Source organism: Muntiacus reevesi, chromosome 9 (assembly GCF_963930625.1).
Source record: "Muntiacus reevesi chromosome 9, mMunRee1.1, whole genome shotgun sequence".
Taxonomy (NCBI): Eukaryota; Metazoa; Chordata; class Mammalia; order Artiodactyla; family Cervidae; genus Muntiacus; species Muntiacus reevesi.
Genome location: NC_089257.1, coordinates 7777488 through 7921666, shown reverse-complemented (window position 1 = coordinate 7921666; position 144179 = coordinate 7777488). Strand labels below are relative to the sequence as shown.

General features: G+C 37.6%; 7 protein-coding genes, 1 non-coding gene and 3 pseudogenes across 8 annotated transcripts; 10 read left to right on the top strand and 1 right to left on the bottom strand.

Annotated features, from left to right (window-relative positions):
* Positions 1–1852: 1852 nt before the first annotated feature.
* LOC136175454 (olfactory receptor 4A47-like) lies at positions 1853–2782 on the top strand. Its single transcript, XM_065945744.1, has one exon. The coding sequence runs from the start codon at positions 1853–1855 to the stop codon at positions 2780–2782; it is 930 nt and encodes a 309-aa protein (XP_065801816.1).
* Positions 2783–17991: 15209 nt separating this feature from the next.
* LOC136175453 (olfactory receptor 4A47-like) lies at positions 17992–18636 on the top strand. The gene has a single exon (XM_065945743.1). It carries the CDS (start codon positions 17992–17994, stop codon positions 18634–18636), a length of 645 nt encoding a protein of 214 aa, XP_065801815.1.
* A 6839-nt stretch (positions 18637–25475) lies between these two features.
* Positions 25476–26121, top strand: LOC136175452 (olfactory receptor 4A47-like; annotated as a pseudogene).
* Positions 26122–39425: 13304 nt separating this feature from the next.
* Positions 39426–40355, top strand: LOC136175451 (olfactory receptor 4A47-like). The gene has a single exon (XM_065945741.1). The coding sequence runs from the start codon at positions 39426–39428 to the stop codon at positions 40353–40355; it is 930 nt and encodes a 309-aa protein (XP_065801813.1).
* An 8443-nt stretch (positions 40356–48798) lies between these two features.
* On the top strand, positions 48799–49721 carry LOC136175450 (olfactory receptor 4A47-like; annotated as a pseudogene).
* A 2820-nt stretch (positions 49722–52541) lies between these two features.
* LOC136175449 (putative olfactory receptor 4A4) lies at positions 52542–77622 on the top strand (annotated as a pseudogene).
* LOC136175448 (olfactory receptor 4A47-like) lies at positions 77623–78552 on the top strand. Its single transcript, XM_065945740.1, has one exon. The coding sequence runs from the start codon at positions 77623–77625 to the stop codon at positions 78550–78552; it is 930 nt and encodes a 309-aa protein (XP_065801812.1).
* Positions 78553–82456: 3904 nt separating this feature from the next.
* LOC136176088 (U6 spliceosomal RNA) lies at positions 82457–82563 on the bottom strand. Its single transcript, XR_010664469.1, has one exon. It is a non-coding gene; the product is annotated as a U6 spliceosomal RNA (small nuclear RNA).
* A 24665-nt stretch (positions 82564–107228) lies between these two features.
* LOC136174721 (olfactory receptor 4A15-like) lies at positions 107229–108146 on the top strand. The gene has a single exon (XM_065944905.1). The coding sequence runs from the start codon at positions 107229–107231 to the stop codon at positions 108144–108146; it is 918 nt and encodes a 305-aa protein (XP_065800977.1).
* A 13487-nt stretch (positions 108147–121633) lies between these two features.
* LOC136175037 (olfactory receptor 4A15-like) lies at positions 121634–122551 on the top strand. Its single transcript, XM_065945332.1, has one exon. It carries the CDS (start codon positions 121634–121636, stop codon positions 122549–122551), a length of 918 nt encoding a protein of 305 aa, XP_065801404.1.
* Positions 122552–131086: 8535 nt separating this feature from the next.
* Positions 131087–132013, top strand: LOC136174314 (olfactory receptor 4C3D-like). Its single transcript, XM_065944384.1, has one exon. It carries the CDS (start codon positions 131087–131089, stop codon positions 132011–132013), a length of 927 nt encoding a protein of 308 aa, XP_065800456.1.
* The last annotated feature ends 12166 nt before the right edge of the window (positions 132014–144179 follow it).

The following is a 144179-nucleotide window of genomic DNA, read 5'->3' as shown; positions in this document are numbered from 1 at the left end:
CATAACAATTTCAGGGGCTGCTTTCTTAGACTTATAGCATGATTTAAAAAGTATCATGGGAATCTCTTTCAAAATTTCACGAGTCTGGTCATGTTAATATGACAGAGTGAAAAGAACTGAGCAGTCAAATGCTATCTGTATTTTTGAAGTTAGGAGGAAAGAAGTTACTTGTGAAAAATTTCCCTGCCAAATAACTAGTTAATTTCTTCTATGTATATGTAGGATTTGCTTGTCATTTTGATATATTTCCTAATGCAGTAAACATGTTTATCAGTGTGTGCACCATGGAATTCCTTTCAAATAATCTACACTGTACATAAAAATGATCTGAATAGTCAGAAGACTCCATGAAACAAACGGACAGAGAGTCAAATAAACTATATGCTCAAGTAATAAGGCAGCCTTTTGCCCTCTGTTGTCAAACTAGAAGAAAAATAATTCCAAGTGTTTATAAGTAACTTCAAGCTATTCTTCAGGTTCTGAATAAGCGTCCAGAAGGTAAGACTGATATTAAATACTGGGAACCAGGCTCACAGTTGTGAGACTTTCTTTGTTATGTAAGAGAGTAAATAACTTAGAGTAAATCAAACTTAGATTCAATTCTAAGTATACCACTTACAAATGTGTACTTGAGAAAATGAATTAGATATTCTGAGCCTTAATTTCTTCACTTCTGAAACAAGGATTTCAGTTCTTGCTGCTGTAAATATTAAATGTATTGCATTAAACTCTGAGTGAGTGATTGGAATATACTGTAGGAGTTTGGAGAAGTAGAGTGATGTTATCAGAATAAGATTAAAAAGGACAGTTTGACTGCTTCAGGAGAACTGACTTTTGAGGCCAATATAAATGTGGAGAGAGTTAGTAGGAGGCTGTTATGGTGGACCTGGAAGAAATTAAGTAGGGAATGATCGAATCTGTGATATAGTAGAGCTAGTAGGATTTACTTAAATTTTCTGAGAGTAACAAATGAGTAAAAAACACTAAAATTTTTTTCTGAACAATAACATGGAAAACTATAGTATTTAACGAGATAAATAAGGAATGCCTCTTTAAATTTTGTTTAGAAAATGCTCATATTTATTGTGGAAAGTTCAGAAGTTAGTTTTACAAATAGTAAATTGCTATTCGATTTGATTTCAAAATTAGAGATGTTGCAAATAAACGTTTGAAATTTCAGGGAAAGATGGGGGTTGGAGATGCAAAATTAGACTGCTGCAGTCTAACTCATTGGTCAGAAAAGGGAAATATGCACCTAAAGACCTAAGAAGTGTCAGTTAGGTTAGAGACAGTTCAGGACAAGGATCTTCTATTCACTCATTCATCTACCCATATTGATTATGTGTATCACAAATGTGCCTCATATATTATACATCGTGTCTGTAAGTGCTACACCTTTTCATGGCTTTCTCTTCCTATTTCTTTATACTTTAAATTCTTTTATACACTCAGCTCAAGTGCTGCTTCCTCTTGAAAGTCCTCTGTGATACCCATTTGATGCATTCCTATATCTGACTCCTCAGCACTGTGTGAATTTAATGGAACTTCATACAGGTGTCTGAAATTTCTTGCTTATTCATTCTGTGTCATATCACTGAGGTTAAAACAAACAAACAAACAAAAAACAGAAAAAAGAACTATGCCTTATTCAACTTGGTAATCAAAATGTCTATGACACATTAGACACAAATAGATGTTCTATAAACGTTCTTCCAATGAATGGATAAATAAAAAATTATTCTTATACATTTGAGCACTTTTCCCCCTTTAAGTGTTTCCCCCCTTGCTTTTTTTTTTTTTTTTTTTTAGGTAAACTGCTTTAGTATGTGAAGTCAGCTCCTGTCCAGATTAGATGGAATCAGGAAACAATGTAACCTACTTTGTCCTTCTGGGTCTCACACAGAATCCAAAGGAGCAGAAAGTCCTTTTTGTTTTGTTCCTGTTCATCTACCTTTTGACTCTGGTGGGCAACCTTCTTATTATAGTGACTGTAGCTGTCAGTGAGACTCTGAACTCACCGATGTACTTTTTTCTTGCTAGCTTATCATGTATGGATGTCACTTACTCCACTTCTATCACTCCCAGATTGATTTCAGAGTTGTTATTTGGGGAAAAAAACATATCCTTTGAATTCTGTATGACCCAGCTGTTTACAGAGCACCTTTTTGCTGGATCCGGGGTCTTCCTTCTGCTGGTGATGGCCTATGACCGCTATGTGGCCATCTGTAAGCCCTTGCATTATCTGGTGATCATGAGGCAGAGGGTTTGCGTTGTGTTGCTGGTGGTGTCCTGGGTTGGAGGTTTTCTGCACTCAATTATTCAACTTAGCACTATTTCTTGGCTCCCATTCTGTGGCCCCAATGTCATTGATCACTATATGTGTGACATGTATCCTTTATTGGAACTCGTCTGTACTGACACCTATATCATCGGCATCTTAGTGTTGGCCAATGGAGGACTGATCTGCACTGCTGCGTTTCTGCTCTTACTCGTCTCCTACGGAGTCATCCTGCGCTCTCTGAAGAACCTGAGTCAGGAAGGGAGGCGGAAAGCCCTCCAGACCTGTGGCTCCCACATCACTGTGGTTGTCTGCTTCTTTGTTCCCTGCATTTTCATGTATGTGAGACCTGCTAAGACCTTCCCCCTTGACAAATCTGTGAGTGTGTTCTATACAGTCATAACACCCATGCTGAACCCATTAATCTACAGTCTAAGAAATTCTGAGTTGACTAATGCTATGAAGAAGCTCTGGAGAAGAAACATCATATCTCATATTGAATAAATGCATCATCTACCATGAAGGGAGTCATTTGACAGCAGGTTCCATTTCCTTAGAATGCAGAAGTCATTTTAAAATTTGATTCTGATTTAAAATTTTTTCTTTAAAAAGAAAAAATTCTCTGTCTTCAAAGAGTTTATGATAATTTCAATTAAAGATTACAATTATACAGCTGTGCTATTAATAACAGTTTCCTCCATACTAGAATGCAAGGCCCATAATTACTTCTTTATCACTGTACCTAGAAATGTGTAATGCCTGCATGGTAAGGTGTTAAATAATAAATAATGATTAAGTGGGAAATGTATTATATAGTAACACTGATTTTTTATCAATTTATGTATTTAGCTTTTTTACTCTTTTTCAGAGACAAGATAATTTTTATTTAGCATCTTGTAATTTAAGTAAACTTTTTAATTTTTACAATTTAAAATATTTAATTCTATATATTCTTTGTTAGTATATTTCACTTGCATTATACACAAATTTCTTACTTTAATACTGTTACTGTTCACAAGAAAACTGAAGTACAATAGATAATAATAAACAACATAAATAAAACCAAATAATATGGGGTGAAGTGTCAAACAAATTTCTCCTTTTTCTCTCAATATTTTCCAATCTTCACCCTAAGAGCTAGAATCTAAATTTTTTTCTTAATTTTCATTTAGTAAAAATATTTGCAAATGCCAGTTTATTTGCCATATATATATTTGCTTTTTCTATGTATATCACACTTGCTTTTACTATGCCACGTCTTAAAGATATTTCAATACTAGCTCAAACATATCCCTTAACTTTCTCATATTTCACAATGCTTCTTATAAATTTATATTAAAATTCATATGCTCATTCCTTTTCATGTGCTTTTAAACTTTTTTATGACAAACAGTTTTCAAATAAATATGTTTTTGAATATGTGCAAATATGACTTCCTAGGCATAAAATTGTTGTTTTGATATTTGAATCAATGATGAGGTAACATATGCATTTAAAATGTTGATATTGATAGTTATTGACAAACTATTTTTCTGGAGGTTGTATAACAACTACAGTCTTGTCCACTGTCAGTGAGAATTCATTTGTCCATATTTTCGAGACCAGTACCTGATAAATAGTTATAACAACTGATTAAAGTTATTTTTATACTTTGCTACCCTTTTGATATAATTTAACTGGGCATCATTCAATACATTTAACTTGAGTTGTAATTATTTTTTGGTGGATATTTTATATGCGTGTCTTACTTCAGTCAATTTTTTATTTTTATGAGATCATATATTAAAGAAAGGATCTCTTTTATATTGTATATATAATTAATATATTCTGGTTGTATGTTCTTAAATTTTTATCCTATGTGGAGTGCTTTTTGTATGTAATATTTTTATACTATATTCAGTTTTTTTGTATATTGCTTATGAAGAATTTTCTCATTTCACTTGTGACACTTCTTCAATTCTTTTTTAGTATTTAATTTTTAAAACATTTTTGATATCATATGGAAACTTTTGATTTGTCTTGAATTAATTTTGCTATAGGAGATAAATATTGATTCAATTTTTAGCTGTTTCTCTAAATTTTAGGTTTCTTTTAAATGGTCATGTAAATATCTTTTTGCCATTGATTTAAAATCCTGACTATTGCATCCTGAAGCCCTATGTATTTGGATATAATTCAAGACGTGATTCTTTTTCATTGATCTCTTTATTCATGTGCAGATTGGCACATAATATAATTGCTATGATATATAACACATTTTGATAAGGAAAGAGACTAGCAGTCCCTCATTACTATTCTTTTTCAGAGGTATGCCTAGGCTTGTATATCTCTGTTCCAAATTATTACAAATAAAATAATAAATTGAATATAAATAAGATTAATAATATAGTTTAAAATACTGCTGCTGCTAAGTCGTTTCACTCATGTCTGACTCTGTGCGACCCCATAGACGGCAGCCCACCAGGCTCCCCTGTCCCTTGGATTCTCCAGGCAAGAATACTGGAGTGGGTTGCCATTCCCTTCTCCAATGCATGGAAGTGAAAAGTGAAAGTGAAGTCGCTCAGTCATGCCTAACTCTTAGCGACCCCATGGACTGCAGCCTACCATGCTCCTCCCTCCATGGGATTCTCCAGGCAAGAGTACTGGAGTGGGTTGCCATTGCCTCCTCCGAGTTTAAAAAGAAGTTAAGACAAATTTAAAATAGTTTAGTCACAAAATAATATTCAGTTATTATTTTCAATAAGTTTCACTTTAAGAAGGGTCATTTTAGAGGACTTGATGTCTTCAGAGTATAAACTGTGACCCAGGTATGAAAAGATGTTGTCAGTTAAAAGTCACCGTTTGTAAATTTGGGTAAAGCAGGAATTACAGTTCCTGCTTATATTTCTGTCCCTTGTGAACATCTGCTGTTCTTTATCTATGACATCTGAAATACCAATTGACACTTGCTGTAAGAAAAAAATCATCTCCTTCAGGAAGTCCAGGACTAATGTCTTTGCTGAGCATCTTTTGCTCCTGAGATCTTCCTGCCCATACTGGTTGCCAGTGAGCACTATGTGACCATCCGCAAAACCCTGTCCTGTGAAACCATCATGAGTGACAGGGATGTGGCTTCCTTTTTCAAGTAATAGGAATGGGAAGGCTGTACTTGCAACCACACAGATCTTCATAGTGTGGCTGCCTGTCTGTGGTTCAATGTCAAAGACCATTCCTGTGTGCCTTAAACACTTTGTTGAAACTTGTCTGCATGGAATTCACATCCTTGAACTCTGTTGATACCAATCATTGGTTCATTTATCCATTAAAACAATTTCCCTTGTTGGTCTCTTAACTGGTCATCTTGTCCTCCCTAGAGACACAGCTTGGAGGGGAGATGCAAAGTTCTCTCCACCTGTGTCTCTCACATCACTACGGTCATCTTGGTTTTCATGCTCTGTTTATTCATGTATTTGTATTCAAGGCTTGGGTACATTTTATATCATGAGAAGGCTTTTGTTAAACTTCTTAAACTTCAGGCTCAGAAATTTAGACGTGAAAATGCTATGAGGAAGTTCTGGGATGATAAAGTGACTTTGGGAAATAATCATAACAATAAAAAGTGAGTTTGTCTTTAAAATGGAAAAGAGAAAATACAATTTTTATTTTATTTTTTAGTATATTTATTTGTTTTAATTGATAGCTAATTACTTTACAATATTGTAGTGGTTTTTGCCATACCTTGACATGAATCAGCCATGGATTTACATGTGTTCCCCATCCTGAACACCTCCCACCTCCCTCCCCATCCCATCCCTCAGGGTCTTCCCAGTGCACCAGCCCTGAGCACCCTGTCTCATGCATCGAACCTAGACTGATGATCTATTTCACATATGATGATATACATGTTTCAATGCTATTCTCTCAAATCATCCCACCCTCGCTTTCTCCCACAGAGTCCAAAATTCTGTTCTTTACATCTGCATCTCTTTTGCTGTCTTGCATATAGGGTCATTATTACCATCTTTCTAAATTCCACATATATATATATATATATGTGTGTGTGTGTGTGTGTGTGTGTGTTTACATATACATATATGTCAATATATTGTATTGGTGTTTTTGTTTCTGACTTACTTCACTCTCTATAATAGCCTCCAGTTTCATCCACCTCATTAGAACTGATTCAAATGCACTCTTTTTAATAGCTGAGTAGTATTCTATTGTGTATACATACCACAGCTTTCTTATCCATTTGTCTGTCAGTGGACATCTCGGTTGCTTCCATGTGCTAGCTATTGTAAACAGTGCTGTGATGAATATTGGTGTACATGCGTCTCTTTCAATTCTGATTTCCTCAGTGTGTATGCCCAGCAGTGGGATTGCTAGGTCATATGGCAGTTCTATTTCCAGTTTTTTAAGGAATATCCAGACTGTTCTCCATAGTGGTGTACTAGTTTGCATTCCCACCAAGAGTGTAAGAGGGTTCCCTTTTCTCCACACCCTCTCCAGCATTTATTGTTTGTAGACTTTTTGATAGCAGCCATTCTGACCGGCGTGAGATGGTACCTCACTGTGGTTTTGATTTGCATTTCTCTGACAATGAGTGATGTTGAGCATCTTTTCATGTGTTTGTTAGCCATCTGTATGCCTTCTTTGGAGAAATGTCTGCTTAGCTCCTTGGCCCATTTTTTTGATAGGGTCGTTTATTTTTCTAGTATGGAGCTGCATGAACTGCTTGTATATTTTTGAGATTAGTTCTTTGTCAGTTGTGTCGTTTGCTATTATTTTTTCCCATTCTGAAACCTATCTTTTCACCTTGCTTATAGTTTCCTTCATTGTGCAAAAGCTTTTAAGTTTCATTAGGTCCCATTTGTTTATTTTTGCCTTTATTTCCATTACTCTGGGAGGTGGGTTATAGAGGATCCTGCTGTGGTTTATGTCAGAGATGTTTTTGCCTATGTTTCCTCTAGGAGTTTTATAGTTTCTGGTCTTACGTTTATATCTTTAATCCATTTGAGTTTATTTTTGTGTGTGGTGTTAGAAAGTGTTCTAGTTTCATTCTTTTACAAGTGGCTGACCAGTTTTCCCAGCACCACTTGTTAAAGTAATTGTCTTTCCTCCATTGTATATTCTTGCCTCCTTTGTCAAAGATAAGTGCCCATAGGTGCATGGATTTATCTCTGGGCTTTCTATTCTGTTCCAATGATCTATATGAGAAAATACAACTTTATGATTGAAGACAACTCTAAACTACTTAAAAGGATGTTGATTTTGACATATAGGCACATAGAGGCAAGTTCCAAATAGAAAGTTATTTACCATTATACAATTATATTTAGTTTTATGTATTACCCTTTTGGTAGTTAAGTTTTATTTACTGTCAGAATTAGTTAGGATTTGGAAATTCCCTGCCAGTCCAGAGGTTGGGACTACACACTTTCATTGCCAAGGGCCTATGTTCAGCCCTGATAGAAGAACTAGAATCCCTCAAGATACACCACACAGCCACACACATAAAAAGACACACCAATAACAAACAAACAGACAAAAAACCAGGGCAAGGAATATTGACAAAAAAATAGTTTGTTATAATACAGTTCCAAAAAACTTTTTGAAATGCAAATGTTTACTTTACTATGACTCATTACAGTTTCTATTTAAGTCATCATGCTTCCATGTAGCCTAATTATTATCTGCCACTCTGAGCGTAAACCCATCTCACCCAATGTTTCATCAGTCACTTTGGTGTCTCTGCAGAGTGGAGTTGAAGTACAGTCTGCAGTGTGTAATCTGAGTGTATATTCCTACTGCTTTGTAGGGAAGGAAGTTTCAGATTACAAAATGCCCTCTTCCCCTAAATAACCAGTCAATCTGAACTATTCTGGAGAAGCACAAAATACTTCAAAAATGTTTGCTATCTTGCATCTAAAATCTGATTTTGAGACTTCAAGCTCTCCCTTTTTCTGATCTACTTTGTTTATTGGTGAATCCTGAGTACTTAGAACAATGCCTGGCCTATGGTAGATACTCAAAGTTGGTTGAGGTGAATATGTAATGCTACCGGAGTTTACCCAAACCCATGTCCACTGAGTCCGTGATGCCATCCAACATCTCATCCTCTGTCATCCCTTCTCCTCCTGCCCTCAATCTTTCCCAGCATCAGGGTCTTTTCAAATGACTCAGCTCTCAGCATGAGGTGGCCAAAGGATTGGAGTTTCAGCTTCAACATCACTCCTTCCAATGAACACCCAGGACTGATCTCTTGTAGAATGGACTGGTTGGATCTCCTTGCAGTCCAAGGGACTCTCAAGAGTCTTCTCCAACACCACAGTTCAAAACATCAATTCTTCAGCACTCAGCTTTCTTTATAGTCCAACTCTCACATGCAAACATGACCACTGGAAAAACCATAGGCTTGACTAGATGGACATTTGTTGACAAATAATCTCTGCTTTTTAATATCCTGTCTAGGTTGGTCATAACTTTTCTTCCAAGGAGCAACCGTCCTTTAATTTCATGGCTGCAAACACCATCTGCAGTTATTTTGTAGCCAGAAAAACAAAGTCAGCCATTGTTTCCAGTTTCCCCATCTATTTGCCATGAAGTGATGGGACCACAGACCATGATCTTAGTTTTCTGAATGTTGAGCTTTAAGCCAACTTTTTCACTCTCCTCTCTCACTTTCATCAAGAGGCTCTTCAGTACTTCTTCACTTTCTGCCATAAGGGTGCTGTCATCTGCATATGTGAATTATTGATATTTCTCCTGGCAATCTTGATTCCAGTTTGTGCTTCGTCCAACCCAGCATTTCTCATGATGTATTCTGCATATAAGTTAAATAAGCAGAGTGACAATATACAGCCTTGATGTACTTCTTTTCCTATTTGGAACCAGTGTGTTTTTCTAACTGTTGCTTCCTGACCTGCATGCAGGCTTCTCAAGAGGTAGGTCAGGTGGTCTGGTATTCCCATCTCTTTCAGAATTTTCCACAGTTTATTGTGATCCACACAGTCAATGGCTTTGGCATAGTCAATAAAGCAGACATAGATGTTTTTCTGGAACTCTCTTGTTTCTTCGATGAACCCCCATAGATATTCTTGAAAACCTTTGAGGAAAATCCCAGTGAATTAATTAAACAAGAATCAGCCTTGGACACATTCCAAGACCCAGTGATAATTGCAGCTGGAAGGGATGAAATAGCCCTAATAGGAAGAAAATGCTATTCGCTTAGCAACTGCCATGAAAATTTCAGGAGGTCCTTAGAATTATAGCATGACTTAAAAAGAATCACAGGAATGTCTTTCAAAATCTCAACTAGTTTGGTCATGTTAATATGGCAGAGTGAAAAGAACTGGACAGTCAAATGGGATTTGTATTTTTGAAGTTAGAAGGAAAGAAGTTACTTGTGAAAAATTTCCCTGCCAAATAACTAGTTGATTTATTCTATGTGTAGGTAGTATTGACTGGACATTTTGATATATTTCCTGATGCAATAAACTTGTTTTCCAGTGTGCACCATGGAATTGCTTTCAAATAATCTACATTGCAGTTAAAAATGACCTGAATAATCGGAAGACTCTATGAGGCAAATGGACAGACAGTCAAATAAACTATATGCTCAAGAAAAAAAGTGGGCTTTTGTCCTCTTTGTCAAACTGGATGAAAAATAATTCCAAGTGTTGATGAGTAACTTCAGGTTATTCTTCAGGTTCTGAACAAGCCTCCAGAAGGTAAGACTAACATTAAATTGTGGAACCAAGCTCACAGTTGTGAGACCTTCTTTATTATATAAGAAAATAAATTACTTTAAAATCAATCAAACAAATTCAATTCTAGGTATATGACTTAAAAGTGTGTACTTGAGAAAATGAATTAGATATTCTGAACCTTAAGTTCTTCACTTGTGAAAGAAGGATTATGGCTTTTGCTACTGTAAATATAAAATGTGTTATATTAAACTATGAGTGAGTGATTGGAATATTGTAGGAGTTTGGAGAAGTAGAGTGATGTTATCAGAAGAAGGTTAAAAAGGACAGTTTGCGCTGCAGCAAGAGAACTGACTTTTGAGGCCAGTATAAATGTGGTGAGATTTAGGAGGCCACTGTTACCTTGGAACAGGAAGAAATTAAGAAGTAGGGAATGATCAAATTTGTGATATATGCTTAAAGTAGAGTTATTAGGATTTATGTAAGTTTCATGAGAGTGACAAATGAGTAAAGAGCACTGAAATTTTGTTTCTGAACACTAACATGAAAATTATAGTATTTAACGAGATAAATAAAGAATGCTCTTTAAATTTTATTTAGAAAATGCTCAATTTATTGTGGAAAGTTTAGAAGTTATGTTTTATAAATATCAAATTGCTATTCAGTTTGATTTCAAAACTAGAGATATTCCAAATAAACATTTGAAATTTAGGGCAAAGGTAAGGACTGGAGATACAAAATTAGACTTCTGCTGTCTAATTTATTGATCGACAAAGGGAAATATCCACCTACAGACCAAAGAAGTGTCAGTGAGGTTAGAGAAAATTCAGGATAAGGAATTCATCTATTCACACATTCATCTACCCACACTGGCTATGTGTATTATATTGAATATTTCATGTATTATAGTTTGTGTCTTTATTAATGTTGCACCTTTTCATAGCTTTCTTTATTTCTTTATACTCTCAATTATTTTTTACATTCAGCTGAAGCATTCCTTCCTCTTGAAAGTCTTCTGTGATACTCACTTGATATACTCCTATATTCTGACTCCTCAGGACTCTGTGAATTTAATGTGTGAATTTAACTTCATACAGGTGTCAGGAATTGTTTGGTTTTTTTTTGGTTCTGTGTCATATCACTGAGGTTAAACAACAAACAAACAAAAAAACTCAGCCTTATTCAACTTGGTAATCAAAATTTCTATGACACATTAGACACAAATAGATGTTCTATTGACGTTCTTACAATGAATGGATAAATTTAAAAAAATTCTTGTACATTTGAGTATTTTTCCCCTTTAAGTGTTATCCCCCCCCTTTTTTTTTTTAAAGTAAACTGCTTTAGTATGTGACATCAGCTCCTGTCCAGATTAGATGGAATCAGGAAACAACGTAACCTTCTTTGTCCTTCTGGGTCTCACACAGAATCCAAAGGAGCAGAAAGTCCTTTTTGTTTTGTTCCTGTTCATCTACCTTTTGACTCTGGTGGACAATCTTCTTATTATAGTGACTGTAGCTGTCAGTGAGACTCTGAACTCACCGATGTACTTTTTTCTTGCTAGCTTATCATGTATGGATGCCACTTACTCCACTTCTATCACTCCCAGATTGATTTCAGAGTTGTTATTTGGGGAAAAAAACATATCCTTTGAATCCTGTATGACCCAGCTGTTTACAGAGCACCTTTTTGCTGGATCCGGGGTCTTCCTTCTGCTGGTGATGGCCTATGACCGCTATGTGGCCATCTGTAAGCCCTTGCATTATCTGGTGATCATGAGGCAGAGGGTGTGTGTTGCGCTGCTGGTGGTGTCCTGGGTTGGAGGTTTTCTGCACTCAGTGATTCAACTTAGTACTATTTACGGGCTCCCATTCTGTGGTCCCAATGTCATTGATCACTATATGTGTGACATGAATCCCTTACTGGAACTCGTCTGTGCTGACACCTATATCATCGGCATCTTAGTGTTGGCCAATGGAGGACTGATCTGCACTGCTGTGTTTCTGCTCTTACTCGTCTCCTATGGAGTCATCCTGCACTCTCTGAAGAACCTGAGTCAGGAAGGGAGGTGGAAAGCCCTCCAGACCTGTGGCTCCCACATCACCGTGGTTGTCTGCTTCTTTGTTCCCTGCATTTTCATGTATGTGAGACCCGCTAAGACGTTCCCCCTTGACAAATTATTGAGCGTGTTTTTCACCATCATAACCCCCATTCTGAACCCATTAATCTACAGTCTAAGAAGTTCTGAGCTAACTTATGCTATGAAGAAGCTGTGGAGAAGAAACATCATATCTCATATTAAATAAGTGCATCATCTACCATGAAGTGAGTCAATTGACAGCAGGTTCCATTTCCTTAGAGTGCAGAAGTCATTTTAAAATTTGAATTTGATTTAAAATGTTTTCTTTAAAAAGAGAAAAATCCTCTTTTTTCAAAGAGTTTATGATCATTGCAATTAAAGTTTAATATTATATAGTTCTGCTATTAAGAACAGTTTGCTCCATACAGTTCCTCCCCACCCGTGTCTCCCATCACTGTGGTCACCTTAGTGTTTGTGTCCTGCTTATTTGTGCATTTGTCCGCAAGGCTTGGGTGCATTTTATATCATAATAAGTCCTTTATTAAACTTACGCTTCATGATCAGAAATTTAGATATGAAAATTCTATGAGGAAATTCTAGGATGAAAAAGTGACTTTGGGAAAAGATCATAGTAATAAAAAGTGAGTTTGTCTTTAAAATGGAAAAGAGAAAATATAATTTTCTCTGTTTTTGATTGAAGACAATTGAACCCTACCTAACAAAACCATGCTGATTTTGACATATGGCCACACAGAGGCAAGTTCCAGATAGAGAATTATTTGCCATTATAAAATTGTACTTAGTTTTTTGTATTACCCAGTTGGTAGCTAAATTTTATTTACTGTCAGAATTTGTTAGAGTTTGGATTCCCTACCAGTCCAGAAGTGGGGACTACATACTTTCATTGCCATGGGCCTGTGTTCAGGCCCTGCTGGGAGAACTGGAATCCCAGAGGCTACACCACACAGCCGCACACATAAAAAATCCACACCAATAATAATCAAGCAAACAAACAAGCAAAAAACCTAGGCAAAGAATATTGAAAAAAAGAGTTTATGATAATACAGTTCTAAAATTTTTTGAAATGCAAATGTTTATTTTATTATGACACATTACAGTTTCTATTTAAGTCATCACGCTTCCATGTAGCATAATTATTCCCTGCCACTCTGAGCGTAAACCCATCTCAACCAGTGTTTCACCAGTCACTTTGGTGTCTCTGCAGAGTGGAGTCGAAGTCTGATCTGTGGTGTGTAATCTGGGTGTATATTCCCACTGCTTTGTAGGGAGGAAGTTTCACATTGTAAAATACCCTCTTCCCCTGCATAGTCAATCAATCTAAACTATTCTGGAGGATCACAAAGTACTTCAAAAATGTTTGCTATCTTGCACCTAAAATCTGATTTTGAGACTCCAAACTCTCTCTTTATCTGGTCTGCTTTGTTTATTGATGAATCCTGAGTATTTAGAACAATGCCTGGCCTATGGTAGATACTCAATGTTGGTTGAGTAGATTATGTAATACTTGGGTATTGATAATACACACTAGTATATTTAAAATTGATAACCAACAAGGATCTACCATATATAGCACAGGGAACTCTATTCAGCATCCTATAATAACCTAACTGGGAAAAGAATTGAAAGAGAATAGGTACACATACACGCATAGCTCCCTCACTCTGCTGACCACCTGACGCTGATATTGTTGGTCAGCTACAATCCAATATAAAATAGACATTGATTATTAAAAAGCAGAAAATTAATTTACTAATTTTGTCATTGGATTTCTAGATGTCCATTGGCAGATGAATGGATAAGAAAGTTGTAGTATATATGCCCGACAGAGTAATTACTCAGTTATAAAAAGGAACACATTTAAGTCAGTTCTAATGAGGTGGATTAACCTAGAGCCCATTATAAGACTGACGTAAGCCAGAAATAGATATTGTGTATTGAAGTATATATATGGAATCTAGAAAGATAGTACTGATGATCCTATATGAAGGGCAGCAAAGGAGACAGTCATAGAGAACAGATGTTTGGACGCAGTGGAAGGAGAGAGGATGATGATTTGAGAGAATCGCATTGAAACGCATACCTTACCATATGTAAAACAGATGACCAGAGGGAGTTTGATGTGTGACACAGGGAACCCAAACCAGTGCTCTGTGCCAAGCTGGAAGGGTGGGATGGGAAGGGAGAGGTTGCAGGATTCAAGTATGCAGCAGAGGCTATCACAATAATGTAAAATAATTTTCCTCCAATTGAAGTAAATTAATAAATTAAAAATGAAATTATTAAAAAAATAAAGATTTTAATTTAGTTGTTTTGTCATTAGTTGACATATTTACCTCTTAAACTCAAGTGTATCTAAAGCTAATGATATTTGCAGGCACTTTGGCTATCGTGCTATATAGTTCATGTTCATATCATAAACAATACCAGGGGACAAACCTGCATCTTATGCATTGGCAAGTGAATTCCTCATCACTGAGCCAACAGGAAAGCTCCCATCAGTTCAGTTCTGTTCAGCCACTCAGGCGTCCGACTCTTTGCGACCAAATGAACTGCAGCACCCCAGGCCTCCCTGTCCATCAACAACTCCCGAAGTTTACCCAAACTCATGTCGATCTGAGTTGGTGATGCCATCCAAGCATCTCATCCTCTGTCGTCCCTTCTCCTCCTGCCCTCAATCTTTCCCAGCATCAGGGTCTTTTCCAGTGAGTCAACTCTTCACATCAGGTGACCTGATTGCATCAAGTATTGGAGTTTCAGCTTCAACATCACTCCTTCCAATGAACAGCCAGGACTGATCTTCTTTAGGATGAACTGGTTGGATCTCCTTGCACTCCAAGGGACTCTCAGGAGTCTTCTCCAACACCATAGTTCAAAAGAATCAATTCTTCGGTGCTCAGCTTTCTTTATAGTCCAACTCTCACATCCATATAAGACTACGGGAAAAATCATAGCCTTAACTACACAGACGTTTGTTGACAAATAATGTCTCTGCTTTTTAATATGCTGTCTAGGTTGGTCATAACTTTCCTTCCAAGGATTAAGCGTCTTTTAATTTCATGGCTGCAAACACCATCTGCAATGATTTTTGAGCCCCCCAAAATAAAGTCTGACACTGTTTCCCCTTCTATTTGCCATGAAATGATGGGACCAGATGCCATGATCTTAGTTTTCTGAATGTTGAGCTTTAAGCCAACTTTTTCACTCTCCTCTTTCACTTTCTTCAAGAGTCTCTTTAGTTCTTCTTCACTTTCTGCCATAAGGGTGGTGTCATCTGCCTATCTGAGGTTATTGATATTTCTCCTGGAAATCTTGATTCCAGCTTATGCTTCCTCCAGCCCAGCATTTCTCATGATGTATTCTGCATATAAGTTAAATAGCCAGGGTTACAATATATAGCCTTGACGTACTTCTTTTCCTATTTGGAACCAGTCTGTTCCATGTCCAGTTCTAACTGTTGCTTCCTGACCTGCATCCAGGTTTCTCAAGAGCCAGGTCAGGTGGTCTAATATTCCCATCTCTTTCAGAATTTTCCACAGTTTATTGTGATCCACACAGTCAATGGCTTTGGCATAGTCAATAAAGCAGACATAGATGTTTTTCTGGAACTCTCTTGGTTTTTCGATGAACCCCCATAGATATTCTTGAAAACCTTTGAGGAAAATCCCAGTGAATTAATTAAACAAGAATCAGCCTTGGACACATTCCAAGACCCAGTGATAATTGCAGCTGGAAGGGATGAAATATCCTGTGACCTTCACCCCTAATAGGAAGAAAATGCTATTCGCTTAGCAGCTGCCATAAAAATTTCAGGAGGTCCATTCTTAGACTGATAGCATGACTTAAAAAGAATCACAGGAATGTCTTTCAAAATCTCAACTAGTTTGGTCATGTTAATATGACAGAGTGAAAAGAACTGAACAGTCAAATGCGATTTGTATTTTTGAAGTTAGGATGAAGGAAATTACCTGTGAAAAATTTCCCTGCCAAATAACTAGTTGATTTCTTCGATGTGTATGTAGTATTGGCTGGTCATTTTGATATATTTCCTAATGCAATAAACTTGTTTTCCAGTGTGCACCATGGAATTGCTTTCAGATAATCTACATTTGCAGTTAAAAATGACCTGAATAATCAGAAGACTCCATGAAGCAAATGGACGGACAGTCAAATAAACTATATGCTCAAGAAAAAAAGTGGACTTTTGTCCTCTTTGTCAAACTGGATGAAAAATAATTCCAAGTGTTGATGAGTAACTTCAGGTTATTCTTCAGGTTCTGAACAAGCCTCCAGAAGGTAAGACTAACATTAAATAGTTGGTACCAAGCTCACAGTTGTGAGACTTTCTTTATTATATAAGAAAATAAGTGACTTTAAAATCAATCAGACAAATTCAATTCTAGGTATATGACTTAAAAGTGTGTACTTGAGAAAATGAATTAGATATTCTGAACCTTAAGTTCTTCACTTGTGAAAGAAGGATTATGGCTCTTGCTACTGTAAATATTAAATGTGTTATATTAAACAATGAGTGAGTGATTGAAATATGGTAGGAGTTTGGAGAAGTAGAGTGATGTTATCAGAAGAAGGTTAAAAAGGATAGTTTGTGCTGCAGCAAGAGAACTGACTTTTGAGGCCAGTATAAATGTGGAGAGATTTAGGAGGCCACTGTTACCTTGGAACAGGAAGAAATTAAGAAGTAGGGAATAATCGAATTTGTGATATATTCTTAAAGTAGAGTTATTAGGATTTATGTAAGTTTCATGAGAGTGACAAATGAGTAAAGAGCACTGAAATTTTGTTTCTGAACACTAACATGAAAATTATAGTATTTAACGAGATAAATCAAGAATGCTCTTTAAATTTTATTTAGAAAATGCTCAATTTATTGTGGAAAGTTTAGAAGTTATGTTTTATAAATATCAAATTGCTATTCAGTTGGATTTCAAACCTAGAGATATTCCAAATAAACATTTGAAATTTAGGGCAAAGGTAAGGACTTGAGATACAAAATTAGACTTCTGCTGTCTAATTTATTGATCAAAAAAGGGAAATATCCACCTACAGACCAAAGAAGTGTCAGTGAGGTTAGAGACAATTCAGGATAAGGAATTCATCTATTCACACATTCATCTACCCACACTGGCTATGTGTATTATATTGAATATTTCATGTATTATAGTTTGTGTCTTTATAAATGCTGCACTTTTTCATAGCTTTCTTTATTTCTTTATACTCTCAATTATTTTTTACATTCAGCTGAGGCATTCTTTCCTCTTGAAAGTCTTCTGTGATACTCACTTGATATACTCCTATATTCTGACTCCTCAGGACTCTGTGAATTTAATGGAACTTCATACAGGTCTCAGGAATTATTATTTTTTGGTTCTGTGTCATATCACTGAGGTTAAACAACAAACAAACAAAAGAAACTAACCCTTATTCAACTTGGCAATCAAAATTTCTATGACACATTAGACACAAATAGGTGTTGTATTGACGTTCTTCCAATGAATGAATGAATTAAAAAAATTCTTATACATTTGAGCATTTTTCCCCTTTAAGTGTTATCCCTCTTGCTTTTTTTTTTTTTTTTTTTTAAGTAACCTGCTTTAATATGTGAAGTCAGCTTCTGTCCAGATTAGATGGAATCAAGAAAGAATGTAACCTTCTTTGTCCTTCTGGGTCTCACACAGAATCCAAAGGAGCAGAAAGTCCTTTTTGTTTTGTTCCTGTTCATCTACCTTTTGACTCTGGTGGGCAACCTTCTTATTATAGTGACTATAGCTGTCAGTGAGACTCTGAACTCACCGATGTACTTTTTTCTTGCTAGCTTATCATGTATGGATGTCACTTACTCCACTTCTATCACTCCCAGATTGATTTCAGAGTTGTTATTTGGGGAAAAAAACATATCCTTTGAATCTTGTATGACCCAGCTGTTTACAGAGCACCTTTTTGCTGGATCCGGGGTCTTCCTTCTGCTGGTGATGGCCTATGACCGCTATGTGGCCATCTGTAAGCCCTTGCATTATCTGGTGATCATGAGGCAGAGGGTGTGTGTTGTGTTGCTGGTGGTGTCCTGTGTTGGAGGTTTCTTGCACTCAGTGATTCAACTTGGCACTGTTTATGGGCTCCCATTCTGTGGCCCCAATGTCATCGATCACTATACATGTGACATGTACGCCTTATTGGAACTCGTCTGTACTGACACCTATATCATCGGCATCTTAGTGTTGGCCAATGGAGGACTGATCTGCACTGTTGTGTTTCTGCTCTTACTCGCCTCCTACGGAGTCATCCTGCACCCTCTGAATAACCTGAGTCAGGAAGGGAGGCGGAAAGCCCTCCAGACCTGTGGCTCCCACATCACCGTGGTTGTCTGCTTCTTTGTTCCCTGCATTTTCATGTATGTGAGACCTGCTAAGACCTTCCCCATTGATAAATTATTGAGCGTGTTTTTCACCGTCATAACACCCATGCTGAACCGATTAATCTATAGTCTAAGAAGTTCTGAGTTGACTAATGCTATGAAGAAGCTGTGGAGAAGAAACATCATATCTCATATTAAATAAGTGCATCATCTACCATGAAGTGAGTCATTTGACAGCAGGTTCCATTTCCTTAGAGTGCAGAAGTCATTTTAAAATTTGATTCTGATTTAAAATTTTTTCTTTAAAAGGAAAAGAATCCTCTTTCTTCCAAGAGTTTATGATCATTGCAATTAAAGATCATTATTATGCAGCTGTGCTGCTAATAACAGTTTGCTCCATACGGAGTCCTCCCCACCCGTGTCTCCCATCACTGTGGTCGCCTTAGTGTTTGTGCCCTGCTTATTTGTGCATTTGTCCGCAAGGCTTGGGTACATTTTATATCGTAATACGTCCCTTGTTAAACTTACACTTCACCCTCAGGAGGAAGTCTGGGATGAAAAAGTGACTTTAGGCAAAGATCATAGTAATAAAAAGTGAGCTCGTCTTTAAAATGGAAAAGAGAAAATAGAATTTTGTGATTGAAGACAACCGCACACTACTTAACAAAAGCATGCTGATTTTGACATATAGCTACTCAGAGGTGAGTTCCAGATAGAGAATTATTTGCCATTATAAAATTGTACTTAGCTTTTTGTATTACCCAGTTGGTAGCTAAATTTTATTTTCTGTCAGAATTAGAGTTTGGATTCCCTGCCAGTCCAGAAGTTGGGAGTACATGCTTTCACTGCCACGGGCCTGTGTTCAGGCCCTGCTGGGAGAACTGGAATCCCAGAGGCTCCACCACACAGCCGCACACATAAGAAAACCTCACCAATAACAAACAAACAAACAAAAAACCTAGGCAACGAATATTGAAAAAAAGAGTTTGCGATAATACAGTTCTAAAATGTTTTGAAATGCAAATGTTTATTTTATTATGACTCATTACAGTTTCTGTTTAAGTCATCACGCTTCCATGTAGCATAATTATTCCCTGCCACTCTGAGCGTAAACCCATCTCACCCAGTGTTTCATCAGTCACTTTGGTGTCTCTGCAGAGTGGAGTCAAAGTCCAATCTGTGGTGTGTAATCTGGGTGTATATTCCCACTGCTTTGTAGTGAGGAAGTTTCACATTATAAAATACCCTCTTCCCCTGCATAATCAATCAATCTGAACTATTCTGGAGGATCACAAAGTACTTCAAAAATGTTTGCTATCTTGCACCTAAAATCTGATTTTGAGACTCCAAACTCTCCCTTTATCTGGTCTGCTTTGTTTATTGATGAATCCTGAGTACTTGGAACAATGCCTGGCCTATGGTAGATACTCAATGTTGGTTGAGTTGATTATGTAATACTTGGGTATTGACAATACACACTAGTATATTTAAAATTGATAACCAACAAGGATCTACCATATATAGCACAGGGAACTCTATTCAGCATCCTGTAATAACCCAACTGGGAAAAGAATTGAAAGAGAATAGGTACACATACACATACAGCTCCCTCACTCTGCTGACCACCTGAAGCTGATATTGTTGGTCAACTACAATCCAATATAAAATAGATGTTAATTATTAAAAAGCAGAAATTTAAGTTACTAGTTTTGTCATTGGATTCCTAGATGTCCATTGGCAGATGAATGGATAAGAAAGTTGTAGTATATATGCCCAACCGAATAATCACTCAGTTATAAAAAGGAACGCATTTAAGTCAGTTCTAATGAGGTGGATTAACCTAGAGCCCATTATAAGAGTGACGTAAGGCAGAATAGATGTCGTGTATTAAAGTATATATATGGAATCTAGAAAGATAGTACTGATGGTCCTGTGTGAAGGGCAGCAATGGAGACAGTCATAAAGAACGGATGTTTGGACTCAGTGGAAGAAGGAACGAGCGGGATGACTTGAGAGAACAGCATTGAGACACATACCTTACCAAATGTAAAATGATAACCAGAGGGAGTTTGATGTATGACACAGGGAACCCAAGCCAGTGCTCTGTGTGAACCTGGATGGATGGGGGGAGAGGGTGGGGGGTTCTGGAGGGAGGGGACACAAGTGTGCAGCAGAGGCTATCACAATATCGTAAAAGAATTGTCCTCCAATTGAAGTAAATAAATAAATTAAAAAATAAAATTATTAAAAAATAGAGGTTTTAATTTAGTTGTTTTGTCATTAGATTGACATATTTACTTCTTAAACCCAGGTGTATCTAAAGCCAATAATATTTGCAGACATTTTGGGCTCTCGTGGTATAGTTTATTTTCATATCATAAACCATTTAATGAGGTCACCTGAGTTCTTCAATTTCTTTTAAAAATCGTGGTCAAATACACATAGCAAAATATATAGTTTTAACCATTTTAAAGTGTCACTACCTTAATTTATATTGCTGTGCCAACATTATGGTTGTCATCTCCAAAATGTTTCCAACTTGTCAAACTGCAATTTCACAATCATTAAACAAAATTTCCCATTTCCACTTACCAAGCACCATCCAACTACCATTCTATTTTCTGTCTATAAACTTGACTAGTTAAGTGTCTCAATCACATGTAGTCATACAAAATTGGTTTTTCTGTGTGACTTCCTTTTTCACTTTGCATCAATATACTATCCTTTCTCCATTAAATGCTCTTGACACTCTTGTTAAAAATTATCTAGGATGTATATAAAGCTTTATTTCTAGATCATCTATTTGATTCCATTAATATGTTGTCCATCTTTATTTCAATGGTCATGCTGGGATTACCATAACTTTGTATAATATGTTTTAGGATCAGGTAGCATGAGACCTACAACTTTCTATTTCCTTTCAAAATTGTTTTAGCAGTTTGGAGTCCTTGAGATTCTGTATGAATTTTTCTGCTTCTATAAAAACTATTCTGGGATTTTGATAAGGATTGCACTGAATCTGAAGGCATTATTAACATCTTAATAATATGTAGAGGTATTATCAACATCTTAATACTGTTAAATATCCCAGATCATAAATATCCTTCCATGTATGTGTGTATTTGATAATATCACTCAGATACATTTTGTAGTTTTCAGTTTACAAGACTGTCTCCTTGGTTAAATTTATTCCTAAATATTCTTTTTGGTGCCCTTGTAAGTGTAATTATTTTCTTAATTTATTCTTGGGTTTTTCATGATCTTGTAGATGTTCAACATCATTTCATAAAAAACTCTCAACAAACTGGAAATAGAAAGAATGTAGCTTGACATCATAAAGTCCATATATGACAGATGCACAGCTAACATCATCCTCAACATGGAAAGGTTAAAAGCTGCCTCATTAAAATCTGGAATAGACAAGAAGGCACAAGTCTTTTTAACATAGTACTGCCATAAAAATTCCTGTGAAAATTTTAAAGCTGTGTTAAGTATAACTCCTCTCATCTCTGAAGTGAAATAATTTTATTAATTTTTATATACTTTCAATTGCTGTAACAGGGCTTATTAAAAACAAACAAACTTATTTATATACTGGAGGGTAGCCAATAAGCAATGTTGTGATAGTTTCATGTGAGAGCAAAGCAAAGAGCTCAGCCTATGTACACAAGCATCCATTCTCCACCAGACTCCCCTTTCACCCAGGTTACCCCGTAACACTGTGCAGAGTTCCCGGTGCTCTACAGTAAGACCTTGCAGATTATTGAATTTAAATGTTGCAGTGTGTACATGCCAACTCCAAAATCCCTAACTGTCTCTTCCCCAAGTTCTTCCAGCCTAACAAGCATAAGTTTATTCTCTGAGTCTGTGAGCATGTTGTGTGTGTGCTGGGTCGTGTCCCATGGCCTGCAGCCCTCCACACTCCTCTGTCCATGGAATTTTCCAGGCTCTGTTTCATAAATAAGGTCATTTGTATAATTTCCGTAACAGTGTCTCTGATGGAAGTCACTTCCTATACTTTCGAACTCAGCTTGAGCATCACCTTAAGAAAGCTCATCTTGGATTACTTTATCCACAGTTGAATTTTCCCTCTATTTTCTGTCACTATACCCCACTTCTTGTCTTTTAAACAGGAAATAAAACAGCAATTTCTTTCTTAATATTGTCTCCTTCTTTTTTATATGATTCTTTTATAACAAAATAAGATCCACACAGGGGAAAGTTTTACATGACTTCCCCCTGATTTTATTAATTCTTGTATCCTCACTTATAGCATGGTAGCTGGTCAAATGCGGGTATCGTCAACTTTTTGAAAAATTAATAATTGGATTATTTACTATATATAAAATTTTAATACATTCAATTGTGTTTTTGGATATTTTATATACATATATAAAAGCAAATATAAGATAGTTAAATTGGATATTGTGTAAAAGGGAGCAATCTTGCTATGGCTGGTAGGGAAACACATAACAAATAATTTCACTAAAGCTAAACAACTGAGCTGATATTTCCTTCTTGATTTGTAGTCATTTCATGATTCTGGAGCTCTTTGTCCACGTTGCACCTTTCTGACATCAATTTTGTGATTTGGCCTATTAATAACTTTACATATAGACTTCCTTTAAAACTTTGGGGAAAATCACAGTGAATTAATTAAGCAAGAATTAGTCCTGGACACATGCCAATTCCAAGACTCAATGATAATTGCAGCTGGAAGGGATGAAATATCTTGTGATCTTCACCCCTAACAGGAAGAAGATGCTACCCACTTAGTGAGTGACAGAAATTTTTCAGAAGGTCCTTTCTTAGACTTAAGGCATGGCTTAAAAAAGGTTAGGAAATTGTTTCAAAATCTCAATCAACTACTCTGTCCATGCTAACATGACAGAGTGAAAAGGGATAAAAAGTCAAATGCATTTTTTTTTTTTACATTAGCAGGAATAAGTTACTTGTGAAAAATTTCCCTGCAAAATGACTAATTAATATCTTCTATGTATATATATAATTTCCTGGTCATTTTGATAAATTTCCCAAGGTAATAAACTTTTCTTTTCTCTGTGCACCATGGAATTCCATTAAAGTAATATATACTTCATATAAAAATAACCTTCTGAATAATCAGAAGACTCCATGAAGTTAATGAACAGACAGTCAAACAAAATAAACTATATTCTCAAGTAATAAGGCAGTTTTTTGCCCTCTGTTGCCAAAATGGATGAAAAATAATTTCAGTGTTTATGAGTAATTTAAGGTCGTCCTTCAGATTCTGAACAAGCCTCCACAAGGTAAAACTAACAGTAAATAGTGGGAACCAGTCTCCCAATTGTGAGAAATTATTTTGTAGAAATTAAATTACTTTGAAGTCAAACTTAGACTCAACTCTAGGTATATCACTTAAAAATGTGACTTGGGAAACTGAATTAGTTGTTCTGAGCCTTAGCTTCTTCAGTTATGAAATGAGGATTGTGGTTCTTGTTACAGTAAATATTAAATGTGTTATATTCAGATATGAGTATATGTTTGAAATATATTGCAGGAACTTCGAGCAAAAGAGAGATGCTATCAGAATAAGATTAAAAAGGACAATTTGGGCAGCTTCAGGAGAACCAAATTTTTGGAGGCCAGAATAAATTTTTCTCCAATTTTTTGGAGAGACTTGGTAGAAAGCTATTTCAGTGGAGCAGGAAGAAATTAAGAAGTTGGGTATGATCATATTTGTAATATATTTTGAAAGTAGAGTTGATAGGATTTATTAAGATTTTATGAAATTGGTAAATGAGAACAGTACTGAAATTTTTTTTGTCTGAAAAATAACATGGAAAATGACAGCATTTAATGAGATAAATACAGAACACCTCTTTAAATTTTATACAGGAAACCATTATGTTTAGTGTGGACAATTTAAAAGTTTAATAAGTACTAAAATGCCAATCAATCGGATGTCCAAAATTAGAAATGTTGCATATAGGCAGCTTGGTGGTAAAGTATCCGCCTGCCAGTGGAGGAGAGGCAGAAGATAAGGGTTAGATCCCTGGATTGGGAAGATCCTTCGGAGGTGGAAATGGCAACCACCCTGGTATTCTTGCCTGGGAAATCCCACGCATGGCACATATCTACGCTTGAGAATTTGAGGAGAGTTAGGGACTGGGGACTCAGTTTAGATTGTTGCAGTGCTTATTGGTCAGGAAAAGGGAAGTGTCCACCTGAAGACCTAAGAAGTGTCAGGGCAGTTTGAGACACTTCAGGACAGTGAACTTCTACTTATTGTTTGACCTACTCATATTGATTATGTAAACTACCTTAAGCGGGTCTCAGGTATTGCACTTTTGTGACCTTATAAATGGTGCACCTCTTCATGAGCTTCTCTTGCATCTTTTTTATTCTTGCATTTTTAAAAACTCAGATTCAGCATTGCTTCTACTGGGAAGTCTTCCTCTGATTCTAGTTTGAGAAACTCCTACTGTGACTCTTAGCCCTGTACTGATACTCATTTAATGGCATCTATTACGTGGGTCTGGAATTGCCTGATTCCTCATTATGTGTCTAGCACTAGAGTGATGGGAACTATGCCTTATTCAACTTGGTAATAAAAATGTCCATGACATACTGGACACAAATAGATGTTCCGTGCATATCTTCTAATGAATGGATAAATAAAAGACAAACATTGAAGTCTTTTCTGTCTTTAAGTGTTTTCCCCTTCATTTTGGAGGTAAGCTACTCAGATGTGAAGTCAGCTTCTGTGCAGACGAAATGGAAGCAAGGAGCAGTGTGACTCACTCTGTCCTCCTGGGCCTCACTCAGGATCCAAAGGGGCAGAAAGTCCTTTCTGCTGTGTTCTTGCTCTTCTATATTTTGACTGTGGTGGGAAACCTGCTCATTGTTGTGACTGTAACTGTTAGTAAGACCCTGAACTCACCAGTGTACTTTTTTCTTGCTAGCTTATCATTTATGGATATCACTTATTCCTCTTCTATTACTCCCAGGTTGATTTCATACTTGTTTTTTGGGGAAAAAATCATAACCTTTGAATCTTGCATGACCCAGCTGTTTACAGAGCACTTTTTTGGTGGATCGGAGATTGTACTTCTGTTGGTGATGGCCTATGACCGCTATGTGGCCATCTGTAAGCCTTTGCATTATCTGGTGATCATGAGGCAGAGGGTGTGTGTTTTACTGCTGGTGGTGTCCTGGGTTGGAGGTTTTCTACACTCAGTAATTCAACTTGGCACTATTTACGGGCTCCCATTCTGTGGCCCCAATGTCATTGATCACTATATGTGTGACATGTTCCCATTATTAAAACTCGTCTGTACTGACACCTATGTCACTGGCGTCTTAGTTGTGGTCAATGGAGGACTGATCTGCAGTCTTGGGTTTCTGCTCTTACTAGTCTCCTATGGGGTCATCCTGCACTCTCTGAAGAACCTGAGTCAGGAAGGGAGGCGGAAAGCCCTCCAGACCTGTGGTTCCCACATCACTGTGGTTGTCTGCTTTTTTGTTCCCTGTATTTTCATAAGCACAAGGCCTGCTAAGACCTTCCCCAATTGACAAATTATTGAGTGTGTTCTATACAGTCATAACCCCCATGCTGAACCCATTAATCTACAGTCTAAGAAATTCTGAGTTGACTAATGCTATGAAGAAGGTCTGGAGAAGAAACATCATATCTCATATTAAATAAGTACATCATCCACCATGAAGGGAGTCATTCGACATCAGGGTCCATTTCCTTACAATGCAGAAGCCATTTTAAAATTTGATTATGATTTCTCTTTTTTGCAAAAACTTTTCTATAATTATAATTAAAGATAGTTATACAACTGTGCTGTTAAAATAGTTTTCCTCTCTACTAGAGTATAAAGCCTATAAATACCTATTTATCACTGTAGCTAGCAAGATTTAATGCCTATGCAGCAAGATATTAATAATATATAATTAATTTGCAAGGTTACAATTATATAGTTACACTGATATTTGATCATTTATGCTTTTATCTTTTTTACTCTTGTTGAGACACTGAGTAATTTTTATTTAGATTCTTGTCATTTAAGTAAACCCATTTATTTATATAACTTAAAATTGTTATTTTATATAGATTGTCTTCTTTGCTATGTTTCCATCACATTATGCCCCCAAATTTTAGCTTAAATATTTTACTGTTTACAAGAAACTTTGAAGTAAAATAGGGATTAATTAACAGCCTATATGAGAACCAAGCAATATAGGATTGAAAGAAAGTGAAATTTGCTTAGTCGTGACCAACTCATTGCAACACCATAGACTGTATAGTCCATGGAATTCTCCAGACCAGAATATTGGAGTGAGTAGCTTTTCCCTTCTCCAGGGGATCTTCCCAACCCAGGTCTCCTGCATTGCAGGCAGATTTTTTACCAGCTGAGACACAAGGGTAGCCCAAGAATACTGGCGTGGGTAGCCTATCCCTTCTCCAGCGGATCTTCCCACCCCAGGAATTGAACCGAGGTCTCCTGCTTTGCAGGTGGATTCTTTAACAACTGACCTATCATGGAAGCCCAAATAATATAGGATTAAATCTCAAATAAATTTCCAAATTTCCTATTTTTTTCTCAGCATTTTCTAGTCTTCATAAATGTAACCCCTAATTTTGTTTCTTAATTTTCATTTGGCAATAATCTTTGCAAATGCAAATGTGTTTAACATATGGATATTTGTTACTCTCTCTATATATAATCTTTGCTTTTACTATGCAATGTCTTGAAAAAATGTTTTTGTAGGAATCCATATATATCTCATAACCTTTCTTATGCTGCACAATACTCCTCATAATTTTACATTAAAATTAATATGTCCATTTCTCTTCATGTGGCTGCTAAATTTTTCTATGACAAATAATTTTCCAATGAACATATGGTTTTGAGTATGTACATATATAGTTCATAGGCATAGAATTGTAGCTATGATATTTGAATCAGTGGTAAAGTAGTATATGAATTTAAAATGTTGAAATTGATAGTTATTTCCAAACTACCATTCTTGAGATTGTTCTAATAGCTACAGTCCTGTACACTGTCTATGAGAAGTCTTTTGTCCACCTTCTCAAGACCAGTCACTGATAAATGTTTATGATAATTGATTAAAGTTAATTTTACGTTTTAACCACTACCTTTTTGATATAATTGAGTTTGGACATTTTTCCATATGTTTTGTTTGATTTGTATTTTTTCATTTTTTTTTTTTTTTTGATTTTGAAGCTGAAGTTCCAATACTTTGGCCACTTGCTGCAAAGAACCCACTCACCAGAGTGTGTTATTAATTTTTGCATTTTGATATTGAAATTCCAACTAGCAATGTTAATTTATGTACTTAAACAATAATTGTAGTATATAGTGGAACTATAAACTTCCCTGATGGCTCAGCAGGTAAAGAACCCTGCCTGTAATGCAGGAGACACAGGAGATGTGGATTCCATTCCTGGGTTTGGAAGATCCCTTGGAGGAGGGCATGGCAACCCACTACAGTGTTCTTGCCTGGAAAACCCCATGGACAGATGAGCTTCATGGGATACAGTCCATGAGGTCACAAAGAACTGGACATGACTGAGTGAGCACCCAGCACGCACACAATGGAACTATGTGTAACTTTGTTCTGCATTTTCCAAGTCTCCTGTAAATGTGTTATTTTACTTTCCTAATTTAAAAAATAAAATAGAAGGAGGAAAAAAAGATCTTTTTACCATTGAATATGTAACTAATATTTTCTGGTTATATGTTTTTACCTTTTTAAACTACTTGCAGTATTTTGATGAAAGTGAAAGAGGAGAGTGAAAAAGCCCATGCTATCTCAAAATGCATGTTGTGGGTTAAGGGCCTGTTGCAACTCTCTCAGTTTTCAGGCATTTCCTTTCTCTATTTAGGAACTTGCTAAAGGTCTGTATAGTCAAGGCTATGGTTTTTCCAGTGGTCATGTATGGATGTGACAGTTGGACTGTGAAGAAAGCTGACCGCCAAAGAATTGATGCTTTTGAACTGTGGTGTTGGAGAAGACTCTTGAGAGTCGCTTGGACTGCAAGGAGATCCAACCAATCCATCCTAAAGGAGATCAGTCCTGGGTGTTCATTGGAAGGACTGATGCTGAAGCTGAAACTCCAGTACTTTGGCCATCTCATGTGAAGAGTTGACTCATTGGAAAAAACCCTGATGCTGGGAGGGATTGGGGGCAGGAGGAGAAGGGGATGATAGAGGATGAGATGGCTGGATGGCATCACCGACTTGATGGACATGAGTCTGAATAAACTCCAGGAGTTGGTGATGGACAGGGAGGCCTGGCGTGCTGCGATTCATGGGGTTGCAAAGAGTTGGACACGACTGAGCAACTGAACTGAACTGAATAGGCATATAACTTCTTGCTAAAAACTAGCAAGTGGGCACTCTATCTGTCCCCTTCTGATGTCTATGTCAGAAGATTTCACTGTCTCTTTTATACTTTAATAAAACCTTGCTACACGAAAAGCTCCGAGTGATCAAGCCTTGTCTCTGGCCCTGGATCGAATTCCTCTCCTCTGGAGGCCACATATCCCAGTGTTGTTCCCAGCTTGTGGCAGCAACATTTCAAAACCATCATATCATGAGTGACATGACGGTTTCACAGAACAGGAAGGGACGTGGCTGACTCTTTCAGGTATGGGAGCTACAGGATTGCCCTTGCAATCACCCAGATGCTCTTCATGGTGTTGCTGCCTGTCTGTGGCTCCCATGTCACCGACCATCCACGTGTGAATTAAACCCTTTACTGAAACCTGTCTGCATGGACTCTCACACACTTGGTCTCTCTTGCTGCTAACAGTGGGTTCATTTATCGCTTAAATATTTTCCCCCGATGGTCTCCCATGTGGTCAGCTTGTGCTGCATAGAGACCTATAGGTTGGAGGGGAGATGCAAAGTCCTCTCCACCTGTGTCTTCCACATCACTGTGGGCATCATGATCTTTGTGCCCTGCTTATTTGCCCTGAAGGCGTGGCTCATTTTATAGCATGATAGCTCCTTTGTTAAACTTCTTAAACTTACTCACTCAGAAATCCAGAGGTGAAAAAATGCTATGAGGAATTTTTGGAGTGAAAATGTGGGCTTGGGAAATAATCATAACAATATTAAATGGCTTTGTATTTTAAATGGTGAATAGAAAATAAATACAATTTTATGGTTCAGGGCCAACTGAACATTGCTTATCAAAAGTATGTTGATTTTGACATATAAGTACCCAGGGGTAAGGTCCAGGCAGGAAATCACTAACCATTATGAAAATTGTATTTAAATTTATGTATTGCCCAGTTCAGAATTCATTATGGTTTTGAGATTCTCTGGGTTTCCAGTGGTTGGGACTACAGACTTTCATTGCCTAGGGCTTAGATTCAGTCCCTGGTAAAAGTAGGATCCCCCAATTCACATGGCATGACCAGAAACAAACAAACAATACCAAGAAAAACATACAAAGAAACCTAGCTAACAAATAATAAAAAAAAAAAAAGCGAAGTTTTAGGATACAGTTATAGAGATTTTACTTTTTGAAATGCAAACATGTTTATTTTATTATTACTCAACAAAATTTCTCTTTAGGCTGTCACTCTTCCACATAGCACAGATTATTCCCTGTCACTCTGAGAGTAAACTCTTCCCAATAAGGGGTACATCAGTCACTTTGGTGCCTTTCTTTGCAGGTTAGAATTTAAGCCCAGTCTCTGGTGTATAATCTGTGTTGTATATATTTCCACTGCTTTGTAGAGAGGGACGTTTACTTTATAAAATCCCCTCTTCCCCATGCATAACCAGGCAATTTGAACACATCTGGAGGAGCATAAAATCCTTCAAATATGTTTTCTAACGTACATCCAAAACCTAATTTTGAAACTTCAAAATAAAAAATTTGGATTTCATTTCTTTCTTTCTCACCCAGGCTTTTTTGGGGCCTTGTTTCTTCTTCTGATGCATCCTGAGTACTTAGAACAATGCCTAGTCCATGGTAGGTACTTAATATTTGCTGAATTGATTATAAAAAATTTGAGATTGACAAATATTTGCTACTATATTTAATGTAGATAGTCAACAAGACATACTATACAACACAGGGAACTCTACTCACTATTTTGTAAAAACTTAAACAAAAAAAATTGAGAAAAAATTGATACAGGTGTGTGTATATATATATACATCTATCTAACTTTTTATATACACATATGTTTGAATCACTTTGCAGTACACCTGCACCTAACACATTTTAATCAACTATACTGAAATATAAACTAGAAATTTAAAACTAGAGGTTCTAATTTAGTAGTTTGTCATTATATTGACATGAAAATGAAAGTGTTAGTTGCTTAGTCATGTCTGACTTTCTGACTTCATAGACTGTAGCTCACCAGGCTGCTCTGTCCAAGGACTTTTCCAGGCAAGAATACTGGAGTGGATTGCCATTTCCTTCTCTATTGAACTGACGTATTTGTCTCTTAAATAAATTATCCATGTGTATCTGAAGCCAATGATATTTGCATATATTTGGGGCTATTGGGTTATTAGACTATTGTACTTTAGTCCAGATTCACATCATAAATCAATTAATGAGGTGACCTTAGTTCTTAAATTTGTTTTTTTAAAATTATGCTCAAGTATGCATAATAAACTTATATTATCCACAGGACTGGAAAAGGTCAGTTTTCATTCCAATCCCCAAGAAGGACAATGCCAAAGAATGTTTAAACTACCTCCCAATTGCGCTCATCTCACCTGCTAGCAAAGTAATCCTCAAAATTCTCCAAGCCAGGCTTCAACAATACGTGAACTGTGAAATTCCTGATGTTCAAGCTGGATTTAGAAAAGGCAGGGGAAGCAGAGATCAAATTGCCAACATCTGCTGGATCATCGAAAAGGCGAGAGAGTTCCATAAAAACATCTCCTTCTGCTTTATTGACAATGCCGAAGTCTTTGACTGTGTGGGTCACAAGAAACTGTGGAAAATTCTTCAAGAGATGGGAATACCCTAGTCTCTGAGAAATCTGTATGCAGGTCAAGAAGCAACAGTTAGAACCAGACATGGAACAAAGAACTGGTTCCAAATTGGGAAAGTACAATATCAAGGCTATATATTGTCCCCCCACTTATTTAACTTCTATGCGGAGTACATCATGAGAAACGCTGGGCTGGATGAAGCACGAGCTGGAATCAAGATTTCCAGGAGAAATATTAATAACCTCAGATATGCAGATGACACCACACTTATGGCAGAAAGTGAAAAAGAACTAAAGAGCCTCTTGATGAAAGTGAAAAAGGAGAGTGAAAACGCTGGCTTAAAACTCAACATTAATTAGCCTCAATTAAAACAAACAAATTAATTAAAAAATAAAAATAAAAATTAATGAAACAAAAGATGTTCACAGTTGTGCCACTTACAGGAGTTAAAAGAGTAGAAAAAACCTACATGTCTAATAAACAGAACTGCTTAAAGAAAAAACAATAAAAAACCTCAACATTTGAAAAACTAACATCATGGGATCCAATCCCATCACTTCATGGCAAATGGACGGGGGAACAAAAGAAACAGGGAGAGACTTAATTTTTTGGGCTCCAAAATCACTGCAGATGGTGACTGCAGCCCTGAAATTAAAAGACGCTTGTTCTTTGGAAGAAAACTATGACCAAGATAGACAGCATATTAAAATGCAGTGACATTACTTTGCCAACAAAGGTCCATCTAGTCAAAGCTATAGTTTTTCCAGTAGTCATGTATGGATGTGAGAGTTGGACAATAAAGAAAGCTGAGTGTCAACAATTGATGCTTTTGGACTATGGTGTCGAAGACTCTTGCGAGTCCCTTGGACTGCAAGGAGATCCAACCAATCCATCCTAAAGGAAATCAGTCTTGAATATTCATTGGAAGGATAGATGCTGAAGCTGAAACTCCAATACTTTGACTCCCTGATGCAAAGAAGTGACTCATTGGATAAAACCCTGATGCTGGGAAAGATTGAAGTCAAGAGGAGAAGGGGACGACAGAGGATGAGGTGGTTGAATGGCATTATCAACTCAATGGAGATGAGTTTGAGCAAGCTCTGGGAGTTGGGAATGGACAGGAATTGGGTGATGGATAGGGAAGTCTGGTGTGGCACATTTCATGAGATTACAAAGAGTTGGACATGACTGCGTGACTGAACTGTTACATAATAAAATTTACAATTTTCACCATCTTAAGGTGGTATTAATTTAACTCATGTTGTGTAAATGTTACTAAAGCCTATCTAGACAACTAGTCCAATTTCACGAACTGAAAGTCCAGAACTACTAAAGAAAATTTCCCATTTTCACTCACAGAGACCAAGGAAACCTCTATTCTACTTTGTCTATGAATATATTTTATTTGCCTCCGTCAGTGGAATCATACAAAATCTGCTTTTGTGTGTGTTTGTGACTGCCTTTTTCAACTAGTGTCATATTAAATCCTTTTTCCATTAAATGTTCTTAACACCCTTTTTGAAATATATTAAATACATATTTAGAGATTTATTTCTAGGCTGTCTATTATATTGCATTAATCTGTCATTCATGTTTATTCCAATATGGGTGCTGTGACTACTATAGCTTTGCAGTTTTTTAGCATGTGGAAGTATGAGATCTCTAACTTCTTTTTCAATATTGCTTTGGCAGTTTGTAGTCCTTGAGATTCCATATGAATTTTAGCATGGATTTTTCTATTTTTGCTAAAAATATTTTTGGTGTTTTGATAGGGGTTGCACTATATTTTAGATCACTTGAGGTGGTATTAATTTCTTAATACTGTTAAATATCCCAGTTAATAAATGTCTTCCCATATATGTGTGTGTTCCATAATGTCTCTGAGTAATGCTTATAGTTTTCAATTTACAAGACTATCGTCTCCTTGGTTAAGCTTACTCTTAACTATTTTATTCTTTTTGATGTTGTAGTGGAATTGTTTCCTTAATTTCTCCTTGAGTTGTTTATGATCATATAAACTTTCACATCATTTCATAAAAATACTTTTAATAAGCTGCAAATAGGAATGCAACTCAACATGATACTGTCCAAATATGAGCGATCCACAGCTAATACACTCACATTTAAAAGTTTACAGCTTCCCATTAAAATCTGGAATAGGAGGAGCAGGCACACATTTTTAAATATAGTGCAGCTATATAATTTTCTATGAAAATTTAGATTTTTCCAAGTAGAGCTCTTGTGAGTTACTTTTGTTTTGCTTTTGTTTTAAGCTTTGATGGTGATATTTATTGGGATTGAATTGACTTCATAGATAATGTTGGGAAATAAATTGTTATCTTTTCAATTATTTTCCTATCCAGAAATACGCAGTATTCTTGCACTTCTTAAGTATAAAGTATTATTCTTCAAATGTAAGTCTTGTGTGGTTCTCAGTTCACTTCAGTTCAGTTCAGTTGCTCAGTCGTGTTCAACTCTTTGCGACCCCATGAATCGCAGCATGCCAGGCCTCCCTGTCCATCACCAACTCCTGGAGATTACTCAAACTCATGTCCATTGAGTCGGTGATGCCATCCAGCCATCTCATCATCTGTCGTCCCCTTCTCCTCCTGCCCCCAATCCCTCCCAGCATCAGGGTCTTTTCCAATGAGTCAAACTCTTTGCATGAGGTGGCCAAATTATTGGAGTTTCAGCTTCAGCATCAGTCCTTCCAATGAACACCCAGGACTGATCTCCTTCAGGATGGACTGGTTGGATCTCCTTGCAGTCCAAGGGACTCTCAAGAGTCTTCTCCAACACTACAGTTCAAAAGCATCAATTTATCAGTGCTCACCTTTCTTCACAATCCAAGTCTCACATCCATACATGACCACTGGCAAAACCATAGCCTTGACAAGACAGACCTTTGTTGGCAAAGTAATGTCTCTGCTTTTTAATCTGCTGTCTAGGTTGGTCATAGCTTTTCTTCCAAGAAGCAAGTGTATTTTAATTTCATTGCTGCAGTCACCATCTGCAGTGATTTGGGAGACCAAGAAAATAAAGTCTGTCACTGATTCCATTGTTTCCCCATCTACTTGCCATGAAATGATGGGGCCAGATTCCAAGATATTGGTTTTTTGAATGTTTAGTTTTAAGCCAGCTTTTTCACTCTCCTCTTTCATTTTCATCAAGAGGCTCTTCAGTTTCTCTTTGCTTTCTTCCATAAAGGTGGTGTCATCTGCATGTCTGAGATTTTATATATTTCTCCTGGAAATCTTGATTCCACCTTGTGATTCATCCAGCCTGGCCTTTTGCATGATGTACTCTGCATAGAAGTTATATAAGCAGCATTACAAAATACAGCCTTGATGTTCTCCTCTCCCAAATTTGAGCCAGTCTGTTGTTCCATGTCCGGTTCTAACTGTTGCTTCCTGACCTGCATACAGGAGGCGGGTCAGGTGGTCTGGTATTCCCATCTCCTTCAGAATTTTCCCCAGTTTATTGTGATCCGCACATAGTCTTTGCCATAGTCAATAAAGCAGAAGTAGATGTTTTTCTGGAACTCTCTTGGTTTTTTTGATGATCCAACAGATGTAGGCAATTTGATCTCTGGTTCCTCTGCCTTTTCTAAATCCAGCTTGAACATCTGGACGTTCTCGGTTCATGTATTGCTGAAGCCTGGCTTGGAGAATTTTGAGCATTACTTTGTTAGCGTGTGAGATGAGTCAAGTGTATGGTAGTTTGGACATTATTTGGCATTGCCTTTCTTTGGGATTGGAATGAAAACAGGTTTTCCAGTCCTGTGACCACTGCTGAGTATTCCAAATTTGCTGGCATATCGAGTGCAGCACTTTAACAGTGTCATCTTTTTGGTCTTAAAATAGCTCAACTGGCATTCCATCACCTCCACTAGCATTGTTTGCAGTGATGATTCCTAAGGCCCACTTGACTTTGGACTCCAGAGTGTCTGCCTATAGCTGAGTGACCACACCATTGTGGTTATCTGGATCATGAAAATCTTTTTGAGCAGTTCTTCTGTGTATTCTTGCCATCTTTTCTTAATTCCAAAGAATATCAAGGAGAGATAAGTCCTTCCTAAGTGATCAATGCAAAGAGATAAAGGAGAATAATAGTGTGAGAATGACTAGAGATCTCTTCAAAAAAAAAAAAAATAGAAATTCCAAGGGAATATTTCTTGAAAAGATGGGCACAATAAAGGACAGAAATATTATGGACCTAACAGAAGCAGAAGATATTAAGAAAATGTGGCAAGAATGCACATAAGATCTATACAAAAAAGATCTTAACAAACCAGATAACCAAGATGGTGAATTTTGTTTGTTTGTTTGTTTTTACTCACAGCAGTGAATTTAAAATTAGCTGCTACATATTTTACTTTAAGGCATTTAACTGTGTTTTCTGATGTAACTTTCATATATCTAACCAAAATTTAAGGTGATTAAATTACATCTTAAATAAAAGGATAGAAAATCATGCTATGGCAGGTGGGGAAATACATAACACATCTGTTCACTGGAGTAAAATGACTGGGTTTATATATTAATTTTGGTTGTCTTTAGTCTCATGACGATTCTTTTTTTCTCATGAAGTTCTCATTCTTATGAAGAGTTTTTCCCATGTTGGACCTTTCTGACATGAATTATGTGACTTGTCCAATAAAAACTTTGCATATAGATGATCTTTAAAAACTTTGGGGAAAGTCCCAGTGAATTAATTAAATAGGAATCAGTCTTGGACATATTCCAGTTCTAAGACTCAAGGATAATTGCAGCTGGAAGGGATGAAATAGCCCATAATCTTCACGCCTAAGGGTAAGAAGATGCTATCCACTTAGTAACTGGCATCGAGTTTTCCTGAGGTCTTTTCTTAGGCTTAAAGTATGACTTAAAAAAAATCACATGAATATCTTTCAAAATCTTAGGTCAACTAACTGGCCAGCTAGCATGACAGAATGAGAAGGGCTAAACAACCAAATGTTATTTTTCTTTTTCAAGTTAGTAGAAAGAAGTTACTTGTGAAAACTTTTCCTGGGAAATGGCTACTTGATATCTTTTATGTATATACAGAATTTCTTGGTCATTTTGATAAATTTCTAATTTGATAAACTTTTGTTTTTCTGTATGCACCCCGGAATTCCTTTCAAATAATCTACACTGCACATAAAAATGACTTGAATAATCATGAGACTCCATGAGGAAAATGAACAGACAGCCAAATGAAATCAAATTGATCCTCAAATAATAAAGCAGCCTTTTGCCCTCTGTTGTCAAACTGGATGAAAAATAATTCTTAGTGTTTACGAGTAACTTAAAGGCATCATTTAGATTCTGAAGAAGCCTCTAAAGGTAAGACTAATGGTAAATCATAGGAACCAAACTCACAAGCGTGGAATGTTCTTTATTGTAAAAGAAATGATAATACTTCGAAATCAATCAAATTTAGATTCAGTTCTAGATGTAAACCTTAAAAATATGTGATTTTGAGGGAAACGAATGGGATATCCTGAGCATTAGTTTCTTCCATTATAAAATGGGAATTCCCATTCTTCTTACTCTAAACATTAAATGTGATACATTAAACTATGGGTCTGTGATTGGAATATACAGTTAAGACTTTTCAGCAGCAGGATGATGTCATCAGAATAAAATTTAAAAGGACAATTTGGGCTGCTTCAAGGGAATCAGTTTTTGGAGGCCAGAATAAACATGGAGAGATTTGACAGGAGGCTACACCAGTAGACCAGGAAGAAATTAAGAAGTAGGATCTGATCAAACTTGTGATACATTTTGAAAATAGGGTAAATAAGAATTATGAAATTTTTATGAGTATCAAAGAGTGAAGAGCATTGAATTTTTTTGTTTGAATAATAGTGTGGAATATAATAGGATTTAATAGATAAATAGGGAGAACCTGTTGAAATTTTGTATAGAGAATGCCTATATTTATAGTAGAACTTTTAAAAGTTAGCTTTGTAGATACTACATTGCCAGTAAACTATGCCAAAATTAGAGATGTTGCATATCAGTTCAGTTGCTCAGTTGTGTCCCACACTGTGATCCCATGGACTGCAACATGCCAGGCCTCCCTGTCCATCACCAACTCCCGGAGTTTATTCAAATTGATGTCCATTGAGTTGGTGATACTATCCAACCATCTCATCCTCTGTTGTCCCCTTCTCCTCCCACCTTCAATCTTTCCCAGCATCAGGGTCTTTTCTAATGAGTCACTTCTTCATATCAGGTGGCCAAAGCATTGGAGTTTCAGCTTCAGCATCAGTCCTTCCAATGAATATTCAGAACTGATATCCTTTAGGATGAACTGTTTGGATCTCCTTGCAGTCCAACAGACTCTCAAGAGTCTTCTCCAACACCAGAGTTCAAAAGCATCTATTGTTCAGTGCTCAGCTTTCTTTATAGTCCAACTCTCACATCCATACATGACCACTGGAAAAACCATACCTTTGACTAGATGGATCGGTTTGTTGGCAAATTTATTGTCTCTGCTTTTTAATATGCTGTCTATTTTGGTCACAAGTTTTCTTACAAGGAGCAAATATCTTTTAATTTCATGACTGCAGTCATCATTTACAGTGATATTGGAGCCCCCAAAATAAAGTTTATCAATGTTTCCACTGTTTCCCCATCTATTTGCCATGAAGTGATGGGGCCAGATGCCAGGATCTTAGTTTTCTGAATGTTGAGGTTTAAGTCAACTTTTCCACTCCTTTCACTTTCATCAAGAGGCTCTATAATTCTTCTTCACTCTCTGCTATAAGGGTGGTGTCATCTGCATATCTGAGGTTATCGATATTTCTCCCGGAAATCTTGATTCCAGTTTGTGCTTCATCTAGTCCAGTGTTCCTCATGATGTACTCTGCATCTAAGTTAGATAACCAGGGTGACAATATGCAGCCTTATTGCATACACATGTTTGAAAATTAGGGGAGAAACAGGGACTGACCCAAAATTAGACTGTGGTATCATTTACTGGTCAGAAAAAGGGAAATATCCACCTCAAGACCTAAGAAGTGTCAGTGAGGTTTGAGACAATTCAGGACAGGATCTTCTGTTCAGTTTGATCTACCTACACTGTAAATTACCTTAAGTGGATCTAATTTATTATACTTTCTGACTCTATAAGTGATGCACTTTTTCATGGAATTCTCTCCCATCTATTTTATGCTTTCAATTTTTTAAAAACTCAACCAAAGCATTGCTTCCTCCAGGAAGCCTTCTTTGATTACAGTTTGATATACTCCTAATGTGAAGGAAAGTGAAAGTGAAGTCATTCAGTCATGTCCAACTCTTTGTGACCCCATGGACTGTAGCCTACCAGGCTCCTTCGTCCATGGGGTTTTCCAGGCAAGAGTCCTGGAGTGGGTTGCTATTTCCTCTCCAGGGGATCTTCCCGACCCAGGGATCAAACCTGGGTCTCCCTCATTGTAGGCAGACGCTTTTACCATCTGAAGGACCTGTGATCCTAAGCACTGTGTGATATTCATTAAAAAAAAAAAAAATACAGTTGCTCAGTCATGTCTGATCTTTGTGACTACTTGGACTATAATTTTCCAGGCTGCTCTCTCCATGGAATTTTCCAGGCAAGATAATGGAGTGGGTTGCCATTTCCTCCTCCAGTGAATGTTAACAATCCTGGAATCAAACCTAGGTCTCCTGCACTGCAGGCAGATTCTTCACCATCTGAGCACCAGGGAAACCAAATATTAATGGCATATATAACTTGGGTCTGGAATTGCCTGATCCCTTGTTATGTACCATATCACTGAGGGAAAGAAACTATGCCTTACTCAACTTGTAATCAAAATGTCAGTGACAGACAAAAATAGACGTTCTACATACATTCTTCAAGTGAATATGTAAACAAACAATTGTGCATATAAGTGTTTTCCCCTTAAAGTGTTTTTTTTTTTTTTTTTCAAATTAAATGTTCTTCCCCTTGTCTTTTAGACTAACTGCTTCTAATACCTGAACTCAGCTTCTGTCCAGACTGGATGGAACCAAGGCACAATGTAACTTACTTTGTCCTTCTGGGCCTCACTCAGAATCCAAAGGAACAGAAAGTAATTTTTGTTATGTTCTTCTTCTTCTACATTTCGACCCTGATGGGTAACCTGGTCATTATTGTGACTATAACTGTCAGTAAGACCCTGAACTCACCGATGTACTTTTTTCTTGCTAGCTTATCATTTATGGATGTCACTTATTCTTCTTGTATTACACCTAGACTGATTTCAGACTTGTTCTTAGGGGAAAAAATCATATCATTTGAATCTTGCATGACTCAGTTGTTTACAGAGCACTTTTTTGGTGGATCTGAGATCCTACTTCTGCTGGTGATGGCCTATGACCGCTACGTGGCCATCTGTAAGCCCTTGCATTATCTGGTGATCATGAGGCAGAGGGTGTGTGTTGCGCTGCTGGTGGTGTCCTGGGTTGGAGGTTTTCTGCACTCAGTGATTCAGCTCAGCACTGTTTACGGGCTCCCATTCTGTGGCCCCAATATCATTGATCACTTTATGTGTGACATGTTCCCTTTACTGAAACTCGTCTGTACTGACACCTATCTCATTGGCATCTTAGTGCTGGCTAATGGAGGACTGATCTGCACTCTTGGTTTTCTGCTCTTACTCATCTCCTACGGAGTTATCCTGCACTCTCTGAAGAACCTGAGTCAGGAAGGGAGGCGGAAAGCCCTCCAGACCTGTGTTTCCCACGTCACTGTGGTTGTCTGCTTTTTTGTTCCCTCTATATTTGTAAATGCAAGACCTGCTAAGACCTTCCCCATTGACAAATCATTGAGTGTGTTTTATACAGTCATCAGTCCCATGCTGAACCCATTAATCTACAGTCTAAGAAACTCTGAGTTAACTAGTGCTATGAAGAAGCTCTGGAGAAGGAACATCATATCTCATTTTAAGTAAGTGCACTGATTACTATGAAGGGTGTCATTTGACATCAGGGAACATTTCCTTTGAATGCAGAAGCATTTGTGCTCAGTCACTCAGTCATGTCAGCTGCTTGCAATTGCATGGACTGTAGCCTGCCAGTCTCCTCTGTCCATGGGGATTCTCCAGACAAGGATACTGGAATGAATTGCCACACTCTCCTCCATGTGACCTTCTCAACCCAGCGATCGAATCCAGGTCTCCCCCATTGCAGGAAGATTCTTTACAATATTAGCCACCAGGGAAGCCATTTTAAAATTTGATTCTGATTTCTTTTTCTTGAACAAATTTATGATAATTATCATTAAAGATTGCAATTATACACCTGTGCTATTAATAACAGCTTTTCTGCTTACTAGAATGTAAGGTCTATAATTACTTGTTTATAACTGTACCCAGAATGGCATAAAACCTATATAGCCAAAAAAAAAATGTATAATGAATTCATTAGAATATTATTGCACTGATTTTTAACTAATTTATGTATGCTCAGTCCCTTCAGTCTTGTCCGAGTCTATGTGACCCTAGGGACTGTAGCCCACCAGGCTCCTCTGTCCATGGGAGTCTCCAGGCAAGAATACTAGAGTGGGTTGCCATGCCCTCCTCCAGGGGATCTTCCTGACCCAGGGAATGAACTGGCATCTATTATGTCTCCTGCATTGGCTGCTGAGTTCTTTACCACTAGAGCCACCTGGAAAGCCCAACCAATTTACGGATTCATATTTTTCACTCCGTTTCATGAAAAAAAGAGCAAAAACGATATTGCAGTTCATGGAGAAGCACAGAGTTGGACTTAGAGGTTGAATAACAACAACTCTTTTTCAGGACAGGATGATTTTTATTTAGACTCATCATTTAAATGAACTTTTTTATTTATAAAATTTAAAATATTTATTTATATATATCTTCTTTTTTTATTATACTTCTGTGGCATTATGCACAAAATCTTTAACTTAATACTCTCCTATTTACAAGAAGATTTGAAGTAAAAGAGATATCAATAAACAGCGTAAATGTAAACCAAACCATATGGTATGCAGGATCACATGAATTTCCTATTTTTTTCTCAGCATTTTCCAGCCCTAGTTGTTGGCCCTAAATTTGTTTCTTTTCATCTGGTAATAATCTTTGCAAAAGCAAGTGTAATTAACATACATATATTTGCTTCTTTCTATATATGTAACACTTGCTTTTACTATGCAGCATCTTGAAGATGTTTCCATATAAGTCCATATATTTTGTACATACATGATCAGTTGCTTGTAGTTTCTGACTCTTTGAGATCCCATATATTATAGCCTGCCCGTCCCCTCTGTCCGAGGAATTTCCCAGGCAAGAATGCTGGAGTGGGTTGCCATTTCATACTCCAGGGGATCTTCCTGACCCAGGATCGAGCTTGTGTCTTCTGCGTCTCCTGAACTGGCAGCCAGATTCCCACTGTGCCACCTGGGAAGCCCAGTCAGAAGCCGAGTCATATATAATTTTTCTTATGGTGCACAGTTCTCCTTATAAATTTATAGTGAAATTAATGTGTACATTTCTATTAATGTGATTGCTAAACTTTTCATAAGGCAAATAATATTCTGATTAATATATGTTTTATGTATAATAAATATAATTTTATAGGGATAGCATTGTTCCTATGATATTAGAATGAATGGTCAGATAATATATGCATTTAAATGTTGATATTGATAGTTATTGCCACATTACCACACTTGAGGTTAAGTAGTTATAGTCCTGTCCACTCTATGAGAATTCTTTTGTCCACAATTCAATCACCAGTACCTGATAAATATATATGACATCTGATTAAAGTTACTCTTATTCTTTAACCACAACCCTTTTGATATAACTGATTTCCATAATCTTTCCACATGTTCAATTTGATTTGTATTTTCTGTGAGTTTATATGTATATAAAAATAAACAAATTTATATATATATATATATTCATTTAAATTTTACCTATTTAATGGTTAGTCTTTTCCATACTGATTTTTATGAGATGTTTATATAGTAAGAAACAATCACTTTTACCACTGCGTGAGTGGTTTATGCTTTCTGGTTGTGTGAAAGTGCCTCAGCTGTGTCCTGCTTGTTGTGACCCCAAGGACTGGGACCTGCCAGGCTCCTCTGTCCAGCCCAGAATATTGAGGTGGGTAGCCGTGCCCTTCTCCCGGGGATCTTCCCATCCCAGGGACTGAACCAAGGTCTCCTGCACTGCAGGTGGATTCTTTACCGTCTGAGCCACCAGCTGCTAAACAAATAGAATAAGAACACAGGACTACGGTACCACTCACTGCAGTGAAAAGCAAAAACCTAAACAACCAAAAATATTTGACAAGTAAATGCATGCAATCTATTCATAAGATGGATTATCATGCAGCTATTAAAAACTTGTGTTTTCAAAGAAAATTTGAAGACATGAGAAAAAGTGCATGATATAATATTAGTTCAAAAGGGATGATAAAAATGCACACACGATATGACATCAAATTAGATTTAAAAATTAGATTTCTTGTTGTTTACTTGCTAAGTTGTGTCTGACTCTTTTTCTACCCTATGGACTGTAGCCCGCCAGGCTTATCTGTCCATGGGATTTCCAGGCAAGAATACTGGAGTGGGTTGCCATTTCCTTCTCCATTTCCTGGTTACATGGTTTTAACTTTATAAACTATGTAAAATGATTTTTGCATGTAAATTTTTTATTTTTACATTTTATTTTCAATTTTTTTCATTTGTGTATCTTGCTTAGAAAGATACATTTTCCCATTCCACTTGTGCCAAATAGTCTTCAATTCTTTTCCAGTGCTTTTTTTTACAAAGCATTTTTATATCTTATATTAAAACTTTTGATTAATCTTGAATTTATTTTGCTATAGGAGTTAAAGAGGGATTGAAATTTTAGTGGTTTCTCTATATTTTATGGTTTTTAAAAATAGTTGCATAGCTATCTTTTTGCCATTAACTTGAAATCCTGATTTTTGTTTCCTGAAATCCCAGTGTATTTGGATCCAATTCAAGACACTCTTCTGCTTCACTAATCTCTTTTTTCATGTGCAGGTTGACACATAATTGCCATTATATGTAACACATTTTGGTCTGTGAGGAGACTAGCAGTCTCTCCTTCTTATTGTTTCTCAGAAATACACCTAGGCTTGCGGGCTGCGATGCCCTCCTCCAGGGATCGTCTCAACCCAGTGATGGAACCCAGGTCTCTGGTGTCTTCTGCGTTACAGGTGGGTTCCTGACCAGTGAACCACCAGAGAAGCGCCCAATACACACTGCTGCTGCTGCTGAGTCACTGCAGTCGTGTCCGACTCTGTGCGACCCCATAGACGGCAGCCCACCAGGCTCCCCTGTCCCTGGGATTCTCCAGGCAAGAACACTGGAGTGGACTGCCATTTCCTTCTCCACCGATATGCACTCGTATATTTAAAATAGATTATAGCAGGGCCTACTGTATAGCACAGGGAACTCTGCTCCATATTTTGTAATAAACTAAATGGGAACAGAATTTGAAAAAGAGTAGATACATGTATATGTGTAAGTCAGTCACTTTGCTGTAGACATTTTTTAGCAATGTAGACAATTGTAGCAATGTAGACAGGCTAATAACTATACTCTAACATGGACTTTCCCGCTGGCTCTGTGGTAAAGAATCCACCTGCAAAGCAAGAGCTAGAGGAGATGTGGGCTGGACCCCTGGGTCAGGAGACCTCGTGGAGGCGGGCATGGCATCCCTCTCCAGTATTCTTGCAGGAAAATCCCATGGACAGAGGAGCCTAGCAGGCTGCTGTCCCTGGTACCGCAAGAGTTGAACTAAGGCACCACATGTTTAACATGGATTATAACAAGTCCTACTGTACAGCACAGGGAACTCTGCTCACACTTTGTAATAAACTAAGTGGGAAAAGAAATGGAGAAAAGGTAGATGCGTGTGTATGTATAACTCAGTCCTTTGCTGTAGATCTGAAACTGGCACGTTGTAAATCACTGCAGTCTAATGTGGGCTTCCCGGTGGCTCTGTGGTAATCCGCCTGTAATTCAGGGGCCACAGCAGATGCAGGCTTGGGCCGGGAAGACCCCATGGAGGGGGGCGAGGCGCTGCACTCCACTGCTCTTGTCAGGATCATCCCATGGACAGAGGAGTCTGCGGGCTGCAGTCCACACGTTTACAGAGTCAGACGCGACTGAAACCACAGCACACAGGCATACACGCTCCAAATTAATAAAAACTTAAAGATAGAGATTTTAATTTAGTAGTTTTGTCATTGGATAGACATATTTGCCTCTTAAATTCCCCAGATGTATCTGAAGCCGATGATATTTGCCTTTACTTTGGGCTATCAAGCTATACTCTATATTCACGTCATAAATCAATTAATGAGGTCACCTTAGATCTTATATTTACTTTTAAAATTATGGCCAAGTATACATGACAAAATTCATAACTTTAATCATCTTAAAGTGACATTAAGTTATGACCACTGTCTATATCCAGAACTTTCCCAACATCTCAAGCTGAAATTCTAAAACCGTTAAACAAAATTCCCCATTTTCCCTCACTGACCTGTGGGCAGCCACCATTCTACTTTTTCTCCATAATTTGACTCTTTAAGTGTCTCAGTCAAGTGGAATCATACAGTATTTGTTTTTTGTGACTGTCTTTTTTCACTTAATTCCATATTATATCTTTTTTTTTTTCATAAGTTTCTCAGTCAAGTGGAATCATACAGTATTTGTTTTTTGTGACTGTCTTTTTTCACTTAATTCCATATTATATCTTTTTTTTTTTTCATAAAATGCTCTTGGCAGTCTTGTTGAAAATTATCTGGGACATATACAAAGGTTTATTTCTAGAGTCTGTTTACTCCATCAGTCTGTTGTCCATCTTTATCTCAATACTAGTGCTGCGGTTACTGTAGCTTTGTAGTATGTTTTAGAGCAAGGAAGTGTGAGACCTCCAACTTTTCTCCTTTTCAAAACTGTTTTGGCAATTTTGAAGTCCTTAATAGTCCATACGAATTTTATCATGAATTTTTCTACTTCTGCAAAAAACATTTTTATAGTTTTGATAGGAAGTGTACAGAATCTGTAGATCACTTGAAGCGATAGTAACATCTAAATACTATTAAATATTCTAGTTCATAAATGGCTTCCCATATATCTATGTGTTCCATAATATCTCTGAATAAAGTTTTGTGATGTTCAGTTTAAAATGCTTTTGTCTCATTGATTAAGTTTTCTCTTAACTATTTTCTTCGTTTTGGTGCTCTTGTAAGTGGAATTATTTTCTTAATTTCTGCTTGGCTTGTTCATGACCACATAAAACTTCAACAACATTTCACAAAATACTGTCAGCAAGTTTGAAATAGAAGGAATGTGCCTGGACATAATAAAGTCCACATGTGACTGCTCCACCGCAAACATCATCCTCAGCACTAAAGCTTTGAAACTTCCACGTTAAAATCTGAAAGAAGACAGTGGGCACACTTTCACAAGTCCTTAATAAAAAATTAATTTATTTTTTTTTGAAGGATAATTGCTGTACAGAATGTTGTTGTGAACTGTCAAACCCCAACATGAATCAGCCATAAATATACACATATTCCCTCCCATCCCACTCCTCTAGGGTGATACAGAGCCCCTGTTTGAGTTTCCTGAATCACACAGCAAATTCCCATTGTCTATCTGTCTTACATATGGTAATGGAAGTTTCCATGTTACTCAGATTTTTTCTAAGTGTAGCGCCTATTCTCTGAAGTGAAATAATTTTATTTTTAAATTTTTACTTAGCTTTGCTTTCTGTAACAGTACTTCTAATGGTAGTCACTACCTATCTTTTTAATCTGAGTTTAAATATCACTTTTTAAGAAAGGCCATCTCTGATTACATTATCCACAGTAGAACTTCCTCTTATTTTCTGTTACAGTAAACTATTTCTTATATTACAAGCCATTAACACAACTACAATTACTGAATGTCTCCTTCTTTATTGTCTGACTTTATTCTGAGAAAATAATACAGGAATGCAAGAAAAAATTTTTTACATGATTTAACCCTGGTTTTATTAATTGTGTGTCCTTACTTATAGCACAGTTGCTGGCCTAGCAGAGGCATCCTACTTTTTTAAAAGTTGCTAATTGTTTAAACTATTAGCTCTTATATCTACAATTTTGATATATTTAATTGTGTCTTTTGATATAATTTTCATATTTCTAACCAAATTTTATGATGATTAAGCTGAGTATGAAATAAAAGGAAAGAAAATCTTGCTATTTCAGGTGGGGAAATATATAACAAGTAAGTTCACTGGAGCAAAATGACTGGGTTGATATTTTATTCTTGATTGGCAGCAGTCTTATAGAGATTCTAAAGTACTATTTGTTCTGACATGAACTATGTGATTTGGCCTATTAATATCGTTACATACAGATGTTATTTGAAAAGTTTGTGGAAAATCCCACTGAATTAATTGAGCAAGAATCAGTCTTGGACACATTCCAACTCTAAGATTCAATAATAATTGCAACATGAGGGGATGAAATACTCCATGATCTTCATTCTTAACAGGAAGAAAATGCTATCCACTTAGTAACTTGCACCAACTTTTCAGGAGGTCCTTTCTTAGACTTAAAAAATATCATAGAAATATATTTCAAAATTTCAGTTTGAACTAGTCTGGCCATGTCAACGTGACAGAAGTGAGATGGGCTAAACAATCAATGCTATTTTTCTTTTTAATGTTATTAGGGAAGAGGTTACTTATGAAAAAGTTCCCTGGGAAATGACTAGTTGCCATCTTCATATGTTTATATAGAATTTGTTGGCCATTTTGATAAATTTCCTAATGTGATTAAGGTTTTTCTTTTCTGTGTACACCAAGGAATTCCTTTCAAATAATCTTGCATATAAAAATGACCCTCTGAATAATGAGAAGAATCCATTTAGAAAATGGACGGTCAAATGACTGTACAAATTTATATCCTCAGATAATAAGGCACACTTTTGCTCTCTACTGTCATACTGGATGAAAGAATTCCAGGACTTACATTGTGTTAAAACTCATTCATCAATTTGTGAACAAGCCTCTGCAAGGTAAGACTAATGGAAAATACTGGAAAACAGGCTAACAATTGAGAGACCTTCTTTATTATGAAAGAAATTAACTTACTTTGAAATAAATCAAACTTGGATTCAGTTCTAAGTATAGCATTTAAAAATGTGTGACTTTGGGAAAATGAAATAGATGTTCTGACTCTTAGTATTTTTTAGTGATGAAACAGGGATTGTAGTATATGATATTAAATATTAAATGTGATACATTAAACTATGACTGCATTATTGGAATATACTGTAAGACTTCTGAGCAGCAGGGTGGTGATACCGTCAGAACAAGACTGGGAAGGACAATTCGGGCTGCTTCTGAAAACCAGCTTTTGGAGGCCAGAATAAACACGGAGAGACTTGGGAGGAGGCTATCACTGTGGACTATGAAGAAACTTAAAAAAAAAAAAGTATAGCAGAAAAAAATAGATGAGACTATTCCAATTTGTGATATATTTTGGAAGTAGAGTCAATAGGATTTATTTATGTTTTATAAGAGTAAAAAATAAGTGAAGAGCACTGAAACTTTTTGTCTGAACAATAGCATGAAAAATTATATCATTTAGCAAGGTAAAAGGCAACATGTCAAATTTCATACAGGAAGTGCTACATATTGTGGAAAATAAAAAAGTTAGTTTTGTAAATACTAAATTGCCATTCAGTTGCTTGTCCACATTTAGAGATGCTGCATATACATATTGGAAAATTAGGGGAAACACAGGGTTTGGAGACACACAATTAGACTGTTGCAGTGTTTACTGGTCAGGAAAAGGGAAATATCCACTTAAAGACCTAAGAAGTATCAGTGAGATCTGGGACAATTCAGGACAGAAACCTTCTATTCATGATTTGATCTACTCACATTGATTATGTAAATTACCATGAACCTCACTTTTACAGTTTTGTGACTTCACTGAATTCCCTTCCAGTCCATTCTTGTTGTTTCACTTAAAAAAAAAAAATTCAGCTAAAGCATTAATTTCTCTGGAAAGTTTTCTCTGATTTAATTATTATTGATGCATAACTGTACTATGACTCATCGTTTGTGAATTTCCTTAAAACTTATTATACGGATCTGGAATTATCTTATCCCTATTCCTGTATTATATCATGAGGGCAAGTAACTCTACCTTATTCAACTTGGAGATACACTATCAATGACACATTGGACATGAAAAGACTCTTGACACACATTCTTTTAATTGAATATATAACAGCAGATGAAAATTTAATTCATTTAAAAGTTTTCCCCTTGTTTTGTAGGTACTCTGCTTCTAACAAGTGAACATAGAATTTAGACTGACTAGATGGAAACAAGGAGCAATGTAACTTACTTCATCCTCTTGGGCCTCACACAGAATCCAAAGGAGCAGAAAGTCCTTTTTGTTACGTTCTTATTCTTCTATATCTTGACTGTGGTGGGAAACCTGCTCATAGTTGTGACTATAACTGTCAGTAGGAACCTGAACTCACCGATGTACTTTTTTCTTGCTAGCTTATCATTTATGGATGTCACTTACTCTTCTTGTATTACACCTAGATTGATTTCAGACTTGTTCTTTGGGGAAAAAAAATCGTATCTTTTAAATCTTGCATGACCCAGCTATTTACAGAGCACTTTTTTGGTGGATCAGAGATCGTACTTCTGCTGGTGATGGCCTATGACCGCTATGTGGCCATCTGTAAGCCCTTTCATTATCTGGTGATCATGAGGCAGAGGGTATGTGTTGTGTTGCTGGTGGTGTCCTGGGTTGGAGGTTTTCTACACTCAGCAATTCAACTCAGCACTGTTTACGGGCTCCCATTCTGTGGCCCCAATGTCATTGATCACTTTTTGTGTGACATGTTCCCTCTACTGAAACTCGTCTGTACTGACACCTATGTCACTGGCGTCTTAGTTGTGGTCAATGGAGGACTGATCTGCACTCTTGGGTTTCTGCTCTTACTCGTCTCCTACGGGGTCATCCTGCGCTCTCTGAAGAACCTGAGTCAGGAAGGGAGGCGGAAAGCCCTCCAGACCTGTGGCTCCCACATCACTGTGGTTGTCTGCTTCTTTGTTCCCTGTATTTTCACAAGACCTGCTAAGACCTTCCCCATTGACAAATCTGTGAGTGTGTTCTATACAGTCATAACTCCCATGCTGAACCCACTAATCTACAGTCTAAGAAATTCTGAGTTAACTAATGCTCTGAAGAAGCTCTGGAGAAGAAACATTTTTATCCCATATTAAAGAAGTGCATCATTTCCTATGAAGGGAGACATTTGACATCAGAGTCCATTTTCTTAGAATGCTGAAGTCATTTTAAAATTTGTTTCTAGATTCACTTTCTCCAATGAATATACAGTAATTATTTTTAACTAATGTAATTATAGAACTGTGCTGTTATTAGCAGTTTCCCTCCCTACTATAATGGAAGGTCTATAACTCCTTGTTTATCACTGTACCTGAAAGGCTAACGCCTATATAGTGAGAATTAATAATATATGGTGATGAAACTTATAGTGGGAAAATTATACACAAAATTTTTAATTTTATATGTTTTTGTTTGCAAGTAATGTTGAACTAAGATATTAATAATCAAGATTTTCCAGGTGGTGCTGGTGGTAAAGAATCCATCTACCAATGGAGGAGACCAGGGTCAGGATGATCCCCTGGAGGAGTGCGTGGCTACCCACTCTTGAATCACCATTGTCAGAGGAGTTTTGTGGGCTACAGTTCGTGGGTTGCAAAGAGTCAGACACGACTGAAGTGACTTAGCATGCATTAGCAAACAGAATGAATGAAACCAAACAATATGGGATAGAGTTTCAAATGAATTTCCTCTTTCCCTCAGCATTTCCCAGCCCTCGTCCTCAGCTGCTGTTCGGTCACTAAGTCGTGTCCGACTCTGCGACCCCATGGACGGCAGCATGCCAGACTCCGCTGTCCTTCACTCTCTCCTGGAGTTTGCTCAGATTCATGCCCATTGAGTCAGTGATGCTAGAGGTTGGCTTAAATTGGCTTCTTTTCATCTGGTAATAATCTTGGTACATGCAAGTGTATTTAACATACGGATATTTGTTTCTATATATATATTTAACACTCGCTTTTACTATGCAAAATCTTGAAAATGTTTTCATTCCAGTCCATATACTGAGTGCATTTTACAGGCAAGATTACTGGAGTGGGCTGTCATTTCCTCCTCCAGGGGATTTTCCTGACCCAGGGACAAACACTGCTCTCTTGCATCTCCTGAATTCACAGGTAGATTCCTGACCACTCTGCTACCTAGGAAGCCCAATCCTTATATATAACCTTAATTTTTCTTATGGTGGGCAACACTCCTTATAAATTTTTACTAGAATTAATGTGTACATTCCTCTCCAGTTTCTTGCTAAACCTTTCTATGACAAAGAGTTATTCAAAAATATATGGTCTTATAAATAGGTAAATATGAATTCATTGGCATAGAATCATTGCTATAATATTTGAATCAATGGTCAGGTAGTATATGCATTTAAAATGTTGATATTGATAGTTGTAGCCAAACTAGCATTCTTGAGCATCTTCTAATAGTTACAGTCCTATCCGCTGTCGGTGAGAATACTTTTGTCCACATCTCAATGAGCAGTACCTGATAAAAATGACATTTGATTCAAGTTGTACTTTAGCAATGACTGTTTTGATATAATTTAGTTTGGTCATCTTTCCACATATTTAATTTGATTTTTTTGTGAAAATAATATTTCTTTTACCCATTTCATTCAATTCTTTCTCTTTTTCATACTGATTTTTATGATATATTTATGAACTAAAGAAATAATCTTTTTTTACCATTGCATATGTAGTTAATACTTTCTGGTTATATGTTCTTAACTTTTTGAACTATGTAGAATGCTTCTTGCATGTAATTTTTTTTTTTACATTTTATATTCAATTTTTTTTTGTTTTTTTGTATCCTACTTGGAAATTTTTTTCCCATTCCACTTGGGTGAAATATTCCTCAATTCTTTTTCAGTATTTAATTTTTAAAGCCTCTTTATCTCTTATATTAAGAAGCTTGATTCATCTTGAATTTATTTTTGGTATAAGAGTTGAAAAGTGACTGAAATTTTAGTGTTTTCACGATATTTTGAGGTTTTTAAAAATAGTCTCATAATTATGTTTTTGTCATTAATTTGAAACCTGACTATTATATCCCAGCGTTTTTGGGTCCAATTCAAGACAATCTTCTGTTTCAATGATCTCCTTATTCATGTGCAGGTTGGCATAGAATTGCTATGATATGTAACACATTTTGATCTGTGTGGAGACTGGTAGTTCTTTATTCCTATTGTTTTTCAGAAATATGCCTAGATCTTCATAGTTCTATTTCAAAATTATTAAAAAATAAATAATTTGAATATAAATCAGAAAAATAATATAGTTTAGAATGAAAATTAAGTTAAATATATTTAAAAGTGTCTAGTCACTAAACAATTTTCAGGTGTTATTTTCAATGAGATTCATTTTAAGAAGGCCACTTTAGGAAGAGCTTATAAACCTATTGCCGTCACTGGAGGTGTCTTCAGCCAACACGTCACCTGTTGTAGGCTTGGGCAGAGCTCGAGTTTCCTGTCTGTGTTTCTGACACCTAGTGGCTAGCTGTTGTTCTTCAGCTCTGACGCCTAAAATGCTAGCTGACTTTTGCTGTAAGAAAAAAAAAAAAAATCTTCTCTTTTCAGCAAGTTCGGGTCTCTAATGTTTGCTGAGAGTCTACTGGTGCTGAGACCATTCTGCCCACACTGGTTGCCAGTGAGCGCTATGCGGCCGTTTGCAAAACCTGGGCTGTAAAACCACCATGAGCGGCAGGGATGAGGCTTCTTCTTTCAGGCGGCGTGAGCTAGAGGGCTGGACCCGCTGCCACCCAGGCTCTCCTCATGGTGCGGGCGCCTGTCCGTGGCCACAGAGCCGTAGACGCTCATGTGTGACGCAAACCCTGTGTGGAAGCTCGTTTGCGTGCGCAGTCACAGCCTTGACCTCTGCTGCTCCCAGCAGTGGGCTCTTCTGCCTGTGAAATATTTTCCCTTAATGGTCTCCTGTGTGGTCATCTGTGCTCCCCAAAGGCGTACAGGTTGGAGGAGAGACGGCAGTTCCTCTCCATCCGTGTCTCCCACACCATGTGGCCCTCTCAGTCTTTGTACCCTGCTTGTTTGCAGCAAGCAGACCACGGCTGCATTTTATACTTCGAAAACCCCCTTGCTAAATCTCTCAGGCTTGCACGCTCAGAAATTTAGAGGCAAAGAAATGCTACGAGGAAGTTCTGGAAAAAACAAAGTGAGCATGGAAAATAAACATAACAATATAAAACGACTTTGTCTTTTAAATGTAGAAGGAAACATAATTTTATGGTTTGGGGACATAAAATAATACTACTTTCTTTTTTCATTTATTTTTATTAGTTGGAGGCTAATTACTTTACAACATTGTAGTGGGTTTTGCCATACATTGACATGAATCAGCCATGGATTTACACGTATTCCCCATCCCGATCCCCCCTCCCACTTCCCTCTCTACCCGATCCCTCCGGGTCTTCCCAGTGCACCAGGCCCGAGCACTTGTCTCATGCATCCAGCCTGGGCTGGTGATCTGTTTCACTACTTATTAATAGTATGTTTATTTTGAAATGTAGGCACTCAGAGGCAAATTCCAGGTAGAGAATTCTTTACCATTATAAAACTATATTTATATTTAGGTATTGCCCAGTTGTTATTTAAACTTTAATTTGTTGTCAGAATTAGGGTTTGAGAATTCCCTGGCAGTTCAGTGGTCGGGGCTATGTGGTTCCATTGCCAAGGGCCAGGGTTCAGTACCTGGTAAAGGAACTGGGATTCCACAGTCCACATTGTTGTTTTTCACTCACTCAGCCCTTGTCTGACCCTCTGTGGTCCCATGCACTGCCACACAACAAGCTTCCCTGTCCTTCACCATCTCCCGGAGTTTGCTCAAATTCAAGTCCATTGAGTTGGTGATGCCCTCCAACCATCTCATCCTCTGTTGTCCTTTTTCCTCCTGCCTTCAATCTCTCCCAGCATTATGGTCTTTTCCAAGGACCCCTTCCAATTTGGGTCATTTCAGCTCTTCACATCAGCTGGCCAAAGTATTGAAGCTTTAGCTTCAGCATCAGTCCTTCCAGTGAATATTGAGGGTTGATTTCCTTTAGGATTGACAGTTTGGTTTCCTTGCAGTCCAAGGGGCTCTAAAGAGTCTTTTCCAGCAGCGCAGTTGAAAGGCATCAATTTGCTGGTGCTCAGTCTTTTTTATTGTCCAGCTCTCACATCCGTACATGACGACTGGAAAAACCACTGCTTTCTCTGTATGGACTTTGTAGGCAAAGTAATGTCTCTTCTTTTTAACATGCTGTCTAGGTTGGTCATTGTTTTTCTTCCAAAGTGCAAGCATCTTTTTTTTTTTTTTATAAAATAAGTTTATTTATTTATTTTAATTGGAGGCTAGTTACTTTAGAATATATTGTGGTGGTCTTTGCCATACATTGGCATAAGTCAGCCACAGGTGTATGTGGGTCTCCCATCCCAAACGCCCCTCTCACCTCCCTCCCCATCCCATCCCTCTGGGTTGTCCCAGTGCACCAGTTTTAGAGCCCTGTCTCATGCGTGGCACTTGGATTGGAGATCTATTTCACATATGGTAACATACATGCTTCAATGCTGTTCTCGCAAATCATTCCACCTCACCTTCTCCCACAGAGTCCAAGAGTCTGTCTTTATATCTGTGTCTCTTTTGCTGTCTTACTTTAGGGTTGTCATTACCATCTTTCTAAATTCCATCTATATGTGCTAAAATACTATATTGGTGTTTTTCTTCCTGACTTACTTCGCTCTGTATAATGGGTTCCTTGCATCTCATTAGAACTGATTCAAATGCATTCCTTTTAATGGCTGAACAATATTCCATTGTGTATCCGTACCACAACCTCCTTATCCATTTGTCTGCCAATGGACATCTAGGTTGCTTCCATGTCCTGGCTGTTATAAACAGTGCTGTGATGAACATTGGGGTACATGTGTCTTTTTCAATTCTGATTTCCTCAGTGTGTGTGCTCAGCAGCGGGGTTGCTGGGTCATATGGCATTTCTATTTCCAGTTTTTTAAGGAATCTCCACACTGTTCTCCATAGTGTCTGTACTAGTTTGCATTCCCACAAACAGTGTAAGAGGGTTCCCTTTTCTCCACACCCTCTCCAGCATTTATTGTTTGTAGACTTTTGACAGCAGCCATTCTGACCGGTGTGAGATGGTACCTCACTGTGGTTTTGATTTGCTATCCTCTGATAATAAGTGATATTGTGCATCTTTTCATGTGCTTGCTAGCCATTTTTATATCTTCTTTGGAGAAATGTCTATTTAGTTCTTTGGCCCAATTTTGATTAAGTCATTTTTTTTTCTGGTATTGAGATGCATGAGCTGTTTGTATACTTTTGAGATTAATTCTTTGTCCATAGCTTCATTTGCTATTATTTTCTCCTATTCTTAAGGCTGTCTTTTCACCTTGTTTATAGTTTCCTTCATTGTGCAAAAGCTTTTAAGTTTAATTAGGTACCATTTGTTTATTTTTCCCTTTATTTCCATTACTCTGAGAGGTGGGTCATAGAGGATCCTGCAGTGATTTATGTCAGAGACTGTTCTGCCTATGCTTTCCTCTAGGAATTTTAGAGTTTCTGGTCTTACATTTATACCTTTAATCGATTTTGAATTTATTTTTGTGTATAGTGTTAGAAAGTGTTCTAGTTTCATACAAGTGGTTGACCAGTTTTCCCAGCACCACTTGTTAAAGAGATTGTCTTTTCTCCATTGTATATTCTTGCCTCCTTTGTCGAAGATAAGGTGTCCATAGGTGCATGGATTTATCTCTGGGCTTTCTATTCTGTTCCATTGATCTATATTTCTGTCTTTGTGCCAGTACCAACTGTCTTGATGACTGTAGCTTTGTAGTAGAGACTAAAGTCAGGCAGGATGTTGGCAATTGGATCTCTGATTCCTCAGTCTTTTCTAAATACAGATTTTACATCTGGAAGTTCTCAGTTCACATACTGTTGAAGCCTAGCTTGAAGCATTTTGAACATTACTTTACCACAATCCACATGGCACATCCAAAACAAACGCCAACAACAAAACAGACAAACAAACAGAACCTAGTTAACAATATTTAAAAACAAACAAATGAGAGAGCAGTTGTTATTATGTAGTTCTAGGGATTTTGTTTTTAATTTTTGAAATGCAAATGTGTTTATTCATTATTACTCATTACAATTTTTTATTTATGCTGTGACACTGCCACATACATAGATATTCCCTGTAGCTCTGAGAGTAAGCTCTTCCCACTTAGGGTTCATCAGTAACTTTGGTGACTCTTTTGGAAGGTGGAGATGTAGTACAGTTTGTGGTTTGTCAACTGTGTGCTATATATTGACATTGATTTGCAGAGAGGAAAGTGTCACATTATCAAGCCCCTCTTCCCCTTGCATAGCCAGGCAATCTGAGTAGTCCAGAAGAGAACAAAATTGTTCAAAGGTGTTTCAGTTCAGTTCAGTTGGTCAGTTGTGTCTGACTCTTTGCGACCCCATGAATCACAGCACGCCAGGTCTCCCTGTCCATCACCAACTCCCGGAGTCTACTCAAACTCATGTCCATCGAGTCGGTGATGCCATCCAACCACCTCATCCTCTGTCGTCCCCTTCTCCTCCTGCCCCCAATCCCTCCCAACATCAAGGTCTTTTCAAATGTGTCAACTCTTCGATTGAGGTGGCCAAAATATTGGAGTTTCAGCTTCAGCATGCAATGAACATCCAGGACTGATCTCCTTTAGGATGGACTGGTTCAAACTCCTTGAAGTCCAAGGGACTCTCAAGAGTCTTCTCCAACACCACAGTTCAAAAACATCAATTCTTCGGTGCTCAGCTTTCTTCAGCATCCAAATCTCACATCCATACATGACCACTGGGAAAACCATAGCCTTGACTAGACGAACCTTTGTTGGCAAAGTAATGTCTCTGCTTTTTAATGTGCTATCTAGGTTCGTCATAACTTTCCTTCCAAGGAATAAGCGTCTTTTAATTTCATGGCTGCAGTCACCATCTGCAGTGATTGTGGAGCCCCCCAAAATAAAGTCTGACACTGCTTCCACTGTTTCCCCATCTATTTCCCATGAGGTGATGGGATCAGATGTCATGATCTTAGTTTTCTGAATGTTGAGCTTTAAGGTGTTTAGTAGCGTGCATTTAAAATCTAGTTTTGAACTCCAATATAAAGAATTTGGGTTTTAGTTCCTTCTTTCTCCTGCCCTCCTTTTTTCTTCCTTTTTTTCCTTTTAGTTTGCTTTGTTTTCTTCATGCATTCTGAGTACTTAGAGCAATTCCTGGCCCATGGTATGTACTCAACATTTGTTAAACTGTTTACATAAATATTTAGACCGACAAATAGCACTAGTATATTTAAAATAATCAACAAGGCCTACGGTATTACAGAGGGAACTCTATGCAATATTTTGTAATAAATTAATGGGAAAAGAATTTGAAAAAGAATAGACACATGCATATACTGTGTACGATTCAGGACAGCTGTACAGTTAAAACTAACATGTTGTTAATCACTATACTTCAATATAAAATAAAAATTTAAATATAGAGATTTTAATTTGCTAGTTCTGTCGTTGGATTGACATATTTACCTCTTAAACAAACTACGCAAGTGTATCATATTCCATAAAGTTCTGGAGTGTTAGGTCCATGAATCAAGGCAAATTGGGCATGGTCAAGCAGGAGGTGACAAGAGTGAACACTGACATCTTAGGAATCAGTGAACTAAATGGATGAGAACGGACAAATTTAATTAATATGACCATTATATCTACTAATATTGGCAAAAATTCCTTAGAGGAAATGGAGTGGCTCTCATAGTCGTCAAAAGAGTCTGAAATGAACTATTTGAGTGCAATCTCAAAAAAGACAGAATGATCTCAGTTCATTTCCAAGGCAAACCATTCAATATCACAACAATCCAAACCTATGCCCCAACCACTAATGCTGAAGAAGTTGAGGTTGAATGGCTCTATGAAGCCTTACAAGAACTTCTGGAATTAACACCAAAAACAAAAAAACAAACAAAATAAGATTTCTTTTTCATTATAGGGGATTGGAATGCAAAAGTAGGAAGTCAAGAGATACCTGGAGTAACAGTTAAGTTTGATCTTTGAGTACAAAATGAAGCAGGGCAAAGGCCAGCAGAGTTTTGCCAAGAGAACCAATTGGTAATAGCAAACACTCTCTTCAACAATACAAGAGACGACTCTAATATGGACATCACCTGATGGTCAATATGAAAATCAGATTGATTATATTCTTTGCAGCCAACAATGGAAACACTCCATATAGTCAGCAAAAAAAGAGCAGGAGCTGACTGTGGCTCAGATCATGAGCTCCTTATTGCAAAGTTCATACTTAAAATGAAGAAAGTAGGAAATACCACTAGACCATTCAGGTTTGATCTAAGTCAAATTACTTATGATTATACAGTGGAGGTGCAAATATATTCGAGGGATTAGATCTTATAGATAGAGTGTCTGAAGCGGACAGAGCTTTGTAACATTGTCCATGAGGTGGTGACCAAAACTGTCCCTCCCAAAAAGAATGCAACAAAGCAAAATGGTTGTCTGAGGAGGCCTTATAAACAGCTGAGAGAAGAAGGGAAGTGAAAAGCAAAGGAGAAAGGGAAAGATACACCACCTGAATGCAGATTTCTAGAGAACAGCAACAAGAGATAAGAAAGCCTTCTTAAGTGAACAATGCAAAGAAATAGATGAAAACAATAGAGTAGGAGAGACTAGATATTTCTTCTAGAAAATTTGAGATACCAAAGGAATATTGCATGCAAAGACAGGCACAATAAAGGACAGAAACGGTATGGACCTAACAGAAGCAGAAGATTTTAAAACAGGTGACAATATATATATATATATATATATAATATATATATATATATAAAGATTTTCATGACCCAGATAACCATGATGGTCTTGTCACTCACCTAGAAGCAGATATCTGGTGTATGAAGTCAAGTGGGCCTTAGGAAGCTCTACTATGAACAGAGCTGGGAGAAGTCATAAAATTCCAGTTGAGCTACTCCAAATCCTAAAAAATGATGGTATTAAAGTGCTGTATTCAATAAGCCAACAAATTTGGAAAACTCAGCAATGGCCACAGAACTGGAAAAGGTCAGATTTCATTTCAATCCCAAGGAAGGACAATGCCAAAGATGTTCAAGCTACTTTATGATTGCACTCATTTCACCTTCTAGCAAGGTAATGCTCAAAATCCTTCAAGCTAGGCTTCAACAGTATGTGAAACAAGAAATTTCAGAAACACAACATGGATTTAGAAAAGGCTAAAGAACTAGTGATCAAATTGCCTCCATACATCCCATCATAGAAAAGGCAATAAATTCAGGCAAACATCTGCTTCATTGACTACACTATAGCCTTTGATGGTGTAGATCACAGCAAACTATGGAAAATTATTAAAGAGATGGGAATACCAGGCCACCCTACCTGTCTTCTGAGAAAGCTGTTTGCAGGTCAAGAAGCAGCAGTTAGAATTGAACACGAAACAGTGGACTGGCTCCAAACTGGGCAAAGAGTGTGTCAAGACTGTATATTGTCACCCTGCCTTTTAACTTCTATGCAGAGTGGTGTTGTTGCTGTCAGTCACCCAGTCATGTCGGCTCTTTGTGACTCTGTGGGCTGCAGCATGCTAAAGCCTCCCTGTCCCTCACATTCCTTGGAGTTTGCCCAAGTTCATGTTTATTGCATCCGTGATGCCATCCAGCCATCTCATCCTCTGATGTCCATTTCTTCTTCTGCCCTCTATCTTTCCCAGCATCAGGGACTTTCCAATGAGTCGTCTGTTTGCATCAGATGACCAAAATCCTGGAGTTTCGGCTTCAGCATTAGTTCTTCCAGTGAATATTCAGGATTGATCTCCCTTTAAGACTGATTGGTGATCTTCTTCTTGTCCAACAGACTTTCAGGAGTTTTCTCCAGCACCACAGTTTGAAGGCATCAATTCTTTGGCATTCTGCATTCTTTACTGTCCAGCTTTCACAACCATATGTAACCACTGGGAAGACCATAGTCTTGACTATCCAGACCTTTGTTGGCAGAGTAATGTCTTTGTATTTCAACACACTGGATAGGTTTATCATCACTTTCCTGCCAAGAAGCAATCATCTGCCCTCACCATGGCAGCAGTCACCATCTGCAGTGATTTTGAAGCCAAAGAAGAGGAAATCTGTCACTACTTTCCAACTTCTCCCCTTCTATTTGCCATGCAGTAATGGGGCCAGATGCCATGATCTTAGTTTCTTTTAATATTTGGTCTTAAGCCAGCTCTTTCACTCTCCTCCTTCACTCCACAGAGTACATGATGCTAAATGCTGAGCTAGATGACTCGCAAGCTGGAGTCAAGATTGCCAGTAGAAATAACAATCTCAGGTATGCAGATGACACAACCTTAAAGGCAGAAAGTAAAAAGGAATTAAAGAAACTCTTGATGGAGGTGAAAGATGAGAGTGAAAAAGCTGGCTTAAAACTCAACATTCATGAAAAAATAAGATAATGGAATCCAATTCTGTCACTTCCTGGCAATTAAAAGGGGGACAGGTGGAAACAGTGGCAGATTTAATTTTCTTGTGTGCATGTTAATTCACTTCAGTTGTGCCTGACCCTTTTTGACCCCAGGGACTGTAGCCTGCCAGGCTCCTCCATCCATGGGATTCTCCAGGCAAGATTGTCATCATCTCCTCCAGGGGATCTTCCTAACCCAGGGATTGAAACTGCATTTCTTATGTCTCCTGTGTCGGCAGGTGGGTTCTTTACCACTAATTTTCCTTAATTTTCTTGGTCTTCAAAACTGCTGTGGCCTGTGACTGCATCCATAAAAATAAAAGATACTTACTCCTTGGAAGAAAGACAATTACAAACCTAGACAATTTATTTAAAAGCAGAGACATCACTTTGCTGACAAAGGTCTGTATAGTGAAAGCTATGGATTTTCCAGTAGTCATGGACTGTTGTGAGATTGGGACCATAAAGAAGGTTGAGTGTTGAAGAATTGATGCTTTTGAAATGTGGTGTTGGAGAAAACTCCTGAGAAGCCCTCAGACTGCAAGGAGATCAAATCAGTCAATCCTAATGGAAATCCTAAAGGAATATTCAACTCTGAATATTCTTTGGAAGGACTAATGCTGAAGCTGAAGCTCAATACTTTGGTCACTTCATGCAAAGAACCAACTCATTGAAAAAATCTTGATGCTGACAAAGATTGAGGAAAAGAGTAGAAGAGGGCAGTAGAGGATGAGATGATTGGATGGCATCACCAACTCAATGGACATGAGTTTGAACAAACTCCAGGAGATACTGAAAGACAAGGAAGCCTGTCATGCTGCTGTCCATGGGGTCACAAAGAGTTGGACACGACTCAGAGACTGAACCAGAACAATCCTAATCCCATGATATTTGCATATATTTTGGACTATCATGCTACATAGTTTATGTCTGCATCATAAACCTATTAATGAAGTCACCTTAGTTCTTAAATTTATTTTTTAGTTTATGATCAAATATGCATAATAAAATGTACAATTTTAACCATATTAAAGCAGCATTAGGTTAATTCACAATGTTATGCAAGCATTACCATGTCTGTATCCAGAACTTTTCCAGCTTCTCAGACTGAAATTCTGCAATCATCAAACAAAACTTTCCAATTTCAGCCACTGAGCCCTAGGCAAACACGATTCTACTTTCTGTTTATGATTTGCCTTTCTAAGTGTCTCAGTCAAGTGGAATCAAACAATATTTAGATTTTTTGTGACTGATTTTGTCACTTAATGTCATATAATATCATAAAGACACATGCAAAGGTTTATTTCTAGACTCTGTGTTTTACTCCATTAGTCTGTTGTCCATATTTATTCTAACACTAGTGCTGTGATTACTGTAGCTTTGTAGTATGCTTTGCAATCTGGAAGTATGAGACTTCCAACCTTCTTATTTTTCAAAATTCTTTTGACAATTTGGAGTCTTGAGATTCTTATGAATTTTGTCATGAATTATTCTATTTCAGGGAAAAATAGGTTGGAATTTTGACAGGGTTTGTACTAAACCTGTAGATCACTGGAGGTAGCATTAACATCTTAATATTATTAAATATTCTAGCTTATAAATATCTTCCCATATATGTGTGCATTCTGCAATATCTCTGACTAATGTTTTGCTGTTTTTAGTTTATACGACTATTGTTCTATGGTGGTGTTTATTCTTAATTATTTTATTCATTTTGGTGCTGTTGTAAATGGAATTATTTTCTTAATTTCTCCTTGGTTGGTTCATGATCATACGAAAATTCAACATTTACAAAAACTCTCAGCAAGTTTGAAATAGAAGGAAAGTACCTCGACCTAATGAAGTCCATGTATGACAGATCCACAGCTACATCATCCTCACCATTGAAAGATTTAAACCTTCCCCTTAATATCAGAAAGAGGACAAGAGGGCTCATGGTGAGAAAGCTTTTTAAAAACAGTACTGCCATAAAAATTCCTGTGAAAAATTCAGGGCTTTCTATGTAAAGCTACTGTCACCTCCGAAGTGAAATAATTTTATTTATTAATTTTTATTTAGCTTTCCGTCCTGTAACACTCTCTCTAATGGCAGCCACTTCCTCTCCTTTAAATCACAGATTAAATATCCTCTCCTAAGGGAGGACTTCAGTTCGGTTCAGTCGCTCAGTCATGTCCGACTCTTTGTGACCCCATGGACTGCAAGCATGCCAGGCTTCCCTGTCCATCACCAACTCCCAGAGTCTACTCAAACTCAGGCCCATGCGTCGGCGATGCCATCCGTCTCACCCTCTGTCATCCCCTGCTCCTTCCGCCTTCAATATTTCCCAGCATCAGGGTTTTTTCCAATGAGTCGGTTCTTCGCATCAGGTCGCGAAAGTATTGGAGTTTCAGCTTCAGCATCAGTCAAATTCTCCCTCTGTTTTGTCGCAGTACTCTAGTTCTTATATTGCAAGGCATAAATAAGAACACAAGTATTTTATTAAATGTCTCCTTCTTTATTTTTTTATTAAATGTCTCCTTCTTTTTTTTGACTCCTATATAAGAAAATAAGATTCTTGCAAAAAAAATTTTTACATGATTTTCCCCCAGGTTTTGCTAATTGCTGTATCCTTATGCATAGCAAAATTGCAGGCGTGAAAGAGGTGGCTTAACATTTAAAAAATTAATAACTGGATATATAATTAGCTATTAGTTATTTTATTTTAAGGTGTTTAATTCTGTTTTTTATATAACTTTTATATGTCTAAACAAAATTTAACGTGATTAAATTGCATATTAAATAAATGGAAAGAAATTGATGCTATAGCAGGTGGGGAAATACATGACAAGTTCACTGAAGAAAAATGACTGGGTTTATATATTATTCTTGATTGCCTTTATGTATTTATTTATTTTTTTTACTGTTTGAAATTCTTTATTTTTTTCATTTATTTTTATTAGTTGGAGGCTAATTACTTTACAATATTGTAGTGGTTTTTGCCATACATTGACATGAATTAGCCATGGATTTAATGTGTTCCCCATCCCGATCCCCCCTCCCACCTCCCTCTCTATCCCATCCCTCTGGGTCTTCCCAGTGCACCAGCCCTGAGCTCTTGTCTCATGCATCCAACCCGGACTCGTGATCTTTTTCAGCCTTAATAATATACATGTTTCGATGCTGTTCTCTCAGAACACCCCACCCTCGCCTTCTCCCACAGAGTCTAAAAGTCTGTTCTGTACATCTGTGTCTCTTTTTCTGTCTCACATATAGGGTTATTGTTACCATCATTTTAAATTCCATCTGTATGCGTTAGTATACTGTATTGGTCTTTATCTTTCTGGCTTACTTTACTCTGTATAATGGGCTGCACTTTCATCCATCTCATTAGAACTGATCCAAATGCATTCTTTTTAATGGCTGAGTAATATTCCATGGTGTATATGTACCACAGCTTCCTTATCCATTCATCTGCGGATGGGCATCTAGGTTGCTTCCATGTCCTGGCTATTATAAACAGTGCTGCGATAAACATTGGGGTGCACGTGTCTCTTTCAGATCTGGTTTCCTCGGTGTGTATGCCCAGAAGTGGGATTGCTGGGTCATATGGCCGTTCTGTTTCCAGTTTTTTAAGGAATCTCCACACTGTTTTCCATAGCAGCTGTACTAGTTTGCATTCCCACCAACAGTGTAAGAGGGTTCCCTTTTCTCCACACCCTCTCCAGCATTTATTGTTTGTAGACTTTTGAATAGCAGCCATCCTGACTGGCGTGTAATGGTACCTCATTGTGGTTTTGATTTGCATTTCTCTGATAATGAGAAAAATTTGATTGCCTTTAGTCTCAAAAGGATTCTAAATCACTTTTGAGAATGTTGGACCTTTTTTTTCCCCCCATGTTGGACCTTTCTGACATGAATTATGTGACTTGGTGTGTTACATCTTTACATATAGACGACCTTTAAAAACTTTGGGGAAAATCCAAGTGAGCTAATTAAATAACATTTCAGTTCCAAAACTCAATAATAATTGCAGCTGGAAGGGATAAAATATCCCGTGATCTTCACTCCTAAGAAGAAGATGATAATCGCTTAGTAACTGGCATTGATTTTTCCAAAAGTTTGTAAGTATGACTTAAAAAAAATTCATGGCAATATCTTTCAAAATCTTAGATTAACTAATCTGACCATGTTAACATGACAGAGTGAGAAGGGCTAAATAGCCAAAGGCTATTTTTCTTTTTCAAGTTAGTAGAAAGAAATTACTTGTGAAAAATCTCCCTGGGAAATGGCTACTTGATATCTTCTATGTATATATAGGATTTCTTGGTCATTTTGATAAATTTCCTAACATGATAAACTTTTGTTTTTCTGTATGTACCTTATTTGAAATTCCTTTCAAATAATCTACAGTGCACGTAAAAATGACTTGAATAATTATAAAACTCCATGAAGAAAATGTAAAGTCAAATGAAATAAAATATATTCTCAAATAATAAGGCAACCTTTTGCCATCTGTCATTACACTGGATGAAAAATAATTCCTAGTGTATATGTGTAACTTAAAGTCATCATTCAGATTTTGAACAAGTCTCCAAAGGTAAGACTACTGGTCAGTCGTGGGAACCAGAATCATAAGTGTGGGACTTTCTTTGTTGTATAAGAAGCTATATTACTTTGAAATCAATCAAACTTAGGTTCAATTCTAGATATACCACTTAAAATTTGTTATTTGAGGAAAATGAAAGAGATATTCTGAGTATTAGTTTCTTCCATTATAAAATAGGAATTCCAGTTCTTGTTACTCTAAATATTTAATGTGATACATTAAATTATGAGTGTGTGATTGCAGTATAAGGTTAAGACTTTTCAGCAGCAGGATCATATCATTAGAATAAAATTTGAAAGGACAATTTGGGTTGCTTTGGGAGAACCAGGTTTTGGAGGCCAGAATAAACATGGAGAGGTTTGGCAGGAGGCTACTGCAGTAGACCAGGAAGAAAGTAAGAAATAGGATATGATCAAACTTGTGATATATTTTGGAAGTAGAGGAAAGAGGAATTAAAGTTTTATGAGACTATCAGTGAGTGAAGAGCACTGAATTTTTTTTTGTCTGAATAAGAGCATGGAAAATAATAGGATTTAATAGATAAATATGGAACACCTGTTTAAGTTTTGTATAGGAAATGTTTATAGTAGAACTTTTAAAAGTTGGTTTTATAAATACTACACTGTCATTAAATTGTATGTCAGAATTAGATATGTTGCATATATGCGTTTGAAAATTAGAGAAGAATTAGGGACTGATACAAAATGAGACTGTAGCATGTATTGGTCAGGAGAAGGGAAATATCCAACCAAAGACCTAAGAAGTGTCAGTGAGGTTTGAGACAATTCAGGACAAGGATCTTCTGTTCACAGTTTGATCTACCTACACTGAAAAATCCCATGGACACGGGAGCCTGGCGGGCTACAGTCTATGGGTTGCAAAGAGCAGGACACGACTGAGCGACTAGACAGAGAGGGGACAAGGATCTTCTATTCACTGTTTGACCTCCCTACACTGATTATGTAAATTACCTTAACTGGGTTTCATTTACTATGCTTTCTGACTCTGTAAATGATGCACCTTTTTATGGAGTTCTCTTTCCATCATTTTTATTTTTTCAATTTTTCTTTTTAATCTCAGCCAAAGCATTTCTTCCTCCAGGAAACCTTCTTTGATTATAGTTTGTAATACTCCTATACTGTGAACCTAAGCACTGTGTAAATATGCATTTTAAAGAAGCAGTCTCTCAGCCGTGTCCAACTCTCTGACTGCTTGGACTATAGTTCACCAGGCTCCTCACTCCATGGAATTTTCCAGGCAAGAATAATAAAGTGGGTTGCCCTTTCTGCCTGCAATGGATCTTAACAACCCAGGAATCAAACCTGGGTCTCCTGCATTGTGGGCAGATTCTTTACCATTTGAGCACCAGAGAAGCCAAATATTAGTGTCACTTATAACTTGGATTTGGAATTGCCTAATCCCTAGTTATGTACCATATCATTGAGGGAAAGAAACTACCTTATTCAACTTGGTAATCAAATGGCCATGACATATTAGACACAAATAGATGTTCTATATACATCCCTCTAATGAATGGGTAAATAAACAATTATACATGGAAGTGTTTTCCCCTTCAAGTGAAGTGTTTTTTTTTTTTTCCCCCCAGTTTAAGTGTGTTTTTGTTTTTCCCTTGTCTTTTAGATCAACTGCTTCTAATACCTGAACTCAGCTTCTGTCCAGACTGGATGGAACCAAGGAACAATGTGACTCACTTTGTCCTCCTGGGCCTCACTCAGAATCCAAAGGAACAGAAAGTCCTTTCTGTTATGTTCTTCTTCTTCTATATTTTGACCCTGGTAGGCAACCTGCTCATTGTCATGACTATAACTGTCAGTAAGACCCTGAACTCACCAATGTACTTTTTTCTTGCTAACTTATCTTTTATGGATGTCACTTATTCTTCTTGTATTACCCCTAGAATGATTTCAGACTTGTTCTTAGGGGAAAAAAATCATATCATTTGAATCTTGCATGACCCAACTGTTTACAGAGCACTTCTTTGGTGCATCAGAGATTGTGCTTCTGCTGGTGATGGCCTATGACCGCTATGTGGCCATCTGTAAGCCCTTGCATTATCTGGTGATCATGAGGCAGAGGGTGTGTGTTGCGCTGCTGGTGGTGTCTTGGGTTGGAGGTTTTCTGCACTCAGTGATTCAACTCAGCACTGTTTATGGGCTCCCATTCTGTGGCCCCAATGTCATTGATCACTTCATCTGTGACATGTTCGCTCTACTGAAACTCGTCTGTACTGACACCTATATCATCGGCATCTTAGTGTTGGCCAATGGAGGACTGATCTGCACTGCTGTGTTTCTGCTCCTACTCATCTCCTACGGAGTCATCCTGCACTCTCTGAAGAACCTGAGTCAGGAATGGAGGCAGAAAGCCCTCCAGACCTGTGTTTCCCACATCACTGTGGTTGTCTGCTTCTTTGTTCCCTCCATATTTGTAAATGCAAGACCTGCTAAGACCTTTCCCATTGACAAATCATTGAGTTGTTTTATACAGTCATCAGTCCCATGCTGAACCCATTAACCTACAGTCTAAGAAATTCTGAGTTAAGTAATTCCATGAAGAAGGTCTGGAGAAGGAACATCATAGCTCATTTTAACTAAGTGCATCAGTTACTATGAAAGGAGTCATTTGACATCAGCGGCCATTTCCTTTGAATGCAAAAGTCATTTTGTGTTTAGTCCCTCAGTTGTGTCCAACTCTCTGCGACCCCGTGAACTGTAGCCCGCTAGGCTTCTCTGTCCATGGGATTCTCCAGAGAAGAACACTAGAGTGGGCTGCCATGTCCTCCTCCAGGGGGTCTTCCCAACCCATGGATCAAACCCAGGTCCCCCACATTGCTGGCGGATTCTTTACCATCTGAGCCACCAGTGAAGGCATTTTGCAGTTTGATTCTTGTTTCTCTTTCTTCAACTAGTTTATGATAATTATAATTAAAGATTACAACTGTACAACTCTGCTATTAATAACAGCTTTTCTCCCTATTAGAATGTAAAGTTTATAATTACTTGTTCATCTCTGTACCTAGAATGATATAATGCCTGCATAGCAAAGAGCCACCTGGGAAGCCCAACCATTTATGGATATATATTTTTTACTCTTTTTCATGAAAGAAAAAGTAAAAATGATGCTGCAGTTCATGGGGTAGCAAAGAGTTGGACAGGACTTACAGACTGAAAGCAACAACAACTCTTTTTCAGGACAGATCCATTTTTATTTAGATTTTTATCATGTAAATGAACTTTTAATTTATATAATTTAAAGTATTAAAGTCTATATATATTGCCTTCTGTACTATATTTCAGTTGCATTATACACAAAATTTTTAACTTAATGCTTTTCCTGTTTACAAGAAAATTTGAAGTAAAACAGGTATTAATAAACCACAGTGATGGAAACCAAACAATATGGTATGAAGTGTCAAATGAATTTGCTATTTTTTTTTCTCAGCATTTTCCAGCCCTAGTTGTTGGCCCTAAATCTGTTTCTTTTCATCTGGTAATAATCTTTGCAAATGCAAATGTAATTAACATACATGTATTTTTTTCTTTCTATATATGTAACACTTGCTTTTACTATTCAACGTCTTGAAAATGTTTCCATATCAGTCCATATATTTCATACATGCACGCTCAGTTGCTTGTAGTTTCTGACTGTTTGAGTTATCGTGGATTGTAGACTGCCAGGTCCCTCTGTCCATGGAATTTCCCAGGCAAGAGTTTTGGAGTGGGCTGCCATTTCCTACTCCCGGTGATCTTCCCAATCCAGAATCAAACTTGTGTCTTCTGCATCTCCTGCATTTAGCAATGTGCCACCTAGGAAGCCCAAGTCCAAATATATATATATATATATATCTTATTTAACATATATATATATATCTTAATTTTCTTATGGTACAAAGTTCTCCTTATAAATTTATACAAAAATTAACATGCACATTTCTCTTCATGTGGTTGCTAAATGTTTTTATAACAAATAATATTCCAATAAATACAAGCTTTATATATGTGAAAGTATGAGTTCATAGGCATAGGATTGTTCCTATGATATTTGAACCAATGATCAGGTAATATATGAATTTAAGATGTTGATATTGATAGCGCTTGCCAAACTACCATACTTGAGGTTGTTTAAATAGTTACAGTCTTGTCCACTCTATGAGAATTCTTTTGTCCACATCTCAATGACCAGTACCTGGTAAGTATTTATGACATTTGATTAAAGTAACTCATACTTTACCCACAACCCTTTTGATATAATTGAATTTGATTATCTTTCCATATGTTTATTTTTATTTGTATTATTTTTGTGTGAATTTATGTGTATATAAATATACAGAATTATATACATATATTCATTCAAATTTTATCTATTTCACTCAATGGTTAATCTTTTCCATACTAAATTTTATGAAATATTTATATACTAAAGAAACGATCACTTTTACCACTGCGTGTATAGTTAATATTTTCTGGTTATATGTTTTTAAGTTTTTAAACTCTGTAGAATGCTTTTTGCATGTAATTGTTTTACATTTGGTATTCAATTTTTAACATTTTTTTACCTTGCTTAGAAAGATTTTCGCCATTCCACTTCTGTCAAATATTCTTAAATTTTTTTTCAGAGTTTAATTTTAAAAGCATTTTTATATCTTAGGTTAAAAATTTTGATTCTTCTCAAATTTATTTTGGTTTAGGAGTTAAATGGGGATTGAAATTTTGGTGGTTTCTCTATATTTTTCGGTTTGTAAAAAATAGTTGCATGATTATCTTTTGGCCATTAATTTGAAATCATGATTATTATATCCTGAAATCCCAACGAATTTGGATCCAGCTTGACACTCTTCTGCTTCACTAATCTCTCTATTCATGTGCAGGCTGACACATAATCGCCATAATATGTAAGATATCTTGATCTGTGAGGAGACTCGCAGTCTCTCATTCCTGTTGTTTCTCACAAATATGTCTATACTTACATATTTCTATTTCAAAATTATTAAAAATTAATGATAAATTTAATGTAATTAAAATAAATGATGTAGTTTAAAACTAAAATTAAAATTAAGTTAAAAGAAATTTAAATGAGGTCGGACTTCCTTGGTGGCTCAGATGTTAAAATGTCTGCTTGCAATGCGGGAGACCTGGGTTCGATCCCTGTGTCGGGAAGTTCCCCTGGAGAAGGGAATGGCAAATCACTTCAGTGTTCTTGCCTGGAAAACCCCATGGACAGAGGAGCCTAGCGGGCTGCAGTCCGTGATACCCCAAGAGTCAGACACGACTGAGCAGCTGAATCACCACATATTTAACACAGATTATGACAAGTCCTACTGTGTAGCACAGGGACCTCTACTCAATATTTTGTAATAAACTAAATGGAAAAGAAATTGAGAGAGAGTAGTCACATGCGTGTGCATAACCCAGTCACTGCTGTAGACCGCAAGCCAGCACGTTGCTAACCCTGGACTCTGACAGGGCTTCCGGCTGGCTCTGTGGGAGAGAACCCGCCCGCCATGCAAGAGCTGCAGGAGAGGCGGGCTGGATCCCCGGATGGGGCAGATCCCATGGAGGAGGGCACGCATCCCAATCCAGTATCCTCGTCAGGAGCATCCCACGGACAGAGGAGTCAGCGGGCTGCAGTCCACAGGTTTACAAAGAGTGGGACATGACTGAAGCCACCGAGCACGCAAGCATGCATGCTCCAAATTAAAATAAAAATTTAAAAGTAACAATTTTACTTCAGTAGTTTTGTCACTGTATTGACATATGTACCTCTTAAATTCCCCAGATGTATCTGAAGCCAATGATATTTGCCTTTACTTTGGGCTATCATGCTATATACTCTATGTTCATATCATAAATCAACTAATGAGGTCATCTTAGTTCTTAAATTTACTTGTTAAATTATGGCTAAATATCCATAATAAATTCATAACTTTCATCATTTTAAAGTGGTGTTAATTCTCATTATTATGCAATTATTACTGCTGTCTATATCCAGAACTTTTCCAACTTCTCAAACTGAAATTCCAAAACCATTAAAGAAAATTCTCCATTTTCCCTCACTGACTTGTGGGCAGCCACCATTCTACTTTTGGTCGATGATTTGATGAAGTGTCTCAGTTATGTGGAATCATACAATATTTGTTTTCTTGTGACTGCCTTTTTTTCACTTAATGTCATATTATATTCTTTTTCCATGAAATACTCCTGGTGATTGAAAAGTATCTGGGATAAATACAAAAGCTTATTTCTAAACTCTTTTTACTGCATTATTCTGTTGTCCATCTTTACCCCAATACTAGTGCTGTGGTTACTGTAGCTTTGTAATATGTTTTAGAATCAGGAATTATGAGACCTCCAACTTTCCTCCTTTTCAAAACTGTTTTGGCAATTTTGAAGTCCTTAATATTCCATATGAATTTTATCATGAATTTTTTACTTCTGCAAAAAACATTTTTGAGTTTTGATAGAGAATGTCCTGAATCTTTAGATCACTTGAAGTAATATTAACATCTAAATACTATTAAATATTCTAATTCTTAAATGTTTTCCTGTATATGTGTGTGTTCTAGAAATACTTTAACATTTTGTGATTTTCAGTTTACAAGACTTTTGCCTCATTGGTTAAGTTTGCTGTTAATATTTTGTTCTTTTTGGTGATTTTTAACTGAAATTATTTTCTTAATTTTTCCTTGGTTTGATTACAACCATATAAAAATTATACATCTTTTCATAAGCAACTCTTAGCAAGTTGGAAATAAAAGGGATGTCAGTTTAGTCCAGTTCAGTTGCTCAGTCATGTCCTACTCTTTGTCATCCCATGAATCGCAGCACGCCAGGCCTCCCTGTCCATCACCAACTCCCAGAGATTACTCAAACTCATGTCCATCGTATCAGTGATGCCATCCAGACATCTTATCCTCTATCATCCCCTTCTCCTCCTGCCCTCAATCTTTCCCACCATCAAGGTCTTCTCCAATGAGTCAGTTATTCACATCAGGTGGCCAAAGTATTGGGGTTTCAGTTTCAACATCAGTCTTTCCAATGAACACTCAGGACTGGTCTCCTTTGGGATGGACTGATTGGATTTCCTTGAAGTTCAAGGGACTCTGAAGAGTCTTCTCCAACACCACAGTTCAAAAGCCTCAATTCTTCAGCACTCAGCTTTCTTTATAGTCCAACTCTCACATCCATACATGACCACTGGAAAAACCATAGCTTTGACCAGATGGACCTTTGTTGGCCAAGTAATGTCTCTGCTTTTTAATATGCTGTGTAGGTTGGTCATAGCTTTTCTTCCAAGGAGTAAGCGTCTTTTAATTTCATGGCTGTAATCACCATCTACAGTGATTTTGGAGCCTAAAAAACTAAAGCCTGTCACTATTTCCACTGTTTATCCATCTATTTGCCATGGAGTGATGGGACCAGATGCTTAGTTTTCTGAATGTTGAGTTTTAAGTCAATTTTTTCACTCTCCTCTTTCACTTTCATCAAGAGGCTCCTTAGTTCTTCTTCTCTTTCTGCCATAAGAATGGTATCATTTGTGTATCTGAGGTTATTGATATTTCTCCCGGCAATCTTGATTCCAGCTTGTGCTTCATCCAGCCCAGCATTTCTCATGATGTACTCTGCATATAAGTTAAATAAGCAGGGTGACAACATACAGCCTTGACATACTCCTTTTCCTATTTGGAACCAGTCTGCTGTTCCATGTCCAGTTCTAACTGTCGCTTCCTGACCTGCATACAGGTTTCTCAAGAGGCAGGTCAGGTGGTCTGGTATTCCCATCTCTTTCAGAATTTTCCACAGATTTTGTGATCCACAAGTCAAAGGCTTTGGCATAGTCAATAAAACATAGATAGATGTTTTTCTGGAACTCTCTTGCTTTTCTGATCAGCCAGCAGATGTCAGCAATTTGCTCTCTTGTAGGTCTACCCTTTCTAAAACCAGCTTGAATATCTGGAAGTTTATGGTTCACATATCACTGAAGCCTGGCTTGGAGAATTTTGAGCCTTACTTTACTAGCACGTGAGACGAGTGCAATTGTGCGGTAGTTTGAGCATTCTTTGGCATTGCCTTTCTTTGGAATTGGAATGAAAACTGAGCTTTTCCAGTTCTGTGGCCACTCCTGAGTATTCCAAATTTTCTGGCATCTTGAGTGCAAGACTTTCACAGCATCCTCTTTTAGGATTTGAAATAGCTCAACTGGAATTCCATCACCAGCACCAGCTTTGTTTGTAGTGATGCTTCCTAAGGCCCACTTGACTTCACATTCTGGGAAATCTGGCTCTAGGTGAGTGATCATGCCATCATGATTATTTGGGTCATGAAGATCTTTTCTGTACAGTTCTTCTGTGTATTCTTGCCACCTCTTCTTAATATTTTCTGCTTCTCTTAGGTCCATACCATTTCTGTCCTTTATTGTGCCCATCTTTGTATATATACCAAGATGCCCTTGGTATCTCTAATTTTCTTGAAGAGATCTCTAGTCTTTCACATTCTATTGTTCTCCTCTATTTCTTTGCACTGATCACTGAGGAAGGCTTTCTTATCTCTCCTTGCTATTCTTTGGAACTCTGCATTCAAATAGGATTATTTTTCATTTTCTCCTTTGCTTTTTGCTTTGCTTCTTTTCACAGCTATTCTTTTTTTTTCCCCATTAATTTTTTATTAGTTGGAGGATAATTACTTACAATATTGTAGTGGTTTTTGCCATACATTGACATGAATCAGCCATGGATTTACATGTATTCCCCATCCCGATCCCCCCTCTCACCTCCCTCTCTACCTGATCCCTCTGGGTCTTCCCAGTGCATCAGCCCCGAGCACTTGTCTCATGCATCCAACCTGGGCTGGTGATCTGTTTCACCCTTGATAATATACTTGTTTGAATGCTATTCTTTCAGATCATCCCACCCTCGCCTTCTCCCATAGAGTCCAAAAGTCTGTTGTGTACTTCTGTGTCTCTTTTTCTGTTTTGCATATAGGGTTATCATTACCATCTTTTTAAATTCCATATATATGTGTTAGTTTACTGTATTGATCTTTATCTTTCTGGCTTACTTCACTCTGTATAATGGGCTCCAGTTTCATCCATCTCATTAGAACTGATTCAAATATATTCTTTTTAATGGCTGAGTAATATTCCATGGTATATATGTACCAGAGCTTCAAAATATACAAGCAACTTTTGCAGCTCAATTCCTGAAAAATAAATGACCCAATCATAAAATGGGCCAAAGAACTAAACAGACATTTCTCCAAAGAAGACATACAGATGGCTAACAAACACATGAAAAGATGCTCAACATCACTCATTATCAGAGAAATGCAAATCAAAACCACAATGAGGTACCATTACACGCCAGTCAGGATGGCTGCTATCCAAAAGTCTACAAGCAATAAATGCTGGAGAGGGTGTGGAGAAAAGGGAACCCTCTCACACTGTTGGTGGGAATGCAAACTAGTACAGCCACTATGGAGAACAGTGTGAAGATTTCTTAAAAAACTGGAAATAGAACTGCCATATGACCCAGCAATCCCACTCCTAGGCATACACACCGAGGAAACCAGATCTGAAAGAGACACGTGCACCCCAATGTTCATCGCAGCACTGTTTATAATAGCCAGGGCATGGAGGCAACCTAGATGCCTATCAGCAGACGAGTGGATAAGGAAGCTGTGGTACATATTCACGGCTCTTCATAAGGCCTCCTCAGACAGCCATTTTGCTTTTTTGCATTTCTTTTTCTTGTGGATGCTCTTTATCCCTGTCTCCTGTATAAAGTCATGAGAAGGAATGTACCTTGACATGATAAAGTCCACATGTGACAAACCCATTGCTAACATCTTCCTCCACATTAAAGCTTTAAAGCTTCCACATTAAAATCTGGGAGAAGACAAACAGTCACAGCCTCCCAAGTCCTTTGTAACATCATGCTGACATAAAAATTCCTGTGGAAACCTTAGATGTTCCTAAGCAGAACTCCTGTTTTCTGAAGTGAGATAATTTTGTTATTAATTTTTATTTAGTTTTGCTTTCTGTAACAGTGCTTCTAATGGTTGCCATTTCCTTTCCTTTTAAATCTCAGTTTAAGCATCCTTTTTTAAGAAAGATCTTCTCTGATTGCATTACCCACAGTAGAATTCTTCCTCTTATTTTCTATCCAGTACTCTATTTCTTATATTGCACACCATGAATACAACTACAATTAACATCTCCTTCTTTATTGTCTAACTTTATTATGAGAAAATAATAAAGGAATGCAGGAAAAAGAAGGTTTTACCTGATTTTAGCCCAGTTTTATTAATTGCTGTGTCCTTACTTATAGTACAGTTGCTGGCATTACAGAGGTGCCCTACTTTTTAAAAAAAAATTACTGATTGTTGAAATTATTAGCTTTAATATATTTAATATTAAATAAAATATGTTTAATAAATTTAATGTTTAATTAATAAAATATATTTAATAATAATTAAATTTAATTTAATTAAAAAGGCTAATTTAATTAGCTTTAATAATATTTTGATATGATTTTCAAATTTGTACCAAATTTTATGGTGACTAAACTGAGTATTAAATATAAGTAAAGAAAATCTTGCTATTGCAGGTGGGGAAATACACAACAAGTAAGTTCACTGAAGCAAAATGACTGGGTTGACATTTTATTCTTGATTGGCACCAGTCTGATAGAGATCTAAAATACTATTTTTTCCCCCCATATTGTACTTTTCTGACATGAATTATGTGATTTGGCCTATTAATATCTTTACATATAGATGTTCTTTAATAACTTTGTGGAAAATCCCACTGAATTAATTAAGCAAGAATCAGTCTTGGACACATTCCAAATCTAAGATTCAATAATAATTGCATCTGAAAGGGATGGGGTGTTTCATCATCATCATTCTTAAGCTGAAGAAAATGCTTCCCACTTAGTAACTGGCATCAACTCTTCAGGAGGTCCTTTCTTAGACTTAAAAAATACAGTCTAGACATATCAATGGGACAGAGTGAGAAGGGCTAAACAATCAAATGCTAGTGTTCTTTTTAATGTTATTAAGAAAGAGGTTGCTTATGAAAAATTTCCCTGGGAAATGACTAGTTGCTATCTTCCTATGTTTATATAGGATTTGTTGGACTTTCTGATAAATTTCCTAATGTGATAAACCTTTGTTTTTCTGTGTACACCATGGAATTCTTTTCAAACAATCTACACCTCATATAAAAATGACCTTCTGAATAATGAGAAGAATCCATTTAGAAAATGAACAGTCAAATGACATAATTTTATCCTCAAGTAATAAGGCATCCTTAGCCCTATACTGTCATACTGGATGAAAGAATTCCAGGGCTTACTTTGAGTTAAACCTCATTCTTCAGATTGTGGACAAGCCTCCACAAGGTAAGACTAATGGAGAATACTGGGAGACAGCCTAACAATTGAGTGACTTTATTTATTACGGAAGAAGTTAGTTCACTTTGAAATAAATGAAACAGGTGCAGGTGCAGCACGTAGACACATGTGACTTTGGGGACGAGAAGCGGACGCTCTCAGCCTCGGTGTTTGCAGTTATGGGGCAGGGGTTACAGTCTATGTCACTCTGAATGTTAGATGTGATGCATTAAACTATGACTACGTGATTGGGGTATACCGCAATGCTTATGGGACAGGGGTTACAGTCTGTGTTACTGTGAATGTTAGATGTGATGAATTAAACTACGACTGCGTGATTGGAGTATACCGCAATACTTTTGAGCAGCAGAGTGATATCTTCAGAGTAAGACTGAAAAGGACAATTTGGGCTGCTTCAGGAGAACCAATTTTGGAGGCCAGAATAAACATGCAGAGACTTGGTAGGAGGCTATCACAGTGGAGCAGAAATTAAAAAAAAAAAAAAGCATAGCAGAAAAAAATTAGAAGGGATTGCAATTTGTGATATGTTTTGAAAGTAGTGTCAATAGGATTTAATTTTTATGAGAGTGAAAAATAAGTGAAGAGCACTGAAATTTTTTATCTGAACAATAACATGGAAAATTATACCATTTAGCAAGATAAATAGGTAATGATTCTTTAAATTTTGTATAGGAAATGCCTACGTTTATTGTGGAAAATAAAAAAGCTTGTTTTATAAATATTAGTTCAGTTCAGTTCAGACTCTGTAACCCCAAGAACCGCAGCATGCCAGGCCTCCCTGTCCATCACCAACTCCCGGAGTTTACAAATATTAAATTGCGTTCAATTGGATGTCCACAATTAGAGATATATAATTGGAAAATTAGGGGAAACACAGGGTCTTGAGACACAAAATTAGACTGTTGCAGTGTTTATTGATCAGGAAAAGGGAAACATTCACTTAAAGACCTAAGAAGTATCAGTGAGGTCTGGGACAATTCAGGACAGAAACCTTTTCATGATTTGATCTACTCACATTGATCATGCAAATTACCTTGAGTGAGTCTCACTTTTACACTTTGTGACTTCACTGAAGTCCATTTCTGTCCTTTCTTGGTAATTCACTTAAAAAAAAATTCAGCTGAAGCATTAATTCTTCTGGAAATTCTTCTCTGATTCTCTTTTGATTGATATATTCCTGTAATGTGACTCTTAACTCCTGTGAATATCCTTATAACTTGATGCATGGGTCTGGAATTATCTGATCCCTAGTCGTGTGTTATATCACGAGGGCAAGGAACTCTGCGTTATTCAACTTGGCAATTAGAATGTCAATAACACATTGGATATGAAAAGATTCTCCACACACATTCTTTTAATTGAATTTGTAACGAAGGATGAACATTGTAATTCATTGAAAAACTTACCCGTTGTTCTGTAGGCTCACTGCCTCTAACACGTGAACACGGCACCTACACAGACTAGATGGAACCGAGGAGCAATGTGACTTACTTCATCCTCTCGGGCCTCACACAGAACCCGAAGGAGCAGAAAGTCCTCTTTGTTCTGTTCTTGTTCTTCTACGTCTTCACTGTAGTGGGCAACCTGCTCATCGTTGCGACTGTAGCTGTCAGTAAGACCCTGAACTCACCGATGTACTTTTTTCTTGCTAGTTTATCATTTATAGATCTAGTTTGTTCCTCTTCTGCTTCCCCCAGACTGATTTCAGACTTGTTCTTTGGGGAGAATACCATTTCCTTTGAATCCTGTATGACCCAGCTGTTTACAGAGCACTTTTTAGGTGGATCTGAGATATCCCTTCTGCTGGTGATGGCCTATGACCGCTACGTGGCCATCTGTAAGCCCTTGCATTATCTGGTGATCATGAGGCAGAGGGTGTGTGTTGCGCTGCTGCTGGCGTCCTGTGTTGGAGGTTTTCTGCACTCAGTTATCCAAGTTGGCACTGTTTATGGGCTCCCGTTCTGTGGCCCCAATGTCATTGACCACTTTATGTGTGACATGTTCCCCTTGTTGAAACTCGTCTGTACCGACATCTTTGTCATCGGCATTTTAGAGGTGGCCAATGGAGGACTGATGTGCACTCTTGTGTTTCTGCTCTTACTCGTGTCCTACGGAGTCATCCTGCGCTCTCTGAAGAACCTGAGTCAGGAAGGGAGGCGGAAAGCCCTCCAGACCTGTGGCTCCCACATCACCGTGGTTGTCTGCTTCTTTGTTCCCTGTATTTTCATGTATGCAAGACCTGCTAAGACCTTCCCCATTGACAAATCACTGAGTGTGTTTTATACAGTCATAAGCCCCATGCTGAACCCATTAATCTATAGTCTAAGAAGTTCTGAGATCATGAATGCTATAAAGAAGCTCTGGACAAAAAAAGTGAGATCAAGTAGCAAATAAGTGCATTGTGCTTTACAGAGAAAATAGTTTAACACTAGGAATTCACTTCAAATACCAAAGTCTATTGTTGTGATGAAAACTTTTCTTCTCTCTGAAGAATTTTTCATGAGTTTTATTAAAGAATAGAATATTTGTTTATGTTATTAATAGTAGTTACCCTCCTTGAATGCAAACATCAATGTCTAGTTTATCACTGCAACTGGAAAGTTAAAATGGATTTAAAATAGAGTCAATAAGTCATATGTAATGTGTTGGTCAGAATTACAAAAATAATTAACTAATATGCATTACTTTTATTACTTCTCATTTTTTGTAACCAGATTCTTACCTTTTATTCTCACTTTTTATTGTACTAATTAAAATATTTTATACTATATATTCTATCATCTTCATTCACTTTTATTTGTTACATATGAAAATTTAGTGTAACAGTTTCCTTTATGTAGGAAATTGAAAGTATGATGGATAATAGTAAATGTTTAAAAATAGAATCCCTACAGAAATAGAATCATGTAAAATGTACCTCCTGTCCAACCAATATCAGAGTTTCCCAGTTTTTCCAGATGCAGCCACTATACTCTTTCTAAGATTACTCAAATAATAATTTTTGCAAAAGAAACATATTTTCACCTGTGTTTGCCTGTATATCTCTGTGTATAAATTTGCATTTTGCAGCTCAGATTTCTTAAGATCTTTCCATACAGTCTACAAAGATCTAACTCATTCTAGTTTTCTCATACTGCTCAGCTTCTTTAAAAGTCTCTAAAATTTAGGTATCCAGTTTTCTTCAAGTTCGTTCTCTTTTTCTACAATAAATAATTCTGCAAAGAAGTCTTTTTAAAATTTTCTCAGCATGAGTTTCTAGAAGTGGAATTGTTGAGTTAAGTGGTATGTGTATTTAAAATATTGATATTCATAGTTAATTGCAAAAATGTCATTATGAGCTTGAACAAACTTATTACTCTCCTCTCTTTGGAAAATACATTTGACAACATGCTGAACCACTAGGGCTTGATAAACACTTATGGTATATGAAAATGTGATTAAACAAATTGTTTCATTTGTATACTTTAATTGATATTCAATAAACATAATTGAATTGGAATGTCATCCTTGTATAAATGATTTGTAGTCCTTTTTCATGAATTGCCTATTAATGAATTTTTGTGTGTATTTGACGGCTGACACTGTTCCATACTGATATTAATGATTGAGTTGTACACTAATTATCCCTATTACCCTGTGTTTGGATTGCTGTTTTTACTGCTTATGATTTATTTTTTAATTTTTTAAATAATGTGAAGAATATTTTGGGGCATGGACAAATATTTATACATTTGCATAATTAATTCCATCAATATTTTTTGCCTCTATATCTTGAATTTGTCTAACTCAATGTTGTCAAAGTATTCTTCACATTTTCAACACTCAATTTTTTGTCTTTACATTTTATGCTTACATTTTCCTTTGATATAAAGAGATAAGCAGGGATTATATTTTAATTATTTTTCTAGATTTTCATTATTTTAGATGCATAATTATTTTTCCCCATGGCTTTGATATCCTAACTTTGTAAATATGGCATGTGTTTGCATCAAATTCATTCCTTCACTAGCATCTATTGATGTCTTTATTCATGTGCCATTTAACACACAATGTAACTGTGTACATTTGATTTAGAATATACTTTACTATCTTAAAAGCCTAGGATTCCTTCACTGCTAACTTTTTATCAGAACTGTGTCTATTTTTGCACATTTGCATTTTAAAATTAAATTTCAGTAAGCTAGTCTGGTAAAAACTACATTGAGTTAGTATTTTGAGTAATATTTGATTGAGAAAGCATTTGTATCTTCAGAGAATTGAGAATTCCTATCCACAAACTAAATGGCTTCAGATCCATAGATTGTAATGAAGATTTATGCCACCTATTTATGGTCATATTGCATACATCTTATTCAAGAATATGTGAATTCAAAAATCGCTTGGTTTGAAAAATATTTGCATCTGGTAATTGGATGAGGGAACATGATTTTCCTGAGTTGAGTTCTGGTTGTTCAGTTCAGGCCTCTGTTCACCAGACCTACATTATTATTATTATTATTATTATTATTATTATTATCACTGTCACCTTAGTCTGCATGGGTTGCCATAACAAAATACTACAGACTGTGGAGCTTTGACAACAGACATTTATTTTCCCATAGTTCTGCAGGCTGATGTCCAAGATCAAGGTGATGGCTAGGTTGGTTTCTGGTGAATCCTCTCTTCATCCCTTGCATTGGGCACCTTTTCACTCTGTCCTTGCATGGCCTTTCTTCTGTGCACTTGCACAAGAGAAAGCTCTTTGCCCCTTCCACTTCTTATAAGGATGCCGGTTCTAACAGATTAGGACCCACTCTTATGATCTCAAGGAGTACCAGCTATTTCAGCCCCCATTTCAAGGTTTCCAAGCCTAGGTACAAGATGTAGGAGTGAATAAACTTTTTAGATGACCTCAGTCTGACAATTTCTAACTGCAGTCATGAGAGAGGTAGAGACAGAAGTATTCAGCTGAATGGATCAAAATCTTGACCCACTGAAATAATGTAATATAATAGAGTGAATATTGGTACTTTTTTTAATTATTTTTTTTAGTTGGATGCTAATTACTTTACAATATTGTAGTGGTTTTTGCCATACATTGACATGAGTCAGCCGTGGGTGTACACGTGTTCCCCAGCCTGAGCCCCCCTCTCACCTCCCTCCCCATCCCATCCCTCTGGGTCATCCCAGTGCACCAGCCCTGAGCACCTTGTCTCATGCATCGAACCTGGACTGACGATCTGGTTCACATATGATAATATATGTTTTAATCCTATTATCTCAGATCATCCCACCCTCGCCTTCTCCCACAGAGTCCAAAAGACTGTTCTATACATTTGTGTCTCTTTTGCTGTCTTGCATATAGAGTTATTGTTACCATCTTTCTAAATTCCATATATATGCATTAATATACTGTATTGGTGTTTTTCTGTCTGGCTTACTTCACTCTGTATAATAGGCTCCAGTTTCATCCATCTCATTAGAACCGATTGAAATGAATTCTTCTTAACGGCTGAGTAATATTCCATGGTGTATATGTACCACAGCTTCCTTATCCATTCATCTGCTGATGGGCATCTAGGTTGCTTCCATGTCCTGGCTATTATAAACAGTGCTGCGATGAACATTGGGGTGCACGTGTCTCTTTCAGATCTGGTTTCCTCGGTGTGTATGCCCAGAAGTGGGATTGCTGGGTCATATGGCAGTTCTATTTCCAGTTTTTTAAGGAATCTCCACACTGTTCTCAATAGTGGTTGTACTAGTTTGCATTCCCACCAACAGTGTGAGAGGGTTCCCTTTTCTCCTCACCCTCTCCAGCATTTACTGTTTGTAGATTTTTGGAAAGCAACCATTCTGACTGGTGTGAAGTGGTACCTCATTGTGGTTTTGATTTGCATTTCTCTGATAATGAGTGATATTGAGCATCTTTTCATGTGTTTGTTAGCCATCTGTATGTCTTCTTTGGCGAAATGTCTGTTTAGTTCTTTGGCCCATTTTTTGACTGGCTCATTTATTTTTCTGGAATTGAACAGTAGGATTTCCTTTGTCAGTGATTAATTCTTTGTCAGTTGCTTCATATGCTACTATTTTCTCCCATTCTGAAGGCTGTCTTTTCACTTTGCTTATACTTTCCTTCATTGTGCAAAAGCTTTTAAGTTTCATAACGTCCCATTTGTTTGTTTTTGCTTTTATTTCCATTACTCTGGGAGGTGGGTCATAGAGGATCCCGCTGTGATTTATGTCGGAGAGTGTTTTGCCTATGCTTTCCTCTAGGAGCTTTATAGTTTCTGGTCTTACGTTTAGATCTTTAATCCATTTTAGAAATATGGAGTGCTTCACGAATTTGCATGTCATCCTTGCGCAGGGGCCATGCTAATCTTCTCTACATCATTCCAATGTTAGTATATGTGCTGCCAAAGCGAGCACTTTGGTGCTTTAAATACTCCAACTTTTTCACTCTCCTCTTTCACTTTCATCAAGAGGCTCTTCTTCTCTTTCTGCCATAAGTGTGGTGTCATCTGCATATCTGAGGTTATTGATATTTCTCCTGGCAATCTTGATTCCAGCTTATGCTTCCTCCTGCCCAGCGTTTCTCATGATGTACTCTGCATATAAGTTAAATAAGCAGAGTGATAGTATACAGCCTTGATGTACTCCTTTTCCTATGTGGAACCAGTCTGTTGGTCCATGTCCAGTTTTAACTGTTGCTTCCCGACCTGCATACAAATTTCTCAGGAGGCAGGTCAGGTGGTCTGGTATTTCCATCTCTTTCAGAATTTTCCACAGTTTATTCCTATATATTTTATTCTTTTTGATGCTGCTGTAAATTGGAATATTTTAATTTTTTAAATATTTTGTTATTATATGTAAATGCCACTTGTTTCTGTATATTGATTTTGTGTTCTGAAATACCGTTGGGTTTGCTCAGCAATTCTAACAGTCTTGGTGCAATTATTTGCATCTTCTGTCTGTAAGTTTATGTCTACTCTGTACTCTTCAGTATGACTTCTTAATCTTATTATCATGCATATGAGATTTGTATATATCAGTGTGTTAATCTGCAGTTTATTTTACGGATGACTAGTATTTCATTTTATGGATGTATCACAGCTTTTGTATCCTTTTCTTTATTATTTTCTCAATATTTTGGCTATTTCCAGCTATTTGGAATTATGATTAAAACTGATCTAAGGATTCATGTAGAATTTTGACAAACAAGGAAACACACCAGAAAAAAAAATGACATCATAATTTTCAAAACACTAGATTTGAAAAATAAGTTACTATGATTATTGAAAGATGGGAAACAAATTGGCCTGCAAGACTTTTTCCAGTTTATTACCTTTAAAAAATTTCCATATTGTGCTACAGACAGAGATACCTCAAAAATCCATGTAGAGTGTATGAGTTGAGGAGATGAAGTTAGGGATCTGAGGAGACCAAGTCAGCCAAAATTCTGAGAGTAGAATACTATATATGATACACTTGTAATCCAGGATGGGGAAGGAGGATGAGAGAGAGAGAATTCTGGACAACAACAAAAGAGGATCCCTTTCAACTATTCATCAGGGTACTGATTAGTGCACACGTTGAAGAATACCTAAGGATGGGGAAATATTTACCCAGATGGTTAGTGAGACGAGGGCTGGTGTTCAGGCTGGGCCAGGAAGAGCGCCTATTCTAACCAGCTGGAAAGCCTCATGGTTCACTGGGGCAGTGCTCTGGGTTGAATATTTAGGAAGACTTTGCATTGGTAGTGGGGCATGATTAGCCCTAGACTGAGAACTTCTCAAGACTTGCTTCAAGCACCATATGAAGATTTCTTTAAAAGAAATTCTGAAAGGAATGATCCAAAAGAATCCAAGTAAATATCCTGTTCAGAATTTTGTATCTTTGTTACTGTGAGATATTCATGCAAATATTTTTCTTGTGATACCCTTGTGTTATGATAGTATAAAGGTTATACTAGGCACATGACGTGTATTAGGAAGTATATTAATTTTCTCCCTTCTGAGAAAGTGTGTACTATCCCCAGATTAGCTTTTATATAGAATTGGTTGAGCAAATCTATATGGGAATGAACTTTTTTGGGGGTTAAAAGATAGAATTCTAGTCATGTAAATTTATTTAAGTATTAGATTATCCCAGTTTTTAATTATTTTTCTCTGAGTTTATAAAGCTGTGTTTCTCATGGCAGTTTTTCTATTTTCTTTCAATTGGCAAGTATACTGTCAAAAATTAATTAATCGTATCACCTGATTATCTTTTTAAGGTCTGTAGAATTTGTAAGGATGACCCTATTTTCAATCTAGATTCTAATAATTTATTTTTTCTTATTTTTTATGATCCATTTTGCTAGGAATGTATTAATTTTATTTAACATTCAAAGAATAAATTGAAATCAGCTCAGATATCTTCAAAGATAAAACTTAAATTTGAACAGATTTCCTGTTTTGAAAGTTAAGATTTACACAAGAAAGTTTTTATATGTTTTATTTCTTCCCAGACTGGACATTTCCATTCCTGTGAGATGACCTCAAGTTGTTTTTCATGATTTTCTCCCAGGGCACAGGATTCTATAAGTCATGTACTACACAGTAATTTTCCTGGTGGTATCTCTGGAGATAAAGAATCTACCTCAAAATCATGATCATGGTCCCAGTGAATTTAATTAGACAGCAATCATGTTTGGAGATGAAGCAATTGAATGACTCAATAATACGAGACACAATTAAATGTAGACAAAGTGTTCATGACCCTGTGCCCTTACCTCAGAGAGTATTTGTCTGTAGCAGTAACCACATGACAGGCTTCTTCTCGAATTGAAATGATGGACTCAAAACATGAAAAAGTGTGTATAAGAAGTTATTCTTCAGGAAATCCAAAGTTCAACAGTGCTATTTGAAGAAAGGACAGTATAAGTGACTGAGAATCAAAATGTTGCAAAAGCTCTTTCACTATTTCATCTTCACTGGTATAAGCGCAAAGAGCAAAATTTTTGCTGTAAATAATTCTTGCAGAATTTGAAGTTTTCTCTCGCTCTCCTCAATCAAAATGCTAATTTAGCATTTGTTATCAGAACACCTCCTGCCAACAATGAATATTCTGAGTTTCTGTTGACAATCAAGATTCAAATTGCTTAGGTTACAGGACATTGATGTTCGTCTTTGAATCACAACAATTTGAAAATGTAATTTTCTCTGAGTGGCAGAGATGAATTAGATTTCCTGCAAGCTTGAGAAGAGTTGATCATGTGGAAGCAGTTCAAGGTCCAGTGATGGTGCATGTACCTTGCTCTCTGTTCCCAGAGATGGAGTGAGTTCATGAAGGATGAGGAAGACTGCATGGGAGTCCAGAACATGGATTGAAAGGCTTTCTCTTTATGCTGGTAACTCAGGAAGTATACTTATACATAAAATTCTGAACTAGGCTTTATATTTTGCAAGAGTACATTGGTGGTTTGACAATTAAGTTTTTAGGGGTTCTCCTTTGTGATTTTCATAATCAACTATGTTAGGAATCCTTTGTAATTTCTGAAAAATCTGCAGATTAAGTCTATTCTGTAATTCTCTTCTTGAATACGTTCATATTGTAATGGTCTAGAGTAAATTAACCTTCTCAAAAATATTCTTAGAAATTAATTTTAAATGCAACTATTTGGAGATATTTTTGTGGGCAAATATTTTTAAATCTGATAATATGCTCAATTAATATGTGCTCTAAATATAATATGTTAACCTGTTAAAATTAAAATATGAGATAGCATCTGTAGACTTTGATTCACTGACTTTCAAGAACAAAAATTAAGAGTGTAGTAAGCAAACTCTGACTACAATTCCTACTTGTTTGTTCACAGGTGAGAGTCAACAACCTATCATATATCTGATGACCACTTAGAGGTATTCTTCCTTTAACTGTTTGTTTATATATTTTATGCTATAATTTTATTTATATCTATTATAACTTAATATTTTAAATTTTTTTTGTCTATTTTAGATTTAGCTGTGTATATCCTCTAAAATGTAAATAATTTCCACAAACTACATTTGTCTATTGTTTTAGTACTTTTCCTAAACCCATAAAAAATTTATGTTGTCAAATATATCTATTTGGGATTTTAACAATTTCTTAAGAAGATTCTTCTGCTCCTAAAATGTGCAAGGTAACCTCCATTAACTGGAAAGTAGATAAAATGTAACTCTGGGTTTCAGTTTATTTCAGTTGCTCAGTCATGTTTGACTCTTTGCAGTACCCCAGGCTTCTCTGTCCATCACCAGCTCCTGGGGCTTACTCAAACTCATGTCCATTGAGTTGGTGATACCATCCAACCATCTCATCCTCTGTTGTCCCCTTCTCCTCCTGCCTTCAATCTTTCCCAGTATCAGGGTCTTTTCAAATGAGTCAGTTCTTCACATCAGATAGCCAAAGTATTGGAGTTTCAGCTTCAGCATCAATCCTTTCAATGATTATTCAAGACTGATTTCCTTTAGGATGAACTGGTTGGATCTCTTTGCAGTCCAAGGGACTCTCAAGAGTCTACTCTAACACCACAGTTCAAAAGATACTATCTATATTATACAATTTAATGAGCTTCCAAATGGAAAGCTAGTTGTGGCAACTCATGTATTTAATACTGTGGCTTTTCCCCACACATGTCTCTAATCACTCACCTCTCCATTAGACTATATGATTGTTGAGATTAGGATTAATATTTTAATCAGTTTTATGACATCTGAAAATATGGACACATAAGAAACTTTACTGCCTAATTGTTGCATAAACAAATTAGCTTAAGCTTTTGGGAAGTCACTATTAATAATATATATTTACAGGTAATTTTGTCCAGAACTCTGAAATATGACATACAGAAGAACCCATGGAACAAAGGAACAATGTAACTGAATTTTTTCCACTTGGGGCTCACTCAGAGCCCTCAGGGTCAGAAAATACTATTTGTCATCTTCTTGCTCATCTACATTGTGACCATTGTCCTGACTGTGGTGGTCAGTCCAACCCTGCATGCCCATATGTACTTCTTTCTTGACAACTTTTCATATATGGATGCTGTTTATTCTACTACATTCACCCCAAATATGATTATAAACTTACTCTATGAGAAAAGAACCATCTCCTTCCAAGCTTGCATGACCCAGATTTTTACAGGGCACTTATTTGGTGGTGCTGAGATTTTACTCCTGGTGTTCATGGCCTATGACCGCTACGTGGCCATCTGCAAGCCCTTGCATTATTTGACAATCATGAATCAGCGAGTGTGTGTTCTGCTTCTGCTTCTGGCCTGGGCTGGTGGGTTTTTACATGCTGTCCTTCATCCTCTCTTTGTTTACAACCTCCCCTTCTGTGGCCCCAATGTCATGGACCACTTTGTGTGTGACATGTACCCCTTGTTAAAACTGGCCTGCACTGACACCCAATTTATTGCCCTCACAGTCCTGGCCAATAACGGGGCCATCTGTATGGCCATCTTCACACTGTTACTCATCTCCTATGGGGTCATCCTGTTTCAGAGTTGTAATATTTATCATGAAGAGGCTACACGAATAATCTGAATAAGCATGGTGTAAACACAGAAAAATAACCAAATCTTACTTATTTTCCAATTGGACAATCATGTTATCTCCTGAAGCTTACCAGCTTTGTCAGGAGTTAAATTTTTATAAAGATGATTGTTTCACCTTCCCTGATACTTTAGAATTTCTGATAAAACCTCCACTATTTTTCAATATCCCTGTTTCTTTGTTTATAGTGTTTCATAACCTTTATAGAGATGACGGCTCTGTCTTTTAGCATAATTCATCATTCATGAGCTTCAAATATGCATTATGAAACTTGACAACAGATATTTTTTTTTTTCGATTGTGTTTTTGTTTGACAACAGATATTTTAAGTGATATCATTGTTAAGAAAGATTCTGACAATATATGCCATTCTTGTTTCTCTTATCAATGAAACACAGATTTAGTCAAGACAAGTCAAACCGTTTATGAGACCAACATGCACTGCTTAGTCGCTCAGTCGTGTCCAACTCTTTGTGACCTCATAGACTGTGGCTCCGCAGGCTCCTCTGTCCGTGGAATTTTGCAGGCTGGAGTACTGGAGTGGGTTGCCATTTCCTTCCCCAGGGGATCTTCCTGACCCAGGGCTGAAACCTGTATTTCCTGTGCCTCCTGCCATTGGAGGAGAATCCTTTACCTCCCTGAGTCACCAGGACATAACTAACACAAATTATCAGGTAATAAAGAGTCCAGACTATACTATTTTGTTTGACAGAGACATCATTTATAAAATCCTCCCTCTTTCTCTGAAACAGGCTTGAAATAAAATATTGACGGCCTCTAATACAGTTAGAAGCACGTGCTTGAAGAAACTTGTTATTCTGTCTCCCTTATTCAGCCTGGATTCCTGTGGGGCTAAGGATATGGGGCAATGGATGCTTTTCACTTGTAAATGATACTAAATGAGAAATATCATATCCTGATTTTTATACCTTTTACATGGAGAGTTTTTACATTCAAATGTCTTCTATTTCTCAAAGCCTTCTCAAACACAATACTATTCACTGAATAATGGCAAACTTTTGGTTTACCAAATCTTAAATAATTTGTTCCTTGACTTTTGGATGTTGCTATAGAAACAAAATCTTGTGTCCCTCTCCAGAATCATAACTTAGTTCCTTTCTAGTGTGGTACTATTTGGAGGGGGCCCTTTGGGAGATGACGAAGTCATGAAGGTGCATTCTGATGATTGAGGTTATAGTGTGTGTGTGACAGTCGCTGTGTCTGACTCTTTGAGACCCCATGGGTTATATAGTCCATGGAATTCTCCAGACCCGAACACTGGAGTGCATAGCCTTTCCCTTCTCCAGGGGATCTTCCCAACTCAGGGATCGTACTCAGGTCTCCTGTATTGCAGGCGGATTCTTTACCAGCTGAGTCACAAGGGAAGCCCAAGAATACCGGAGTGGGGAGCCAATTCCTTCTTCAGTGGATCTTCCCGGATCAGGAATCAAACCGTGGTCTCCTGCATTGCAGGCAGATTCTTTACCAACTGAGCTGTGAGGGAATCCCTGATTGATGTTAATGCCATTATGAAGAGACATCAGAGAGCTCACATGATCCTTTTGCTATGTAAGGACATAGGAAAAAAGATGGCTGTCTATAAACTAGGGAGGAGGACTCATCAGATACAGAATCTGTTTTGGTCCCTTAGTTTTCTAGCCACCAAGCTTGTGAAAAATAATTGTTTATTATTTAGTTTATCTAAGTTGGTGGTATTCTTTAACAGTAGCCCAAAAAAACAAACAGAGAAATTTAGTTAATTTTCAATTTTTTTTTTTAATTTCAAGTGATGAGATAAATAGCTTTGTGAATTGTCTGTGTTTATTTATCTACAAGTTCCTTGAAGTCAGGGAAAGTTTTTTCATTGACTTTGTGTTTTCTATTCCTTGTCCAATGTAAGGGATACAGCACCCACTTTATACCTTTTTCAATTTTTTTGAATTCTTGATCTATTGGAGTGAGAATATTTACTGATAAATTTTGAATAACACTTTTTACAGAAAAAAATGTATATACTTATTATAGATATTTACTCTTCTTTGACATTTGCTAAGTAACTTATTTCCTATGTATTTATATATAATTAGAAATATATATAAGCATGCTATTTTAATATTCTTTCATTGTTTTATTTTTTCTAACACATTCTTTTGGAAAACTCCATTTCCTCACAATGATTTTATAAATTTTAACCTCTGCTTGCTTTTTAAAACAACTTTTGAAACTATTTCCCACCCATTAGCATTTCTTTTGTTTTTGATGAGGAAATATCTAAGCCTCTTTTCCTCTGCAGATAATATAGTCTACCAACATAATTATTAATTTCAGTTAATTTGATATTATTTTATTTAGTATGTCAGGTTTTACACTACCTAGAATATTCAATTTTGGAGCACTTTCTCCTCTTCCTCCTCCTCAACCTTCCCCTCCTTCACTACAAACTGTTAGTCACTCAGTCATGTCCGACTCTCTGTGACCCCATGGAATGTAACCCGCCAGGCTCCTCTGTCCATGGAATTCTCCAGGCAAGAGTATTGGAGTGTATTGCCATTCCCTTCTCCAAGGGATCTTCCCAACTCAGGAATTGAACTCAGGTCTTCATGTCAGGCAGATTCTTTACCATCTGAGATACCAAAATTTGGGGTAATTTTAAAAGTTTGAAGTCTTCCCATAAAGATAAATTTATAGTGTGATGACTCTACATATTTATTTTAAGGGAAATGACATGTTTAAATATTTTGTTTTTCCACCCAGAATAAGATACATACTGTGAAAGATTGATAAATGTCTCAATAAACATATGCAATCATCTCCAAACAGTGTTTGTGGACCTTTCCTTTGTTTTCGTTTTTGAAAAAGAAGACTCTTTTATTTATACTTGATTCACATGTTCAATGAGCTGCTCAGAAAGGATTAGTATCCTTTGCTGGCATGAACAACAGCTCAGTTCTCAAAGCCACAGGCATATGTCTGTATCCCAACATTCATAAGCCTGTATTCAACAACAAAACTATTTATCCTACTACACTCTCAAATTTGTATCCAACCTCATATAGATCACTATGAACACCTGTACACACGTATTCAATGTTATGTAGGTTTCTACCCAATTGGACGTTTGTGTCTGTAAGTGAACACACCCATGTCTGTATCTGACCACACATGGATCAGTATCTGACTACTGATATGCATGCACTTGTATACGCATATGCATATGTATTTGATGTGATCACACACCAGCCTATATCTGTCCACACACAGGATTGTATCTTGCCATTCACTGCTCTGTATCTTGTTGGTCCTTTAATGGACTGGAACCTGGTGGTCTGGAGTCGACGATAAGAAAGTAAGAGAAAGAGGCTGATAGCGCTTGTTGGTCCTTTAATGGACCGGAACCTGGTGGTTCCGAGAGTGAGAGAGAGAGAGGCTGATATCCCCTGGTTTACGCAGAACGCCGAGTCCTGTTCTTAGGGCTGGCGCTGCTGCACGTAGGCACCAGGCGCCCTCTCGAGTGGGTGAAGGCACAGTGCGCCTTCCCCAGAGGGGCTTCTGCTCGGGCAAGAAAGTGAGCTCAGTGGGCCTCCGCGCTCCAAGGAGTTAGCCAGAAATAGAGAGACAGAGAGAAAGACAGAAAGAATAGAATAGAAAGAAAGAAAGAAAGAAAGGGAAAGAAAGACGGGGACCAAAGCTCTGATGGAGCAAAGGTGTTTTAATCAACATGGAGTGGGCATATATACTGTCTTACAAGGTGGCTATTCTCAGCAAAGACAAAGATTAAAATTCCAGACTTATAAAACATAAGATGATCCCTATCAAAGAGAGAGAGCTGCAAACAATCACCTTTTACCATTTGGCCCATAAAAAGGAAGAGGGTACTTATCACTGTAATGAGAAATGCCTGGATTCCTCAGCCCAGCGAAAGGCATGCCTCTCCTCTTAATTCCTGAATATTCAGGAATCAATAAGGGCCAGAGGGTTCCTGACAGATCCAAAACAGCACACAGGAAGCCTCGTGTTAAATGCTTCCTGACAGTATCTGACCATAATGAATTCAGGCAGGAGTTGATTTAACAAGTCTTTCATGAGGCAAGGAGTGATGTCTCTCTCTAGTAATCAGTATATTGCTTGGCTTTTAAGGAGGGTCCAAAACGACTTCAGGTATATGAATGATGCCTTGGCAGGGATAGATAGAAGAGAAAGCCCTTCTGGGTCATCTCTTCCTTCTCCGTATAGATACAGAGCTATATAGACATTGTCCAGTGAGGTTGTCAGACTTGTAAACTGTCAGCTCAGGGCTCCTAGAGGGAGTAGGGCAAACTATCAGGTCAGTTAAGTCTCATCCCGTGATGACATCAGCTTAAAGTTCAGGATCTCAAGTTCTAGATTCAGACTATTTTTCCATAAGGAAGGAAGCAAAATGAAAATATAACCTATAGAGTCGGAGCAAATATTTGCAAATCATACACTCATAAGGAGTGAATATCTAAAATATATAAGGAACATCTACTAAATAATGTAAGAAGAAATAGCCCAATTAAAAATAGGCAGATAATCTGAACATATATATTTCCAGAAAAAAATCTACAAATGCCAATAAGAACCTGATAAGTTCCTCAATATCACTAATCAAAGAGGAAATTCAAATGAAAATCATAATGAGATATCACCTCATGCCTGTTAGGATGGCTATTTGATATATGTAGAAGACAATGAATCTTGGTTAGGACAGACAAAATGGAACCCTTCTATACTGTTCGTGGGAATCTAAATTTGTTCAATCATAATGGAGAAAGTTATGGAAGTTTCTCAAACAAAATAAAAGTACCATGTAAATAAGCAATCTTACTATGTGTAAATATCCAAGAATATGAAGTCAGGAATCTGAAGAGATTTCTGTACTTACATGTTTATTGCAAGTAAATGTTTATTTATTTATTTAATAAATGTTTATTTATCGCTATAGCCAAGACATGGGAATCACCAAAATGTGCATTGGCAGATGAATGGATTGAGAAAAATATATCTATCAGAATATTATTCATCCACATAAAATAAGGAACACCTGCCATTTGTGACAATATAAAGGGACATTAAAGGCATCAGGCTAAGTGAAACAGAAATAAAAAAAAAAACTATATGGTATCACTCATATGTGAATTTTAAGGTAAAACTCAGAGGAGAGAGTATAGTATTGATTACTGGCAGCTGAGGATAAGTGAAAGTGGGTGATGTTGATCAAAGAGTTCACACTTCCAGTTTTAAGATGAGCAGTTTCTATGGATCAAATGTACAGCATGATGACAACAATTAACAATATTGATTATATGCTGAACATTGCTAACAGTAGATCTTAAATGTTCTTGCCTCATACACACAAACTATAATTATGTGAGGTGATGAATGTGATAGCTAATGTTACTATGGTAACCTTTTTGCTATATATATATATATATATTTGATACATATATTGATACATATATATATATGTATCAAATACTCTTTATCATACACCTTACACTAGGTTTGGTGAATGGAGATCTGTACTGAACAACGAGAATTCAATTCAGCAAACTCGTGGCTCCTCATCTAGTCACCTCCAAACCCAGGGATTTTTGAAGAAGGGAGACATCAAGCATTTTTAAAATAAGAACTCTGTAATATCACCTCAAACAGGTGCTGTAGACCTTCAACCTAAGTTTTTCTCTGTGGGTCTGAGACTATTTTACCAGTTAGCATGCTCTGAGCAAATAAAAACATTCACATCTTTTTGGAGATCACTTGAAGTAGGTTCCAAGCTAAAGCTCACTCCTGGCTGGCAGAATGGCTCTGTCCTCCACTGGTCGGAAAATTTACTGACGGTTGTTGACATGATTCAAATAGGCTGACAGACATCTCTCCAAAAGACAGGTTTATTGGAGATCAGCAAAACTTGCAATCTGAGGCTTGCAATCATGGAGGAAAATGTGTAATCACCCCTGAGAGAAAAGCAGAGCAATGCTTTTATGGAAGGGAAAGGGAAGTTGAGAGGGAAGGTGGGCTCTAGTAAATAGAGAGTCCATGACTTTTCGTTGCCTTAGGCCCTTGACAGGAAGCAGAGTCTTTCCTCTTCCTGTGAGGCTCTGCTATGTGGCAGGGTTTAGGAATTCCCTTTTCTAGTCTTTCAATCCCATTTCATTTTCTGTTTCTTAACATTTACAAAGTGACAAAACATTGACCTGACGCTCTTCTTACACTGGGCCAGTTCTGATATCTAGTAGCCTTTGAGTGTTCCTCGGAGGGTGTACATTTCCGTATTGGGTCCCTGATGCTTGAGTAAAGTCATTATAATAACGGACTGAATAAAACTTTTTTTTGGGAAAAAATCTCCCTTTCCTAAATAGTTGGCACAAAGAAGTACCATATTCTTGTGCTCCTAAAGAAATTTGATAGAGGCAGGGAATAAGTCTCATCCCACTCCCATGTCCTTTAGTTTTTTGGTTTAGCAGCAAATGGAGAGCCCTGCTAAATCAATGTGGAAAACGGAAACTTAACAAACACCATATCGTTAATCTTTGAAGGTGCTAGTCTCTCAGTCGTGTCTGACTCTTTGTGACCCCACGGGCTGTAGCCCACCAGGCTCCCCTGTCATGTAATTCTCCAGGCAAGAATACTGGAGTGGGTAGCCATTTCCTTCTGCAAGGGATCTTCCTGACCCGTGATCCAACCCATGTTTCCTGCATCCCAGGCTGATTCTTTACAGACTGAGTCGCAGAGAAAACACATCGTATAAAGAGATTTACATTTATATGATGAAACCCTATAGGATTGAGCCAAAGGAGGTATTTCCCTATAGTCTCTTAACATCTCCATTTCCCTAGGCAGGTCTCACTGGAAAACAGTGAAGCTCACTGAAGTAGTTACATACATCAATTACACAAACAAAACAATTCCCATTGTTTTCATTACTCTCTAACAAGTGAGAATATCAGCTATTCCATATAAGGCAAAGATAAAACAGACTGGGATTTAAGTAACCTGAATTCTTATCTTTAATCTGCCAGTATCAGAACATGCAATTTTAGAAATATTGCTTTCATTTTCTGAGTCTCAGATTCTTTGTGGGCACAATAAAAAATAAATTAAATTCTCTTTAAGACAAGAGTTTGAGCAAACTCTGGGAGACAGTGAAGGACACGAGCCTGGCGTGCTGCAGTCCATGGGGTCATGAAGAGTTCATCCTGGTGGCACATGGGATACGAATCTGCTGACAATGCAGGGAACAAGGGTTGCATCCCTGGTCTGAGAGTATTCCTAATGCCGAGGTATGTTAGTCCCTCGGTCGTGTCCAACTCTCTGAGACCCTGTTGAATTTAGCTTGCCAGGTTCCTCTGTCCATGGAATTTTCCAGGCAAGAATACTGGGTTTGGTTGCCATTTCCTCCTCCAACTTATCTTCCTGACCCAGGGACTGAATTCATGTCTCCTGTTTCTCCTACATTGCAGGCAGATTCTTTTACCTCTGAGCCACTGGGGAGGATGGGATAATTCACTATCTCTAATTATTTTCTTAACAAAGAATAATTCAGAAAATTTGAAAGTATTCTTAATTTGCTCTATTTTGTTAAACACCTTTATGTTTTATGTTTTATACACACATAAACATACACACATACACCTATATGCTTTATACATACTTTTTTGTGTGTGTGTATAAAGGAAATACTTTCATTTTCCATACCGAGACTTCAGGAACCAGTTGAAACAACATAGACATCTTTTTACAAATCTCAACAAAAAAAGCATATGGGTAGGTTCCAAACTATTGTTCTGTAGGTCAGATACATATATTTATATTACATGAACGGTTTATTATCTATTAGGCACAAAGAGAAGCAAATAGAGGTTTACTAACTTACTAATTTACTTGACTCACATCACATGTGTTTCCCCTAAAGTATCTCAGGAATATTACACTGGAATGCAGTTTCCTTTCAACAGTTTCACCTACAAAATATCAATCCAGATCTTTAAAGCTCAGTCTTACTCTCTTTCAAATAAAGCAGAGCTGTCTGTTTTATGTTTAGGCTGACAGATGAGAAAATGATCTGCAGTCTTAATGACTGACTCTGTCCTCCAAGTAGATGGTGTCAGTGTGCTTAGCCTTGTCTCATAGGTGACAACATATTTCTGCAGTGCAAGTTTATTCTCTTTTTGAAGGTTTGTCATGCCACTTCACTTTTACAAAGGCCAACATGAGTATAGTAATGGTAGCCTATAAAGAAAAAGAATCTGAAAAAGTATATATACATACATATACCCTGATAGCTCAGCTGGTAAAGAATTACCTGATGCAGGTGACACCAGCTCAATTCCTGAGTCAGGAAGGTCCCCTGGGGAAGGGATAGGCTCACGACTCCAGTATTCATGGGCTTCCCTGGTGGCTCAGATGGTAAAGAATGTGCCTGCAATAGAGGAGACCTGAGTTCATATTCCTAGATCAGGAAGATCCCCTGCAGACGGGGAATGGCTACCCACTCCAGCACTTTTACCTGGAGAATTCCTGTGGACAGAGGAGCCTGGCAGGCTATGATCCAGGGAATCGCAAAGATTTGGACACCACTGAGTAACTAAATTTTCAGTTTCCTTTATCTTCAAGGATAGGATAAGTCTTGAGTAAATGTAGTTTCTCCTCTAAGAGCAATGAGAGCATTTAAAGAGGAAAAAACTAAGGCCAATGATTATATCTTAGGGGCTATACTAGAGACTCAGTGGAGGAGTAAGATTAAGGCAACACAAATGATAAATTGTCAACAGAACACTTGGAAGGTATGAGAACTGAAAAAGTAAATGTAAGCAGTCTGGCATTCACAGTGGATGCAATTTTAGTAGATTGTCAGTAAATTTAAAGCTCATTTAAGATCTTCTTTTACACATTCTCAAAAATTTGTCCACCATGTGACTATTTTTTATTCATTAAAATATATATTTAGGGAATAAGTGTGCTTCTCCTAAAAATCAATGAGACATAATGTTTGAATCTGTTATATAAACATATTTGGTTTAATCTGGAATATCATTTGGTAAAAATGTTAGGTGTTAGTGAGGGAAGTGAGCTAACTACTGTTGAATACAAACTATGAGGCATACATCTTGACAGGCTCTTTACATACATTATTACTGTAGGAACAAGTATTGGTAAATAGATTTCTATCCATTTCATACAAGACAAAAGTGACTCAATAAAGTTAAGTAAGAACATGACGTCTTTGAGACTGCTTCCTCTACTCATCCCACTTCATGATGGGAAAATATCACTTCCCACTTTCTCACTCCTTGTTGGGGAAATATCAAAACACAGGTCTGATCACTGGCCACATTGTGAAGACTGTCTTTGAGGCATTTTCTATTTCTCTTTGGAGGGGAAATTTCTTCCTTCATCTCTCTGTTGATCTCAATTTCCCAGGTTTGTCACACACTCCTGATTCCATTTGTGTCAAGAAAAATCATCTGCTGATCTCTTTTTGGCAGATGTATTATCCTTCATGGACATCATGAAAAGTGGGGTACAATAGGCCCAAGAAATGAAATTCAAAGGCTGCCTTTCAAAGGAAGGGGCACTTTGGTAAAAGAGCTGTTCAGAGGGGAAACAAACAACCTGGAGCAGCCAGCATCTGCTGAACGGAAGCTGCGGGCACACAGCGGTGGGAGCCGGCCCCCGGGGAGACCTTCCGGACAGAGTACCGGCTGGATCCTGCAGCCTCTCCTTTCAGAACCAGCCCTGAGAGGTTACCGCCCTGGCTGGCGACCTGCTGGGTTGAAGAGGGCTGTCCGGCCGTGTCTGTGCGGAGCTAGGAGTAGGTCTCGTTCGCCGGCACCGCGTCCCGCCTCCGGAGTCTCGAGTCCTCTCCCCGAGGGCGGTCTTCCGCGCCCTGCCCGCGTGTCCGCAGTGCCGTCCTTCTGGGCCCAGGATGGGAACCTTGCGGTCCACAGTCTCACGTGCTCGCTTGCTCCTCTAGGTGCTTCCGGTTCCGGGTGCCCTGTACTTTTCACTTCCGCTTCTTCCCTGGTCCTCCAATCGTCCAACCTCTTTTCAACTCAGCTTCTGGCCAGAGACCTCTCCTGGGATCTCAGCTCCCTCCTGCCAGCCTGTGCCTGTCTGTCCCTGACTTGGACCTATGCGTCTATGCCCTGGGCCTCAAGTTCCCCTGCCGTTCTAACTGCCCGTGATTCGCTTTCACTGAGCGCTTTTGTGGTCACCCCATTTCCCTATGTCAACCTCCCAACCTAACTTCCTGTCCTTCAGTAACATGACTTCCATTTATCCACCGTGAGATCTCAAAGAAGCTCAAGAACAGTGACTTGCCTTCACGTATGCAATGTATTCTTACTAATTTTTACCTCTGCTGTGAATTAAATCGGGCTTGCCAGGTGGTGCAGTGGAAAAGAATCCACTTGCTGATACAGGAGATGCAAGAGAGACTGTTCGGTGCCTGGGTCAGAAAAATCCCTGGGAAAAGGAAATGGCAATCCACTCCAGTATTCTGCCTGGGAAAGCTCATGGACAGAGGAGCCTGGCGGGCTTCAGTCCATGGGATCACAAAGAGTCATACCCAACTGAGCGACAGAGCACAATCACTGAAGTAACTGATACTCTGTTTGGCATGGGTAGCACCTTGAAGAACTATAAAGGTGCTATTTCTATAGAGCTTTTCCCTTTGTTATATGCCACAGAGTTAACATTTATATTTATATTTGTATTTTGAAGTACTATTGGATTTGTTTAGTAGTTCTAACAGATTTGGTGCAATTATTCGCATTTTCTGTATGTAAGATTGTCTCCTCTGTACTCTGTTAGATATGGCTACTTGCTCTTAGTAACATGCATATGAGGTTTATGCATGTCAATGTGTTCATCAGTAAGTTATTCATGTGATTGCTGAGTAATATTTTGATTTATGGATGTACCACAGTTTATTTTTTTCTCAGTTAACAGATATTTTGGCTGTTTCCAGCTATTTGAACTTATAATAAAAGTTGTTCTAAATATTCAGAACTGGACATGGAACAACAGACTGTTTCCAAATATGAAAAGAAGTACGTCAAGTCTGTATATTGTCACCCTTATTAACTTATATGCAGAGTACATCATGAGAAACTCTGGCCTGGAGGAAGCGCAAGCTGGAATCAAGATTTCTGGGAGAAATATCAATAACCTCAGATATGTAGATGACACCACCCTTATGGTAGAAAGTGAAGAAGAACTCAAGAGTCTCTTGATGAAAGTGAAAGAGGAGAGTGAAAACGTTGGCTTAAAGCTCAACATTCAGAAAACTAAGATCATGGTATCTGGTCCCATCACTTCATGGGAAATAGATGGGGAAATAGTGGAAACAGCGGCTAACTTTATTTTTTTGGGCTCCAAAATCACTGCAGATGGTGATTTTATGCAGCCATTAAATTAAAAGATGCTTGCTCCTTGGAAGGAAAGTTATGACCAACCTAGATAGCATATTAAAAAGCAGAGACATTATTTTGCCAACAAAGGTCCGTCTAGTCAAAGCTATGGTTTTTCCAGTGGTCATATTTGGATGTGAGAGTTGGACTCTAAAGAAAGCTGAGCACTGAAGAATTGATTCTTTTGAACTGTGGTGCTGGAGAAGACACTTAAGAGTCCCTTAGACTGCAAGGAGATCCAACCAGTCCATCCTAGGGGAGATCAGTCCTGGGTGTTCATTGGAAGGACTGATGATTGAAGCTGAAACTCCAATACTTTGGCCACCTGATGGGAAGAGCTGACTCATTGGAAAAGACCCTGATTCTGGGAAAGATTGAGGGCAAGAGGAGAAGGGGTCGACAGAAGATGAGATGATTGGATGGCATCACTGACACAATGGACATGGGTTTGGGTGGACTCCAGGAGTTGGAGATGGACAGGGAGGCCTGGCATGCTGCAGTTCATGGGGTCGCAAAGAGTAGGACACGTCTGAGTGACTGAACTGAACTGAACTGATAATGCATGTAAAAGTGTTTCCCCTTGTTTTGTAGGTTAACTGCTTCTAACATGTGAACTCAGCTCCTGTTCAGACTCGATGGAACCAAGGAACAGTATTTCTTATTTTGTCCCCTTGGGCCTCACTCTTTCTTTTTGTATTTTGACAGTGGTGGGCCGCCTGTACATTATCATGACTAAAACTCTCAGTAACCTTGAACTCATAGACATACATGCCCGGGGCTGTGGTATGTGTTTTACTGCTGGTGGCGTCCTGGGTTGGAGGTCTCCTGCACTCAGTAATGCAGCTCAGCACCATCTATGGGCTCCCACTCTGTGGCCCCAAGGTTACTGATCACTTTATGTGTAACGTGGACCCTTATTGAAACTGATATGTACTAACACCTAGACTATTGGCCTCTCAGTACTGGCCAATGGAGGGCTGGTCTGCACTTTTGTGTTTCTGCTCTTATTGACCGCCTATGGAGTCATCCTGCACTTTCCGAAGAACCCGAGTCAGGAGGGAGGCAGAAAGTCCTTCACATCTGTGGTTCCCACATCTCTGTGGTTGTCTGCTTCTTTGTTCTTGTATTTTTATATATGGAAGACCTGGTAAGACCTTTCCTGTTAAAAAATAATTGAGTGTTTCTTATACAGTCATAATTCTCATACTGAACTCATTAATCTGCAGTCTAAGAAATTCTGAAATGACTAATACTATATGAATAAGCTCTGGAGAGAAAAAAAGGCAGACAAAGTTTTAAATTAGTGCATTATCCATTATGAAGTTAGTGAATTAGCATTAGGGCCAATCACCTTAGAATGTAAAAGTCTTCATAAATTTGATACATACTTTTCATTTCTTTAGCAGATTAGTGACAATTATAATTAAATTGTGTGTTCATACTATTTATTAATAGCAATTCCCTGATGGTATGTAAACTGACTAACATTTAGTTTATCATGGAATCTTGAAAGGTAGCATACACTTAAACTAGGGAGTCAATAAATAATGTGTCACATATTAGTCAGTGAAATTTTTATAGTTACTAATTTTAAATTAATTTGTATTTACTTTTATTTTTCTTATTCTTGTTTTTATTGTTAGATTCTTATTTTTTATCTTCTTTCTACTTATTGTACTAGTTAAAATATACTGTGTGGATAGAGTGCTTTTTTCCTCAGTTTCATTTATGTTCATATGAAATTTTAGCAAAATATTTTTTTTAATTTTTCAAATAAGAAAAAATTCTATTCTAATGATGGAATTCATGCAAAATGAAATCATGTAGAATAAAACTTATCCCCATCATAACCCAGATTCTTCTAGTCCTTTCAGATGCAGTCACTGTATTCTCTTTCTCAGATTTCTCAATTTATAATCTGCAAATACATGCATGTTTTCATTTATGTGTTGGTGTTTCTGCTTCAGTGTATACATTTTTCATTTTACTGCACAGCCTCCTGGAGATCTGTGTATGCCAGTTTTCTTAGATCCTAACTCAGTCTAGTTAGTTCCTACTACTTAACTCTTCATGCAGCTACACTAAAATTGATGCATCTGGTCATTTTCATGTTTTCTTCAGTTTTTTTCAATGTTTAATAATTCTGTGATGAAGTTTTTTAAATTTTGTCTATATGAGCTCCAAGAAGTGGAACTGTTTAGTCAGTTATTTTATGTATTTAAATTTTGACGTTTATAGTTATTGTCAGAATGTCATCTGTTTGGGCATCTTTTCACATGTTTCAAGGCATTTATATTCCTTTTTCATGAACTGCTTATAAATTAAGTTCATATATTTTCTTTGATTGCTGATCTTTTCCATTTGATTTGGATAGTGTGGCCACTTTAACAATATTTTTCTTTATTACTCCAATTCATGACAATTGGGCATCCTTCTTTGTTCCTTTAATTTCTTTCATTGATGTCATATATTTTTCAGTGTACCATACTTTTACTTCCATTATTTACTTTATTCCTATGTATGTTATTCTTATTGATACTATTTTAAATGGGATTAGTTTCTTAATTTTACTTTTATATATTTTATTGTGAAATATGTAAATGCAACTCATTTTTGCAGGTTGACTTTGTGCCCTGAAAATTTGTTGGATTTATTTATTAGATCCAGCAATTTTGGTTCAGTTGTCTGTATTTTCTGTGTAAAGATTATGCCTATTCTGTACTCCTTTAAATATGGATTTTTCTTATAGCATTATGTATTTGAGATTTATGCACATCCTTGTGTTTATCAATGTTTATTCATTTTATTGCCAATTAGCATTCCATTTTGTGGATGTATCACAGTCCTTTTAACCTTTTTTTGATTAAGAGATATTTTGCCTGTTTCTAGCCATATTAACTTATGATTAAAATTACTGTAAATATGCATGTAAACTTTTAAAGAAACAAGCAGATTCAGAAAAAATAGAAAATAATTATTTTTGAGGTGCTGCTGCTGCTGCTAAATCGCTTCAGTTGTGGCCCCATAGACAGCAGCCCACCAGGCTCTCCCATCCCTGAGATTCTCCAGGCAAGAACACTGGAGTGGGTTGCCATTTCCTTCTCCAATGCATGAAAGTGAAAAGTGAAAGTGAATTCGCTCAGTCGTATCCGACTCTTCGCGACCCCGTGGGCTGCAGCCCACCAGGCTCCTCCGTCCATGGGATTTTACAGTCAAGAGTACTGGAGTGGGGTGCCATTGCCTTCTCCGTTTGAAGTACTAGATATAAGAATTAAGTGGCAGTGATCACTGAGAGATGGAAATTTAGTTGAGTTCCAAGTGTTTACCGGTTTATTACTTTTAAAATGTCTCATATTGTTGTACGGAGAGGGATACATTAAAAAAAAAAAATCCCAATAGACTTTCTGAGTTGAAGATAGGAGGTTCAGGGTCTGAGGACACCCAGGCAGCTAAATTTATGAGAGTAAAATATGAGAGGATACAACTATAGTTCTGGAGTCTTGAGGGGGTTGTGGGAGAGAGAGAGAGATTATTCATTACTCAGGTTTCATCAGAGTACTGATCTGTCCTTGTATTTGAGGAAAATACCTGAGGTTGGAGGGAGATTTACCCAGATGGATTACAAAGAGGGCTTGGAGCTCACATTGGGCCTGGAATAGTGTTTATTCTCACCAGCTGGGAAACCTCATTGTTCACAAGGACAGTGCTGTTGGTTGAATACTCAGAAAGATTTTACATCAGTAGTGGGACATGATTAGTCCTAAATTGAGCCCTTCTCAGGATGTGACTCAAAAACCATATTAACAAGTTAAAAAATAATCCCAAAAGAAAGCATCCAAGGGAATCAAAATAAGAACGATGTTCAGGATTTTGTGTGTTTGCTAATGTGAGAAATCGATCTCACTGTTTTCCTTGTGATGCCCTTGTTTCTTTCTTTGGGAAGGGTTATTCTGGGGGCATGCTGTTTTCTGTGAAAGTGTTTATGTAAGATTGGTACCATTTATGGATTAGTTGTTATAGAACTGATTGATGAAAGCCACATAAGAATGACATTTTGAAGGGGAAAGTAATTCTGAGCATTGATTTATTTAGATGCTAGATTATCCCAGCTTTTAGTTGTTTCGCTCTGTGTGATTAGAAAGTTGTCTTTTTCATAGCAGTGCTTCATTTTCTTTTCTTGGCAAGTATACATCTGTGAATTCATTTGTAATATCATTGTATCATCTTTTAAAGATCTCTAGAATCGAGAGTGATGGCTCTTTCTTCAATATTTGTTTAAAATCTACCGTTTTAACCATTTTATTTATTTATTTCAAAATCTCGTTTGTATCCCTGCATCCAGTCTTAGTTCCGCCTGCAGAATGTCTGCTCTCTCACGCAGGATCAGTCTTTGCAGCGTGTTAACTCTGTGAGCGCACAGGCTCAGAAGTTGCAGCGGGAACTCATCTGGTCCAAATCCATTCCAGGATTCTTGCCTGGAAAACCCCAGGGACAGAGGTGCCATGTGGAGAGTTGGACATGCCTGAGCGACTAGCACAAATGCACGTGTGGGGTCTTAGTTCCCCAACTAGGGATTGAACCCAGATCCCTGCACTGTGGGGATCCCCTGGTGGCTCAGACGGTAAAGAATCTGCCTGCGATGCGGGAGACCTGGGTTCCATCCCTGGGTGGGGAAGATTCCCTGGAGGAGGGCATGGCAGCCCACTCCAGCATTCTTGCCTGGAGAATCCAATGGACAGAGGGGTCTGGTGGGCTCCAGTCCATGGGGTCGCACAGAGTCGGACAAGACTGAGCGACTGCGCGCACAGCCCTGCTCCGTAAGGTGGATTATTAACTATTGGACCATAAGGGGATTCCCCCCTCTTCAATCCTGATTCTGATGTATTTTTTCTTTTCTTTTTTTTCTTGGTATATTTCGCTAGAAATGTATCAATTTAAAGTTTAAAGACCTAATTATTGGTTTTAAATAGATTTATTATTTTTAATGAATTCCCCTTTAAATGATGTCTGTGTTCTCAATACTGTTTCCAACTACAATGCTCTCTAGGTTAATTTTAATTTTTCTTTTCTAGTATCTTGAGACAAAAGCTGAGCTCATTTATTAAGATATTTGTTTTCTAATATTTGCATATAAAGAAAACTCTACATTTCTTTCTAAGCACTCTTTTAGTTGCATCCAGCTAATATATACATATTATATTATCCTTTATGTGTGTGTGTATACATATATGGATACATATATATATATTTTTTCTAGATATGTGTGTTCGGTCATGTTTGACTCCTTGTGACCCCATGGACCCATGCACTGTAGCCCAGCAGCTCCTTGGTCCATGAGATTTCCCAGGCAGCGATACTGGGGCAGGTTGCTATCTTTCAGTCCAGGGGATCTTCCTGACCCAGGGATCAAACCTGCCTCTCTTGCAACTCTTGCACTGGGATGCAAACTCTTTACCACTAGCACCAACTGGGAAGTCCTGCTTTTTGGACATCATTAATATAGATTATTTTATCTAATGTGTATCATTACCTTTCTGTAGAAAATGTCTGAAGATTTACACAGGTAATTTTAGGCTTGTATTGCTTAATTTGTAAATGAAAAATGTTTTATTTCCTTTTGTTTATATGTATATGTCTACATACATGCTATATACATATATGATGTAGGTATAGACATGTGCTGATGATTTAAATCCTTAAAAATGCGCAGCAGCTTCTGTCACAGCCTGGGGCGCTTTCTACTTTGGCAAAGTCCACGTGAGGACTTTGAGATAAGTGGAGTGACCCCACAAATGTTTTCTCTTTCACCATTTTGATACTAAAACAGAGTCTATCAACTTGTCTGTCTGAAATCATATGACAACCTTTATCTGCATTTGAAATAAACCTTAAGTAACTTATTCTGAAGTTAGCATTACTAATATTTGGAAATAAATTCAGATATTATCTTCAAAGACAAAGCTTAAACTTAGAAGAATATTTGCCTATTTTTAAGGTTTGATTTAAGTTAGAAAGTTTTTACATATTTCATTTTTGTCCAGATTTGATTTTCCCTTTTGGTAATATGGTCTCAATTTACACTTTATGCTTTTCCCCCCAGAGGGCAGGATTCTATAAGTCCTGTTCCACATGGTGATTGTGCTGGTACCATCTCTGGAGATAACGACTCTACCCTCAAAATTATGATTAATGTTCCAATGAATTTAATTAGACAAAAATCACCCTTGGAGATGGACCTACTGAAAGCCTCACCTGTATGTACTGCAGTTAAATATAGACCAAGTGTTGACAGCCCTTTGCCTTTAACCTGAGGAGTGTTTGTCTGCAGTAGCAATCACATGACAGACTTCTACTAGAATTAAAATGATGAGCTCAGAACATGATAAAGTGCCTATGTGAAATCATTCCCATCCTTCAAGAAACCCAAAATTCAACAATGCTGTTTGAAGACAGGACAATTTAAGTGAGAATCAAAATTTTGCAAAGTCCATTTCACTTTCACCGGTATAGACACAAGCAGCAAACTAATTTTTTTTTACTTTAATCAATCCTTACATAATTTGAAGTTTTCTCTCTCTCTCTTTCTCTGATTAAAATGGTGATTTAACATTTGTTTGTTATCAGGACAAATTCTGATGATAGTAAACATTTTGAGCTTCTTTTCACAATCAAGATTCAGAGTTCCTTAGGTAACAGGACATTCATATTCATTTTGAAAATTCCAATAATTGAAAAGTATTTATTTTTCTGAATGTCTGAGATGAATTACACTTCCTGCAAGACTGACTGACTCAAAATCCAGTGATGCTGAATGTACCTTGCTCATTATTTTGCCAGAGATGGCATCAGTGCATGAAGGACTAATGGCATCAGTGCATGAAGGACTAAAGAGATGGCACCAGAGCTCAGAACATGGATTGAATAACTTTCATCTTCTGCAGGTAACCCAGGAAGTGTATTCAGACACAAAATTCTTAACAAGGCTTTCTGTTTTGTAAGAGCACATTGGTGGAGTGAGAATTCAATCCTTTAAGAGTTTTCCTTTGTGATTTTCATAATCAGCCATGTTAGGATTCCTTCATGATTAACAAATATGTAAAAATTGATTCTATTTGATGATACACCTTTTGGATAATTTCATATTCTAATGATCTGAAAAAAATTTACCTTCCAGAAAATACTCTTAGAAATTAATTTCAAGGTTAATGATTTGGCAGTATTTTCATTTCAGGTTTTTATAACTCTGACCCTACTTTCAATTTTTATGTTCTCTAAATATAGCATGCTAATCTGTTAAAATTAAATGATGAGGTAGCATCCATATATCTTGACTGATTGACTTCCAAGAACTCAAGCAAATACTTACTAAGCAAGCTGTGACTTCAAGTCCTACTTTTCTATTCACAGATGAGCTTCAGCATCCGATCATGTGTTTGTTGGTCATTTAGAGGCATTTTCCCTCTGTTTGTTGATATTTTAATTTATTTCATATTTTTATCTTTTGTTAGTTAATTGCTTACAGATCTTTACTTTCGATAATAACTCTGTGCATATCATCTAACATGTGTTCAGACTATTTTGTCCATTGATGTTTTGTTATACTTTCCTAAGTTCTTAAAATATTTGAAATTTTCAGATATATTTGTTTGAGATTAATTGATTGGTTAAGAAGTTTCTTCCAACCCGAGAAGGAAGAAAATCACCTCTTTCATGAAATGGACATTAAATCTTGCTTTACTTCTTTTTAAAACTTTTATCAGCTTTTATTTTTGTCTGAGATATAGCTATATGTACAATTTAAAGATTCTAGATAGAAAACTAGTTGTAGGGCTTCACTTATTTAGTGTTCTTTTCCCACATTTCTTTTTTTTATTTACTTGCCTATCTATTAGTTTGTGGTCAAGGAAGATGGTTTCATCAGCCTTGTATTATAATATCTGAAAGTACCCAAACATAATAAACCACAAGGACTGTTTGTTGAATAAAAAACAAATTATTGTAAGATTTTAGGAAGTCACTTTTAATAATTGTATTTATAGATAATGCTGTCCTGAACTCTGGAATAAGACATACAGAAGAACCTATGGAACAAAGGAAAAATGTAACTGAGTTTGTCCTCTTGGGGCTCACTCAGAGTGTCGAGGGGCAGGAAATTTTATTTGTCGTGTTCTTGCTCATTTACATTGTGACCATGGCGGGCAACCTGCTCATTGTCTGGACTGTGGTACTCAGCCCAACATTAGATGCCCCTATGTACTTCTTTCTTGGCTACTTATCATTTATGGATGCCTTTTATTCTACTTCAATCACCCCAAAGACAATTATAGACTTACTCTATGAGAAGAAAACCATTTCATTTCAAGCTTGCATGACCCAGCTTTTTACAGAGCATCTATTTAGTGGTGCTGAGGTTTTCCTCCTGGTTTTCATGGCCTATGACCGCCACCTGGCCATCTGCAAACCCTTGCATTATTCGACAATCATGAATCACAGAGTGTGTGTTCTGATGCTGCTATTGGCTTGGGTTGGTGGGTTTTTACATGCTCTACTTCATATTATTTTTTTTTACAACCTTCCCTTCTGTGGCCCTAATGTCATTGACCACTTTGGGTGTGATACGTATCCTTTGTTTAAACTTGCCTGCACTGACACCCACATTACTGCCCTCACAGTAGCTGCCAATGATGGGGCGATCTGTGTGACCATTTTTACACTCTTACTCATCTCCTATGGGGTCATTCTGCACTCCCTGAAGAATCTCAGTCAGGAAGGGAAGCGTGAAGCCTTGTCCACCTGTGGCTCCCACATTACAGTGGTGGTCCTCTTCTTCGTGCCCTGTATTTTCACGTATTTGAGACCTCCTGTTACCTTACCCATTGATAAATACCTCGCTGTGTTTTACACCGTTGTCACCCCTATGCTGAACCCTCTAATCTATACTCTGAGAAATGTAGAGATGCAAAATGCCATGAAAAAGCTATGGATCAGAAAAAAACAATGAAGCAGCTGCAAAATATATTACTTATTTTCAACAAACAATTGCTCTTTCAAAGAGCAAGGAAAGGCGTGTGTGATTTTTTTTTTAAACTGTAATAAGTGTCTCCTCAGTTTAAATAACTTGGGTATGATGAAAAAGGTTTATCATTTGAATACTTCCAATGATCAAAATAAGCTTATAAACATTTCATATTTTCCTAATGCAAACTATATATTTAGTTTGAAACACATTTTTATGGTTTCTGCAATTTTGGAGGAAAATGTATACAGTTTGGGGGTATAAAATATCCTATTGAAGCAATAAATTTGTGTTCTATATGATGAGTTATACTGCAGCTAATACTGCAAATTTATTTAATTAGGGAAAGGTTTTCTCATGTTTTTCTCTTCAAAAATGTAATCTTCTTCAGAATAGAGCTCATTACAGATTTCAGGGAAAATAATTTTAAAAATATGATTAAAAACTTGGTTTATTCCTCCACACACAAAGACATTCCATATTAACATTTGAAGTAGATTTCTTATTTCTCTATCTATGAGATTCTTTATGCACATTATTTTATTTCTATTGTTTAGCACGTTAATGTCGAAGAAGAAGGTTTCAGTCCTAATATTATTAAGGAGGTTATGTTTGTAAAAATAATCTGAAAGACTAAAGTTTTATACAGAAAAATAAACAAACCTTATACAGTATTCCAACTGGATAATCACATTATTGCCTCGTTTTTGTCAGCTTTGTTTGGGGTTACATCTTCATAAATGTGGCTCATTCCGCTTTCCGGATACTCTAGAGTACCTGGTAAAACCCCTGCTGCATTTTCAATATCCTGGTCACCTTTTCTGCTTACATAACCTTCTGTAGAGACTCAGGCACACTGGTCTCTCTCATGTGTAAATTTAGCACAGTCTATCATCCGTGCACTTTAAATATTCAGTTTGGAACTTGACACCTAAATATTTGGGGTTATATCATTGTTAAGAAAGATTCTGACAATATATACCATTATTATCTCTCTTATTAATATAATAGAGATTGCTGGGTAATAAAGATGCCAGAATATATTGTTTTATTTGACAGAAACAGCATTCATAAAATCCTCCTCTGAATTAGGCTTGAAACAAAATATTATCTGCCTCTAATATGGTCAGTGCATGTGGTCCAAGAAGATTATTATTTTGCCTCTCTTGTTTACGCTGGTTTTATGAGGGGCTAAGCCTATGGGGTGATGAGTGCTTTTTACTAGTAAATCACACGGTGTGAGCAGAGAAGGCGATGGCAACCCACTCCGGTGTTCTTGCCTGGGGAATCCCAGGGACAGCGGAGCCTGGTGGGCTGCAGTCCATGGGGTCGCTGAGAGTAGGACCCGACTGAGCGCCTTCACTTTCACTTTTCACTTCCATGCGCTGGAGAAGGCCATGGCAACCCACTCCGGTGTTCTTGCCTGGGGAATCCCAGGGACGGCGGAGCCTGGTGGGCTGCCATCTATGGGGTCGCACAGGGTCGGACACGACTGAAGCGACTTAGCAGCGGCAGCAGCAGCACGCTGCGTGAGAAGCCTCATGTCCTGAATTTCATGCCTGTTACCTGAAGATTTCTCATACCTCAGTGAAAGTGCTAGTCACTCAGTCGTGTCCGACTCTTTGCGACCCCGTGGACTGGAGCCCGCCAGGCTCCTCTGTCCTTGGGATTCTCCAGGCAAGAGTACTGGAGTGGGTTGCCATTCCCTTCTCCAGGGGAACGTCCTGACCCCGGGATCAAACCCGTGTCTCCTGAGTTACACACAGATTCTTTACCATCTGAGCCATCAGGGAAGCCCTTTATTATCTCAAGGTCTTCTCAAATAAAATACTAACCACGAAATAATAACAAGCTTTTGGGTTTATTAGAACTTATGCAATTTATTTCTCCACTTTGGGATGTTGCTATAGACTGAAAGTTTATTTCCCTCTCCAAAATCATAAGTTAAATCTTTTCTAATGTGATGGTATTGGGAGGGGGCCCTTTGGGTAATGAGTAGGTCACAAAAGCTTCACCCTGATGAGTGGGATTGATACCCTTATAAAGAAGCATCAGAGAGTTCACTTAACTCTTTGGCATGTGAGGACACAGGAAAAAAAAAAAAAAAAGGCTATATGTGACCTAGGGACAGGACCACACCAGATTTGGAATCTGTCAGCACCTTAATCTTGGATTTCCTAGCCACCAAACCACTGAAAAATAAACACATATTGCTTAATCTTCTAGTCTATGATGTTCCATGAAAGCAGGCCATGTATACCAAGACATATGTTTCATCAATTTTCAAACTTGTGTATTATTTCAAGTAATAAGATAAAAATATTTGCTAACTCTCTATGTTCCTTAGTTTATAATCTTCCTGAAGTCAGGGACATTGTTCTGTCTTTATATTTTCTATTCTTCCAGCATATGGGGCAAAGAATCCACTCTATAGATTTTGTCAATTATCAGAATTATTGGTCTATTGGAGTGAGAATCTTTACTAAAAGGTTATGATTAACTCTTTTTACATCAAATATACTTACAAATAATACTATTCTTTGAAATCTCTTACAAACATTTATTCTATTGCTTATGTTAAATTTTAAGTGTTTTATATATAGCTCTTGTTTTCATATTTTTCCTTTTTATTTCTTCTACCACATTACTTTTGAAAAGTTTCATTTCCTAGCAATTATTTTTAAGGTTTAACCTCTTTTTTTAAAAGAACAACTGATGGTATAATGCCATTTGAAGAAACATGGATGGACTGAGAAAGTATCATTCCAAAGTAAGTCAGAGAAAGAAAGACAAATAGCATACAATATCATTTATACGTGGAATCTAAAATATAACACAAATAAATTTTTCCACAGAATAGACACAGACTAAAGACACAGAGAACTGACTTGTGGTCGCCAAGGGGTTATCTGGGGAGAGGGATGGATTGAGTTTAGGATTAGCAGATGGAGATGATTATGTTTGCATTGTATAGGCAACAATGTCCTACCGTATGGCACAGGGAACAATAGTCAATGTTCTGTGATGAAGCAATAAAACACCATATAAAATATATGAAAAAGAATATTGTGTGTATATGCATTGTATAATGGAGTCACTTTGCTATGTAGCAACAACTAAAGGATTGTAAGTCAATTACCCCTCAATAAAAGAAATGAAAAATTCAATTATTCATTAACAATCTAGAATTTACTTTTATTTGTGATAGGTAAATATTTAAGCCTACTTTTCCCAAACAGGTAAAATAATCTATCAACATAATCATTAATTACAGTTTATTTGACAAATTTTCTTTTTACTATGTGAGGTTATTACACCATTTAGAAGGCTGAATTCTGAGGAACTTGCTCCTCCTCATCACTCTCCTCGTTTGCTACCTTCTCCTCCTCCTCTAAACATCAGGCTCATTTTGAAAAGTTTGCAAACTTCCCATAAAAGTATATATAGCTTGCCGTGACACTATATATTTGCTTTGATGAAAATTACATGTTTTAATAATATATTTTCTCATCCAGAATAAGACACATATCGTAAAGTATTCACTGATGTCTCAACAAAAATTTGTAAGTATCTCCATAGAGTGTATACAAATCTTGTCTTTTCATTTTCTTATAGAAAAGGATGACTCTCTTATTTGCATTTGATTTACTGACACGTTTTCAATGAACAGTTCAGAGAAGACTCAGTGTCTTTTTCTGGTGTAAATTATAGCTCATTTCTAAAGGTCACAGGCACATCAGTCGTTCAGGTCAGTCACTCAGTCATGTCCGACTCATTGTAATCCCCATGAATTTCAGCAGGTCAGGCTTCCCTGTCCATCAACAACTCCTGACGTTTACTCAGACTCATGTCCATTGAGTCAGTGATGCCACCCAACCATCTCATCCTCTGTCGTCCCCTTCTCCTCTTGCCCTCAATCTTTCCCAGAATCAGGGTCTTTTCCAATGAGTCAGCTCTTCCCATCAGGTGGTCAAAGTATTGGAGTTTCAGGTTCAACCATCAGTCCTTCCAATGAATATTTAGGTCTGAAGTCCTTGAGGATTGATTGGTTTGATCTCCTTGCATTCAAGGGACTCTCAAGAGTCTTCTCCAACACCACAGTTCAAAAGCATCAATTCTTTGGCAGTTTTCTTTAGAGTCCAACCCTACATCCATACATGACTGCTGGAAAAACTGTAGCTTAGACTAGACGGACCTTTGTTGGCAAAGTAATGTTTCTGCCTTTTAATATGCTGTCTAGGTTGGTCATAGCTTTTCTTCCAAGGGGCTAGCGTCTTTTAATTTCATGGCTGCAGTCACCATCTGCAGTGATTTCAAAGTTCCCCAAAATAAAGTCTGTCACTATTTCCATTGTTTCCCCATTTATTTCCCATGAAGTGATGGGACCAGATGCTATGATCTTAGTTTTCTGAATGTTGAGCTTTAAGCCAACTTTTTCACTCTTCTCTTTTATCAAGAAGCTCTTTAGTTCTTTGCATTCTGCCATAAGGGTGGTGTCATCTGAGTATCTGAGGTTATTGATATTTCTCCCAACAATCTTGATTCCAGCCTGTGCTTCATCCAGCCTGGCATTTCACATGATGTACTCCCAACTAGTTAAATAAGCAGGATGATAATATACAGCCTTGATGTACTCCTTTTCTGATTTGGAACCAGCCTGTTGTTCCATGTCTGGTTCTAACTATTGCTTCTTGACCTGCAAACATATTTCTCAGGAGGCAGATAAGGTGGTATGGTATTCCCATCTCTTGAAGTATTTTCCACAGTTTGTTGTGATCCACACAGTCAAATACTTTGGTGTAGTCCATAAAGCAGAAGTAGATGTCTCTCTGGAACTCACTAGCTTTTTCAATAATCCAGTGGATGTTGGCTGTTTGATCTCTGGTTCCTCTCCCTTTTCTAAATCCAGCTTGAATATTGGGAAGTTTGTGGTTCACGTACTGTTGAAGCCTGGCTTGGAGAATTTTGAGAATTACTTTGCTAGTGTGTGGGGTGAGTGCAATTGTGTAGTAATTTGAACACTCTGTGGCATTGCCTTTTTTGGGATTATCCAAACATTCCTTGGCCTATGTCCAACAGTACACAAGTATGTATCCCACCACACTCTCAGGTCTGTATCCAATCTCATGTGAATCTCTATGACAACTTGTAACTACATATTCAATGTTATTTAGGTATCTATTCAATTGCTTGCATGTGTCTATATGAGAACACACACAGGTCTATATCTGACAATATATAGTTACTAAGTGAACTAGTGAATATGTTAATAATTGTTATGCATTTTGTCTAGAATAGTGTTGATTTTAATCTGTGCTTTCCAGATATTGGGAGATCCTTCCTCTTTATATTGTTGGTTATTATTTGCAGCAATTTGGTAAAGTATGCCTCTGTGAGTAGACTTGAGATGTTTTCCTTTTCCCTCTGCCTGTTTGCTTCAAAAACTGGAGACTCTGGGCTACTGTTAATAAGCCCTAGTCCAATAGTTCACTGAGTGGGCTGTCAGTGAAATTTTCAGCAGGTCTTTGAATGAACATTTCTAGCACCATGGGTTGAAATAGTCGTAAAATATCCCCAATACCATATCTGAATTTAAGATCCTGAAGGAGCCTTGCCAGCTTGGAAATTGGCACTTGCTGTCAGCTTCTGCAAGGATTGTCATTGGTCACCACAGCCACTGACCCTCAAAACTTCCTGAAAGGAGTTCAGGGAAGAGATTTGGAATGAGGCACCCTGTGCTCTGAGAAAAGCTGGCAGAATAGGCCTTCAGACAGATATTTTCAGGAGACTTTATGAGCCACAAATCTCACGTCTTCTCATGTCTAGAAAAACACTGAAATCATTAACAGTAACATCTGCTTTGGTCATTTGGAAGAAATAAATTTGAAAGTCAAAATGGGATAACTGTAGTTCAGATATCCAAGGTAAAACTAGATGGCTATTATGGATTTCAGACACATTCCTGTGTTGCTAAGAACTTAAATTTTCTGAGCTGTGTCAGATTAGGGGATGGTACTGGTCACTGGTAGCTACAGCCTTATGATTTCAAGGTATCCTCTTGTAACTATTAAGATCTTCTGCACTAAAATTGTTTTAGATCAGATATTAACAAAAAAGAGGAGACATATGTAGTGGCCAATAACTCCTGTTATATATATATATAAATACACACACTCCCACACACACCACATCAGAAGTTAAAACCTACTTAGATAAAGGTAAACAACTGGCTACCTGGCTGCAAGTCTCCCTTGAGTGTCAGGTCCAGATAGACTTATTCTCCTAAATCCCCAAGTGATTGAGTTCTTAATCATACCAAACTCAACTTGGAAGTCAGGAATATTTCAACCTGATACTCAATCCATGGGTTGAGGCAGAACTACACCCCATTTCAGGGGGAAGTAGCCAGAGCATTTGTCCCCCATTCCCTGGAAGACTCAGGGAAGGTTAGCCTAAGGGGAAATTAAAAGCCATTTCCCATAAAACCGGGTTCCTCTGCTAAGTGTGGCTAATGTCTGCATCCAAAATGATTATTCCATTTTTGTCCAACACTTTTTCTCCTCAAGATTGATGAATATCAGAGAAAAGGGGAAATTGATACTGAGCAAAGCTGCGTGGGGCTCCTGGGCATAAAAATCTTTACATGCTTCTCATTTCTTTGATTACAGAAAATTGATTTCTTTCAACATCCTTGACCTTCCCTGAGTTCCAAATGGAAGGTTCCAGTAGTTGTTAATTAGGTAAGGAAGAGGGTGTGAGACAAGGGAAAAGCAAACATTCAAGGAAATGATAGTCAGTCTTGGGGAAGATCCTAATTCCCCATCAAGGGACACACACCACATCTTTGAGCTGTTCTGCAGATACTGAAACCCCCCACCAGGTGGGAGAAGTTTACAATGGTATACTGCCCACATGCACCTGACCCTAGACCAGCTGGAACCAGAAAGTTGGTGATGCTGAATCCCACTTACCTCATCACCAACCAATCAGAATGATGTCCACTAGCTGATCACAGTTTTTTGAGCCATTGCTATAAAACTTCTCACTATCCTCTCCAAGTAGACATACACAGTTTTGAGGGCTGCTCTGCCCGCCTTTGCCCAGCAAAGCAAATAAAGCTATTTTTTCCTACTTCCCACAAAACTCTCTCCAATAGCTTAATAGTGTTTTCATCAATTGGATAGCCAGCTAAGTGAAGTCCAAAGCAAAATTAAATGTCTATCTCAAGATAAATCCATCTTAAGCAATTAATGATCTTTTGTAATTTACCTACAACCTATGTAGGAATCTTTGGCCTTTAATTAAGTTACTTTGAACTAAGTTATTTTGATTAGGGTCATACCTAAAATTCTTTAAAAAAATTTTGACAGTATACTCAGTATATATCCCTGGGGGGGGGGGGAATGATAAAACAATAGTGTAGTCTTTTCTACATAAAAGTAAATGATGGCTGACATTCCTATGTTTCCAAAGTTCGTCTGAAAGCATAACATTATGCAAATAGCAACTAAATTTAAAAAATCTATATTTCTGACTGCATCTGGTCTTAGTTGTGTCACGTGGACTGAGTTGCCCTGTGGCATGTGAGATCTCAGTTCCCCAGTCAGGTATAGAACCTGTGTTTGCTGCTTTGGAAAGCGGAATGTTAACCACTGGGCCACCAAGGAAGTCCTGGCAATTCAATTTTGAAAGAGTAATGAGTCATTCTAGTGACAACACAAATTATAATGTTACAATTAAAATCATGTTGTACTGGTTCAAAGACAGATATAATGTAAATGAGTAATAGGACTTATAAATTCAGCCAGGATCATAGGATTTTCCTGTAGTATACTTTTGGTTGTAAGTGACAGAAAGGTTAACTGAAATGCTTTCGAAATTTAAGGATATTTGTTGATTGGCTAACAAAACTGCAAACTTCAAAAAAACTAAGCTTCACAGTTAGTTGATATATTGGATCAATTATGCCATAAAGGAGTCCTTTTCTTGTTTTCTTGTCTGATTTATCTTACATCTGACTTACCTGGCACTTGGAAGGATTGCTATCTGTAACAACTCAGAGAAAAGGCTCTTCATATGACTCTGGCAGAAGTAATTGACCTTGATCATCAGATACATACAACAAGGATTAAACCACAGTGGAGACAGGGCAGAATATTTTTGCGTTTCAGGTGACCTGTTAACACTTGGCTACCTCTTGCAACTCATATTGTGACAGTAAACAAGAAACAACAGGAAGCTGGCCTGCACTGTGGGTAGATTGAAGATGTGATTAGACACTGAGGGGTAAAATTCTAGGCTATACCTTTAGCTAAGCCTCTAAAATCAGTTGAGGAGTTAGTGGAAGGTGAAGGGAGAACAGAGTCGATAGTGAAGGGAAAAGACGGTAGACAGACGCTGCAGCTCTGTGATCGGCAGCAGTGTCGAGTGGCATAGGCATTACTCCTGCCGTTCTCCCCTAATCTGTCAGGAAACTATTTTTAGGTTAAAGTCCCCACTTCTGAATTCATCATCAGCATTGAAATGAAGGAAGACAGAATGAATGTGACTGAATTCATTCTAAAGGGACTTACCCAGGATTCTCAGATGCTGATAATTCTATTTTTGGTGTTACTTAGCATCTACATGGCAAATAGATAGGGGAAAAAAATGGAAACTGTGACAGACTTTATTTTCTTGTGTTCCAGATGGTGACCATCACTGCAGATGGTGACCACAGCCATGAAATTAAAAGACACTTGCTCCTTGGAAGAAAACTATGACAAATCTAGACAGCATATTAAAAAGCAGAGACATAAATTTGCCGACAAAGATCTGTAGAGTCAAAGCTATGGTTTGTCCAGTAGTCATGTACAAATGTGAGTTGGACCATGAAGAAAGCTATGCACCAAAGATTAGATATTTTCAATCTATGGTGTTGGAGAAGACTTTTGAGAGTCCCTTGGACAGCGAGGAGATGAAACCAGTCAATCCTAAAGGAAATCAACCCTGAATATTTATTGGAAGGACTGATGTTGAAGCTGAAACTCTAATACTTTAGCCACCTGATATGAAGAGCCGATTCATTGAAAAGGACCTTGATGCTGGGAAAGATGGAGGGCAGGAGGAGAAGGAAGCAACAGAGGATAAGATGGTTGGATGGCATCACCATCGTCGATGGACATGGGTTTCAGCAAGCTCTGGTAGACGGTGAAGGACGAGGAAGCCTGGCTACTGCGGTCCATGGGGTCACAAACAGTCGGACAAGACTGAGACACTGAACAACAACAATGAGAAAAAGTTTCCACGTTGTGGCAGAGAGAGGGATATCTCCAAAGATCCTGACATTGCCTCTGAGTTGAGAATCTGAAATTCACACTCAAGGGCACTAATGCAGAAAATACATCTATAGTCCTGGAGAGGATGAGTGTGAGAAAGAGAGAGAGAGAGAAAATTATGCAAAGCTAAGAGGATCCATCTCAAGTATTCATCAAAGAACTGATCTGTGTGTGTATCTGAAGAAAATACCTGGGGCTGGGGAAAGATTTACCCAGATGAATTAGAGAGAAAAGTGCTTGGTTCTCAAACTAGGCCAGGAAGAGAGCCTACTCTCATTAGCTAGAAAACCTCATATTTACAGGAGTGGGGGGCAGTGCTGTTGGTTTAATATTTAGGAAAATTTTCATTAGCTGTGGGACATGACTAATTCTAGACTGAGCATATCCCAGGACCAGCTTCAAGACTTGTATCAGCAATACATTTTTAAAAAATCCTCAAAGAAAACACCCAAAGGAATCAAAACAAGTATTTTGTTCAAAATTTTGTGTCTTTGCTAATGTGAGCTATTAATCTAATTATTTCCACTTGATGCCCTTGAGTCATGCTGGTATAAGGGTTATGCTGGGTGCATAAAATGCATTAGGAAGTACATTGTTTCATTACTTCTATGAAAGTGGTGTGTAACAAGTTATTTCTTGATTAGTTTGCATGTAAAATTAATTGATTAAAGCTATATGGGAATGACCTATCTTGCAGGAGAATGTTAGGACTCTAAACATTCAATTTATTTGCACTTAGATTATCCCAGTTTTAAACTATTTCTCAATGTGTGTTTAGACCATTGTGTTTTTTCATAGCAATGATCTGTTTTCTTTTCTTGGCAAGTTAACTGCCATACATTCTTTTATCATATCATTTTGTTGTCTTTTTAAAATTTGTGGAATCTGCAATGATGGCCCTCTTTTCAATATTGATTCTGATAATTTGTTTTTTCTCTTATTTTTGTTAGTCCATTTGGCTAGAAATTATAATTTATTCAATGTTCAAAAGGATCGATTCCTGGTATTTTTTACTTTATGTAAATTACTCTTTTAATGAGGTATGTCTTCTCAACACTTCCCACACTACAATGTTCTTTATGTTTATTTTAAATTTTCGTTTTTAACATTTTGAGACAGAAGCTTAGTTCATTTTTTAAAGTATCTATTGTTTTCTAATATTTGTATTTAAATATAGAAAATTCTCTATAACCACACAGTTAGCTGCATCCAGTTAGTTTATACACATTGCAATGTATTATACAGTCTTTTATGTATATTTATATATATATCTTTCTAATAAATATTTCTCATATAGTTTTTATATACATGTATATCATAATGTTTCTATTGAAAATATATTTTTGAAAATAGTCATGAGTGATTTTAGGCTAAATAATTGGAAAATATTACATTTTTGTTGTAAATTTCTGTTTAAAGTAATTATGTACTTTATGATTTAAGTTCTTAGAAATACATTGCAAATTGTGTCATGGCCTTAGGTATTTCCTACTTTGGTGGATGCCCCGTGAACACTTTGAGATGAATGGAACAGTCCCACAAATACTTTTTTCTTTTCCTAGTATGATACTAAAACTTATAAAACAGTTTCTATCAATTGTGTATCTGATATTATGTGACACCTTTTATCTGAATTTGAAATAAGGTTTAAATGATTTGTTCTGAAATTAACATTCATGATTGGAAATTGGTTCAGATATCATCTTCAAAGATAAAGCTTAAACTTAAAGAGATTTGCTTGTTTTGAAGAACATAATTTCACAAGAAAGTTTTCACATATTTCATTTCTGTCCAGATTTGATTTTTTCTTTTGGTGATAAGACCTAAATTTGCCTTTCATGATTTTTTTTCCAGAGGGCAGAATTTTATAAGTCTTGTTCCACATGGTGATTGTTCTTGTACCATCTCTGGAGATCTACCCTCAAAATTATGACTAAGGTCCCAGTGAATTTAATTAGACAGAATCATACTTGGAGACGCAGGGATCGAATGACTCAGCTGTATGTGCTGCACTTAAATGTAGACAAAGTGCTACAGCCCTTTGCCAGGACCTGCGGATCATTTGTCTACAGCAGCAATCACATGCCCGGCTTCTTCTGGAACTGAAATGATGGACTCAGAACATAATGAAGTGTGTATATGAAATTATTCGTCCTTCAGGAACACTAAAGTTCAACAACACTGTGTGAAGACAGGACAGCAAGTGATTAAGAATCGCAATGTTGCAACAGCTATTTCACTATTTCACTTTGACTGCTACAAGTGCAAACAGAAAATATTTTATTATAAACAATTTACACACAGTTTGAAGTTTTTTCTCTCTGTCTGATTAACACACTGATTTAATATTCGTTTGTTATCAGGACAAATCCAGCCAACAGTGAACATTCTGAGTTTCTGTTCACAATCAAGATTCAGAGTTCCTTAGGAAACAGACATTCATATTCATTTCGAAAATCTCAGTAATTTGAAAAGTAATTTTTAAGAAATAACTAAGATGATTTTGATTTTCTGCAATCATGTAAAGCATTGGTCACAGGAAGCAGTTCAAGGCGCTGTGAGGCTGCATGAATCTCACTCTCTGCATTACCAGAGACAGCATCAGTGCATGAAGGACAAGCAAGAAGGAACCAGGGCCCAGAACATGGATTGAACAGCTTTCTTCATAGAAGGTAGCATTTTTTAGAAACAAATATTTTAGAAGCACATTTAGAAACAAATATTTTAGAAGCATATTTAGAAACAAAATTCTGAACGAGTCTTTTTCAATTTTGTAAGAGTATGTTGGTGAGGTGAGCTTTCTTCTTTTTTTTTTCACTTATTTTTATTAGTTGGAGGCTAATAGATTTCTTACTTGCTCAGTCGTGTCCAACTCTTTGGGACCCTTCAGATTGTAGCCCACCAGGCTCCTCTGTCCATGGGATTTTCTAGGCAAGAATACTGGAGTGGGTTGCCATTTCCTCCTCAGAGGGATCTTCCTGACCTGGAGACTGAACCCGCATCTCCTGTGTCTCCTGCATAGAAGGCTGATTCTTTGCCCACTGAGCCTTCAGGGAAGCCCAGGATGGGGTTAGAATTCAGTCTTTTAGAGTTTTCCTTTGTGCTTTTCATAATAAGTCATGTTAGAACACCTTTATGATTATTAAATATGTTGACTCAATAGATTGATTCTATTCTGTAATACTTCTTTTGAATAATTTCATTACTAATGATTTGGAATAAAGTTACCTACTTGAAGATAAAATATCCTTAGAAATTAATTTCAAAGGTAATGATCTTGGGATAGTTCCATGGGTAGAGACATATAACTCTGATAATAGTTTTAATTTGTATGTTCTCTAACATTGTGTGTTAATTAAAAGATGAGGTAACATCTATAGACCTTGACTGAGTGACCCTCGAGAATTCGAACAAATACTGTAATAAGTAAACAGTGACTTAAAGTCCTATTTTTTTGTTCACAGGTGGGTTTAGGCCTCCTATCATATTTGTTGGCCATTTAGAAGCAGTCTTATATTAATTTTTTGTTGATATTTTATTCCACACTTCATACTTTTATGTTTATCTTTTCTTCATTAGATGATAACTCTCTGTATCATCCAATATGTAAGCCTTTCTTCGAACATTTCATCTATTGCTGTCTTGGTATCATTTCCTAGATCCTTAAAAACCATGAAATTGTCAAAAAACCTATTTGAGATTTCAAGGATTGGTTAAGAATATTCTTTCAACCCTAGAATGAAGAAGTGTACCTCCTTTATGAAATGGATAGTAAATATAAAGTAAATCTTGCTTTACATTTTTATTAAACTTTTAATCAATTTTTAAAAATTTTTAATAGATATTAGCTATATGTACAATAATTAGCTTCCAGATGGAAAGCTAATAGTGACACCTCATTTATTTAATGATGCATCCTTTTCCCACAAATGTCACTAATTAATTGCCTCTCTATTAGTGTGCAAGATTTTGAGATTAATGATGATGTTTTAATAAGCCTTGATCTTATTAATAATATCTGAAAGTATAAGAACCATACTGCTCATTTGTTGAATGAATGAACAAATTATCATGACAAGTCAGGAAGTCAGTCATAAGAATTATATTGATAGGAAACGTCGTCCTGAACTCTGAATAAAAGATGCAGAAAGACCTATGGAACAAAGGAACAATGTAACTGAGTTTGTCCTCTTGGGGCTCACTCAGAGCCCCCAGGGTCAGAAGATACTATCTGTCATCTTCTTGCTCATCTACATCGTGACCATGGCGGGCAACTTCCTCATTGTCCTGACCGTGGTGTGCAGCCGAACGCTTGGCATCCCCACGTACTTCTTTCTTGACAACTTATCATTTATGGATGCTGTTTATTCTACTACAGTCACCCCAAATATGATTATAGACTTATTCTGCGCGAAGAAAACCATTTCATTCCAAGCATGCATGACCCAGCTTTTTACGGAGCACTTATTTGGTGGTGCTGAGATTTTACTCCTGGTAGTCATGGCCTATGACCGCTGCGTGGCCATCTGCAAGCCTTTGCATTATATGACAATGATGAATCAACGGGTCTGTGTTCTGTTACTGCTGTTAGCCTGGACTGAGGGGTTTGTACATGCTATCGCTCATATTCTCTTTGTTTACAGTCTCCCCTTCTGTGGCCCCAATGTCATTGACCACTTCATCTGTGACATGTACCCCTTGTTAAAACTGGCCCGCACTGACATCCGCATCATTGGCTTCACGGTGCTGGCTAATGATGGGGCCATCTGCGTGGTCCTCTTCACGCTCTTGCTCCTCTCCTACGGGGTCATCCTGCGCTCCCTGAAGGATCTCAGTCAGGAAGGGAGGCGCAGAGCCTTGTCCACCTGTGGCTCCCACGTCACTGTGGTGGTCCTCTTCTTCGTGCCCTGTATTTTTCTGTATGTGAGACCTCCTTCCACCTTACCCATTGATAAATACTTGGCAGTGTTTTACACCATCGTCACCCCAATGTTGAACCCTCTGATCTATACGCTGAGAAATGGAGAGATGCAAAATGCCATGAAAAAGCTATGGATCAGAAGACGAAAATGAGGCAGTAGGGAAATATGTCACCTATTTTCAATGAAAAATTGCTCTTCTCAGGAAAACAACATGTGATTTTTTAACTGTAGTATCTTCTCAGGCTAAATAACTTGGGTATGATGAATAACATCTCTTATTGAATAATTTGAATGATCAAAATATGCTTTAATATTTTCAAAATTTCCTAGTTCAAAATACGTATTTGTTTGAAATGCATTTTTATGATTTCCATGATTTCTTGGGGGAAGTACATATAGTTTTGGGGTAAAAAATGTTTCTTTGAGACTATAGATTTATGTTCTATATGATGAGTTAAGCTATATAGTTAACACTGTCAATTTATTAGATTAGGGGAAGATTTTACCATATTTCTCTCTAAAATAATGCAATATTTTTCAGAATTAATAGGGTTTATTACATTACAGATTTCAGAAAAAATAATTAAAAATATAAATTCCTCCACACACAAACATACTTATTAATATTTGAAGTATAGATACAATTTTTCTATCTGCAAGATTATTTATACATCATTTTGTTTCTGTTGCTTAACATCTTAAGATTGAAGAAGAATGTTTCAAAGATTTAAATTTAATAACAAGGTCATGTTTATAAAAATAATCTAAAGGAATGAAATTTTATGTAGAATAAAACCGAATCTTAATTTTTCAACTGTTATAATTATGAGTGTTTTAAAATAAATGTGTTATTTTAATATTTTTTGCTTTTACATTTCTATTGCCATATTACTTTTGAAAAATTCCATTTCCTTCAAGTGATTTCATACGCTTTAACCAGTTTTTTGAAAATAACTTTTAAAAACACTTTATGAAAGTGAAAGTCATGTCTGACTCTTTGTGAACCCGTGGAATGTAGCCCACGGAATTCTCCAGGCCAGAATACTGGAGTTGGTAGCTGTTCCCTTCTCCAGCAGATCTTCCCAACTCAGGAATTGAACCCAGATCTTTCCCGCATTGCAGACAGATTCTTTACCAGCCGAGCCACCAGGAAAGTCCCAAAACACTTTATATTTTAATCCATCTAGAATTTATTTTCATTTGTCATGGGCAAAGACGTAAGTCTATTTTCCCTAAAGAGGTAAAATAGTCTGTCAACATAATGTTCGTTTCACATAGCTTGAAAAGTTTCTACTTAGTAAGTGATGTTTTGCACCATCTAAGATGTTCAGTTCTGGGGCACCTTCTCCTCTTCTCCATCTCCTCTCTCAAATTTCCCTTATCCTCTGAATTTTAGGGTCATTTTGTAAAGTTTGAAAATTTCCATAAAAACATGTTTAGCATGTCATTGCTGAATATGCTTAGGCTTTCCCTTCTCCAGGGGATCTTCCTAACCCTGGGATTGAACCCAGGTCTCCTGGATTGCAGGTGGATTCTTTACCAGCTGAGTCACAAGGGAAGCCCAAGAATACTGGAGTGGGAAGTCTAACCCTTCTCCAGGGGATCTTCCTGACCCAGAAATCGAACCAGGGTGGGATGTTTTGAGAGAACAGCATCGAAACATGTATATTATCAAGGGTGAAACAGATCACCAGCCCAGGTTGGATGCATGAGACAAGTGCTCGGGCCTGGTGCACTGGGAAGACCCAGAGGGATGGGGTGGGGAGGGAGGTGGGAGGGGGGATCGGAATGGGGAATACATGTAAATCCATGGCTGATTTATGTCAATGTATGGCAAAAACCACTACAATATTGTAAAGTAATTAGCCTCCTACTAATAAAAATAAATGGAAAAAAAATAAAAAAATAAATGGGAAAGGAACTGAATAGATATTTCTCCAATGAAAATATAAGAATGGCCAGAGGAACATGTGAAGGTGCTCGACATCACTAATCATCAGAGAAATGCAACTCATAAGACAAAAGGAGATCGCCTTTCATCTGTTAGGATGAGATCTATATGAGACAAAAAAAGTTTGGTGAGGATGTAGAGAAAAATGGAACTATGCTATTAATGGGAATATAATTTTTTCAGTCACTACAGTGAACATTAGGGAGGGTTTTCAGGCAATTAAAAACAAAACCATTGTATTATGCAATCATGCTTTTGAGTACATATTCAAGAATATGAAATCAGGAATCTGAAAGGTCATCTCTACTCCCATGTTCATTGCAGCATTATTCACCGTAGCCAAGATCTGGATACAACTAAGTGAACATTGAAAGATGAATGGATAAAAGAAATATGATATATATATATATATATATATATATATATATATATATATATATACGTGTGTGTGTGTGTGTGTGTGTGTATAGACTTCCCTGGTGGCTCAGATGGTAAAGTGTCTGTCTACAATGCAGACGACCTGGGTTTGATCTCTGAGTTGGGAAGCTTTTCCTGGAGAAGGGAATGGGAACTCACTCCAGTACTCTTGCCCCCCCTCAAAAAAAAAAGAATGGATAAAAGAAATATGATATATATATATATATATGTATATATATACACATGTATATATATAAAAGACTTTCATTTAGCAATATAAAAGAAGGGAATTCTGAAATTTGTGAAAACATAAAGGAACTTTAATGACACTATGCCAAGTGAAATAAGCAGAAATAGAAAGACAAGTACTCTATGATCTCACTTATACGTGAAACTAAAAAAAGAAAACAAAAACAAACTCAGATGCAGTGAGAAGAATGTTGATTGCCAAGGGCTGGAGGATGAGGGTTAAAAAATGTCATTCAGTTCAGTTCAGTTCAGTCGCTCAGTCATGTCCGAGTCTTTGCGACCCTATGAATCGCAGCATGCCAGGTCTCCCTGTCCATCACCAACTCCCAGAGTTTACCCAAACTCATGTCCATCGAGTGGGTGATACCATCCAACCACCTTATTCTCTGTCATCCCCTTCTCCTCCTGCCCCCAATCCCTCCCAGCGTCAGGGTCTTTTCCAATGAGTCAACTCTTCGCATGAGGTGGCCAAAGTATTGGAATTTCAGTTTCAGCATCAGTCCTTCCAGTGAACACCCAGGACTGATCACCTTTAGGATGGACTGGTTGGATCTCCTTACAGTCCAAGGGACTCTCAAGAGTCTTCTCCAACACCACAGTTCAAAACCATCAATTCTTCGGTGCTCAGCAAATATTGTCATATATGCATATTGTCATATTTGCTTCTATTTCAATTTCAAGGAACATTGAAAGATTTACGAAGCCACAGCCCAGAACTTTTCAATTTCTGGTAAACAACCTAGATGCCCTTCTGGGATCAAAGGATTTTGGTTTGGGCTAACACCATGGGATCACAAAAAGTCGGACATGACTTAGTGACTGAACAACAACAATAAAACGTGAGCTCTGTCATGAGTGCTTTAGCGTTTTGAGAACATGTTTCTCTATCTACTGAAATGCATGAAGTTGCCCATAAGATTATTCTGGTAGGTGCTGGGTTTTGTAAAATTAGTCCCTGAAACTGTCAAACATCAAAACATACCTCAACTATTTTCTGATGAACTATGATATGATCCATACATAACATTTTTTGTTTTCATTCTAGTTTACCCTTCAAGTTTGAGAATCTGTGTTGCTATTTCTCTAGGGTTTTAAACCACTGTTTTTGGATTTGTATTCTGGAGACAATCTTTTCTGGTATAGCTCCAAAAACTCTTCTTTTGAAAAATTATTTTCATGAGCAATCTTCACTGATTTAGACCTAATTCCACGTGACTCAGATGGTAAAGAATCTGCTTGCAGTGTGGGAGACCTGAGTTTGATCCCTGGGTCAGGAAGATCCCCTGGAAAAGGGAATGGTAACCCACTTCAGTATTTTTGCCTGGAGAATTCCATAAACAGAGCAGCCTGGGGACTACAGTTCATGGGGCTGTAAGAATCAGACATGCCTGAGTGCCTAGCACTTTCACTTTCCACCCTCTTTCCCTTTTATGCTTCTCTAGGGTTTTTGGAGCTGGGCTAAACAGACCTAGGGGTTCTAAGACAATCTCTTTGCCCAGTATGTTAGCTATTTAAGTGGAAACTGGGTGACCCCTTAATGGACCGCAGTGAGTAGATTTCAGTCTACTATGAGGTTCAGAATGATGACTTTTTCAGTGCATGCTAATTCTCTAATCTCACGCTTTAATTTCAGAGCTGAAAGAAGAGTTCAAGGTACTTTCATAATATTTCAGCAAAATCCATATTTATCATAGTTCTTTAGATAGGTTCAAATCCTCATTCAAACTGTTTTTGGCCTCCGCCTTCACAAATATTATTGCAGAACCATAATAATAAAATATCCAGCCAACCTATTAATAGATTTAGTCACATGGTTTCAGTTCTCATAATCAGTTTTCCTTCAAGATGCATGCTGCTCACAGTGATTATATTCTCTGGAACCCATCGACAGTTATGTCCAATTTATGTTTCTCTTTAAAGAAAGCATATTTGAATATTTTGAGTAAGTGTAGCTATATATAGGAATATCAATACATTGAATTCAGTGAATTCAATGTATTTACAAAATAATTTCAAACTTTGGCATTTATTTCTTTTCATAGATAATTGCAAAGAGTCTTAAAGCTGGCGGTAGCATAAACATGTCATGTCTGTTTAGTTGTAAAACATAATTTAAAGACAAAAGTCCTGACCCAGGATTTAATGATGTGATTCTTCACCTTTCCTTGGTAAATGGTGTTCCTATTCACTTTTTCATGCTTCCTTGTTATAAACTGTGTTTATGTCATTGCTCATTTTTAATATTCCATAAAGATATTATAGGACTAAATTTAAATGTAAAATGCATTTTACCATTTTTCAATATAACTGAAGAATGGAATTACTGTCATCATAAACATGTTAATCTAATTACAGAATTGGCACAATAAATAAGCATTTTGAGGAAGTACTATAAACTTTTTCTATTATGAGGTGCTAATGTTACAAAGGGGTTCATAATTTTCACTTAACATACATATGGAAACAATATTTATAAATTGTGGTTAACATGACAGTAGATCAATTAAAAATAAAATATCAAAATAAAAATTAAAAATAAAACACATATCTAAGTGTTTAATTTATATGGTATCAAATATTCAGACTCCATACTTAAGCTCATTTATTATCAAATATCCAGTTTATGGCTTCCCAGGTTACCCTGTGGTAAAGAATTTGCCTGACAATGAAGCAGATGCAAGTGGTACAGTTTTGGTCCCTGGCAGGCTGTAGTCCATGGGGATCACAAAGTGTCAGACACCACTGAACACACACACACACACAATCCAAGTTTATAAGTGGTCAACTTTTTCTCTTTTGAGATGATGTTTTGTTTTCATATAGACTTATGGATGAAGTTTAAAATTAGAGAGGAGCACTGTAAAAGTTCCTCTCTGATGTTGTCACCTTATTTAAAATAATTGGTTTTTTGGCAAGACCTGTTAATGATAGGGAAATACCCATGAGTTCCAATTAGTCACAGCGAATAAATTTCATAGATTTTGCCAACAAATAGGATATATGGTAGTGCTGTTAGGGCTTCTACAAAGTTACGATTATAAATCAAGAGACACTTACTGCAGCTGAGTTGGCTGACATTTTTATCTTGTAGGTTTTACTTCTTTCCTGAGCAACTAACAGCTGCCTGGGGCCTAGCCATGGAGGTATGTCAGACACTTTCATAGGTGAGATTATTTTTTTAGAAATCATATAATCATACATTCTCAGTTTTATATACATATTACAAATCATACAATCAACCCTCATCTAAGTTTACCTTAGATTTAAATCCCTTCTTCAGCATACAAAATAACAAGAAAGGTAGACTCAGCTATAATACTACCAATTTAGAACTAAGAATATTTTGGGGTTGTTTATTTCTTATTGATATATACTTAAATGGGCTTCCCTGCTGGCTCAGAGGGTAAAGAATCTGCCTGCTAATGGAGGAGACATGAATGCGATGTCTGAGTAGGGAACATCCCCTGCAGAAAGGAATGGCTACCCATTCCAGTATTCTTGTCTGGAGAATTCCATGGACAGAAGAGCCTGGAAGGCTACAGTCCATGGGGTTGCAAAGAGTTGGACATAATGGAGTGACTAACACTTTCTCCTTTCATATATTTAAATTAATTGAATTAATAATATAATTAGCTGCAATTACATAAGTTAGAATAAATTTGTAAGTCAAATATGCATCCAAAATTTCCCTCACTTAATATTACAACTTTAGAAGTTTTTATGACATTGCACAATTTTTAAAAGCATCACTCTTAAAAAGTATATATTATTCAAAAAGATGTACTATATGTTATTCAAAGAGATGTAGAATTAAAAGGAATTTTAATTATCTTATTCCCCAGTGTTGAACATTCCAAGCTGTTTCTAAATTTTCCACAGTTCTTATTAATAGTACTGGACAAAATTGTACATAGTGATTTTTCTCTTTTAAAAATATTTTACATTAGGGTTTATTCCTAAAAGAAGTATCGCAGAGCTAAAGAAAAAATGAAAAAAAAAGTAATTTACATTTTTTTCATAGTTGTTTCTAAAATACTTCATAAACTGTGTTTAATTCTTACTTTATTTACACTACCCTCTTTATCTGCTGGGGGATCCCGCTAAAGAAGGAGGAAATGCTGTAACAACGGTGCATTTTGTTTCCACGTATGCATAAATGTTTCACCTTAGATAATCAAAAATACAGTTTTTTATCCACTTATCTTTGAAAAGATATGCTTTATGAAATATATTTAATTGCGTCTATTTCTCTTGTCCCTGTCAAATTTAAAACCGCAAATTTCTTGTTGTGTTAGTCACGCACTGTCGTGTAAGCAGGAATGGTGGATGCTGTCGGAAGATGGGAGAAGACGGCATGGGGATGCACGGAGCAGAGACATAAAGGACCCGGAAGGTCGTTCCTGCTGTGGACGGGCGAGCCGCCGCTCTTTGGTATGGTGGGTCAGGCACTAAGGGCGTTTAATAGCAGCACCATTTATTACTTGTATGAATAAGCATGCATTAAATACATAGTAAGTGTCCAGTAAATGTTTGTTGACTGAGTGAACTTGTAGGAATAAATAGCAAGTAATGGATTTTATGTGTTTGTGGTAGTCGGTGCATATACACTTATATGTATGGTGCATTACCTGTCTCTCTAGCAAATTATTCCTGTTCTTCATATTAATTTTTATTTACAGAACTTGAAAGTATTTCCTTTACTTGAAAGATCTTTGTGTGTTGAACACCTGTATGAATTGAGTTTGTTTGTTTTTTTTTTTAACTAAAACTAAGTTATGGGTTTCTCTGGTGGCTCAACTGGTAAAGAATCTGCTTGCAATGCAGGAGACCTGGGTTCAATCCCTGGTTTGGGAAGATCCCCTGGAGAAGGGGATGGCGACTCACTTTAGTATTCTTGCCTGGAGACTATCATGGACAGAGGAGCCTGAGGTCTGGCAGGTTACAGTCCGTGGGGTTGCAAAGAGTCGGACACAACTGAGCAACTCACACACACACACACACACTCTGAAGCAATGAATATGCAGAATATGTATATTAAATTATATGTGGAGCAGAATTTTGAAAAATAAAATAATCGATTAACATATACACAAATTATCTTTAAAGTAAAATGATTCATAACATACACTTTTCTAGAGACATTTGAATATTTCCATGCTGACTCTGGAGAGTGTTCAGAAACTCTTTTTTGTTATTAATTAGCTTATTTATTTTAGTCCAGGTTCGATGCATGATACAGAAACTCTAAACTGGAGTGCAGCTTCCCTTCCAGTTTCTCACACAGTAGAGATTGTAGATCGACAGAGCTGGAGGACAAGGGCGTTTGAACTTCTGCTGAGTTTATGCTTCGGTGAAGCAAGCATTTCTTTACTTTTGGAGAATGACAATTTAATACCAAACGTTTACTCATCATCTGATCGGTTTCAGGCACTGCGGACATTATTCCAGGCATTCTAGTGGGACAGTGAGGAAACACAGCTGAGCAGTTTATGTGTTCTGATAGGTACCAGAGAGGATGTTTCACCAAGGACTTCTATCTATTTCCCTAAACTCCCTGATTTCTTGATCATGTTTTTTCTTTCCAAAGTTAGGAGTCGAGATGTCAAACTGAAATTCCATCACGGAAAAAGGAATAACTCTTATGTATGTACAGCAGTTCTCAGCCTGTAAAACGCATCTGAGAATTACGATTTGTAATCTCACGGACACAGTGAAGGGCCTGAAGAACTGAGATGATGCAGCAAAGTCCATTGGGGTCAGAACAAGAAGGAGAATTCAGATCTCAATTAGACAGTCCAGTGTTTTTTCAGTAAATTACACATCAAATTTGCCCTACAGGTGGTTTACAGGTGACTGGTGCTAGGTATCTGAAGAGATGGAAAGCTTTATGGAGGAAATAAGGAAAAATTGAAACAAGTACTGGGACAAAGTGTCAAGGGCATACTCCACAGTTACAGTGATTGCACTATTTTGTTGTAAACGTCAGAACACAATTCTTTGGTGACTAATGAGTATGATTCTTTGTTCCTTTGTAGGTAAGTCAGGCCCCAGGAAGCTGTTCCTTGCTGAATGGATGTCCTCAGGCCTCCCAACAATGTGACTGAATTTGTTCTCCTGGGACTCACACAGAATCCACACTTGCAGAAAATACTCTTCATTGTCTTTCTGTTCATTTTTTTATTCACTGTTCTGTCCAATCTGCTCATTGTCATCACCATCTCCCTCAGCCCTACACTTTCTGCTCCCATGTACTTCTTTCTCACTTACTTGGCTTTATTAGATGCCTCCTTCACCTCAGTCACCACGCCTAAACTGATCACTGACCTGCTGTTCCAGAGGAGAACCATCTCCTGGGGTGCCTGCCTGACTCAGGTCTTTTTGGAGCACTTCCTGGCAGCATCAGAGATCATCATCCTCACCGCCATGGCCTACGACCGCTACGTGGCCATCTGCAAGCCTCTGCACTACACGGCCGTCATGCGGCAGGGGCTCTGCCAGCTCCTGGTGGTGGCGGCCTGGGTCGGGGGGGTCCTGCATGCCTCAGTCCAGATCCTTCTCACCATGGACTTGACCTTCTGTGGTCCCAACGTCATCGACCACTTCAGGTGTGATTTCTTCTCGCTGTTGGAGCTTGCCTGCAGCGACACCTACAGGCTGGGAGTGGTGGTGGCGGCCAACAGCGGGGGCATGTGCTTGCTCATTTTCTCCCTGCTGCTCATCTCCTACATAGCCATCCTGAGCTCCCTGAAATCCCATGGCTCTGAAGGACGGCGCAGAGCCCTCTCTACACGTGGCGCCCACTTTACAGTAGTGGTGCTCTTCTTTCTGCCTTGTGTGTTCACCTACACGCGTCCTGTGGCCACGTACCCTGTGGACAAGTGGGTGTCTGTGTTCTTTGCAATCCTCACACCCATGTTAAACCCTATCATTTACACAGTGAGAAACACAGAGGTGAAAAATGCCATGAGGAGTCTGATGAAGAAGAGAGTAACTTAGGCTGTCCATGATACCAAGAAAGTGACGATTACATACATATACAGGAAGGATTATACATGCTGCAAATTGTGAAAGTAAATTAGCAAATTTTGCAGATTATTGACAAAAATGGCCTAGAAAATAGGCATTTTGACAACTTTTTAAAATACTTTGCCAAGACTTGTATATTCATACTCACAGTTTCAGAATAGCCAATGGGAAGAATATCAACAATAAGCCCCTAGTTTATTTATTGAAGAGTATATGCTTCCAGTGTCTTATTATTAATTTTTAAACATTATTCAGATAAGTTACTTGGATGAAATTGATTTTTTCATATGACCTTCATGTCAGAAACCTTGTTTTTGCATAGCCTATGGTCTAGCCAGTAAGGAACAGATATACTTAGATACATGCATGGCAGGGAGAGTTGGGGAAGTTTAAGAATCAGGGTTGAATTTTCTATTAATTTTCAAAAATCAGCAAGAGGAAACACCTAGAAAAAGAGATAATGATAACTCACAAACTATTTCTTTTTTTTTCACACAAAAATTAAGCCAGAAACTTTGAAATTATTCTTTATTTGCTCTTATTTTATAAAGTATCTTCATGACTCATAGCTTTCCTTGAACATGAAGGAAATGTTTCTTTTTATGTCTCAAGACTTGAGGAGCCATTTGAAACTAGAAGGGTAAGCATCTTTTATTAAATTTCAATAGAAAATCATATGGGTAGATCCCAAAGCTCTAGATCTATACATCTGATACATATATTTACATTAATTGAAACTTTTATTAATATTATCTGTCAAGCATCTTTGTTTCATCTGATTTTGTCATGTACTAAGCTGGTGGTTCCATTATCATTAATCCCATTTTGTTGCTGTTGTTTAGTTGTTAAATCATGTCGAGCTCTTTTGCAACCCCATGGACTGCAGCCCACCAGGCTTCTCTGTCCGTGGGATTTCCCAGGCAAGAATACTGGAGTGGGTAGCCATTCCCTTCTCCAAGGGATCTTCCTGACCCAGAGATTGAACCTGTGCCTCCTGCTTTGACAAGCCAATTCTTTACCATGGAGACAACTGGAAGCCCTATTCCGCCCATTTTACAGAAGCAAACTGAAGCCAAGAGAGGTTTACTCATTTACTTGTCTCACCTCACATGCTCTTCCTCCATTAGTGTGTTAGGAACTATTACACTGGGATGTATCATCCTTTCAAAAGTTTCAGCTACAAGCTTACAGTCCAGGTCTTTAAAACGCAGTCTTACTGCTTTCAAATGAGACAGGGTTGTCTGTGGTGTGTGTAGGTGTATCAGTTCAGTTCAGTTCAGTGGCTCAGTTGTGTCTGACTGCATGACCCCATGGATTGCAGCACACCAGGTGTATAGGTAAATTTATCTGCAATCTTAATGATCCACTTTGTCCTTTAAGAAGATGGTGTCAAATACACAAATAAACTCAAAATGGATTAAAGATCTAAATGTAAGACCAGAAACTATAAAACTCCTAGAGAAAACATAGGCAAAACACTCTCTGACATAAATCACAGAGGATCCTCTATGACCCACCTCTCAGGGTAATGGAAATAAAAGCAAAAATAAAAAAATGGGACCTAATTAAACTTAAAAGCTTTTGCACAACAAAGGAAACTATAAGCAAGGTGAAAAGCCTTTAAAATGGGAGAAAATAATAGCAAACGAAGCAACTGACAAAGAATTAACCTCAAAAATATATACAAGCAGCTCCTGCAGCTTAATTCCAGAAAAATAAACAACCCAATCAAAAAATGGGTCAAAGAACTAAGCAGACATTTCTCCAAAGAAAACATACAGATGGCTAACAAACACATGAAAAGATGCTCAACATCACTCATTATCAGAGAAATGCAAATCAAAACCACAACGAGGTACCATTACACGGCAGTCAGAATGACTGCTATCCAAAAGTCTACAAGCAATAAATGCTGGAGAGGGTGTGGAGAAAAGGGAACCCTCTTACACTGTTGGTGGGAATGCAAGCTAGTACAGCCGCTATGGAGAAGAGTTTGGAGATTCCTTAAAAAACTGGAAATAGAACTGCCATATGACCCAGCAATCCCACTCCTGGGCATACACCCTGAGGAAACCAGATCTGAAAGAGACACGTGCACCCCAATGTTCATCGCGGCACTGTTTATAATAGCCAGGACATGGAAGCAACCTAGATGCCCATCAGCAGACAAATGGATAAGGAAGCTGTGGTACATATACACCATGGAATATTACTCGGCCATTATAAAGAATGCATTTGAATTAGTTCTAATGAGGTGGATGAAACTGGAGCCTATTATACAGAGTGAAGTTAGACAGAAAGAAAAACACCAATACAGTATACTAACACATATATATGGGATTTAGAAAGATGGTAATGATGACCCTATATGCGAGACAGTAAAAGAGACACAGATGTATAGAACAGTCTTTTGGACCTTGTGGGAGAAGGTGAGGGTGGGAAGATTTGAGAAAATAGCATTGAAACATGTATATTATCATATGTGAAACATATCACCAGTCCAGGCTGATGCATGAGACAGGGTGCTCAGAACTGGTGCACTGGGATGACCCAGACGGATGGAATAGGGAGGGAGGTGGGAGGGGGATTCAGGATGCGGAACACATGTACACCCATGGCTGATTCATGTCAAAGTATGGCAAAAGCCACTACAATATTATAAAGTAATTAGCCTCCAATTCAAATAAACAAATTAATTTAAAAAATAATATAAAAAATGAAGATGGTGTCAAATATGTTGCAGACTTGTCTCACATGTAGCAGTGTATGTCAGCAGTAAAAGTTTATTCATTTCATGAAAGTTCAAGTTATGCCACTTCACTATTACAAAAGACAAACATTACTATGGCAAAGTTTACTTGCAATGGAAAGGAATCTGAAAAAAATGTATATATATATATAACTGAATCACTTTTTTCAGCAATTGAATCTAACACAATGTTGCAAATTAATTGTTCTTCTATTAGAAAATGGAAAAAATATTTTTAATAACTCTGTAATATTAAAATGATTTTTTAAGTAAAATGAAAAATCCCCTTTGGATTAAAAAAAAATTTAGTGAAAATAAGTACTAATGTAGGCCTTCATAAAAGTCATGTGCTAAGGTGAACTTTCAGAAAGTGGGGATACCCACGGTGCTAATCTATGCCCGTGGTCACACTGTGAAAATTGTCTTTGAGATATTCTTCCCTTATTTATTTATTTTTTAGGATGGTGGGGCTTTCTTCTCTCCATCTCTCTGTTGAACTCCATTTCCTGAGTTATTTGCATGCTTTGGGGTAATCTTGTGTGAAGCAAAAGCATCTGATGGTCTCTTTTCTGCAACCATGTTTCCCTTCAGGGGTTTTATGAAAAGAGGGATGTAATTGGATCAAGAAATAAAATTCAGTTTTCATATTTCACAGGAAGTGACACATGGGTAAAAGAGATGTTTAGAAGAAAGTAGAGCAACTCAGTCACTGAGGAAATTGATACTTGGTTTGGGCACGAGGTAGAACCTTGAAGAGCTAAATAGGTGCTGTTTCTGTTGGAATGCTTCCATTATTATACTGTAGTGTTAGCATTTATTATTGAAAAAAAGGGTTTCATGGTGTTAACATGTATTGTTGATAAAAAAAGGACTTTGGGAAAATTTGACTTCTTTAATTAATGGAAAAAATAATGTTCAGTGAATACAATGTGCCAGAGAGTTATGGGAGCTCCATATACACCATTGAATTATACAAACAAAGGCTGTGTTTATGTGGAAGTAAAATTCCAGTGGGGGAATAGATGGATAATAAGCAAGTAAACAAATAAATGAAAAGTATAATTTTGTTAGTAATGGTGAAAATTTTAAAAAAGGCATTTTATAAGAGTGTGATACAGGAGAGAAGAATGAGATACATATTTGTGTAGTTGTGTAAATCCCACCTAAGATTTCACTTTGATAGAAATATAATCACACATGCTATTACTTTTTTAAAGTAGATTATTTAAAAACATGTGTTTGAAGTGGGGATAATATCTTTTATCAATGAGAAAAAAGTAGTTTCTTAGGGGATGATCATTTTTTACTCTCTCTCTTTCTCTCTCTCTCTATATATATATACACATAGATGTACATAAAGCACATGAATAGATAGTATATTTATGGTATGATTATTTTAGAAGGAAGGTTATTAAGGGAATATAATATCTACAAAAGCAAAAAAGCACCTTTTAGAGGCAATAGTGGAAAAAAAAGATTGAAGAATACTGCCTTAACTCATATCTAAAACAGTAGGCAAGACCATGGAGTAAATTTAGAATGATAGTAAAGTTCATCCAAGAACAGAGCGTGGGCCACCACCTGTAAGGATCGTATGCAGTAAAACTGAGAGACTTCATTCTCAGGGGACTTCCCAGAGTGTGCTCAACTGTGTTAATAAGCAGGTTGTAATTGACAAGCTACATTGTAAACTGATATTTTATCCATTTGGATTTAGGAGAAGAAAGAAGGCTATAATCCCTAATATTTCTAAATAAAAAACAAGAAATTTGAAAGTACTAATTGCTATGCAATGAGAAAGAATTTAGTCCTTATTTTTCTGAATGAGGAACGTTTTAGAATCCTTTATAATGGAAACAATTCTGTAGTTCGATGTGACACAGTTGTAATAATCATCTTGAAAGAGTTAGAGAGCCCCAGATTAGGTGATAGAAAACTTCACGCCTGAAAAATTGGAAAGGAGGCTGGTGTGGGGCTGCTGCTGGCTACCTGGTGGGTGGGTCCCAGGTCAGGTGTGGACTCAAGGTGTTCTGAGGAAGCGAGGTAGCGGGTCTAAGGGCAGATGGGTGGCACTCTGTCTTTGCTTTGTTAGCTACTTGCCCTGGGGCTTCTCAACATTGGCGCCACCCGGCTGGTGAGTGAGGTTTGCACCCACCACAGAATTGCTAGAGGGAGGGTTTCAATATGATGCTTGCCAGCATCATGTCATTATCACAGGATAGCTACCCAAAACGGTTGCGACCAGTGTCTATGTCCCCAAAGTGAGGCTCAATTTTCTCTTATATTTCTGGGATGCTCTGTTCATTATGAGCAATTCGATCTGACTCAAGCCCTTTTCAGATTTCTATTTCATACTGGACTGGATGTGACTTTTAAGGCTGAAGTCACTCTTTTCCAAAGCCCCCTGGCTCTCTGAAAAGGAATCCCCACTGGCTTACAAAGTTGTACATTATAGGGGAGATCACTTCCCAGTGGAGGAGTACTGGGCTAAATAGTGTTATGCCCGATGTCTGAATCCCCGAGCGGGAACAGAGAAGGCCTCCAAGACAATGCAACTCACAGAAAGGGAAGTTTATTACTGACTCGAGCCAGGACTCTCTGCCTGCAACCAACGCAGTGGTGCGGGTCAGAGAGCCCCGAGCCCAAGCTGTTACACAAGTTTATAGGCGTGGTTGGTAGTTGGTTTAAGCGGATTGGTTACAAGTTTGCAAAGCAATTTCATTGGTCAATACTTTCACGCCCGCGGGACTTTCCTGGGGGTTTCCGCCCCATTCCTAACTTCCTAATTGGCAAACAGCAGTCAGTATTAAGTGAAAGCTAATTGGTCCTAATTGGCTAACTGGTTGTATCCAGGTGGCCTGATAATCTTACCAGGTAGGAAGTCCTACTCCTAATCTAAGCTGCGTTACTTCTGCTCACCTCACATTCCCCCCATCTGTTGTTCAAGTAGAGGAATCTTCCTCTTTTCCATCTTGGGCCACTGACACTATAAGTGGACCCAGGAGGGTGGAAGTTAAGGTAGTCAGCCAGGGGGAGTGCTGAAACCAAGACTCAAACCATCTCTGCTGGGCTTCCTGTTCTCTCTTTCTAATCAGGGCCACCTCAGACAAGGAAGTCAAAGACTTCTCTAAGTGACTGATTGATTCTCTTACCACTCCTGTATGGTCCGCATAGAAACCTCGCAGACCCTACCCTGTTGGAGAAAAATCAAGTCATCTACAGCGGCTCGTAGGGAGGAAAGCCCTTGGCCTTGCAGAGATAGTGAAGCTTGGTTAAATTGCACCCATATCTGAGGTACTTGGCCCTGCGGATTGCGCCACACTCAGGGCTTTCAAATCTCTGTTTCTTACGTCCCATTCCCGGGGCCCATCACAAGAGGTCACACAGCTCCAGCTCCTGCAATCAGCAGGAGAGTTAGGAGACTTCCCGGTGGATGAATTTCAGTTTCAAAGGATTTGACGGGTGAGGACTCGCCTTCCATTCTCCTCGAACTTTTTCCTGTTCTTCCGGTGTGGCTTGCCGCACGTGATTGCAGTGAACCCAGGGTCCAATCCCGTCGAACTTGACAGCACTAGGAGTGGTAAGGGGAACAACATAAGGGCCTTTCCATCTAGGTTCTAATGCACAGGAGGGGTTCTTCCATGCAGAATCTCAAAAGGGCAGCTTATAAGGGGTGTTATGCGCCCGAAAGAGCGCGAAGGGAAGGAGGGTCACCCAGTCCCCGCCAGTCTCTATTGCCAACTTTGTTCTCTCAACCTGTCCTGAGCTCTGGGGATTATATTCACAATGTAATTTCCATTGCATCCCCAGAGCTTGGGCCAGCCCCTGACTCACAAAGGCAGGTCCGTTATCAGAGCCCATAGTCACTGGCAGCCCGTACCTAGGCACTATCTCCTCTAAGCTCTCGCTTAGCAGGGAAGGCTTCCACTCACCCCGAGAAGGTATCTATCAGAACCAACATATAGTGATACCCGTACTTGCCTGGCCTTACCTCAGTGAAATCTATCTCCCAATGTTGCCCTGGCACTTCCCCTTGGTACCTCATTCCTGTGTGCTGCTTTTTCCCTGTCCTCATCAGCTGGCATGCTTTGCAAGCCTGGATCCAGTTGTATTTTCCTCAATCACTGATCAACACGCAGATTCAGTCCATATTTGCTTTCATTTATCTACTGAGTGTACCCAAGCTTCTTCTTCAGAGACACTGGCATCTCAGGGGGAGGAGGACGAGGGAACCTGAAGTAGACCTTCACAGAATCATAGATAAACCACTGTAGTGCAGTCAGAGTGCCGATCATGATGATGCGGGCAAAGAGTCCCTTCCATACACCTCTAAATCCAAGTCTCTTGAGGACCTGAGAGGCACTGCTACTCTTCTCTTTATTCAACACAGACACCACGGAATTGGCAACAGTACATTCAAAGCAGGCAAACTTCATCATGGTGTACTTCATAAAAGCCAAACTTGCAGAGCCCCTGCAGGGAGTAGCCAATGAGGGTTGGGGCCCATCCTTTGGCCAAACCACAGGATTCACAGTCGGCAATATCCAACAGTCCCCAGAAACTCTCTCACCTGGCGGGGGGTCTGGGCTCTGGTATGTGCAATATTGTTAATCTTCAGCAGAATTTTCCAGTTCCTCATGACTGCAATTATCCAACATATACCCAGGACTCGGGGAGGGGTGCCGAATCTTGACTCCCCTAGTCACTGTCTTCCCCCGCATATAGAACTCGAGTTCCAGGGGAGATTCTCTCTCTCTGGGTCGTTCCTCTCCTCAGGTCCCTCTTAGGGCACTCGTTTTTCCAGTGCCCCTGTTCTCTGCAGTAGGCACACTGATCTTTCTTTAGGTCCTGCCTTTTTGGATTCTGTTTTTCTCCCGTCCAGGGGTCTTGCGGTTCCCTCAGTTCTGTTTTGGCTTTTATCCCCACCAAAAGAATCTGGGCTAGCTCCCTCTGGTTCTTCTGGTTTTCCCTCGTTCTATATTCTCTATCTTCCTTCCTGATCTTGTCAGCTAATTCCCTTTCCTCCCGTCGAATTCATTTTTCCCTTTCTTCTGGGGTCTCCCTATTATTAAATACCTTTTCAGCTGCTTTCAATAAATCCTGTATCATCTGATCTCCCAATCCCTCTATCTTTTGTAGTTTCCTCCTAATATCTGGGGCTGCCTGATTTACAAACGCTAGTAGAACTGCAGTGCGTGACTCCGCAGCCTGGGGGTCCATAGGTGTATGTTGCTGGAAAGCTTCCATCAGCCTCTCTAGGAGGGCTGCCGGGCTCTCAGTGGGCTCTTGCCTTACTAGATTTACCTTTGCCAGATTTGTCGGCTTTCTTGCTGTGGCTCGCAGGTCAGTCATCAGAATCTGGCAGTACACTCGGAGACGCTCCCTACCTTCCGCTCTCTCAAAACCCCAGTTAGGCCACAACAGAGGAAACCCCTCGTCCACGAGATGAGGCTGGGCGGTTGGCCTCCCATCGGCCCCTGAGACCCGTTTCCGTGCTTCAGCCAGAATTCGCTCCCATTCTTCTGTGGTGTAACAGCTGCTGACAATCGTAGTGGAAGGAGAGTTTCACCTGGTCGGGCTCTAGTCACTGAGGCTCACTTATTGTAGGGCCTTCAGAGTCCGCCAGAGTGTAGCCCTGGCCCAGACTCATCAATTGCGCCCACAACCGTTCGCCTGTTCACTGAAACTCCTGAAAAGAGTAGGAACGAGACCAGAGACAATGCCGGCACACACACAAACACGGACTAACACGGAGAGCCGAAGACAAACACACGGACAGACAAACGTCGGCCGACAACACAGAAAGCTTTCTCCTGTGCCAGAAACCTTCCTGCTTCACAGCAGGGCCTCGGATTTACACTGGACTTTCCTGTCCTGCCTGAGTCAATGCTGGCACACACACAAACACGGAGAGCCAAAGACAAACACACAGACAGCTGACAACACAGCGCTGGGTTTTCGGGCCCCCTGAGTTTTCCTGAGCACCGGTGCTATTATCTATCCTTCCCCTCTGTCCTGGAAGTGTTCTCTTCCCCCGTTCAAGGGATCCCAGACGAGCTCCCAAATGTTATGCCTGATGTCGGAATCCCCAAGCGGGAACAGAGAAGGCCTCCAAGACAATGCAACTCACAGAAAGGGAAGTTTATTACTGACTCGAGCCAGGGCCCTCTGCCACAACCAACACAGTGGTGCGGGTCAGAGAGCCCCGAGCCCAAGCTGTTACACAAATTTATAGGCGTGGTTGGTTGTTGGTTTAAGCGGATTGGTTACAAGTTGCAAAGCAATTTCATTGGTCAATACTTTCACGTGCGCGGGACTTTCCTGGGGGTTTCCGCCCCATTCCTAATTGGCAAACAGCAGTCAGTATTAAGTGAAAGCTAATTGGTCCTAATTGGCTAATTGGTTGTATCCAGGTGGCCTGATAATCTTACCAGGTAGGAAGGCCTACTCCTAATCTAAGCTGCATTACTTCTGCTCACCTCACAATAGTACTATGTGGGGTTCATAACAATTTCCTTCTTTGGGAAAATGTCTGCAACTGGATTATCACCCTAGGTTTATTGCGAACCTGAGGTATGAGACTGGACTCTACCCTGTATCACTCCCTGCTCTCTGTCCTGTCATGGTTCCTACTCTATGTATTTTATTTTATTTTTTATTTTTTTACTCTATGTATTTTAATAACAGAGGATGTGCTAGTCAGGTTATTCCCATCAGCAGTGGCTCCTAGTCATAATTTTGGTCTTTCCTTAAGAGGGCATGATTTCAGGATCTTTCTACTCTGCCAATCATGACTGCTTCACCATGTATGTATGTCTGTATGCCAGGGATAGCCTTAACTTTACTGTATGTTTTAAAAATAAGAAGTATGATTGTTCTTTCTACTTGGAATCACTTGAGATTTCATATGAATTTTAGGATGGCTTTTTCTATTTCTGCAAAATTTTTTTGAGGTTTTTGTAGAAATAACATTGAATTTGTAGATCATTTTAGGTCATTTTGGTATCTTAATTTTTGTTGTTGTTCAGTTGTTAAGTCTTGCCTGATTCTGCAAACCCATGGACTGAAGCATGCCAGGCTCTTCTGTCGATTACTGTCTCCCGGAGTTTGCTCAAACTTTGTCCACTGAGTCAGTGATGTTATCTAACCATCTCATCCTCAGTCACCCCCTGCTCCTCCTGTCCTCAATCTTTCCCGGCATCAGGGTTTTTTCTGATGACTTGGCTGTTTGCATCAGTTGGCCAAAGTATTGGAGGTTCAGGTTCAGCATCAGTCCTTCCAATGCATATTCAGGATTGATTCCCTTTAGGATTGACTGGCTTAATTTCCTTGCAGTCCAAGAGACTCTCAAGAGTCATCTGCAATACCACAGTTCAAAAGCATCAGTTCTTTGGTGCACAGCCTTCTTTACGGTCCATCTTTCACAACTGTACATGACTACTGGAAAAAACACAGCTTTGACCATATAGACCTTTGTTGGCAAAGTGATGTCTCAATTTTTAATACACTGTCTAGGTTTGTCATAGCTTTTCTTCCAAGAAGCAAGTATCTTTTAATTTTGTCTTAGTAATATTAAAAATTCTAGCTCATGAATGTATTTCCATTTACATGTGTCTTCTCTAGTATTTTTTGGCAATATTTTGGAGTTTTCCTTGCTTAAGTGCTCTGCCTCCTTGCTTAAATTTATCCAAATATTTTATTCTTATTAATGCTGCTGTCAGTGGAATTGGTTTCTTAATTTCTTCTTTGTGTTTTTCATTGATAGTGTGGAAATTCTACATCCTTTCATAATAATAATAATTTTAAAAAACTAAACAAATCAGGTATTGAAGGAAATTACATCAACATAATTAAGGCCATAAATGATACAACTACAGTTCACATCATACTCACCATTGGAAGATTGAAAGCTTTTCCATAAAGGTCAGAAACAAGACAAGAATGTACTTTCTGATCACTTTTATAACAGCATTGCAATAATAATTTCTGCCAAATATTTAGTGTTTTCTACATATAGACAAACTCATCTCTGAAATTGATTTTTACTTAATTCTACTTAAGAAAGAGTGCTTCTGATGGTAGCCACATCCACTTCTTTGGATCTTACCTTAAACACACCTTTCAGGAAAGGTCATCTCTGATTATATTATTGACAGTAGAATTTTCCCTCTAGCATCTGGCACAGTCCTCTATTTGTGGTCTTGAAACACTGAAAGACTACACCCACTTTACTACTTATTGTCTCCTTCCTTGTTATGAAATCTATTATAAGAATATAACACCCATACAAGAAGAAACTTTTATACACTTTCCATTTTATTATTTGCGGTGTCCTCAGCCATAGCATGGTTTGTGTAGTCAAATAGATGGTCTAAGTACAATTTAATGATTGGATAAATATTTGTTATATCTGAATTGATTATGCATTTCATATATTGACCAAACATCAAGGAAGAATAGATTGAGTACTAAAATATTAATAAAAAGAAAGAAAAACTTCATATGACAAGTAGAAAAATACATGACAAATTGCTTTGCTGAAGCAAATCAGCTGGGCTGCTGTTTTGTTCTTAACTGGCAGCAGTCTGAAAATAATTATAAACCATTTTGTTTTACAATCACTGTCACATCTTTCTGACCCTAAAAGGTGATGTGGTTTACTAGTGGTTTTTTACATACTTTAAAAATTTACTGGAAAATTCCAGTGAATTGAATTGAGCCAAGAATCAGTCTTGCACACAGTCCAGTTCTAAGATTTAATGATCTGTGTATTTCAGTTCAGTTGAGTCACTCAGTCATGTCCGACTCCTTGCGACCCCATGGACTGCAGCTCACCAGGCCTCCCTGTCCATCACCAACCCTCGGAGTTTACTCAAACTCATGTCCATTGAGTCGGTGATGCCATCCAACCATCTCATCCTCTGTCGTCCCCTTCTGCTCCTGCCTTCAGTCTTCCCCAGCATCAGGGTCTTTTCGAATGAGTCACTTCTTTGCATCAGGTGGCCATAGTATTGGAGTTTCAGTGTGGATAGGATAGATAAAATGCAAAGTAATCTTCAGTTCTATTTGGGAAAAAAGGCATATTCTTTTAAGAAATGATATACATTTTTGAGAAGTCCCTCATTAGGCTTAAAGAAGTGTGCAAAAGAAAGGAAAAAAACAGAAAAAAAAAGAGCGAGAATGTCTCCCAAAATCTCAAGTCATCTAGTCTGGCCACACCAACATGACAAGGTGAGGGGTAAGCTGTTGAGTGGCTTTTTCTACTTTGGAGTTACTTGGAAAAGTAATTGCTTAACATATGTTTCCATGGGAAATGGCTATTTGCTATCTTCCTAGGGAAACATAGGATTCAAAGGGATTTTTTTTTCGTAAATTATCCTAACATGA

Coding starts and splice junctions, on each gene's coding strand:
- LOC136175454 (XM_065945744.1), top strand. CDS start 1,853: ATGGAATCAGGAAACAATGTAACCTACTTTGTCCTTCTGGGTCTCACA.
- LOC136175453 (XM_065945743.1), top strand. CDS start 17,992: ATGACCCAGCTGTTTACAGAGCACCTTTTTGCTGGATCCGGGGTCTTC.
- LOC136175451 (XM_065945741.1), top strand. CDS start 39,426: ATGGAACCAAGGCACAATGTAACTTACTTTGTCCTTCTGGGCCTCACT.
- LOC136175448 (XM_065945740.1), top strand. CDS start 77,623: ATGGAACCGAGGAGCAATGTGACTTACTTCATCCTCTCGGGCCTCACA.
- LOC136174721 (XM_065944905.1), top strand. CDS start 107,229: ATGGAACAAAGGAAAAATGTAACTGAGTTTGTCCTCTTGGGGCTCACT.
- LOC136175037 (XM_065945332.1), top strand. CDS start 121,634: ATGGAACAAAGGAACAATGTAACTGAGTTTGTCCTCTTGGGGCTCACT.
- LOC136174314 (XM_065944384.1), top strand. CDS start 131,087: ATGGATGTCCTCAGGCCTCCCAACAATGTGACTGAATTTGTTCTCCTG.